The 144,179-nt window shown below is 38.6% G+C and overlaps 2 protein-coding genes and 4 long non-coding RNA genes across 15 annotated transcripts; 3 read left to right on the top strand and 3 right to left on the bottom strand.

Moving 5' to 3' along the window:
• The first annotated feature begins 52,718 nt into the window (after window positions 1-52,718).
• LOC135734531 (serine protease 33) lies at window positions 52,719-56,939 on the top strand. The gene is made up of 7 exons (XM_065253374.2): window positions 52,719-52,947; window positions 53,072-53,095; window positions 53,236-53,321; window positions 53,540-53,619; window positions 54,888-55,159; window positions 55,828-55,988; window positions 56,188-56,939. Exons 1-7 carry the CDS (start codon window positions 52,902-52,904, stop codon window positions 56,443-56,445), a joined length of 927 nt encoding a protein of 308 aa, XP_065109446.1. The 5' UTR covers window positions 52,719-52,901; the 3' UTR covers window positions 56,446-56,939.
• Window positions 56,940-57,039: 100 nt separating this feature from the next.
• On the bottom strand, window positions 57,040-88,460 carry mapk7 (mitogen-activated protein kinase 7). The gene is made up of 7 exons (XM_065257523.2): window positions 88,257-88,460; window positions 87,221-87,507; window positions 82,603-82,768; window positions 81,099-82,492; window positions 63,314-64,533; window positions 60,382-60,515; window positions 57,040-60,108 (listed from the first exon to the last, which is right to left on the bottom strand). Exons 2-7 carry the CDS (start codon window positions 87,504-87,506, stop codon window positions 59,955-59,957), a joined length of 3,354 nt encoding a protein of 1,117 aa, XP_065113595.2. The 5' UTR covers window position 87,507; window positions 88,257-88,460; the 3' UTR covers window positions 57,040-59,954.
• Window positions 71,674-74,170, top strand: LOC135734532 (uncharacterized). The gene is made up of 3 exons (XR_010528968.2): window positions 71,674-73,115; window positions 73,463-73,521; window positions 73,846-74,170. It is a non-coding gene; the product is annotated as an uncharacterized lncRNA (long non-coding RNA).
• Window positions 88,461-89,764: 1,304 nt separating the features above from the next.
• On the bottom strand, window positions 89,765-100,392 carry LOC135734529 (uncharacterized). Of its 4 annotated transcripts, XR_010527386.2 has the most exons (9): window positions 99,081-100,392; window positions 98,614-98,656; window positions 97,795-97,887; window positions 97,558-97,624; window positions 97,394-97,492; window positions 95,547-95,632; window positions 95,360-95,445; window positions 91,689-91,785; window positions 89,765-89,998 (listed from the first exon to the last, which is right to left on the bottom strand). It is a non-coding gene; the product is annotated as an uncharacterized lncRNA (long non-coding RNA). The 4 variants fall into 4 exon arrangements; XR_010527385.2 differs by lacking the exon at window positions 95,360-95,445 and having other exon boundaries at window positions 99,081-100,315; XR_010527387.2 differs by lacking the exons at window positions 91,689-91,785; window positions 95,360-95,445 and having other exon boundaries at window positions 99,081-100,327.
• Window positions 100,393-103,168: 2,776 nt separating this feature from the next.
• Window positions 103,169-113,530, bottom strand: LOC135734528 (uncharacterized). Of its 6 annotated transcripts, none has more exons than XR_010527382.2 (8): window positions 113,450-113,530; window positions 112,702-112,744; window positions 111,891-111,983; window positions 111,654-111,720; window positions 111,485-111,588; window positions 109,640-109,725; window positions 106,368-106,464; window positions 103,169-103,469 (listed from the first exon to the last, which is right to left on the bottom strand). It is a non-coding gene; the product is annotated as an uncharacterized lncRNA (long non-coding RNA). The 6 variants fall into 6 exon arrangements; XR_010527379.2 differs by lacking the exon at window positions 113,450-113,530 and adding an exon at window positions 113,007-113,116; XR_010527380.2 differs by lacking the exon at window positions 113,450-113,530 and adding an exon at window positions 113,030-113,115.
• A 10,697-nt stretch (window positions 113,531-124,227) lies between these two features.
• Window positions 124,228-126,788, top strand: LOC135734466 (uncharacterized). 2 transcript variants are annotated; one of them, XR_010527342.2, is made up of 6 exons: window positions 124,228-124,548; window positions 124,644-124,749; window positions 124,853-124,932; window positions 125,023-125,102; window positions 126,334-126,433; window positions 126,613-126,788. It is a non-coding gene; the product is annotated as an uncharacterized lncRNA (long non-coding RNA). The 2 variants fall into 2 exon arrangements; XR_012334734.1 differs by lacking the exon at window positions 125,023-125,102.
• The last annotated feature ends 17,391 nt before the right edge of the window (window positions 126,789-144,179 follow it).

Below are 144,179 nucleotides of genomic sequence, written 5' to 3'. Positions count from 1 at the left end.
CTACCATATGCTTTACAATAACACATGAACAGAATGTTGGAAAATGACAAACGAGGCATCGTTGCAATCGGCATAAACCAGTGAATACAATTTCACAAAGAAATTAATATCAGACAAAGTATTCAGAAGTTATAAGCAGTTCCATGAGAACTGTTATAGTTTATAACCCCTAGGTGGCGCTGTACTCTGACTTCCCAGGTACCCTCAGGACATCATGTCGAAGCTCCTTACTAATTTTTGCGCGGATATGTCCAATAGTTCAAAAAATATAACAAATTATGTGAAATTTCAAAATGGCGGACAGGCGGTTCGGTCAAACCCGGCATAATACACATCGACAGATGCGGCATGAGGTAAGCAATCCATAGACATCAAGATCATAATTTTCTGACAAACAGTTCAGAAGTTATGGGCAAAAATAGCCTATTTTATTATCTCATGACCCATAGGTGGCGCTGTCACCAAATTTGGCATGGACCCCAAGTTCATGGTCCACATGAAGTGTACCAAATTTCATTTCAATTGATCAAAGAATGACTGAGCTACAGCTTCAGAACCATTTTTGCGTCAACCTCGTTAAGTTTGCGCATTTATTACTTTTGAACAAAGATAAATATCAAAATTCTGTTCAGTCATTTCTATGCGGCTTACTCCAAAGATCATCTGTGCCAAATCTCATAAGAATTGAACAACATTTGAAGGAGGAGTAGCGAAAAAATGGAATACTGTACATTTCAAAATGGCCGCTACTGTAATGGGTGGAGTTTTACTGTAAGGTATTAAAATCAACAAGCATGAGGAGAGCAATCACGTGTACTAAGTAGAATTTTCATAGATCAAGCGGATCAGAAGTTATAACCCTTTGAACATTGAATTTTTGAACTGCTGGTGGCGCTATAGAGTTAGTACTAGAGACCCCATTTTTGGTCACATGACTTTTTAAGACCACCACTACAACTGTGCCAAATTTCATCATTTTCCTATGTACGGTTCATAGGGCTGCCATAGACGCCTATGGCTAAGAAGAAGAAGAAGAAGCAGAATAATAATAATAAATAATACTAACAATTACAATAGGTGTCTCAGCACCTTCGGTGCTTGACCCCTAATAATAATACTAACAATTACAATAGGTGTCTCAGCACCTTCGGTGCTTGACCCCTAAATATAGCTGCAAGCAGCAATTGCGGGGTCAAGCACCTTCAGCGCAATGAGCACCCAAAGCACAGCAAAAACCACACGACGCAGCAAATGCGCAAAGCGCAGAAAGCGCGCAATACAGAGCCCGAACCCGAAGCAAAGCAAATGCAGAGCAGAACCACTGCAGTGCGGAGCAACAACAGTAAAGATGGCAAAAATATAACACGTGTGGAAAACCAGACAGGTCGAGAAGAACGTGTTAAAGGGAACACAAAAGGAAATCTCAATAAGTGAAAGTAAGAGCTGGGATTCGAACCCATGACCTCAGGTTCCCAAAGCAACGCACTAACCGCATGCGCCACTGAGTAAACGATTAAACCACTGAGTTGGTGTGTCCAAGCTATAGAATAGAGATTTAGAGCTGTAAACATTGATATCCAGCAATTACCAAACGTGCAGAAATAACAACAGAGAGCACAAATAACTGAAATACAATGTATTGTATGAAAATCACAAAACTTAAGTGAGAAAAAAGTTAAGACAAAATATCACTGCACATGGGGTTTGAACCCATGACCTCAGAATCTCATGGCATGTGGTTAACCAGATGCGCAACTCAGCTAACACAGCTCAAAGGGCAGCAAAAAACAGCTTAGGTGCTTCAAGGATTGACGTGTGCCAATCAACACAGATGCAGAACTGACAGTGCAGAGCAGAACTATCAGAAATACAATGTATATGGGAATCAAAAAGCTCAAATGAGATTGAAGACAAGAACATCATTCTGTATAGTAATGCTATACAATGTAATATACAGTCACATTAATTTACTATGACAAATAGACAACGTCACAGGCACGGTCAACTTTGGAGTGGTATTTCTAAGAAAGAGAACAGAATATCAAAAATCTGTTCGGTCATTTCTGTGCGGATTGCTCCAAACATTATACGAGCAGTACCTGGCATAAAATAAACAACATTTGTAAAAGGAGTAGCGAAAAAATAATCTACCATATGCTTTACAATAACACATGAACAGAATGTTGGAAAATGACAAACGAGGCATCGTTGCAATCGGCATAAACCAGTGAATACAATTTCACAAAGAAATTAATATCAGACAAAGTATTCAGAAGTTATAAGCAGTTCCATGAGAACTGTTATAGTTTATAACCCCTAGGTGGCGCTGTACTCTGACTTCCCAGGTACCCTCAGGACATCATGTCGAAGCTCCTTACTAATTTTTGCGCGGATATGTCCAATAGTTCAAAAAATATAACAAATTATGTGAAATTTCAAAATGGCGGACAGGCGGTTCGGTCAAACCCGGCATAATACACATCGACAGATGCGGCATGAGGTAAGCAATCCATAGACATCAAGATCATAATTTTCTGACAAACAGTTCAGAAGTTATGGGCAAAAATAGCCTATTTTATTATCTCATGACCCATAGGTGGCGCTGTCACCAAATTTGGCATGGACCCCAAGTTCATGGTCCACATGAAGTGTACCAAATTTCATTTCAATTGATCAAAGAATGACTGAGCTACAGCTTCAGAACCATTTTTGCGTCAACCTCGTTAAGTTTGCGCATTTATTACTTTTGAACAAAGATAAATATCAAAATTCTGTTCAGTCATTTCTATGCGGCTTACTCCAAAGATCATCTGTGCCAAATCTCATAAGAATTGAACAACATTTGAAGGAGGAGTAGCGAAAAAATGGAATACTGTACATTTCAAAATGGCCGCTACTGTAATGGGTGGAGTTTTACTGTAAGGTATTAAAATCAACAAGCATGAGGAGAGCAATCACGTGTACTAAGTAGAATTTTCATAGATCAAGCGGATCAGAAGTTATAACCCTTTGAACATTGAATTTTTGAACTGCTGGTGGCGCTATAGAGTTAGTACTAGAGACCCCATTTTTGGTCACATGACTTTTTAAGACCACCACTACAACTGTGCCAAATTTCATCATTTTCCTATGTACGGTTCATAGGGCTGCCATAGACGCCTATGGCTAAGAAGAAGAAGAAGAAGCAGAATAATAATAATAATAATAATAATACTAACAATTACAATAGGTGTCTCAGCACCTTCGGTGCTTGACCCCTAATAATACTAACAATTACAATAGGTGTCTCAGCACCTTCGGTGCTTGACCCCTAATAATAATACTAACAATTACAATAGGTGTCTCAGCACCTTCGGTGCTTGACCCCTAATTACAATAGGTGTCTCAGCACCTTCGGTGCTTGACCCCTAATAATACTAACAATTACAATAGGTGTCTCAGCACCTTCGGTGCTTGACCCCTAATAATAATAAGAAAACCATCAATTGCAATAGTGGCCTACCGCCCTGCGGGCTTGGCCCCTAATAATAATAATAATAATAATAAATAAAGCTGCAAGCAGCGATTCGGGGCCAAGCACCTTTAGCGCAATGAGCACCCAAAGCACAGCAAGCAACATAGAAGGTATCAATAACCCAATGCTCACTGACCACCCAAGGTGCATCAAGAACACAAAGCGCAGCAAGTACCCAAAGCGTTGCAATGACAGAGCAGAACCACCGCAGTGCAGAGCAGCAACAGAAAACATGGCAAAAATAGAACATATGTGAACTACAGACAGGTCAAGAAGAAAAGGTGGGAAAGAACAAAACTTTAATAGAAAAAAACTAACACCTGCCTCAGGCTGGATTCAAACCCATGAACTCAGGATCTCTATGCATACGACTTAGACAGATGTGCCACTCAGTAGACACAGCTCAAGGAGCAGCAGAAAAGAGCGTACATGCCATACAAAGAATTCAGAAGTTATAAGCAGTTCTATAAGAACTGTTATAGTTTATAACCCCTAGGTGGCGCTATTCTCTGATTTCCTCAGGACATCATGCCGAAGCTCCCTACCGATTTTTGCCCCGATATATCCGATACTTCAAAAGTTAAAGCAAATTATCACAAATTTCAAAATGGCGGACAGGCGATTCGGTCAAAGCCGGCATAACTCACATCGACAGATGCGGCATGAGGTAAGCAATTCATAGACATCAAGATCATAATTTTCTGACAAACAGTTCAGAAGTTATGGGCAAAAATAGCCTTTTTTCATATCTCATGACCCATAGGTGGCGCTGTCACCAAATTTGGCATGGACCCCAAGTTCATGGTCCACATGAAGTGTAGCAAATTTCATTTCAATTGATCAAAGAATGACTGAGCTACAGCTTCAGAACCATTTTTGCGTCAACCTCGTTAAGTTTGCGCATTTATTACTTTTGAACAAAGATAAATATCAAAATTCTGTTCAGTCATTTCTATGCGGCTCACTCCAAAGATCATCTGTGCCAAATCTCATAAGAATTGAACAACATTTGAAGGAGGAGTAGCGAAAAAATGGAATACTGTACATTTCAAAATGGCCGCTACTGTAATGGGTGGAGTTTTACTGTAAGGTATTAAAAGCAACAAGCATGAGGAGAGCAATCACGTGTACTAAGTAGAATTTTCATAGATCAAACGGATCAGAAGTTATAACCTTTTGAACATTGAATTTTTGCACTGCTGGTGGCGCTATAGAGTTAGTACTAGAGACCCCATTTTTGGTCACATGACTTTTTAAGACCACCCCTACAACTGTGCCAAATTTCATCATTTTCCTATGTACGGTTCATAGGGCTGCCATAGACGCCTATGGCTAAGAAGAAGAAGAAGCAGAATAATAATAATAATACTAACAATTACAATAGGTGTCTCAGCACCTTCGGTGCTTGACCCCTAAATATAGCTGCAAGCAGCGATTCGGGGCCAAGCACCTTTAGCGCAATGAGCACCCAAAGCACAGCAAGCAACATAGAAGGTATCAATAACCCAATGCTCACTGACCACCCAAGGTGCATCAAGAACACAAAGCGCAGCAAGTACCCAAAGCGTTGCAATGACAGAGCAGAACCACCGCAGTGCAGAGCAGCAACAGAAAACATGGCAAAAATAGAACATATGTGAACTACAGACAGGTCAAGAAGAAAAGGTGGGAAAGAACAAAACTTTAATAGAAAAAAACTAACACCTGCCTCAGGCTGGATTCAAACCCATGAACTCAGGATCTCTATGCATACGACTTAGACAGATGTGCCACTCAGTAGACACAGCTCAAGGAGCAGCAGAAAAGAGCGTACATGCCATACAAAGAATTCAGAAGTTATAAGCAGTTCTATAAGAACTGTTATAGTTTATAACCCCTAGGTGGCGCTATTCTCTGATTTCCTCAGGACAACATGCCGAAGCTCCCTACCGATTTTTGCCCCGATATATCCGATACTTCAAAAGTTAAAGCAAATTATCACAAATTTCAAAATGGCGGACAGGCGATTCGGTCAAAGCCGGCATAACTCACATCGACAGATGCGGCATGAGGTAAGCAATTCATAGACATCAAGATCATAATTTTCTGACAAACAGTTCAGAAGTTATGGGCAAAAATAGCCTTTTTTCATATCTCATGACCCATAGGTGGCGCTGTCACCAAATTTGGCATGGACCCACAGTTCATGGTCCACATGAAGTGTAGCAAATTTCATTTCAATTGATCAAAGAATGACTGAGCTACAGCTTCAGAACCATTTTTGCGTCAACCTCGTTAAGTTTGCGCATTTATTACTTTTGAACAAAGATAAATATCAAAATTCTGTTCAGTCATTTCTATGCGGCTTACTCCAAAGATCATCTGTGCCAAATCTCATAAGAATTGAACAACATTTGAAGGAGGAGTAGCGAAAAAATGGAATACTGTACATTTCAAAATGGCCGCTACTGTAATGGGTGGAGTTTTACTGTAAGGTATTAAAAGCAACAAGCATGAGGAGAGCAATCACGTGTACTAAGTAGAATTTTCATAGATCAAGCGGATCAGAAGTTATAACCCTTTGAACATTGAATTTTTGCACTGCTGGTGGCGCTATAGAGTTAGTACTAGAGACCCCATTTTTGGTCACATGACTTTTTAAGACCACCCCTACAACTGTGCCAAATTTCATCATTTTCCTATGTACGGTTCATAGGGCTGCCATAGACTCCCATTGGGGAAGATGAAGAATAATAATACTGACAGTTCCAATAGGTGCCTCAGCACCTTCGGTGCTTGGCCCCTAATAATAATAATAATACTAACAATTACAATAGGTGTCTCAGCACCTTCGGTGCTTGACCCCTAAATATAGCTGCAAGCAGCAACACGGGGTCAAGCACCTTCGGCGCAATGCACACACAGCACAGCAAGCACACAAAGCACAGCAAATTCACAATGCACAGCAAGCACACAAAGCACAGCAATTACACAAATCACAGCAGGCACACAAAGCACAGCAAGCTCACAAAGCACAGCAAGCACACAAAGCAAAGCAAGCACACAAAGCACAGCAAGCTCACAATGCACAGCAAGCACACAAAGCACAGCAAGCTCACAATGCACAGCAAGCACACAAAGCACAGCAATTACACAAAGCACAGCAAGCTCGCAAAGCACAGCAAGCACACAAAGCACAGCAAGCACGCAAAGCACAGCAAGCACACAAAGCACAGTAATCTCACAAAGCATAGCAAACTCACAAAGCACAGCAAGCACACAAAGCACAGCAAGCTCACAAAGCACAGCAAGCTCACAAAGCACAGCAAACTCACAAAGCACAGCAAGCACACAAGGCACAGCAAGCTCACAAAGCACAGCAAGCTCACAAAGCACAGCAAGCTCACAAAGCACAGCAAGCTCACAAAGCACAGCAAGCTCACAAAGCACAGCAAGCACACAAAGCACAGTAAGCACACAAAGCACAGCAAGCACACAAAGCATAGCAACAAAAAAAGCACTGCAAGCACACAAAGCACAGCAAGCTCACAAAGCACAGCAAGCTCACAAAGCACAACCAGCACACAAAGCACAGCAAACTCCCAAAGTACAGCATGCACACAAAGCACACAAAGCACAGAAAGCACAGCAAGAACCACCACAATGCAGAGCAACAACAGCAAACATGGAAAAATAGAACACATTTGAACTACAGACAGGTTGAGAAAAACTGATGAGGAAGAACAAAATACCTGACTCAGGTGGGATTCAAACCCAGGAACTCAGAATCTCAATACATATGATTAACTTGATGCGCCACTCAGATGACACAGCTCATGAGGCAGCAGAAAAGAGATTAGAAAGCTACAAGGATTAACATATGTCAAATTAGTTTATAAACCCTAGGTGGCGCTGTATTCTGACTTCTCAGGTACCTTCAGGATATCATGTCAAAGCTCCTTATCAATTTTTGCGCAGATATGTCCAATAGTTCAAAAAATATAACAATTTATGTCAAATTTCAAAATGGCGGACAGGTGGTTCGGTCAAACCCGGCATAATACACATTGACAGATGCGGCATGAGGTAAGCAATCCATAGACATCAAGATCATAATTTTCTGACAAGCAGTTCAGAAGTTATGGGCAAAAATAGCCTATTTTATTATCTCATGACCCATAGGTGGCGCTGTCACCAAATTTGGCATGGACCCCAAGATCATGGTCCACATGAAGTGTACCAAATTTCATTTCAATTGATCAAAGAATGACTGAGCTACAGCTTCAGAACCATTTTTGTGTCAACCTCGTTAAGTTTGCGCATTTATTACTTTTGAACAAAGATAAATATCAAAATTCTGTTCGGTCATTTCTAGCGGGAATGACCGAACATTCAATTAGCGGGATGAGAGCAATCACGTGTACTAAGTAGAATTTTCATAGATCAAATGGTTCACCAATTATAACAGTTTGAACATTGAATTTTTGGACTACTGGTGGCGCTATAGAGTTACTGCTAAAGACCCCATTTTTGGTCACATGACTATTTATGACCACCTCTACATCTGACTGAGCTACAGCTTCAGAACCATTTTTGCGTCAACCTCGTTAAGTTTGCGCATTTATTACTTTTGAACAAAGATAAATATCAAAATTCTGTTCGGTCATTTCTATGCGGCTCACTCCAAAGATCATCTGTGCCAAATTTCATAAGAATTGAACCACATTTGAAGGAGGAGTAGCGAAAAAACGAAATACTGTACATTTCAAAATGGCCGCTACTGTAATGGGTGGAGTCTTACTGTAAAGTATCAAATTCAATAAGCGGGATGAGAGCAATCACGTGTACTAAGCAGAATTTTCATAGATCAAATGGTTCACCAATTATAACAGTTTGAACATTGAATTTTTGGACTACTGGTGGCGCTATAGAGTTACTGCTAAAGACCCCATTTTTGGTCACATGACTATTTATGACCACCTCTACATCTGTGCCAAATTTCATCATTTTCCTATGTACGGTTCATAGGGCTGCCATAGACTCCCATTGGGGAAAAATAATAATAATAATAATAATAATAATACTAACAATTACAATAGGTGTCTCAGCACCTTCGGTGCTTGACCCCTAAATATAGCTGCAAGCAGCAACACGGGGTCAAGCACCTTCGGCGCAATGCACACACAGCACAGCAAGCACACAAAGCACGGCAAGCTCACAAAGCAGAGCAATTACACAAATCACAGCAGGCACACAAAGCACAGCAAGCTCACAAAGCACAGCAAGCTCACAAAGCACAGCAAGCACACAAAGCACAGCAAGCACACAAAGCACAGCAAGCTCACAATGCACAGCAAGCACACAAGCACAGCAATTACACAAATCACAGCAGGCACACAAAGCACAGCAAGCTCACAAAGCACAGCAAGCACACAAAGCACAGCAAGCACACAAAGCACAGCAAGCCCACAAAGCACAGCAAGCTCACAAAGCACACAAAGCACAGCAAGCTCACAAAGCACAGCAAGCTCACAAAGCACATCAAGCACACAAAGCACAGCAAGCACACAAAGCACAGCAAGCAAACAAAGCATAGCAAGCTCACAAAGCACAGCAAGCACACAAAGCACATCAATTACACAAATCACAACAGGCATACAAAGCACAGCAAGCTCACAAAGCACAGCAAGCACACAAAGCACAGCAGGCACACAAAGCACAGCAAGCACACAAAGCACAGCAATTACACAAATCACAGCAGGCACACAATGCACAGCAAGCTCACAAAGCAAAGCAAGCACACAAAGCACAGCAAGCACACAAAGCACAGCAAGCTCACAATGCACACCAAGCACACAAAGCACAGCAATTACACAAATCACAGCAGGCACACAAAGCACAGTAAGCTCACAAAGCACAGCAAGCACACAAAGCACAGCAAGCTCACAAAGCACAGCAAGCACACAAAGCACAGCAAGCACACAAAGCACAGCAAGCACACAAAGCATAGCAAGCTCACAAAGCACAGCAAGCACACAAAGCACATTAATTACACAAATCACAGCAGGCACTCAAAGCACAGCAAGCTCACAAAGCACAGCAAGCACACAAAGCACAGCAAGCACACAAAGCACAGCAAGCACACAAAGCACAGCAAGTACACAAAGCATAGCAAGCTCACAAAGCACAGCAAGCACACAAAGCACAGCAAGCTCACAAAGCACAGCAAGCTCACAAAGCACAGCAAGCACACAAAGCACAGCAAGCTCACAAAGCACAGCAAGCACACAAAGCACAGTAAGCTTACAAAGCACAGCAAGCTCACAAAGCACAGCAAGCACACAAAGCACAGCAAGCACACAAAGCACAGCAAGCACCATAAATTGCATCAAAAACGCAAGGCTCGGGAATCATAGAGCAGAACCACCACAATGCAGAGCAACAACAGCAAACATGGAAAAATAGAACACATGTGAACTACAGACAGGTTGAGAAGAATTGATGAGGAAGAACAAAATACCTGACTCGGTGGGATTCAAACCCAGGAACTCAGAATCTCAATGCATATGGTTAACTAGATGCACCACTCAGTTGACACAGGTCATTGGGCAGCAGAAAAGAGATAACAGTATAATATCAATAAGAATTGTTATAGTTTATAACCCCTAGGTGGCGCTGTACTCTGACTTCCCAAGTAACTTCAGGACATCATGTCAAAGTTCCTTACCAATTTTTGCGCGGATATCTCGAATAGTTCAAAAAATATAACAATTTATGTGAAATTTCAAAATGGCGGACAGGTGGTTTGGTCAAACCCGGCATAATACACATCGACAGATGCGGCATGAGGTAAGCAATCCATAGACATCAAGATCATAATTTTCGGAGAAACAGTTCAGAAGTTATGGGCAAAAATAGCTTATTTTCATATCTCATGACCCATAGGTGGCGCTGTCACCAAATTTGGCATGGACCCCCAGTTCATGGTCCACATGAAGTGTACCAAATTTCATTTCAATTGATCAAAGATTGACCGAGCTACAGCTTCAGAACCATTTTTGCGTCAACCTCGTTAAGTTTGCGCATTTATTACTTTTACTAAAGATAAATATCAAAATTATGTTTGGTCATTTCTGTGCGGCTCACTCCAAAGATCACCTGTGTCAAATTTCATAACATTTGAACCACATTTGAAGGAGGAGTAGCGAAAAAACAAAATACTGTACATTTCAAAATGGCCGCTACTGTAATGGGTGGAGTCTTACTGTAAAGTATCAAATTCAATAAGCGGGATGAGAGCAATCACGTGTACTAAGTAGAATTTTCATAGATCAAATGGTTCAACAATTATAACAGTTTGAACATTGAATTTTTGCACTACTGGTGGCGTTATAGAGTTACTGCTAAAGACCCCATTTTTGGTCACATGTCTATTTATGACCACCTCTACAACTGTGCCAAATTTCATCATTTTCCTATGTACGGTTCATAGGGCTGCCATAGAAACGGCAGAATAATAATACTAACAATTCCAATAGGTGTCTCAGCACCTTCGGTGCTTGACCCCTAACAATTCCAATAGGTGTCTCAGCACCTTCGGTGCTTGACCCCTAACAATTCCAATAGGTGTCTCAGCACCTTCGGTGCTTGACCCCTAATAATACTGACAATAACAATAGGTGTCTCAGCACCTTCGGTGCTTGACCCCTAATAATAATACTAACAATTCCAATAGGTGTCTCAGCACCTTCGGTGCTTGACCCCTAATAATACTAACAATTCCAATAGGTGTCACAGCACCTTCGGTGCTTGACCCCTAATTCCAATAGGTGCCTCAGCACCTTCGGTGCTTGACCCCTAATAATACTAACAATTCCAATAGGTGTCACAGCACCTTCGGTGCTTGGCCCCTAAATATAGCTGCAAGCAGCAATCACCGGGGTCAAGCCAAAAAGGGCACAGCAGAAAGTAAAGAACCTAGGAAAATTTCTTGATTTCAGACAAAACAATATAACAGTTATCAGCAAAAAAGCTGTGTTCTCATTCAGTGAAATCTCTCCCTCTCTTTCGACGAGCATTGATAACTAGAACACTGAAGTAAAAATGAGTGGTGCTTGCAGTGGCAATCAGCTCACAAAATGTTACAGTGGTGTTAATGAGTCAAAAGAGACCACCCCCATGTCTCTACAATGTTCTGACACAGAGATATAGCTCTTGCAAAAACGGTTGATAAGGTATCCTAATTGGTTGCTAAGGAGTTAATTGGCATGCACCAATGATCTCCAAGCCATGAAAGGAATAATACATGATGACCCAAGATTTTAGATGTACTGTTGGAGTAGTTTTAGGCAAAAATACCATATTTCTATCTCAAAATCACTAGGTAAGTTGTGCATGCAACCTCAGGTCATAACTGTGTTACATCTAGCTATAGTTTATGACTATACACTTCAGTTTATTGAAGAAACAGTTGTATGACCATAGGGTGGCTTGATTTAAAAGGTTTTGTTCAATTATAGGGCCAACTAGTGGTGCAAGCATAAACATTTTTTTGTGTAGCCTCAGACTGTGGTCGTACATCAGCGTATCAAATATGGTGAAAAAATCTCTTTGCTTTACGAAGTTATAACCATTTATGTGTAAAAAACACAAAATGTATAGGTAATTTTTCGTTTTTTGCAATTTTCGGCCATTTCTCGAGTCTTTACGACCTTCCTGGACCGAGCAATAAAGCCCCAAATAAAGCTTTTTTTCACCTTTTTCACAAAAAACACCGTCCAAACTCAAAAATCATTCTCACAGAAATATTACCAGGTGAATCAGCGTTGTCTGAAACGCCTAGAAAACTTGGTCCCTGGTGACAAAATTTCGGACCCCATACTGAAAAACGGATGGGACTTGGTAAAAAATTTGGACCAAATTTTTGACCTCTCCCGATCTGCACTAAATTCGCACCACGCGTAGAGCGCGCTTAGATTAAGACGTTCAGGCGTACCCCAGTCGTATATTCATGACCGATCATTTTGACCTCGCCGGATCTTCACCAAATTCGCACCACGCGTAGAGCGTGCCAAGACTAAAACATGGGTGCAAGTTCACCCTCCTAGCTCGTTCCTGTGGCGAGATAGAGCCCTGACACCTGCATGTTAATAGTCTGCCAATGGACGAATAATGGGTTCGTGTCAGTTTTTCCCTTTAGAGCCTCTGTGATTTCGACCGGGTTAGCGCGACACGGAAGAAGCGCGGAGAGCGTCAAGGTCACTTGCGCGCACGTACAACATGTACACGAACCCACTATTTTTTTTGAATGGAATCGATGACACGTGTCAGTGGCGTAGCTCCGCCCCACGGCGAGTCACCGCCCCGAGACGCGCGTTCCCGAGCACGGATCGACCCCCTCGTCACGCGTGAGCGTTTTGAGCTAAATCTGGCAAAGTTTAAAATTTTGTAAGGGGTACGTACCCCGTCGTCTTTTTTTGACCAAATTTTCGACCTCCTCCGATCTTCGCGTAGAGCGTGCCGAGAATAAGACGGGTGCGCGGGTCCCACCCTCCTAGCTCGTTCCTGTGCCGAGATAGAGGCCTGACACGTGCATGTTAATAGATTGCCAATGGACGAATAATTGGTTCATGTCAGTTTTTTCCTTTAGAGGCTCGGGGATTTCGACCGCACTACCGCGACACGGACGAAGCGCGGATAGCGTTAAGGTCACTTGCGCGTACGTACGACATGTACTTGACCGCATGTTGTCGTACACGCGCGCAAGTGACTTTGATGCTATCTGTGCTTCGTCCATGTCGCAGTAATGCAGTCGAAATCGCTGAGGCTCAGGAAAAAACTGACAAAAACCCATTATGTGTCCATTGGCAATCTATTTGCAGGCAAGTGTCAGGCCTCTATCTCGGCGCAGGAATGAGCTAGGAACGTGGTACACACATTCCTGTCTTAGTCTCGGCACCCTCTACGCGCGGTGCGAGTTTGAAGTAAACCGGGAATTTTTTTATCCCAGGCACTGAATTTCGGCTTTTTTTCCCAATTTGAATGCCCGTAGCTTAGCCCTCAAGAGGGCCACGCCCTTGCCATTGGCACTGTTGGAAAGTACTGTTCCAGGGCTTTCCAACGAACCCAAGCTCAAGTGTCTCCGACCTTGCTCGGCTGAGAAAAAGAGCACTAAACCTTAGCCTTTTTCACAGGTTTTAAAAAAAAAACCCTAAGTACAAGCTTTTTTTTTACATTTTCAAATGACCGTAGCTCCGCCCCTGATTAGGCCTTAGCCTTTCCAACGAACCCTGATTCGAGTCTCTAGGACCTACGTGAGGCGAGAAACAGAGCTGTGAATATGAGCCTTTTCCATACATTTAATTAAAATAAAAAACTATATCTCGGCGAGGGAACATCGTAGCGACTCGAGGGTGGTGTCGATCGAAAGCTCTCTCCGCCCCCTTCAAAACGTCACCACCCACTAGTCTCTAGGACCTCCCCTTCTGGAGATATGCAAAATTAGCATTAATATTCAAATGGGCGTAGCTCCGCCCCTGAAAGTGCCACGCCCACGAGCTTAGGCTCGTTGCAAATGTCTTTCCGCCCTCTTGAAAACGTCACCGCCAAATAGTCCCTAGGACCTCCCCCAGCCGAGAAACTCCGCCCTGAACATTACCCATTGTCACACACAAAATAAATTGAGGCCAAACTCAAACAGAGCCTTTATTGAACGTTTCAAAGAAAAAAATGTATCTTGTTCGAGCAAAGTCGTAGAGACTTAAACTGTTAAACGGTGCTATTGCATGTTATTTACCATGCAATAAAAAGTACCAGTTGTAAGTGACACAATAATATGACTACCTGCTTTACCTGATTAACACTAGAACAGCCATGACGGTCAAAATGACCGTTTTGAAATTTATATTTACAATAACTTTGTTAATTAAAAAAATACAATCTTGCTGGTTTGTGACTTTTCCTAAAAGTGTTTGTATTTTTACTTACAATAGATTTGATATAAATTACACAAAAGGCAAAGAAAATTTGACCATTTCTACCTACTTCAGCCATAGCGGTCATATTGACCGCTCTAAATTTCGCGCAATTCTATTGTCCTTTCCTGCGGTTTATTTTCTCTGTCAGCGTCTCCAGTACTATTAGCATATGCTTGTTTGCTTACAAATGCAAATTATTGGAATACAAATTATTATTGCCTTTTAAAAAATAGGTTTATAAAGAGTTTATAGGGAGCGTTTTAGAAATGTGATAATAATAAAATGAAGAGAAATATGACTGCTGTGACAGCGACCTTTCCTGGGTGCAAGACAACAGTTCATCCGCATCAAAAAATGAGTCAGAGTCCTTACCGAGGAAAAAGATGCGGCTACCTTCATCGGAGATTAGGGATCCAGATGTTTCATTCACATCTGACAAGCTTGCGGCTGCCCTGCTCTCCGCTATGCACCGCTGTCCTATCGAGTGCTGCTCTGCGCAAGTTATATTCACTAGTTCTGCTGGTCATATTATTATTATTAGAATATTATTATTATTATTATTAGGACCGTCTTTCAGTCAACTGAACGTCCAGGGAGAAGGCAGAGCCTTGTCCTGACTGAAGCTGCTGGCTCCACCGCGCACGCGAAGCGCAACATCGAAGATGCGCTCAAGGCCTTTCTGTGTTTGTTTGACGATGCCACAAACCCTTGTGCAGAAATTGTGCGAGGAGAACAAAAGTAACTTGTGTTGACTGTGAAGCTTAAATAGCCGAGCACGGTATTGATCTGTTTATTTAATATAAAATTTGTAGCCTAATTGTTTTATTGTTCTAAACTTCGTTGTGGCTCTCTTTGTTTACTTTATAGCAGCTTGTTTTCAGCTTTTCCGTTTATGTTCTGTGTTATAAGTGTATGATAAATGTTAAAACACATTTTTTCATAGTCAAATAGATCCTTTAATTTGTTATTTTGTTGTTCCGAGTTATGTTAAATAAATACAGAGAAATACTGAATATAGCGTATGCAATAATTACATTTTACTTTATGAGATGGTGTGAATATTTATAAATGTATAATTATCTTTTTAACTAAAAAAAAAATGTAGATGTTGGGGTTATTTGGTTTTTTAAAATATATCCGCACACAATTAATACATTAATCTCTCATTTGGGGAATTTATCATTAGAGATAATAGAGTTTATAATCTAGCGGTCAGAATGACCGCTAACGGCTGTTCTAGTAGTCTTGGAATTCTGGCGCTTCTAGTGTTAAGAAATGCATCCATTTGTGTTGTTAAACAGTGCTATTGCATGTTATTTACCATGCAATTAAAAATGTAAAGAAACGACCAAACACACGATTGAACACTTAGAACATTTATTAAAACACAAGAACAAAACACACTTAACAAGAACAATGAATTACACGAACATGAGAACTATTTACAATGCTCCTTTCTTTTTTTGCTGGCGGCTTCAGTGGTCCTTCTTAAGTTCGCCCGTGCCCGAGTGGCACGAGCGAGGCCAGAGAGCCAGCAGAGCTTTCTTATTTTGGGGCTCTTCGGTTGGGGAGAGGCGGGCTGCTGGGCCGTAGAACGGGGAGAGGCGGGCTGCTGCTCGGGGTCGTCCTGCTCCTGCTCGGGTTCGTCCTGCTCCGAAGCTCGGACTTCCGGGGAAGACTCACGGCGGCTTTCCCACGAAGCGTCCGAGGAGGAAAGCGAGGGCGAGCTGGCCAAACCCTGGGTCCGGGGGTACTCCTCTAAGCTCTGAAACACAAGACGGAGAAAGAAATTAGCAAAGAAAACAAGCCGAACGACCCGTAGACACGAACGAGATATAAGGGAAGACAACGCACCGAGGGAGAGTCGATCGCAGACACCCTGGACTCCTGGAAGGTCACCGTCTCCCCCACCTCCGAGCTGCTGGAAGACGGGGAGGTGGGCGGCGACTCCTCCCGTCAGCGTTTCCCGCCGACGTGTTTGGTCTTGGCCACCCTCTTACGGCCTGTCCCCTCCTCGGACGGCTTCGCCGGGGAGACCTTCTTGCCACACAGCGCCTCCTCAAATAACCGGCGGTGCTCCACGGCCTGCTTTGCCGACGCGTTCATTGCGTAGAACTTGTCGGCCGTGGAGGTGTCATGGCACATGAACTTGGCCACCTTGGTCCGGTTACTCGAGGAGTGGGTGTTCCGTGCCTGTGAAAGAGAGAAGAACAGTCAGTATTTTCGTACGATCGACATCGACGAACACAGAACGAGCGAGACGCTTACGTGCGTGGCGATGGAGGTCCGGATGTCCGTGAACGTCGGCTTCCCCGGAAGTCCCATCGACACCCAAGCCCCCTGGAAATAATTGTTGAGGTTTTTGCAAGGGTTGGGTGTCGATGTGAAAAAGAAATGGGTGGCGTCCGGCCCGCCGACCAGTTTGTCCCTCATCGCCAGGAACCGGCGAAACCACGGACCGCTGCGCCGGACCGAACGCCTGGTTGGTCTTGTGGAGCGAAATCTGCGAAAACACGGAGAAAAGAGACAGAGTCAGACGTTCGAAAAGCCTCGGGCGTTTCCGAAGTACGCTAGGGAAAACACTCACGTTTATGAGGTACGACCCCGAGCTGGCCGACTTGACGGCCTTCTTCACCTCCTCTATGGTCAGGTTCTGAAAGACCCAGAGTCTGTGACCATAGATGGAGGTGAAATATGCCGTCAAGTGGCCGTAGAGCAGGAACTGCGTTTTCTGCAGCCCGTCCTCTTCCAGCTGGTCTGTGGAGACAAAAAGGCACGTTAGTAAAACCGGGCGCGGTCCACACGAAGGAACGCGGAGCCGCCGGCGATGTCGACTTACCTAGGAGCCCCGGGATGATCTTTTTCGCCTCGGAGCGGCATTTTCTGAGCACCTGTTTGGGGATCAGCCGGCCCTCCTTCGCCTGCTTCACCCCTAACTGGTGCATCACCACCCCCCTCTTGAGGCCCTTAATCAGGGACCTCAACTCCCGCCTGATCCCCGTCAGGGCCTTCTTCGACAGGCAGGACGTGGGAGGGGGGGTCTCCGAGACGTAGTCCATGAACTGGGCAGCGTTTTTGAGGTAGTGGTTAAGCGTCACCGTCCCGTATACGGGACACCTAAGTTTACGTCAATATCGTTCAGGTAAATGTTAATCTATCACTACAAACTATATATTGTTGGAAAGGTCTAAGCCTCTAGAATAAACATTTTAACAGTGTTTTATAAAATAAATTATGTAGGGTGACTAATTGATTCATTTAAGAAAGAGAGTGCGCCTCAAAAATGTTTTATCCTGCTAAATGTCACTGTCTCGCCAGCGGGGCGACTACATTTACTTCAGTGTTTTCCATGTGAATTCTTATCCAATCCTGACAAACTATATATCATTTGAAAGCTCTAAGCGTGTAGTTTCGATTTATCATCAGAATTTTGGGAAAGAAATGACAAAGTGAGAGACATTTTCTAAAATGCCACAGGTCCACAGGTGGACCCATGTTGTTATTATATATTGGTAACACGAATACCCTATCTAAACCTAAAATTTCTTGACAAACTATATATCATTGGAAAGCTCTGAGAGTGTAGTTTTCATATTTTATCACCATTTTGGAGAAATTATGAAGGAGTGAGAGTCAGTTTCTAAAATGTCACCGGTCCACAGGTGAACCCAGTTTGTTTTTACATATGCATAGCAATAATACCCTATTCCAAACCTAAACAATTTTGACAAACTATATATTATTGGAAAGCTCTAAGAGTGTAGTTATCATATATCTTTACCATTTTGAGAAAAAAATGATGTAGTGAGAGTCAGTTTCAAAAAGGTCACGGGCCCACATGTAGGCCCAATATGTTTTTACATTTTTCTAACACTAAACCCCCCACCCTAAAACCCCAAAATCTTGATAAACTATATATCACTAGAAAGCTCTCAGAATGTAGTTTTCATATGTCAAAGTCATCTGATGATAGAAATAGTTTAGTGACAGTTTTTTGTTACATGCCACCCCCCATAGGAATGCATATTAATTTTATATATTCATAACACTATATCCTAATATAAATCCTCAAAAATGTTGACAAACTATATATCATTGGAAAGCTCTTAGAATGTAGTTTTCATATTTCAAAATGTTTTAGCAGTAATAATAATGCAGTGACAGCAATTGATTCATTTATGACAAGAGTATGCAGCAAACCGTTGACACCTACTGGCCGTTGTTGGTAAACCACTAAAACTGTGACACAAACCTCATTTTTTGTGATTTTAACTTGAAATTTGGATCACAACTGCTTGAGACATATGGCTTCATATTTACATTATTACTTTTTTGAGATATTTACCTTTTTATAATTTTTTTAATAAAATTAATATTTCATTGGATTATTTTTATTTATTAAAATAAATTTAAACTGCTATAACAATTTTTCTGTTAAATATTTTCACCTGCTTACACTTCAGTCAAAAACCTTGAATTGTCTTATTTAAAACAAGATAAAGATTAGGCTTCTAGACCAAAAAATGCCAGAGTTATATTCATTTGAAGATGCACTTCAATTTTTCACCCCCCCCCCACTCTAAAGGATAGGACGACGCTTAAGAGGTTAATGGTTGTCTCCGCTATTTTGCACAACCTCAAGCTGCCCTGCCATCTGTGGACGAACGAAAAGAAAGAGTTAACGACCAGAGTTTACGTTCAGAGTTAAAACATCAAAACGACGGGAGCTAAACTCACTTCCTGATCATCCCGGGGTCGTCCAGGAACTCTAAGGTCGACAGGCGGCCCTTCCCTGCCGCCATGTGCCCGATGAAGGATCGGATCCTGTAAATCTTTGCCGTCACATTCTCTATGAGCTTCCTGGAGGGTTCCGGGCCCTGCTGGTGCAGGCGGTACTCCTCCAGGAGCTGGTCTGAAGAGAGAGAGAGAGAGAGAGAGAGAGAGAGAGAGAGAGAGAGAAAGCATTATAGCATTCGTTAGCATTACAGACAGGAGGACGTTAAACGGGAACCGTACACACTCAGGACCGCGTTGTGCTCCGGGTACTGAGGCGTGGCGCTCTCCTCCTCGACAGGATCCGATCCTCGCTCGGACTCCTGCGGGGGCTCTTGCGGGGGCGGCGAGGAAGGTCTTGGAGTCCTCTCCCTCGTGCCTCGCTTGCCCGTCCTCGTCCTCCGCGGGAGACTCCAGGGCCTGCAGCAGCTTCTGCATCACCCCTTTGAAGTCGGCGGCCGACTTGTGAGGCTGCCGGCGCAGAAGCTGCTTGCACCGGCGGGTCACCGCCTGCAATGTCGTAGAGAGGGTGCCGACTTGTTTCTCCAGCTCGCACACCCTCTCTCGCAAGCGCACCGCCCACCTCTCGCAGGCCTGGGAGCCGCAGGGCTGCTCGTCGTCGTCGTCCTCTGCCTCTGCCGGGGCGTCGATGGCTTCTTCCCCGGCCTGCTCTTCTTCCCTCTGCAGGTCCAGGGTAGACGCCATCGGCACCACCGGTCCATCGGCCCTCAAGGCGGCCAGCTTCTCCATAATCCGGAGCCTCTTCACCTCGGCGAAGGCCTTCCGGCAAGCCTTCGCCGACAGCTCGCTGTGGCCGTGTAAGTGGCGGTCCATACGAGCGACTTCCTTCTGGCACCCGGGGACAGGGCAACGTGTCAACTTGTGTCTGAGATTTTTGTAAATTCACCAGATGTTCTCGGGTGTATTTTTCTTAGTAAGAACATCTGAAAAGTTGTTTCCTTGAAATAGCTTGTAGGAAAATATTGTTACCCATCTCTAGTAGCCTCTGTTTCAGGGCAGTTCAGATTGTGCCGTTTTGAGCTAGTCTTACATATTTATGAGCTACTGCTCCTTTGATCACGCCCCACTACTAACGTCATGTGATCGTGCGCATGCTCAGTGGTATCGTGAGCAGTACAGACCATACTGTGTTATTATTTTATATATTATTATTATTAACTTCTTACACTCTGAGGCTATTTTGGGGATTTCCGCCTGGATTTGGCCTACCAAATTCCAAAAGCTTCCCATACCCACATGCAGAGGTGCAAATACAAAAGTTTGGTATCATTTTACAAGAAACCCTTTGAAATTACATAAAAGACTGTTAAAAGTGGTCAACATGGTTGTATGTGTTGTCAGTCTTCTAATAAACACAAAAATAATTAGGCGCTTTTTGATGTTTTTTTTCTAAAGTCTGTATTTAAAAGTGTATAACTCTGGCCCTGAGTGGTAACGAAACCTACAGACAGTTTTGTTTGTATTGCCAGCTTACAGAGGAAAAAGGAATTTTTTCTCTATCATAATAAATGCAAAAGTTATTTTACTCTAACTGAAGGGAGGAATAATACCCTTTTTGTATTTAATTTCTGCCTAAAAATATTTGAAGTGCTCCCATAACCACATACAGTGAAATAAATGGAATATATTTATATCATTTTAAAGAAAACCATTTGAAGTTACATAAAAAGCTGCTGTTTGTGACAAATAGTGTTATTTATGTTGTTTTTCATATGATGAAACACCAAATTGTCTTTTTTTTATGTTGTAAACACTGTCTGTGATAGTGTATAACTCTGGTTCTGTGTGCTCTAGCAGACTGCAGACAAAGATAACTCTTTAGCATGTCGCATTCAAAAGTTATTCTCATTTTACTGAAGGGTGTGAAAATAAATTTTTCATATAAATATTAATTTTTTGTTTTGCACATATAATAAATAGCAAGGGATTATATATGCACACAACCAAAGAAAATGCTGTGAATGGACTCATTTTTTAGAGTAGGACCTAAAATAAAAGATGGTGTATCATTTGTGGCTATATGTGCTATCTGAGGCAGATCACACTCAAGTTTCCCATATGTTTACAAAAGACCATATTTTACCTCATTATTCATTCGACGATTGTTGAATATGTGATAATAATAGAACAAAAATAACGAGCTTTATTCCTGAGAGTGAGAGCTTTCATTTGATATAAGACTTGCCCATGTTGGTCATACTTGAAAAATATGAAATACGTGAATATTAAAATCATATACAAAATTGTGGGGGGGTGATAGTGTAAATTAAGTGTAAATAACTCTTTTACAGTGAAAGATATCTCAAAGTGATGCATATCTGCAGAAAGTAGAGACTCACTTTCAAACAGTATCTCATATGTGGTACTGGGTCCATGATAGACCATTAAAAATTACAGGAATATTTTATATTAAGTCAAAATAAGATAATTCTGGACCCGGTACAGGGTCCCAGAGTTAAAGAAGTTAACAGTTTATGTTGCCAACAGACAAATCATGCAGAAAAGTATCACTAATAAGTACACTACAGGAGAAGAAACTCATGACACACAATGATTCCAGAGTAAATTGTGATGTTACGTTAGCAGTCACAACAATAAACTCGTTTTCCCAGGACAATGCTAACATATTCCCATTATAAAACATTTTCAAACGCATTATTTTCGCAAATTACAGAAATTAAGACACGGCGGGGGATGTATACTGCTTGTGGACCGCGTGCTAATTGCTAGTGTGGGATTTGATTTTGTTTTACTAATCGTGCTGTTTATAATCTTAATTAATGTGTATTATTACAACAATGATTTCTGTGCTGAGTACAAGAAAGTTGTCTGTGTGGTTTCGGTTGGGGGAGAAACAGCATATGCTGAGGAATGTACGTCTGGAAATTGTTAAGATAAGAGAGAGGCCTGAGGGGGAAAAGCAAACAGGCAACCATGTTATTAACCAATGCTTTAATATTCACAGGATAAAATATGCAATGTATTTCTTACTTAATCAGTATTCATCATTGAATAATTGATGTAATAAATATAAGATGTTGTCTTTGATAAATGTGTATTAACCAATGAAATGAAGGTTGCATACAGAATAACCTAATGGGGGCATGGCAGCTCAACCTTGAAGAACATAATCTACTGTGCTTGTTCTTTGTCTGTGTGTGTGTGTGATATGCAACCCCCACAGGTATGTGGTGATGGAATCTGATAAGGAGAATAGCCAGCTGGGGGAGGAGAATTCTGAAGAAAGAACGGCGATAAATACTCATGTTTTTGTTCTGAGCTGGGAGTTTGTCGAATCCTGCTGTAGGACTTGAGACACTCCAGCATGCTGTAACTTTTTCATATCTGATCAATAAATATTCAATTTAGATATTTGTGTCTTTCTCCATTGATGAACATGCTTTGGACGCTTTAAAGTCCAACAATAGAAGCTAGCGGGAGGTCCGGACCGTGTAACTTATACATCTATGCGGACCGTAAAGTTATTAGAGGCTCGCCTCGTCAGAAAAGCCAGGGCGTACGGTCTCGGTTAGTTTGGCAAAAAGCTTTTAGCTCTAGCATCATAAATGTAGTATTTTGTGACAGAAGATGACAACATGCAAAATACAACGTGACTTCTTACCTTTTGTGATGAAACAACGCGATCGCGAATCGAATCCAGTCTGTTTCAGATGTGTGAATGATCCATGAAAGTCCAATAAAATACATCCAATTACAATTTTTGTCCACAAATGCTTATAATCCGTGAAATATAGATACATAGTCTGTTGTTTACATCAGATTTCGCATGAAGGTCTTATCGCCTACAATCTGAGGACTGTTTGCGTCGTAACACAGTGTATATAAGATTACTCCGGGTTCCAATAACCAAGCGTTAAAACTTTGTTTTTAAAAGTAGGTGGGAGTATAATCCATAATATCCAAATAGCGCTGTTATTTCCGTGAGAGATGATAACAGCACAGAGGGTCTCATTCAAGTGACTGCTCTATGCTCTCTAGCTACCTGGTGGGTGGAGAGCTGCGAGTGGGGTGGTGGGCGGGAAAATTCAAACTGAATGTGGCGAAATGGTTTGTTACGTCACAACGGAGCTAAGTTTTAACTGGCGCAATCTGAGACTCAAGGCAGAGGACATTCAGAAACCTGTATCTCACTCAAAACAGCATGGATGGATTTTTTTCCAAGTTTGTATGCGTGTGGGAGCATCAGAGACACAAAATAACACCCCAAAACCCAGAAAAAGTGAGTTTTTCATAATACGGGCACTTTAACGTCAGATATAAGCGTGCATCAGCGTACCTTACCACCCTGGTTTTAAAAGGCACTAGTTTACAACCCGCCCCTGCTGTGAATTCTCTCACACACACAGACCAGCTTCTGTAAGTTTGAGGCTGATCAGAAAAATAGTTCAATAGATAATATCAGATTTAAGTTTAACTAGATACATGTAAAATATTTGATTCTTGAATGTCTATAAGAAACTTTGGATGTTCAAAGCAAAAATTAAGATCGAATAGCATTTGTCATAAAACACACATGGGCGCTTCATCTTAAAAACATGACATAGATCAGAGACATGGTTCTAAGCCAAACTAAAATGCGGACAGAATTACATTTGTTGTGTAATAAACACATATTCACACTTGGTGGTTAGGTGCAACTATGAATACAAATCAGAACATAGGGGTAAATATGTCTTAAACTTTAAAAAGTTTGTTTTTAAACCCTGTAGATAGTGAGGGCATGTGCATTATTGCGCTATGCAATAACATGTTTTAATCGTTATCTTGTGTGTGTGGCATAATGATAGGCCTAAAATAAGCCTTTATATAGCCAGAGCGCTCAGAATTACATTTATTGTGTAATAACCACATAGTCACAGTTGGTTTTAAGGTGACATTAATTTAAAACAAACCCCAGAATATGAGATGAAAATGTCTTTAATCGTTTAAAAGTTTCTTAACGGCAGATATGAACACACATCTGCGTATTAGGGATGGGACAGTTAGAAAATTTCATATCATGATTATAGTGACCAAAGTTATCACGGTTATCAATATTATCATGGTTTTCTTAAATTGAGATGGAAATGTTCAAAAAGAACTGATACACACACTGAAAACATTTTAACAAGTTTTTTTTTTGAAAATCAGCAAACAACAAATACAATTAGCAGCTATATGCACTTTTTAAAGCATAAACATTAAATCAGGGGTGTCCAGCCTTTTTTTTGTGTGGCAATCTACTTTTAAAATGATAAAGCTGACAAGACCTACCTGCTAAAAAACATTTTTAACACTTTAAATGTGTGTTAGGAGGACTATCTCTACGTTGAATTTAGGGCTGTCATCATTACTCCATTCTTTTTGAGTAGTTAAAAAAATCCTTGAGTACCTGCTGAGTCCTTATAGCGGAATAGCGGAGATGCGGTTTTGATAAAATAAACTGACAACACTATCAGAAGCATCTCTTCCTTGTTCGGTTGGTCGATCGATCGCGCGCACATACACCGTATGTGTGGATCAACTCATGCATGTATGTGCATCCAAATTGCGGAAGTTAGACGACTCCGCTGCAGCGGGCAGGCATAAGATTGATAAAAACACACTTGAGAAGAAATGCGCAACAACTCAAAAAGACTTCTAAGACCATAATGCAAATTTGGCGCTTTGCTTTCCGAAGTTCGTGGAGGCGTGGAGCAGCATACAGTTATTAACTTATAGGCGATCTACCGGCATTGCATTTGCGATCAACTGGTTGTATTGGACACCCCTGCATTAAATGAACATTAACATGGAGCCCTTAGATGTATGAACCTGTTTTAATGAACAGTAGCTTAAATAAGAACATCAAATGCACACATAAGCAACGCATTAAAACACAGTGCACCTGTTACTGCATCCGCCACGTTTTCTCGCACAAAAACTAATGTTGCATGCGAGCGCCTGCGTCAAGCTGATTCTGGCTGGACAGGATTTACCGCGAGTTTTCAAAATCACGGTAATCAAACACGATTGTAATGATAATTACATTTTAAACGATAATACTAATCGTCAGGACATTTTATCATGGTTAATCGTGAAACCGGTAATCGTCTCATCCCTACTGCGTATGTTCTCTATTGTAGACGCCGGAGCCCGATCTTTAATGCGCGCGAACATAGAGCGCAGGGGTCGTGAAAAGACTCGCGGATCTTGTGAACTGGTTAAAATTTTATTTAGTTTAGACTTTAGTCTAAAGATTGTAGTATTGACGGCGCCGAAGGTTATGGCATATGGCATTGCTTAAACTATACACGTATACGGAATATTTAATTTAATAACTTGTGATGTTACAATCAAAAAAGTTTTAATCAGAGCCTTGTTCAAGAAGTCCCTAAATCTAAAATAAACCTTTACTTTTTGTCAGCGTGAGGGTGAATTACTCTTTATACCAACATTGAGTTTTAGAAATCTTTACTCGTTTACAAGGACACCCCATTGAGAGACGTGCTGGGGGGCTGTGAGGTTGAGCCGCGTAGGGACGAGGGAGGGGTGAACGAGCACACAGGATGGAGACCGCTCATAAAACATGACAGAAACTGGACAGTCTAAAACAATTAAACTTTTTGACAGCAATAAACATGACAGCACACGCTTGACAAAAAACACACACACACACACACACAGGAAAAACAACACTTTGATTGACACATCGTAAAACATGCACAGTCCGGACAGAAGCTGTCTAAAACCCCGATTCTCAAAACTAGACAGCATGTACACCAAAGGGGGTCATAAATCAATCATATTTTGACATATGCAGGGCCGCTACAACTACTTAAGTCCCATTTATCAAAAACTTTCTTTCTACCTTTTTCACCCCTATTTTCCAACAACACTCTGTCTCCAACAGCCAGTGAACAGCCCTTCACCTTTCTGTTAAACAGTCATTCATGTCATCCTTGTTCTTTCCGAGTGTGCATCCTTGCTATATTTTCTGTTTCACACAAATCTTTTCTCAGCTTGGAAACAAACCCTGATAGTCCACCACATCCTCATTTAGAAGCACGTTTTGAAACAGGATGTCAATTAGGAGACAAGGAACTCTGCCAAACATAAGAAGGACAGTGCAAAACCCATAGTCTCATGCTCTGTGCAGTTGTAGCAGAAGATGAGTTCCTTCAACATCTGCGGCCATTTTGATTTTACTTTTTGAGAGGTAGTGTTCTGATCATGCATCCAAGCGTCCTGTTGAATCTCTCTCTAATGCCATTACGCATGGGATGATATGGTGTTGTATGTGACTTGTCGACACCCGCTATGGTCAGTAATTCCTTAATTAACTTGCTCTCAAAATTAGCTTGCTGGTCAGAATGAATTTTAGGAAATCCATAAACCTGGGGGCGTATTACAGAAACTTTCTATCTTAGGTCTTAACTTAAGATAAGATGTGTTAAATTAAGATTTTTCACAAATTCATATTACAGAAGCAAATCTTAAGTTGATTTAGGATTCTCATCTTATCTCACCAAATCTTATCTCATCTCTAGTTAAGAAATCCTAAATCGCTCAATTGTGTTCGGCGATCAACTCTTAGGTCTGTTTCCTTGCAACCAACCGCGCGAGCTGCTTAAAAACAAAATGGATAATCAAAATCGTCGAGCTTTTAATTTCACTACAGCGGAAATAGACATTTTAATTGATTCGGTAGAGAAGTCAAAGCCTATACTGTTTGGCAAGTTTTCACAGTCGCTCACTCAAGAAGACAAAAATAGGGAGTGGGCAAAAGTTGCCGAAAATGTATCTGCTGTGTGTGGCATGAACCGTACTGCCGAGTCAGTGAAGAAAAAATTGACCACCCTTGCAAGTGAAACAAAAAAGAAGGCTGCATTACAGGCACGAGAGATGAAGAAAACGGGAGGGGGAACAAGTGATGCTCCATCGCTTAAACCCTCAGAATCAAGAATGTTAGGTGTCATTGACAAAGTACACTATGAAGTAACATACGTAAGTCATAACATACCGTGTGTTTTGTAACATTTAAATTTATGATAGTGTTACTGATAGTAACTAGTGCTACTTTGAAACTGAATGGAGTCATAATTTGATTTTCGACACAGGCATCCCTGGTGGTTACGAGATAGGACTGGAGATGGTGCTGGAACAACATGAACTGACGACAATACATATGTCAGATCTGATGGAGGGGACATCAGCAGAGCCTCGTCAATTGCCACTTCAATGTACGTTGTTATGAGTTTATTGTAAACTTGTAATACTATAAGAAATGCATTATGTTAACCTTAACTAGATTCAGAGCAGTGATGTTCGTTCTCATTTGTAAGTTGCTTTGGATAAAAGTGTCTGCCAAATGACTAAGTGTAATGTAATCTGTAGTTATTAATGTTTTACAGCAAAAAGGCAAAAAGTTGCATCTTCAAGTCATGCTGCACAGTTACTTGAGATAGAAAGGGAGAAACTTGAGCTGTTTAGGGAGAGACTGGCCATTGAGAAGGAGAGATTACAATTAGAAAGAGAGAGACTGGAGCTGGAAAGGTCACAGCTGTGCAAAAGGTGCAGACAGGAACTGTAAAGCTTCATTTTTTATGATATAACATTGATTAGTGCATTGCAATGTCTGTTTAAATAATAAAATACGTAATTCAGGTGATTTAATGTAATTTATTATATTTGGAAGTCTACAGTGTAATATTTTTGTACATTGCATATCTGTTTAAATAATAAAATATGTAATTCAAGTGATTTAATGTAACTTATTATTTTTGGAAGTCTACACTGTAATATTTTTTAAACTAATAAAATGCATATATTAAAAAAGTGATGTTGTTTTTTATTTTGGGCATTCTAAAGTTGTTTTTAATGTGCAAAAAAATCTTTGAATAAGCTGATTCCTCATGTGGAGCCCAGGGTTAGGTCCTTGTGGTGGAAGTATTGCTTCATCCTCCTCTACTACATCCACTTCTGGGTCAGGAAGGTTTGCCATTGTGCACATGTTGTGCAAGACAGCTGTAGCTTTGATGAAAAGAGCAACCTTCTCTGGAGAATATTGGAGGTAGCCTCCACTAGTGGCATGGCATCTCCATCTAAAAATATAAAACTTGTTTTTCACTAAAGCGATTTTAGTTTTCTGTTTACATTAAATTATCTCTATATAAATATTTAGAAATACCTGCTCTTCCAAACTCCAAAGAGACGCTCCTGCCTGGACCTACATTTTTTATGTGCCTGGTTGTATCTGTAAGCAGAATAAAATATAATAGGCAATATAGCTAATAAAAATATTACTGCTTGTATTGTATAGTATGTATAAGAGGTTTATTAATTTTAAGTCTGCATCTGTCTTACCGCATTTCTGCTGGTGTTTCCCCATTGAGCACAGGAGTCATTAGGAATGGTTTTAAAGGATATCCTGAATCTCCAAGAAGCAAACCATTTTGTACACTTTCCTCCAGATATGCACTAATTTCACTAGAATAATTATGTTTTTTGTGTGTGTTGAGAAAAACAGAAGGTGATAATAATGGTATGTTGTCTTTACAAACCAAAATGTTAAATTATATTTTTAAATAGTAAAAATAAAAATAGTAGCATTAGTATTTATTAATGTAAATAAATCTGTAAAGTAATGCTAACCTACCTTGTATTAAAAATGAAGGAATCATGTGTTGACCCAGGCCACCTTGCTTCTAAATGTCTTATGATCATATTGTGATCCCCTATCGCCTGTACATTGAGAGCATGATACCCTTTTCGGCAGACATATGCTGCCTCATTTTCGCCACTAGGGGCCTTCATTGGAAAGAGTGACCCATCTATGAGTCCTATAACCCCTGGCATTCTGCTCGCTCGGAAAAACTTGTTCTTGATAGTGGAAAGCTCATCTCCCCTTGGAAACCTAATGTAGGTAGGTGCTAAAGCGCTGATAGCCTTTGCCACTTCCGTTAGATTTTTAGACAAACCAGGCTGTGACATTTTTGAAATAGAAGCTACTTTGGAAATCGCCTTTTGCAAAAAAACGCAAGGCATTAGTCACTTGCACTAATACAGGTAACGCGCGTGACTCTTTGTTGGTCTCTGTAACATTGGTTGCAATTCCTGCGTTAACTGTAGTATCATGTGTCGAGGCAGCCTGTAATTACTAATAAGTGTTTTGTCATCAAAATGCAAAACATCCTCAGGGTCTTCCAACAGTCTTTCTGCCATTAAAATTCGAAGTTCTTCATGTTCAACTATTAATAATTGTAGCGCCATTATAGACCGAGATATAATTCGACTTTTCCGTTAGTTTGAAGTTAGGACACTTGTCGGGGTCTCCTAAAGTTAAGACAGCATTTAGGATATTTTGTCAAGTTAGGATGCTTCTGTAATACCACTTTCCTATCTGCAGTTAAGATAAGATAATGCATTTAGGAACATCATTCTGTAATAGCTTTTGTCTTAAATGAAGTCCTAACTGAAATTACCATGGTTACCAAACAGTTAAGATAAGATTTTAAAGTTAGGATTTTTCTGTAATACGCCCCCAGAAGTCCATTCCAGAGTCTTTTCACCACTTGCTTGGCTGACTGATTTTGGCATGAATTTTTTTTAAATGATCGGTTACAACTGGCACATCCACACACTTTCCTTCTCTGACCTCCGCCGACCAAAAGTCGATGCAGACTTATTCGAATGGCTTTGATGTTCGGATGCTTTCCAATGGTGCACAAGTACTGATGACAGTTGGTCACATAATCATTATTATCTCTCGACTCATTCCAGTCTAGAAGAAACATTGTCTTGCTAGTGACAGTGTTCGACTATGTCCTTGATGTCCTGCTGTGTCGTGGATTATATGAAGAACTTGTGCTTTCAGAGAGGCAGGTATTCAAACAGGAATAGTTTCTTGCTTAACTTTGGATCTTGATTTAATTTATACAGCACACCATTGCTAATGACCAGTTTATCATAGTGTTTCAACAATTCACATATACTTGAGGTTTCCTTTGCTTGCTCCCTTTTAGATGGTTTCTGGTGCCTCTCAAGGTAGCAGAGGTGTAAAGTACTTGAGTAATTTTACTTGATTACTGTACTTAAGTATTATTTTGGGGGATTTTTACTTTACTTGAGTACAATTTAAAATTAGTACTTTTACTTTTACTTAATTAAATTTTTTTAAGAAAAAAAGTACTTTTTACTCCTTACAATTTTATTTACAGTCAAAAGTACTTATTTTCCCTTACTCTTACCAAACCAATTGAATTGTGCTGACGGCCAGTTTAATTTAAATGTTATTTATTTTCCTTGGCCGAGATACAGCGTGCCACTCCCTGAAAAATATACGGTCATAGCTCAGGCACCTTAAGTCCGGGGTGTTCGCCCTTCGGGTCCCTTATCCTACCCGAGAGGGCCTTTTCAACGAGCCAACCCCCCACTCTCTAACCCTTTCTGTGGCCAACGGTCTACTGAATTTCAAACGTCCGTGGCTCGGTCGCTTTAAGTCCTAGGCATTCGCCCTTGGCGTCCCTTATCCTACCTGAGAGGGCCTTTCCAACGAGCCAACCCTGACCCGAAGGGCGAACGCCCTGGACTTAAGGTGACTGAGCTAAGGCCAAGGAAAAATCCGGGAAGGGTTGACCATATCGCGGCCCGAGAAAAGGCTAGAGACTCGCGAGTGGGCTCGTTGGATGAAGATTTTTTTGCTTCTTTGAAACCGACAACACATTAAGCCAGCAAAGAGTTGGATGGATATCTGGCCTGAGTTTCAGATACCAGGAAGTCTCTGCTCACGTTCCCTGCTATTTGCAGCCTCTCTATCAAGACTAAGACCTTGTTCATGCTGTCAGTCCAAATCTGATTTTATTGCATGTCTGACTGGACAGACTCACTGTCCACATTGTGTATCACAACTGTTTAGATCCGATCTGTGCGTCCTGTAGGGTTTTGCCATTTTCTGGATTATCTGCACTGTTTCTATGGCAATGACGTCACACTGGCACAACAATCGTGTTTACATTTTACGTGACGCAACAGCATGACGTAACCAAAAAGCTACAAAAATACGATCAGAGCGGTCAGACTTAAATGTATTTCTGGAAATGTGATTTGAAAAGTATTTCAAACCACCTCTGGAAATAGCTTGAAACAGAAAAGAAAAAAATTATTTCATGTGGTTTTTAGCCGTTCACACGTTCTAAATGTGATTGGGTCCCAATCGAATATGCACCAAAATCTGATTTGGACTGACAGTGTGAACAAGAACTAATACAACTCTTTCTGCACTGGCTGTCTGTGAGATGCTTGATACTCAATTTTGAAAATCAGCTTCTGCCTTGGTTAAATTTGAGGTTTCACAACTTTGAGTAGCATGTTGCATACTGAAATTAGGTTGTTTTATAGTTTGATAATGAAATACAATTAAATACAAACAGTTGTAAAGCAGGATAAAACCCTGTATGTGGTGCATTCACTTCATGTTTTTAGAGATTAAAAGCTTAAACAAGAATCTCTAGTTTAAATCTACTTTTTTAATACTCAAGTACAATTTTCATGTGGTACTTTTTACTTTTACTCAAGTATGATTCTGGCCAGATACTTTTACTTTTAATTAAGTAAAATTTACACTCAGTACTTGTACTTTCACTTGAGTAAAATGTTTTAGTACTTTTTACACCTCTGCAAGGTAGTACAGAATCTGACATAATGTGCTATCCTGTTCCTGCTGATTAACAAGGACACTATGCTGCAAATGAGGGTCAGACTGTTGCGGTTGAATGAGGTCTGGTACTATTCCCATTATTTCACTCAAGCCTCCAGTAGAGTGTGCTGCTATCACAGTAGAAACTTCCTGACTCTTCGAAAAAAATGGAAGGAGAGAATTCTGCACTAATTGGGCCACGAGAACGCAGCACCACCTAAGGGTTAATTGTGCCCTTAAAAGCATCTTGGATAGTGTCATCATATACACCGCAGACATTCTTGAAAAGGTGCAAGTATGGTTCAGTGATAAGGTGATGTCATATGCAAGACTAACAAATGGCTCACAGACAACTTCACCACCCTCTGCTGTGTGCATGCATCAAGGTGTGGTTTAGTCAAAATATATGTAATCAGATTATTGTCGGTCCATACCATAAAGTGCCGTCCCCTCAACCAATGACTGAACTTATCACAGATGGCCCACTTTAGTGCAAAAAACTCGAATCTTTGAGCTGGATAGTTCATCTGTGAGCGAGAAAGAGTTGGCTATTTATTCACCTAGCAAGACTTGCGACAATACTGCGCCACCTAAATTAAAAGATGCATCTACAGCCAAGATGAAAGGTTTTGTTAATTCCTGTTTTAGTGTCTCAAAGGATTTTTGGCAATCAGTTGTCCAATCAGCTGGAGTAAGCTTGGGGTAATTTACTTTTCTTTTTTGCTTGTATCCCTTTCTATCAGAAGTTAGATTTACTGAACCTGACGTCAACTTGAATAGAGGTTTAGCTTTCGCATAACCAGATCTCTGGACAGCGATCGGCAATGAAGGGCGACAGATACAGCAGGGCGGCGGTCAAGAACTCCCTCAGTGCTACTGGACAGCGGTCACACACGGGATAAGGTGTAACTGGACACCGACAGGGCAGAAAGAGGACAATCGGGACACCGGAGCGGAGGTGCTGAGTTCCTAGTGAGAGACGTGGCAGAGACAGCAGACAGAACAGGCAGAGAAAAATAATAAAAGACAAAAAGGTCAAAAAATACTAAATAAACCAAAACGGCGAACACAACATGACTAGAAAAAAGGCACAGAACAATGATGAACTCGAAAGGAGCAAAAGAACAAGGGGAGACAAAATACTAAATGAATTGGGGAGAAAATGAGGAACAGGTGGGTGACACAGGTGTCACAGGTTCGGAATGGACAACAGATGTCGTGAGTCTCGCCCCTCCCTAGTTTCCACCTTGAGGAGGTCCCAACAATACCCCAATTACCAGACACACAAAGAGCGTAGTAAAATTTAAAACAAGCTTTATTTAAGTTATTTAAAAGGTAAGTGGGAAAGGGGAAAGGGAGACAAAAATCCAACTCTCGGGCCAGAAAGCAGGCCCGGATTGGCCATAGGGAGAACCGGGAGGATTCCCGGTGGGCCGGTCTGTTTTTTTTGGCCACGAGGGCCGGTGTTGTCATGCCACCGGGATGACGCGTATTTGCGGGTGAGAGATGTTCCCGCCGCTTTATGCACAAGTTGATTGTGTCCCGAGTCCCGACCACTTATTGGAAGAATTCTTGCATTAAGGTTCATTGACATCTAAAACGCATGGGAAACGCAGGACGTGCCGCTGTCTTCTGGTTTTCAAAGCGCTTACTTGAACACGAGTTTTGTTTCAGACGCGTCTATATTGAGTGCGCTTGCCGGCCGCGCGTCTACATTTTAAATAAACTTGAGCGCGTCTTTTAACAAACGGGCTGGTCTCTAAAAGGAAAAGAATTTACAAAACGTATTTTTTTATCCAAGTCATAGATGAACTCTCTATGAATAGTCATTATTCATCGTTTATTGCAAGGAACAAAAATCTATTTGATGCAAAACTCATTAGTTTATTTGAAAAAAGTCGTTTCAAAAGTATATTCATTATGTTTTCTTTTTTTTAACACAATGTAGCCTACGTTATTTAGCAATAGACATGATCTAAGTACTAAAAAAATAAGATACAGATTTTTTCCATTTGTTTCCAATGCATACTTGATAAATCTTGCTTGTGTATTGTATATCAGGGGTTTCCAAACGTTATCAACCCATCAGTTAATCTCAAGACTCACCATTTTTTAGAAATAGAAATATAGAGGAAAACACAAACACATTTGTTTCCTTTAGTTTTTGAATAAGTTTACTTTAGTAATATTATGGTCTTATGGTAGGGATGCATGATTATGGCAAAAAATATAATTGTTTACTGCATTTGCACGGAATATGAAATTATTTGAAAAATACAGTGAATTGCAAGGCTGCAGAGAACAGTGCACTACTGCAGACTTATACTACTGAGGGTTTAAAGATATTATTTTAATAGTCAGTCGTGAACTAAAGTGGGCCGGTCTAAGGCATGAAACTCCAGGGCTGAAAATGAGTCCCACTCCGGCCCTGCCAGAAAGTGAGTATCTCGAGTCGCTCGGACTCCGTCGCAGGGACTCTCAGGTGAGTCTTCCAACTCTTCCTATTCTCCGTTCATGCGACGTCAATCAGATTATTCACAGCGTGCCTTCGTTCTGTTTTGCAGGAGGGTTGCCAGGGGGCCTTTTCCTTTCCTGGACGTGAAGGATGAAGATGGTAAGTACACTGAATGATGTGCGAGGTAAGAACCTGATACTATTTACGGCAAGTTCCTGGGCTCGACACTGAACCCCTCGAAGGTTTACAGGTGGATAGTTGGACAGCGCCTGGAACTACGAGGATGGACCAGCACGTAAGTAGGCGGTCAAGCGTGTTGGTCTCCTGGCCTTCTGGATACAGGTGAGGGTGCACAATGACTGCGCAGGATCTGATTTTGGATCGTTCTGGTAAGTATACAGAGATCAAACACTGGTTTTTAATGCTTAGCAAACAGGTGAACGTTCGGGCGGACACACTGGATCTTCAAGGGTGCTACGCTGGCTCCTGACCTTGGACGTTCAGGTAAGTATTTTAGAAGGGTACACTGGGTCTTTGCTGGGGCATACAGGTGAGTATACAGGAACAATACGCTGGCTTTAGCTTTGGGCGTACGGTGAATATACAGAAGGGCAACTGGATCTTGACTTTGGGCATACAGGTAAGTATACAGGGGTAATACGCTGGCTCTTAGCTTTAGGCGTACAGGTGAGTATACGGAAGGGCACTCTGGATCTTGACTTTGGGCATACAGGTAAGTATACAGGGGTAATATATGGGGGTAATATGATGCCAATATTATTGAAAATGGACAGAGTAAAAGTCACAAATAGATATTACAACTTGTAAACACAAAACGCAATCTACAAATAGATTAAAAATCCACAAACACAGTCCTCGTGATCCGCAAATGTAAAACAAGATCTACGAATCGTCTTTGTGATCCACAAATATAAAGCATGATTTACAAAAAGAAATCAGTGACTTGTACTTCAAAACCAGAATTTGAATGAATGTAAAGTGACTTCTTTGCAGATGAATATCATTTTCTATTTGTAGATTGTGTCACATTTGTTTTCAGAATTCTGACACTATTGTTTCGCTTTTGTGACAAAATAATGCCATAATCGTTAAAAATGAAGAGGCTACAATTTGTAAACACGAAACAAATCTGCAAATAGGTTCCAAATCTGCAAACAAACTCCTCATGATCCGCAAATGTAAAACGAGATCTACAAATAAATAAAAATCCACGAACAGACTCTTCATGACATACAAATATAAAATGCGATTTACAAATAGATTTAAAATCCGCAAACCAACTCTTTATGATTCACAAATAGAAATCATCGACTTGTACTTGACAAACAGAATTAAAATGAATGCAAAGTGATTTGTCTGCGCATGAGGGTCATTATTTGTTTGTAGATTGTGTTGCATTTGTTTTCAGAATTTTTGGCACAACTGTTTCGCTGTTTTCCATTAAAAAAATCTACAAATGCCCTCCTCACAATTTGCAAACAAACACAGTCTAACTTGTATTTTCCAACCATTGTAAAAAGACATTCTTACACATTCTGTGCAAAGTTCAGCATGCAAGTGTTGAATCTGTGTTTGCAGATCACAGGGCATTCACGAATCCTTCTGCACAAGTCTACAGATCTTTTTTGCACTATATTTCCGCAGAGTTTGTCACTATGATCCACGCGTGTAGTCAGCCAATCAGGGGTATTGCTTCAAAGTGATGCCATGCCCCCTCAATAAGCTCTTTTCAAAATAAAAGCTGGGCTCACTGCCATTTACCGTTGCCGGTGTTACAGCGCTGAAAGGCGGCCAGACCGGGTTATCGATATTATATTAATGATATTAAAGCATTTATGTATAGCATGACAAATATGTAGCATTAACGTGAACTAGAACAACCCCTCGTTTAAGTTATTATCAGTGCCTGACAATTCAGCCGGTTGACTGTATGCAAGTCTATTATTTTTCAATGAAACTGCTTTTGTGAACAACAAATCCGTGTTGGACATAACATTGCTAGCAAGCGGCGTGCAGGTAATGTAGTGTTACAACTAAGCGTTACCTCCGGTTGGTGCTGCCCAGTGTTTTTAGTTCAGGAGGTTTCCACCGGGAGGCGAATTAACACCGAGGTCATTAAATCGTTAAAAACACTGCATGAAGCGGTTTTATCCTTAAAACATCAATGTCTCTTCAACGAACATTTGCTGAGCGTCAGCGAGCCAGCTGGATGGAGTGGAGCTGCTAAGGTGACGCAGCTAAAATAAAGCAAGCGGTTGCAACGATAATATTGGATGTAACTTGCCGTAATTAACAAAAACATGAGCCTTATTTGACAGCAGCATTAATTGAACTATTTCACCATATGCATTTGATATACATACCGTGACCGGAATGCGCTGTTATTAGAAACATTTAACTGTTTCCAGACTGAGCATGGAGACAAACAAGCACAAGCCGTTTATAAAAGCAACTGCCTGTCAGCGTGTACGAAATGAAGTCAAAACGGTCTCGGTTTTTAGACCGGCAGTCTGCCCTTGCCATTCCACCCTAATCCGGACTGCAAATGACATGTTAATATTATATCCACCATTTACAATCCTTCCTTTAAGGTCTGTTCTGCTTTTAACAGCTCAAAGCTATTACTCGCCGTAGCTTTCGAGTCCATTGTAAGCTACAGGTAAATTTTGCAGTTGTTTTAGTTAACTTTGCAGCACATTTTATTGTCGGAAATGGTCCTGGGCCGGGTTTCCCGATAACGATTGATCTTAGCACTTAAGAGCGCTTTCTACGAGCTACTTAACGAACACTCGTTGTTCATTTACGTGCGTTTCCCAAAGATGCACGTTAAACGATCGCTCGCAGCTGGGTTTTAAGTGCTACTTACGAGTCGCTATCCCTTTGTCAAGTGCTGAAATGTCACATTTAGAATGACTGGAATTTGTTGCAGAAGCTTGTTTAGGCTAATGATCGTCAGCTGATGTGCACTAACTTTTTTATAATATTTTTCATTATTGTTTAAACAATTATTTGTTTAAAACTATTACAATGTTTTAATAATTTGTGCATAATGAAATATTATTTTCCGTATTTAGTTAGGACTCGTCCCACTGCGAAATGCCTTCTGCATTTTATGTATAGTTTAGATTATTATTATCAGTTTTTTATTATCTATGTTTATTTATTATTAGGGATTATTGCATTGTACCGTACATATTTCTTTGCTTTACTTAATCAGATGCCATTTCTTTTGAAAACAGTTATTTTTACTGTAGATTAATTAGAAGCAATTGGTAGGAACCATTTATCAATTCGCTAGTACCAACTTTTACCAAAATTTACCAAATATGTTTTCCTTCTTTAATAATTTATGTTTAGTCATTTAAATTGTATTTATCATTTTAATTTTAAATATATTATATTAAAGTAATTTAAACAAATAAACAAAGAAGAACCCAATAAATCAATATAGATTTAAAACATTACATTATCGTCATTGCTGGAGTGCAATTTGCTGGTTCTCCTGCAGGTGACCTTGTAACTCTGTTGTCTTACGATGCACTTATGAATGAACGATTACTCCAGAGCACTCGTAGATCTACGATGATTTTCAAGTGCTACTTAAGTTACGAAGCTTTTGGGAAACGGCCCGTAATTTTAAGATGATTCGTACGATCGTTTTTCCGATCAACTTAACCTTACGATGCTTTTGGGAAACACGGCCCTGGGCTGGGTTTCCCGATAACAATTGAACTTAGCACTCAAGAGCGCTTTCTACGAGCTAAAACGATCGCTCGCAGCTGGGTTTTAAGTGCTACTAACGAGTCGCTATCCGTTTGTCAAGTACTGAAATGTCACTTACTGAATGACTCATAATTGTAGCAGAAGCTTGTTTAGGCTAATGATTTACAGCCGATGTGCACTAATATTTTTTAAAATATTATTAATTATTTTTCAATTACTTATTAAATGTTTTAATAATTTGTGCATCATGAAATATTCTTTTTTCATATTTAGTTAGGACTCGTCCCACTGCGCAATGCCTTCTGCATTTTATAATATAGTTTAGATTATTCTTTTTATTTGTTGTTTATTATCTATGTTTATTTATTATTAAGGATTATTGCATTACCCAGTTGCGAGCGATTGTTATACGTGCATCTTTGGGAAACGCACGTAAATGAACAACAAATGTTCGTTTAGTAGCTCGTAGAAAGCGCTCTTAAGTGCTAAGTTTAATCGTTATCGGGAAACCCAGCCCTGTTCGTTTGGAATGTGCCTGGCACACAGCTCTAGTCAGGACTGATTATCCATTTATCAAGTATTGATTAATTATTTTCACTTAATCCCTTTTGCATTCTACAAAATGTAGAATAGGCAGGCTGAATTTAACCAAATTTCTGACTGTAGCGTTCCTTTAGTGATAAATAAATAAGTTATTTTGCTATTATTATCTAGCAAATATGACAGTTTTAAACAAACTAAGTAGCCTATTTATTTATTTCTGGGAAATGCAGAACAACAAGGAACATGTAGAACATAGGCGACACGCCTCTCTACCTTGCGATGAGAAGATTAATCATGGGGAACATAAGCTAAAGGTAATTTTAAAATTTCTTTAATTTAAAAACAAATTTAAACCGAAAGCGGACTGTTTATGCTTGTCAAATTAATGCTGGCTCGATCACAAAATTTTGTCAGGCAGTATTTGATATATGTATTTGTGTTCATGGAAAACAATGTAGGCTATAGAAATTCGTGCTGAGTGACAGGAAAAAGACAATCGTGCTAATTGGCACAAGAAAAAAAGGGTCAATGAATACGAACAAATAAATCAAATATTTCATGACAATATGCCTTAAGATATTGTTGATTCTGCATTTATCCAGCCAGCATAAATTTGACAAGCATGTGCTTTCGGTTTAAAAATGACATTTAAGCCTTTAATCATATAAGGGAGAAAGGCGTGTAGCCTACCTTTACTTTCTCCTCATTGTTCTGCATTTGCCAATGAATAAATCAGTCATATTTGTTATAAAAAAAATCAATGTATGCTACATAATAATAGAACTTGTTATTTTTTTACCAAAATAAGAAAAAGAAAGTCGCTAAAAATGTGCACCTAGCTAGACACTCAAAATGAGGGCCGGAGTGGGACTCGCTGACTATGAAAATAATATAATTAAATCCTCAGTAGCCATATCTGCTACTGTTCTCTGCAGCCTTGAAAATTCATTGTATTTTTCTAATATATCATTTCCAATTCAGTGCAAATACAGTAGCCTAAACAATTATGATTTTGCCATAATTGTGCAGCCCTATATTTTAATATTATTTAAGTAAACTTGTTAAAAAACTACTAAAAGGGAACAAATGTGTTTTCCCCTATATTTCTATAAAACATTGTAGGTCTTGTAAATACGTATTGGGTTGCAATAGTTTGGAACCTACTGATATACAAAACTGGCTAATATGTCCTGACTGGAGCTGTGCGCGTCTGCGGGAAAAAAAAAAACGAAATACGCGTCAGCTCTTTTAATGTCATTGTGCTTTCAGTTAACCTCTTTAGAACTAGAAGTATGCGCCCTGCCACCTCGACTTTAGGCGGTGCGTTCAAGTTCATATACATTTCATACGTTATTGTTTTTGTTTCATTTTCAAAGTTTGATACATTGTGCATAATGACATACTTGGAAAAAGGGATAATTCAACAATAATTCATAATTGTATATCTTTTATTAATTTTATGAAATACATTCAACTATATTTCAATGCACATTTAGGCCCTGAACAAAAAACAACTCGCGAGGGGAGGACTAGGAATTAACCCTTAATTAACTTTAAGGAATTAACTTTAGTTAAGAATTCTGTGTGCTTTTTGTTTGAAGTGCTTGTTTTTATTTAATGTATTTATTTATTTACTGGTGGTAAGGTTGGGGGACAATGAAGGGGGTGGGGGTTCGGGTTCGGCACATAGGCTTGAACCACTACTAATTTGATGTAACGGGTGGAATAATTTTAACATGTCACCTGCAGTCCGGGTTAGGGTGGATCAGGGCCGGAGTGGGACTCATTTTCAGCCCTGGAGTTTCATGCCTTAGACCGGCCCACTTTAGTTCACGACTGACTATTAAAATAATATCTTTAAACCCTCAGTAGTATAAGTCTGCAGTAGTGCACTGTTCTCTGCAGCCTTGCAATTCACTGTATTTTTCAAATAATTTCATATTCCGTGCAAATGCAGTAAACAATTATATTTTTTGCCATAATCATGCATCCCTACCATAAGACCATAATATTACTAAAGTAAACTTATTCAAAAACTAAAGGAAACAAATGTGTTTGTGTTTTCCTCTATATTTCTATTTCTAAAAAATGGTGAGTCTTGAGATTAACTGTTGGGTTGATAACGTTTGGAAACCCCTGATATACAATACACAAGCAAGATTTATCAAGTATGCATTGGAAACAAATGGAAAAAATCTGTATCTTATTTTTTTAGTACTTAGATCATGTCTATTGCTAAATAACGTAGGCTACATTGTGTTAAAAAAAAGAAAACATAATGAATATACTTTTGAAACGACTTTTTTCAAATAAACTAATGAGTTTTGCATCAAATAGATTTTTGTTCCTTGCAATAAACGATGAATAATGACTATTCATAGAGAGTTCATCTATGACTTGGATAAAAAAATACGTTTTGTAAATTCTTTTCCTTTTAGAGACCAGCCCGTTTGTTAAAAGACGCGCTCAAGTTTATTTAAAATGTAGACGCGCGGCCGGCAAGCGCACTCAATATAGACGCGTCTGAAACAAAACTCGTGTTCAAGTAAGCGCTTTGAAAACCAGAAGACAGCGGCACGTCCTGCGTTTCCCATGCGTTTTAGATGTCAATGAACCTTAATGCAAGAATTCTTCCAATAAGTGGTCGGGACTCGGGACACAATCAACTTGTGCATAAAGCGGCGGGGACATCTCTCACCCGCAAATACGCGTCATCCCGGTGGCATGACAACACCGGCCCTCGTGGCCAAAAAAAACAGACCGGCCCACCGGGAATCCTCCCGGTTCTCCCTATGGCCAATCCGGGCCTGGGGTGGATTGCAGACTGCGGGTCTAAAAGCCAATACTGTTTTGACTCGATTTGAGTGCCTAGCTCGATTTGAGTGTCTAGCTGAGTATGCGATTTTACCTACTTAATTTTTCTTATTTTACACTGTAAAAAATGTTTTGTGGCTTAGTAAATTTAACTAAATAAAATTAGTAGATTATATGTAAAAAAATAGGTTAAAAACAAAAATTATTTTTGAGTACAAATAACGCGAACAAATGTGAGTAATTCTAGATTAACACATTATTTAGTTAATTCCTAAATTTTATCATGTAAAATTTGTAAGAAGGAAATTAAATAATTATAAAAAAAATAATAGGCTGTATTAACTTAAAAATATAGTGCATCATTTTTGCATCCACTTTTTAAAGTAAATTTTACATGGAATTTTCAGTAGGCCTAATTGCTTCTCCATGTAAAACTTACTTAAACATTGCAATTGCTTAAATTGCAAAGGCTTAAATTCCATGTAAAACTCACTTTAAAAAAGTGTATGTAAAAATGATGCACTGTATTTTTATTTTTGTAAATCCAGCGTATAATTTTTTTCATATAATTTTTATCAGTGTACTTAGTTTGTTTAAAACTGTCATATTTGTTATTAAAAATCATCAATATATGCTACGTAATAATAGCAAAATAACTTATTTATTTTTCACTAAAATAGGAAAGTTTCTTCAATGCCACAGTCATAATTTTGATTAAATGCAGAATATGCGTGCCTATTCTACTTTTTGTAAAAAGCAAAAAGGATTAAGTGAAAATAATGAATCAATACTTGATAAATGGGTGACTTGTTCATTATTGTAATATAAAGAAATGCATTACATTTTTTTAAAACAAAGCCCGCCTTTTAATCTTTCTGACTAGAGCTGTGCGCCAGGCAAATTCCAAACGAACAGGGCCGGGTTTCCCAAAAGCATCGTAAGGCTAAGTAGATCGTAAAAACAATCGTACAATTCATCTTAGAATTACGGGCAGTTTCCCAAAAGCTTTGTAGCTTAAGTAGCACTCGAAAATCATCGTAGATCTACGAGTGCTCTGGAGTAATCATTAATTTATAAGTGCATAGTAAGACAGGAGTGTTACAAGGTCACCTGCAGGACAACCAGCAAATTGCACTCCTGCAATAAGAAAATGTAATGTTTTAAATGTAGGCTTTATTTATTTATTGGGGTTTTCTTTGTTTATTTGTTTAAATTACTTTAATATAATATATTTAAAATTCAAACGAGAAATGATATTTAAATGACTAAACATAAATTAATTAAGAAGGAAAACGTATTTGGTACAATTTTGGTAAAAGTTGGTACTAGCAAATTGATAAATGGTTCCTATTGCTGCTATAATTCATCTAGGCTACAGTACAAAAAATTTTTTTTTTGAAGGGTATGGCATCTGATTAAAAAAAACAAATAAATATTCACGGTACAATGCAATAATCCATAATAATAAATAAACATAGATAATAAAAAACAAATAATAATCTAAATTATAAGATAAAATGCAGAAGGCATTTTGCAGTGGGACGAGTCCTAACTAAATACGGAAAAGAATATTTCATTATAAACAATTTTAAAACATTTAAAAGGTCATTGAACAATAATAAAAAATATTATAAAAAAATATTAGTGCACATCGGCTAAAGATCATTAGCCTAAACAAGCTTCTGCTACAATTATGAGTCATTCAGTAAGTGACATTTCAGTACTTGACAAACGGATAGCGACTCGTTAGTAGCACTTAAAACCCAGCTGCGAGCGATCGTTTTAGCTCGTAGAAAGCGCTCTTGAGTGCTAAGTTCAATTGTTATGGGGAAACCCAGCCCAGGACCATTTCCGACAATAAAATGCGCTGCAAAGTTAACTAAAACAACTGCAAAATTTACCTGTAGCCTACAATGGACTCGAAAGCTACGGCGAGTAATAGCTTTGAGCTGAAAAGCAGAACAGACCTTAAAGGAAGGATTGTAAATGGTGGATATAATATTAACATGTCATTTGCAGTCCGGATTAGGGTGGAATGGCAAGGGCAGACTGCCGGTCTAAAAACCGAGACCGTTTGGACTTCATTTCGTACACGCTGACAGGCAGTTGCTTTTATAAACGGCTTGTGCTTGTTTGTCTCCATGCTCAGTCTGGAAACAGTTAAATGTTTCTAATAACAGCGCATTCCGGTCACGGTATGTATATCAAATGCATATGGTGAAATAGTTCAATTAATGCTGCTGTCAAATAAGGCTCATGTTTTTGTTAATTACGGCAAGTTACATCCAATATTATCGTTGCAACCGCTTGCTTTATTTTAGCTGCGTCACCTTAGCAGCTCCACTCCATCCAGCTGGCTCGCTGACGCTCGGCAAATGTTCGTTGAAGAGACACTGATGTTTTAAGGATAAAACCGCTTCATGCAGTGTTTTTAACGATTTAATGACCTCGGTGTTAATTCGCCTCCCGGTAAAAACCTCCTGAACTAAAAACACTGGGCAGCACCAACCGGAGGTAACGCTTAGTTGTAAACACACACTACATTACCTGCACGCCGCTTGCTAGCTATGTTATTTCCAACACTGATTTGTTTTTCACAAAAGCAGTTTCATTGAAAAATAATAGACTTGCATACAGTCAACCGGCTGAATTGTCAGGCACTGATAATAACTTAAACGAGGGGTTGTTCTAGTTCACGTTAATGCTACATATTTGTCATGCTATACATAAATGCTTTAATATCATTAATATAATATCGATAACCCGGTCTGGCCGCCTTTCAGCGCTGTAACACCGGCAACGGTAAATGGCAGTGAGCCCAGCTTTTATTTTGAAAAGAGCTTATTGAGGGGGCGTGGCATCACTTTGAAGCAATACCCCTGATTGGCTGACTACACCTGGATCATAGTGACAAACTCTGCGGAAATATAGTGCCAAAAAGATCTGTAGACTTCTGCAGAAGGATTCGTGAATGCCCTGTGATCTGCAAACACAGATTCAACACTTGCATGCTGAACTTTGCACAGAATGTGTAAGAATGTCTTTTTACAATGGTTGGAAAATACAAGTTAGACTGTGTTTGTTTGCAAATTGTGAGGAGGGCATTTGTAGATTTTTTTTAATGGAAAACAGCGAAACAGTTGTGCCAAAATTCTGAAAACAAATGCAACACAATCTACAAACAAATAATGACCCTCATGCGCAGACAAATCACTTTGCATTCATTTTAATTCTGTTTGTCAAGTACAAGTCGATGATTTCTATTTGTGAATCATAAAGAGTTGGTTTGCGGATTTTAAATCTATTTGTAAATCACATTTTATATTTGTATGTCATGAAGAGTCTGTTCGTGGATTTTTATATATTTGTAGATCTCGTTTTACATTTGCGGATCATGAGGAGTTTGTTTGCAGATTTGGAACCTATTTGCAGATTTGTTTTGTGTTTACAAATTGTAGTCTCTTCATTTTTAACGATTATGGCATTATTTTGTCACAAAAGCGAAACAATAGTGTCAGAATTCTGAAAACAAATGTGACACAATCTACAAATAGAAAATGATATTCATCTGCAAAGAAGTCACTTTACATTCATTCAAATTCTGGTTTTGAAGTACAAGTCACTGATTTCTTTTTGAAAATCATGCTTTATATTTGTGGATCACAAAGACGATTCGTAGATCTTGTTTTACATTTGCGGATCACGAGGACTGTGTTTGTGGATTTTTAATCTATTTGTAGATTGCGTTTTGTGTTTACAAGTTGTAATATCTATTTGTGACTTTTACTCTGTCCATTTTCAATAATATTGGCATCATATTACCCCCATAGTAATACGCTGGCTCTTAGCTTTGGGCGTACAGGTGAGTTTACAAGAGTATGACTAGAAATGGAGACAACTCACAGACCCTCCAAGAGTTGGACGACATGCTTTAGCCCTTTTGAAGCTTGGGGGACTGGAGAAGATGTTTTTGCCACAACACTTATAGCCTTCTTCACCGGGACGGATTCCTCGAATGGGACACTCCACACGGTAATTCTTAACCGTAGAAACACTCCCACGTCGACACGGAGCCTTAGGCTCGGACCTGTAGAATTGGTGGCAAACAGACACACAGAATTCCTTCACAAATTTACTTGGCTTCAGGGAATATATGGGGAGAGACACACCACCTCTTGGCTTTGAGACAGAGCAGATGGAGGCATGAGTCGGGGCTGCTGCTCGTTGGGCCTAATGCGGCCTCAGCTGGTGTCACCACGGGTACGTTCAGGTAGGTTGTCGTGCCAAATATGTAGCACAGGAACAGGTCAAATGCTTCCCTCTCCTCTCTTCCAACTGACAGGACAAGAGATCTAGACAGGGGCGGGCCTCTGAAATCACTCCACAGACAGGTAATCATACACAGAGACAACACAGCTAGTTTTCCATACAGCAGCCAATACTTTCCTCCGTTGGCGTTCCCCACAATATTCACACACGGTACCTTACTTGTTACTGTTGCCTCGCCACCACTAGGTGGGGGAAAAAGGACCAGGACGTCACAAGCGGCGTATTTAAGAAAGTGGTCGTCCACCAACATCAGTACTCGTTCTCTCCAACAGGGTTTCTTTCCCGGCCTAGGGGGTGATTGCTGACAACATGGACACAGCACACTGCAACTTCCAAGTGTACACACACATCAAAGGAAAAGACTCACCCACTGCACTCCAGACTCTCACAGTGAATTAATGTCAGAACCACGTGGGACCGGGGATTCGTTCTGGATACTTGAGGCACCAATGCAGTGGATGGCCAGATGAAAGCGTCACAGCCACAACAATGCAACGTACTCCCTCCTTAGCTGGTTCCGGCTCGGCCACCAGTCCTTTCCACGGTGGGGCCGCTTACACACTAAGCGTAACTCACAAAAGGCACACTGATAGTTTTACACTTGCAAACTAAGCACTGACACGATGACAATTCAGTGTACTCACAGTTTCGTTGACATGAGATTCCTTTCCACAGTGGGGCCGCTTACACACTGTGCATAACTCACAAAAGGCACACTGATAGTACCACACTTGCAAAGTAAGCACTGACACGATGACAATTCAGTGTACTCACAATTTCATTGACATGAGATTCTTTCTTCTTCCTTACAGATCTCTGAAGTAAACACAACCCACGGTACAAACTCCTCGTGTCGGCCTCCTTCACGGTTCCTCTAGAAAGTGTTCACTGCTTATGATCTCTTCAAAGTAAGTAACACATTCAACATAACACTTCACTCAAGTGGTGGTTTATACTCCACCCGTATCTGTTCACGCCAAATTCTCAACTTCTCTTCGCCCAATCCACACACATCCTTTTCTCCGATCGCCCAACAACTCCGTCTCACCCGCAGCATCTGCTGGAATAAACTTCCACTTCCTGTTCTTCCGATGCCGTATTTATATACCTCCTCTTACATGAATCACCCAATCGTCGATCGCCACGCTCACCTGCACACCTGTAGCCAATGAAACCCAATTTTGGGTTGCCCGGAGTTACCGGAAGCGATCTGGTGTTTCATGGACCATGGTCCGGGCGGAACCAATCTTTGTCACTTTTTGGTTCCGCCACTCAAAAGTCACTCCGTGACACAGGTGAAGGAAATCAGTGAGATTGCCCTGGTGACAGACGCGCCCATGAGGAACTGTCAAAAAACAAAACAACACAAACACAGAGAAGGAAGAAAGACACAGCAGTCGGAAGACCGAGATCGTGACAGAACCATAGTCATAGACTGCAGTTGGTGACACTTGATTACCACCACAACCAACAATATCTTCCCCACTGAAAAATCCAGCAAAGACCAGCATAAGATGGTAGCTGGTTTTAGCTGGTATAAGGTGGCAGAAGCTGGTCTAAGCTGGTCCTCCCAGCCTGGCAAAGCTGGTCAAGATGGTGGGTCAGCTGGTCTTCCAGCCTGACCAGCTAAGTCCAGATAGATCAGCTTAAAAAGTGTCCAAAACACTAGACCAGCTTCCTACACCAGTAATACCAGCTAAAACCAAGCTGGGAGACCAGTTAAAACCAGCTCACCAGCTTATGCTGGTCTTAGCTGGATTTTTAAGTAGGGTTGTGCTGAATGATTTCTTGTATCTGGATTACTTTCTAGAAGTGTGTATTACCTCTATTCATTAGAACTCTCTCCAGCATATCAATCACCTTTTACAGAGCCATATTGTCTGACTGTTTTGAGGTGAGTGAATCTTGGTCGACTTTTACTAGACATGGACTAGAATTTACATGCATTTCATTTTGCAATTACTTTCCTCTCAAATTGAGACTTTTCTCTGAATCTGAGACTACTCTCTTAATGGTACTCGTTTGGGATCTCCTGTAACTCATAAGCTGTCCATTTTTCTATAGTTTTTGAATGAAAATCAGACTTAAATCTGAGTTTGGACAGTTCCGAATGAATATTTGCGTGACTTCACCCAGTGTGTTGTCTATCACCTTTCCTTGCTGTTTTAGACACTCCGCTGTGATATGGCATCTTACCTCAGAACCACATTCCCCCCAACGTCTCCACCATTCTTCCCAGTCATGACACTCCCCTTATTCAGCCCATGCCTTAGGGCGGCCATTCCCAAACTGTGGTCCGTGAGGGTACTGCAGGTGGTCAGTGTAAAGGCAAAATAAGAATATGTACATTTTAAGAATATGCAGTGTTGTGCCTGAACGAGTTCATGAACTTTTGTTCATATTTTGGGCGAACGTGAACTGAACGTACTGTATTACTGCCTGATGAGCGTTACTGTGAACTCGTTCATTCTGGTGCCTGTGAACGGCACGCTCTCTCAGTTTAACGTCGTTCAATAGGGTGCCAGATTTTTATATTCTTCCAGGCGAAAACCCGACTAAAACACAATGTAAACAGGCCTTAATATGTAGCGGAAAAATACCCAATCTGGCAACACCGCCACCAGTCAGAGTTCACCAGACACGCTGCATGCGTCATCAAAACAACACAGACGCTGCTGAAATTTCTGCCGCGCCACTCAAATAGTTTAACATTAAATAACATCATATTTGTCTTAAATCGTTAATGATTAACATAGGTTGCTAACGCATTTTCTGGATCTTGAAATAGACTCTGACTAAGCTCACGCTATTTAACGTGCACGTGTGGTGTGCAATACCTGCGAGCTGTCATACACGCGATGCCTCACAGCGCTTCTCGCCCGGAAAACCCCGTTGAAGCACTCTGCTAGCCTTTCAAGGTATGTGCAAGCAAATACAAAAATTAAAAGACAATCAATGCTAATGTAATATAAATAATTGCTGTCTGTGGTTCTATATTGGCTATAATGGCAATCATTTTTTTTTTATATAATATGGGAAAAAGAACTATAAATTAGTTCATTTTTGAAACTGTGAACTAGTTCAAAATTTTGAAATATGAACTATGAACTGAACTAGTTCATTTTAAAATTTGTGAACTGTGAACTGAACTAGTTCATGTAGTTCAGCTTTATATGCATGCAATGATATTGTCACATTTTACTTATTGCAGTACAACTTGGTCTTTAGCAACCAACTCTGTATTACAGCCGCTCCAAAGCTTGTATAAACAGGCACTTAAAATTTTAGACAAACAACCTGTTTCATACCACTACTGTAATATTGTGAAGAAATATAGACTACTAAGGTTTGAAAATTTTATTTTGTTTTTGAATGTTAGTTTAGTATATAAAATTTTTCATGATTTGGCACCACAGCCCCTGAGAATGTTGGTAAAATCGTGTGAAGAGGTAGGAATTAGAACAACGCGAGCCACCTCTAGAGGAGACTGTTATGTTAAATTTAGGTCCTCTACCTTTGGACAGAATTGCTTCTCAGTAAAAGCAGCAGGGATGTGGAATTCGTTGCCTTTAACTGTGCGAGAGAGTATTACATTGCAACAGTTTAAATTTAACCTTAAAAAGTGGTTGAAAAATGGGCAGTTTTGTAATCATTAGCACAAAAATTGGTAAATTGGGTTATAGCAGGTAAATTTTAATAGTTGTAAATACTGCAGTTAGTGCATTTGTTGAGACGATATTTTTATAGGTGTTTTATTTGTATTTTGTACTGTGAGTGGACTTATTGGTAGAAATGTTTATTGTACACTGTATTAACTTGTTGTCACTTTGCCGCTGTCCAGGGACTACAGATGAAAATTAGCTTGAAGCTATTTCTGGTCTGTGCAACACATTTGTTGTGCAACGTCCCTGTCAAATAAACAATAAATAAATAAATAAATAAATGTAGAAAGTGAACTTTTTCAACACTGAGAATATGTATATAAATAATATTGATATAAGAATATTGATATAAATTTTATTTTAAATTGTCAAGTTATTGTGTGATTACTAAAATAGGCCAGTGGCGCTCGGCTGTCACATTCAAGTTCAGTGCCGTACAAAATAGATATATGAATATGTGGCAGCCGTTTTGTGCAGTACACTTTCTTTTAAGAAACCTGTTGTACTGATGTGATGACCAGTTATAGTTTTAGTGCTAGTAAGACTATTAAGATGTGCAGATTAATTCAGGACTTTGTGTAGACATATTTTATAATGAGTATTAGGTGGTCCGCGAAAATTCTTGATTACAAATAGTGGTCCACACACACAAAAAGTTTGAAAACCCCTGCCTTAGGGAACTGTCTCCTTGCTATGGTGGAAGAGCAGCTTGCCAACTTTATGCTTGGTGTTTTAATTAGGTCAGGTACCCAGCCTTTAGATAAACTCCTAAATTGTATTATGTGCACACCTGCTATGGCATGCATATTTGTTTCTGTTTAGGCTCCAGTTATGTTTTACACAACAGGGATTTTTGCAGTCCCCCAAAGTGTCAGCTACTGACGCATAGCAGAGAGGCTGAGTCAAGAGGGAACATCTCAAGTTACTCAATGAGCCTTGGTTCCCTGAGAGGAGGAAACAAGACATTTTCTCATTTTATGTGTAAAACATTCTTTGTCCATGCATGATTGCATTCAGTTGAAAGATTTTGAGTTTAAAAGGCAATGCTACTTATATCATGCAGGAACCCACCATAATATTTGTGCGCTCAAAAGCCATTGGCTATTGAAAAATTGCATTTATTAATGTACATTTATAAAGTAAAAAGATGATGGAGGTTAAATTATAAATTTTATTTGTGATCTGAGAAATGCACCAAACCAACTAAGAACAACTGTACTGATGTACAGTTTTAAAACATCAGCAACATGCCCTGCTCTTCCTTATGCTCTGTGCGAAGTTCGTCACAACATGTATGTAGCCCGTCACATGTGTGTGGTTCATAATTTCAAAATATGTGTTCTGTGCATCGAGTGATCCTATGTGCATCACGTGTCTTGTCAAAATAAGTGCCTGGTGAAGACTAGGCTAAAGTGTTTGTGATAAGAAAGAGGCTCGCATTTGCCAGAATCATCTCATGCGTAATCAAAGTTTACTGTTAAGGGAGTGTCTTGCGTTTATTTTGTGAACCTAAGCATCTCTTTTTATCATAAATGGTTTTGACGCATGTGCAGCAGGCACTTATTTTGACAAAACACGTGATGCACATAGTTCACATGATGCAACAAACACATATTTTGAAAACACAAGAAACACACATGACACTCTGAACAAATATTTTAATTTGCCTCGGATGAGCGGTCACGAGCCGCCACTGGACAGAAGTTTAAATAAGAATACTATACTTGCAGTTAATATTTCATATTAAGTAATGTGTAAGTTTGTACTGTTCAAATTTAAATATGCCATACAGAAAAAGTGCAGCCCAATTTTCAATTATTGTCATAACTCCAGAAAACATCTAAGAACATCAGGAAAAACTAACATCTTCAAATAACTTTACCAACATATACCCATCTCATGTTTCTGTTGCTCTAATTCTACTTGGTCACACTGTGCCATCTAGTGGAAAACTTTGCATGAATGGAGCTTTACAATAATTAGCTTTTTAGCTTTTTCCTAATATAAAAATGACCCTATTATGCTAAATGCCAGTGTTATACAGTAAAATGAAAATTGTTCATTTATAAATTTGGTTTAAATGGGATTTAAATGGGACTTTTTTGTTTCATACTATTAACCTTAACTTCTATGCTATACTGTCAATGTTTATGGTTTTAAATAAATGTTTGAGAATTATTGATTACATAGAAAACACTGTCACTGGCTTTACTGATTATTTCCAACACATTTTGATTATTGGAGAGACAGAAAGACAGATATATTTTTAGACAAATGGAACATTTACAAATTAGCAAAAAAGTTTACTATACTGAAAAACTTTACTGAATAAAAGGCATAAAAATAATAAAACACTATATCCTGCAAGAACCATTAATTATTGCACTTATTATATGTTTGAAATATAAGGCAGATAAGTTAGAGCTAAACTCTGCAGGACACCGGCCCTCCAGTTAATTGTTTTTACAGTGTACATTATTCTGTAATGTGCATTATAGGCATTATATTGCCCATCTGCCACCCTGCATTTGCTTTAATTCCTGTATGTGTTCACTGCACTAGACTCACAAATTGCCATATCTAAAGGATAGACATAAACAAACCCAGGTAAAAACCGCAACGCTTTATATTATGTTACACAAGAAATCAACGCATGAGATTATGGTTTGCACACAATTACGCGCGTGTAGGCTGCACATGTTGTTTTAAATTTCACTTTGTGCTCACCACAAAAATACCGATAAATGTACCTTCATTATGCAAATAACATTCTACTTTGAGAGTAGATATTCTACTTTGTTTATCTGGTTGTGTCTGTAGAGGCACTGGAAAAATATTCAAAACCAGTTAAACCTGTTCTCTGAAAGCTGAACTCCCATGCAAACTGATTGAATAGTTGACGTCTGTTTTGTAAAGTCACTGGAACCCTCACAGTAGTATTAAAAGACAATGGTCAGAAACATTTAATCTCTAGTAAATTATTTTAAATAAAGAGACATAAGTTTTCAAGGACACCAAAGTAGCAGTCCTTGTTCATTTATTAAGTAATATATATATATATAACTATTTTTTAACAAAATCACCTTGCCCTGCCGCATACCTCGACATATTCCCGAAACCAAATAGGGAAACCAAAACCGCTGCACGTGAACAGCGGGGCGGGGACATTGAACAAATTCAACAGAATCGAGGCTCCTGATTGGCTGTTGTATATCAGGTAGATACTTTTTTTTTTTCTAAAGCGCAGGTAGCCTTGTTTTTCGGATGTCTGGTCCTTTTGACAAGCGTAGTTTTCGTACTAGGAATATCAACTCATAGGAATATCAAAAACAAAAGGATTTGCCTCTTTTCAGTTGTTTAGTTCGCCAAAGTTTAACGTTTCTGAAGATTCCGGAAGAAAGATTTGTATTATAGGATGCCGTACGTCTCATGTTGTTGGAAAGTCTTCCTGGTGTTGTTTGGTATGTAAGCTACGCAGCTTTATGTCGTTTTATCTAATAAGGGAATGACTAATCGACCACTAATATTGGACTTAACCTCATTTTGTGTGTGTTTTTTATTTATTTTAATTTTGGACGCCTTCAGGATTGTGGATGGGCGAGGCTCAAGGTAAGCGACTGACCTAATTTAAACTCGTTTTAACTCTCTTAGGTGGAAATCTAGTGAATAAAATCAACACTGAAGTGTTCATGTATGTTTCGCTATACATTAGCATACACTTTACACGACTAATATTTTCTTTGCCTCAGAATGTGGTAGGACACCAATACTGAACAGGATTGTTGGAGGTGTTTCTGCGTCAGACGGTGCTTGGCCTTGGCAGGTGGATATTCAGGTAATGATTGGGAGCCATTACTAAAGTATTTCGAAGTAAATTAAAGTTGTGAAAACCCGTAGATACTTAACTAACCTTAGACCCGGATTGTTTATTGTGCATTCGGAGTTCTGTCAATTTAAATTCAATAACATTTCAAATAAAATCGCGTTTTCAAATCTTGTTAGATTATTTGGATATTATATATTTTCTAATCTAATTGCTAACTAATGTTTTAGACTACGAGTCAAGGTCATGTTTGTGGAGGAACGCTCATTACAGAGAACTGGGTTTTGTCTGCTGCACATTGCTTCCCCAAGTGAGTTTGGATCTCTTAACGTACTGTGGCCGAGAGTGGATAACAACAAATCCAAAACCAAAACAACATATTAAAAACACAAATGCAAATCTATAAACAAAAAACAACAACAACCAATCAAGTCACAACATAAATCAGAAAATACAACGACAAACCGGAAAAGGTAGGTACATTGCGTGAATAGAATTCTTACTGCTGATTGGACGACACCTCTGTCAATAAATCACAAATGTGTGCAAAATCAGTTGGAACAATTTCGGATTAATTTTACTTTGAACATAACATCGACGGCTGGGACGAAAGTAACACAACAGTAAAAGTTTGTATTAAATACACCTGACTGAACTTGTTAGTATGCAACTGCAACCATTTTGTCATTTTATCTTTGCAAAAGAAATTATTTAATTGCATTTTAAATTTAACTTATATTAAATGTTTTAAAAAAAATGTAAACAGTAAGAACAATATGAAAAATTAATTTAAGTTGAAAACATTTTTTTCAACAAGAACAATTTTTTTTCAACCGTAAGAACAATATGAATTTTTTTTTAAATTTGAGCATAATCTCAAAATAATGCAACACTATTAGCAGCGGGACAAAATTAACAAGTGTAACTGTCATCCCAACATGACCTCCTGACATAATACCTGTTAGACTTTATCATGTCTCACTTTATATGTTCAATACCACGTGAAGCCGATACATGAGTATTTTGCATTTGCCACCAACTGGACATGGGTGGTCATTACATTTACACATTACAATAAATCACCCTCAGTGTGATGTAAAAATGACGTATGGTATTAAAAATTTTCTCTTACTGCTAAAAACAGTCAAAAGACAGTCGTGTCTCTTTTAAAACTTGGTTATTTTTGCACGTGAACTGCAGAATGATGGCCAAATTTGAACCCACAGTAAGAGCAAAACATAGTGTACATGTGTACACTCTGCTACCAGCTGTACTGGACTTTTGGTGTATCTTGATTGACAGAGGTGTCGTCCATTTAGCAGTAACCATTCCATTCGCACAATATACCTTCCTTTTCTGGTTTGTAGGTTATTTGGATTTTTTTTCTGACTTGTTATCTTGTCACTGGATTTGTTGTTGTGTTTTTAACTTTTTGGCATTTTGTTTTTAGATTTGCCTTTGTGTTTTTAATTTGTTGTTTTGTTTTGCTCTTCTTGGTCAGCGTATAAATGCCTCTGAAACATAGTAAAATTCTTTAATATACAATTCACTTATTTTAAATCTCTCCCTTTTGTCCAGCCCTAATGACGTCACCTCCTACATTATTTATGTGGGACGGCAGCAGCTGAATGGTTGGAACCCGGACGAGACCAACCATAGAATAAATCGTGTAGTGGTTCCCTATGGTTACACTGATCCTCAGCTGGGCCAGGATATTGCTCTTGTGGAGCTAGCTACACCTGTTGTTTGGTCGGATCGTGTTCAACCTGTCTGCTTGCCTAATGCCAATGCAGAGTTCAATAGTGATATGAAGTGTATGATCACAGGATGGGGTGACATCAGAGATGGAGGTGAGAGTAAAGGTTAAAACCCATTGTAAAACGTGTTGTTTTATTTTTTTTAATGTTGTTTTAATTTCACTTGACAAAATAAATTTTTAAAGTGGATTCAATAAAAATTGACACTATTTACCATTTAATGCATGCTGTTCATATAAGAAATTATCTTTGCAGAAATTATCTTTGCACATAATTTAACAAAGAAACATCTGAGTCTGTTTCATGTTGACTTTAATAGATTTTTTTATTGTTTTTGACTAAATCAACAGAATGGCATTTATACAATATGAAGAGACCATATAAGAATAATCAATTAACTAGTATGCACGTTTACAGTAATGCATAATAAAAATTTAAAAGGAAATAAACAAATTTTAATGCAGCCTTTAAACGTTACACATTTAATGCATTTTGTGTAACCAGTACAATTCCAGTTCATGCGATGTCTCCCATATATATATCTGTACATAATCATGTTACTCTACACATACTGAAATAGTTCTATGTAGTATGTATGGGTGCAGTAGTATGCATACATTCCGGACATTTCTTTTTTTATTTTCATGTGACCCATATTCTTTTGTTAAACTAATAAATCTGACTGAAACATGCTGTATGTTGCTTAGTTAAAAAATTTAGTGTTTTAATTTTATTTATTAAAACCTTGATCTTTTGTTCAGTTGCTCTACAGGGGGTCGGGGCTTTGCAAGAAGTGCAGGTGCCAATCATCGACTCCAGTTCTTGCCAGGATATGTTTTTAATAAACCCCACAGAGAACATTGACATTCGCAGTGACATGATGTGTGCTGGCTTCGCAGAAGGGGGCAAGGACTCTTGCCAGGTAAGGGCAGCATTTCATGTATGTGTGTGGTGCCAGTGTGTACACATAAAACGTTCAACCTGAAATACATTGAATTTATTTCACAGTCATGCATTTTGAACTTCTGATCACTTAACCTACAATCCCAGTTAATGCATTACTTGTATGAGAAACTTCAGTTGCCAAGGAAATGCCTCAGACATCTGCTTTTGTGTTTTAGGGTGATTCTGGTGGCCCCCTGGTGTGCCAGATAAGTGATGGTAGCTGGGTACAAGCTGGTATTGTGAGCTTTGGTCTTGGCTGTGCTAAACCAAACCGACCGGGAGTCTATGCCAAAGTGTCCAGCTTTACTAACTACATCCGGTCCAATGTTGGTGGAGTCCAGCTCAAGAGCGCATCGAGTCACAACTGGGCTGATAGGGTCATGGTGCTTGTCAGAACTTTAATTCTACTGGTACTGGTACAGCTACTGAGATAGACACCCTATAACACAAAACCCACCCAAAACAATCAAAATGCCATTCAACTTGGACATATTTAGACATTGCCATAACATCCAGGATTTATATTCTTCAGAGAAGCTTTTAATAATTATCATTATTAAACTTAATGTATGTGAACTGTTAGTATAATCTAACAATGAAACTAAACACATAGAATTATTTTAAACATAAAATTATTTTGTAATCTAGGTTGATGCCTTATAGTAATGCATTTATTATCTGTCAAGCCTGTAATGATTACTAACATCATGGGAATAATTAAGTAAACTATGCAAATATGATAAATAGCAATAGTTCATACTAAAGACTAAACACTTTTTGTACAAAAATTAGGAATGCCGTATACTCTCATGTTTTATTCAAAAGCTAATTTATAATAATACATGTATGAATTCAATCAACTGTTTTTACATCTCTTGGTCAGTTTTTCTATGTAAATAAAATTTAAACCGATTCTTTTTATAATTTATATTCTGGATTCATGTTTATGAAAACCAAACACTGAATGTTGCGTGTATGCTGTTAAACAGACCGTCAGAAAATACAAAAACATCTCTCTGACAGCTATCCACAGTTCAACTCTTTATTGCTGATGCAAAATTTCACTTTTTTACAAGGCATTCATGCAAGATCAAATAACACATATTTTGACTCTACAGTGAGGCATCTTCAGTAATAATGCCACTGTGCTAAGCACTGTAGTTGTATATTATGTTCAATACTGCTGGGGCCAGTACCATAAATGTAGTTAAACTTTGGGGTTACAGGACTAGTTTCCAAAACCAAGCCAAAGCTGATTATCAAGTTTCTTCCTCAACTCGAGCTTTGATCTTAAACCTATGAATAATTTAATAGCAGGTGCCCATAAAGGAGTGTGGTTGGCACCGGAGAACCAATTGTGTTCAACATGGATGGAGCGAGTTTTATGTATTTATAGTAACCACAAATGTACCATTTTACAATAGTACACCGGGTTAAGAAAGAACATTGTGATTTAGTGGCGTCACTCATACACCACAGCTGATTACACAACAGTTAAATTTCCTTGTGTGAACTCTGATCCAGAACATAACCTGCAGATTAGTCATGTACCGCAAGTTACTATGGTGATGAATACTGCTTAAAATTGAGCTACTTTCAGTGGTACCTGAAAACCAGGGGCCTCATTTATCAACATTGCGTAGAAAATGTTCTATATTTGTACCTACGAATGAAATTTAGAATGTGCCTAAGTACAAAAAAATCGGGATTTATCAAACGTGCGCACGTGCTTCGTACGCACATCAGTACGTAATCCTTGATGATAAATCCCATGTGTTCTTAAAGCTGCTGTCGGCAACTCTGGAGGATTGAGCAGTTTCCAAATGTTTACAATTTCATGTCCCTCCCCCACTACCACGAGCAACCTCCCCTAGAGCTCGTCCTCGTCAGCACGTGTGCACCAGTATTATTGTGAACGCATACTTAGCAAGAATACTTAGATTACTTGCATAACACTCTGAAATACAATCAATGGTTTATAAAGCACAATTACCTGTTGAGAAGAAATGTGGCAAGCTCTGCATCCAGCTTGAACCCTTTAAAATCTCGTAGATTCCTCCACCTTTCAAATGCTGTTCCGATTTTGATCATAGTTTTATTACGTCACGGTCGCTTTCTATCTTTGTTTCCTTCTTTTGATTCGTTGTTTTCCTAGCTCTGGTTGTTAACCGAGGAATTGGAAGTTTGTTAGCGAATGTTCTCTCCGTCATCACTCTGCGTTCAAACCAAAACACCTGTGAACTTCAGGCGGATGCACGTGATATTGTAACACGCACGAGGTGGAGGGGGGGGATCTGTGGCGCGTGCAGGTACTGTGATTGACGGGCAGATTTTGCACAGTCCTGCGCTGATTGGACCAAATGAACTGTCCTGCGCTGATTGGACCAAGTGAATCGGGAGCGGTGGATTTTTTGCAAAACAAATAACAGGCTCTAGGTGGAGCTAGAAGCACAGGGTTTTCTCTTAAACAGTCTAATTTATGTTGTTCTATCGGAGCATAGTGTTGGTTTCAGTGAATATGATCAAAAAATATGATCAAATAAGTTGCCGACCGCAGCTTTAAGCACCATGCTCGTGCACGTTCATGTTCATTTGCATTTCGAAACGCCTCCAATGAACCATATATGGTGACAACACCTCCCGTTATAAGTCACATGGTTGTGCTTTTTCCCTCATCGTAATAATGGCAAAGAGAGCGTAAAAGAGGAGCTTACAGACGCAGAAATTGAGTTACTGGTGGATGAGGTTAAATCCTAATAACACATCCTGTTTGGTTCACTTAGTGCGGGAGGAATGACTAACAAAAGAAAACAAATCTACATGGGAACATGTTACCATTGAGTTTAATTCCGTTGGGTATGAGAACACTTTTAGAAATAAAATAGTCGTTTGACATTAAATTATCAGCCAAAAAAAAAAACGAGTGCAACTGGAGGAGGACAGACAACTTTCCACCTTGGACAGCAGCATATATAACCAGCATCATTGGCGCGATCTTTGAAAACGCGCTACCGGCGGAATGGATTATTTGCCAAGTCTTCCAATAACGCAAGATAAGCCATTGCACTGTGTCAAACATTTGTCGGAGACTTCATTTATACAAATCACATGTAGAGCTTTCACAGGTACAGATACATATCACAAATAAATCATTATACTTATTTGCTGTTACAATACTGACATTAATCATTTTTAACACCTGCTTAGGGATAATAAATAGACACTTCTTTACTCACTGGAACAGGGTCCTTTGTAGTATCGCTATTCTACCACTAGATGCTCTGCGTACGCATACTCAGATGTGTGCGTATATTTACACACATTTCTAAGTATAAGTGCAATTTGATAAATTCCACACTTTGCGTAAAACTGTTCCTACGCACACTTTACGCACACTTCTGTTCGTACGCACGCTTGATAAATAAGGCCCCAGGGTTGGCACAAACTAATCCTAAACTTACTTGGCTTTCCCACTAAACTGGATTCATGGTAGTACAGGCCCCTGGCCTGGTGATGATTCCTACTGTAGTGCAGTTTATTAAGAATCCACACCAAAGAGGTGCCACTTCGTTGTTTCCAACTAGGATGTTTTTTAATCAGTTGAATAGAGCATGTCATGGAATTACAAAGCTTGCCAGTGTTATTCAGCTTAACACTAATACAACTCAACTCCTTACTGGTTTAATTGCTTTGCAATGGCACTACATTTATTAAAACAGAATTATCTCAAAGTGCATTGTGCAGTATATGCACGATACTGTGTTGGGACAAATAGTGTATGTGACTTTATTAAAGGCACTTTAATAGTTTAGATTCTAGGTGCCTTAATTTTGGAGAGTTACTACTTTACCAACTCTGCTATGCCTGTTACATTGATATAAACCTTTGTGAACTTTCTGTGAACTTTCCTTCACAGTTTAGAGAACACACATAAAAGAAATGATCAGGTATCAGGAAGTGTTGAATTGTCTGAGAGGATCATGGGAGATCCAAGCTGGAGTTCTTGCTGAAGTGACTCCATGTCAGCAGGTGTCATGCTGTGTACCTCCAGCCAATCAGAAAGCAGGGATGCAGAGAGGGGTGTCATATCGTTGTGACTAATGAAAACAGAAATAAGAGAGTTAGATTGGTACATAACTGTAAATAAACAGGATGGTATTTGTACTATTCATTTGGTGAATAAAGTCTGGCAGTAACATTTACATTAATAAGCCTTTCAAGTTAAATCAAGGAACCCATTTTACAGATTGTGTGTTCAATGGGAATCAAATCCATGACGCTTGGCATTTCAAAAGCCATACTCTACGAGTTTAGCTATAGGACATACAATGGAACAAAATAAAATGATTATGCACTTTTTTTAGACAGACCTTTCTCTGAGGTCAGAGTGCTGCAGCTCAGTAAGAGACTGGGTAAGGAGGTCATCAAGGTCAAAGCCAACACCATATCCTGCTCCACTGCCTTTAGGGGTTACTGAAAAAATTGGGGGCAAAATATCCTCAACCTGTCAGAGAAAAGGCATTAAAACAAGATTAGACAGAGGAATGGGAGAATAAAAACTGCCAGCAGTTTCCCGGACAGGGTTTAGATTAATCCAGGACTAGGTCTTAGTTATATGAGGACATTTAAGTCATTTTTACAAACAAACTTTACAAAAACAACATTAGTGTGCATCTTGAGGCAAAACAAGAACACTGATATATGTTAAGATGCATACACTGAAACCCTGTACGCGAAACTGTTCAGCTGATCTCAAATAATATAGGGTGACTTATTGTAAGGTGTGTTATTTCTGTGCTACTAAAGCCATTTATCACTCCAGCCATATAGACCATTTTTGCAAGATGTAAAGAACACTGGTCCATAAAAACTGGTCTAAATGAAAATGGTCTATAGCAGCCCATACGGGCTTCAACAAAATGTGTGGAAGAAACAAGCTACATTTATTTAGCTTTACTAACAGGCCACGGGCGAGAGCGCAATTCCTAAGCGCGATGGAAGTAGTAGGTGAGAACCGGGGTAATGCGGGACAAAAGTACCAAAGTGTTTTTCTCAGAGCTCTGACTATATTTGCAGTCCAAACTTTGACAGCATCTTTAGCATGCAACCCTTGACAGAGCTGACAAATATTGCTTTATTTTGTCACTGTTTTACTTGTGTAGGTTCAGAAAGCTGTTTTTAACCATGATGAATAAATTCTTAAAGCAGTTATTTTTTCTTATAACACATTGTGGTTTCATGTGTTACAGTACCGACCAATCTACACGTTATAGAGGGTATGCATGTGACGTCACCTTTGGCAATAGTGACAATGGTTACGCCCACTGAGTGGCAAAAAGTCTGAGCGTCAGCATTAGCACAGCGTGAAACACGCGTCTAAATTGGAAAAAGTAGTTGTGTGATCGACTGTGCTAACAGATTAAAAAAAAAAAAAATTTGACCTTTTTCCAGACTGCAAAAAAACTCAAAGGAGAAGCAAATCAATACTGTAGCAGTAGCCATATGTCAGGTATGTAAAATTTTGGTATAAAAATCCTATAAAAAATACACCAATGAATACTCTTATTCTGTGTTACTGTAATTGCAAAGTTTTGTCAGTGAGCCTTCATTAAAAACATCCATTATGATGAGCCTTGTGTTCTACAAGGATGGGATGGTTTAATAGTGTACGGCAAGACAAACATATGTCAGGAAAAGCAATGTCCGGCAATATGCCAATCTCCACAGACTACTGGTTGTTTGGCAAGTTGTTAGGGTCACTTAAGGCCAACTAAATTAAATTCAAGCTGTATTGGCAAGCATTTGAATGGCAGCCTATGGTGACATTTCACTAGTGAAAATACAATTACAGATATCAATAACTTAATTGTTGATATCAAGAATTGAATTGTTGATATCAAGAACTCAACAAATAAAAGTTAAAACGGCTTGCCATAGAGCCACACACATGACAGGCAAAATATATGTTGTGACAAGCTTTGCATCGAGCGCCCTTGAAAAAGAAGTCACCGGCCGCCACTGGTCTACGGTGTATGATGCTGGCATCTTTCTCATTCTTTATTCCAATGATACCGTTCCACACTGTTATATAAATAAAGCCTCAAAAGAAAAAAGTTATTGAACACTTACATTGGTGAACCAGACCCACAGCTTGATAGCAAACACCCAAACAATAACGTTATATGCGTTAACTGAACAGACACATAGTTGTGATAAAGCACTGCCGTCTGTAAACCAACGTATTGCTCACAATGAACGATTGTGACTACAAGTAATAAGAATGCCAGATATTCTATATTATTATTATTATATACTCTTATATTACTTATATATTATTGTTATTTGCAGACAAAAGCAGGCCGATTGCAGATTAGCAGAACTATAAACGTGAGTTGGCCTATTACAATAGCTTAAGTGCACACAACACAACGTACAGAACTACATATTTAGCACGCTCTACAAAACCTAAAAGCAACAAGTTTTAAATGTAATTAAATAGGTTGTGATTCAGAGAAGCAATCTGGTTCCAAATAGACTAAGCACTAACCCATCCTTCATGGTTAACCTGGCTTTATTAGCAGATTAGAGAAGCAGTCATCAGTTGACTGATGTAGTATTGTAGATGAATTTTAACAACTAATTGTTCACAGCCTCCTCCTTCAGAGGTGAAAATGAACCAAATTTGCTTTAACAGGCATGCTGTTCTCTTATCAACATGCTGTGCCTAAGTAGAACGCATATAGACTACATAGAAGTCGTGATATTGCAACTTTCAAAGAGGGATTCGAACTCTGGATGACTTGTTCCAGCGACTTCGAGTTGACTTTTGAAAGCCAATAACTTGAGTAACGATTCATTTACAGCTTTTACAGACTGTTTATATTCACTTACAACCACATGACACACTGCATAAAAGATAATTTTACAACAGCATAATACATGCTGTTTAATATCAAAATTAAGTGTTTACAGTCCAAACGTCATGGTTTAGCTGCATGCTATAAACACTGCCAGTGTAAAAGCGCAATGGTTACTGCTTTCACTCTGTCAATGCTCTGATTACACTTCCAGTTTGAAACAGGCGTTAGGAAAAAGTACCTACAATCATATCTAGGGCCCCAAACATCACACATAATTGGAGATGGGTTCTTTTGACTGGGCCTGTAAGCAACCTTGTAGTAATGACCTGGCAAACACTCAGTATAGCTTAGCAGGTACTGGGGAAGCTTTCATGCAAACTTGTTTTTTAAATCTATTTCTAATAGCACAATTTTCTTGCCACACTTCTCTGAAACACTTTACCTGTGATTTTGAGAGCTGCTGTGTAACAGTATGGATATCAGGGATACTGTTTGTTGGCTGTCCAGTGTCAGTGAGGCCAAGGCAGGGTTGAGCTGCAGCTCCTGGAGGGATCTTCGAAGGGCCCTGTAAATGAGTGCCATTTTGCTTTTCCCCTATACTGCAAAGTTTGTCAAGGGCTTGAGTTCTACAGATAGTGTCTTGATTGGTGAGAGATTTGCTGGTGTCTGAGACCCCAATGCCGGCAGCACCATTAGAGTTTAAATGTTTAGCAATGATGGTTTCCATCTGGAACAACTGGAGGTGAGGGCTCGACTGTGATTGGATGTGTGTGACAGGCTGAGACTGTGTTTGAGAATGTGTCTGTGTTTGCGGAGCAAAGCTTGTGCGAGTGATGTTATTGAGTTCTAGAGGAGGTTGGTGAGTTTCCTGGGGTTGATGTGGTTTTTGTTGCAGGTTCTGAGATGTGCCCATACTTGGCTGGGTTCCTGTCCAGTTCAGTCCAGTAAACATTGTTCCAACACTCAGAAACTGTGTGTGAGTTTTTAGCATGTCATTTTTGGGAAAGGCACATGGAGTGGTTACCACACCTAAGCCCCCTCCACTAACGACATTTACTCCAACCCCAACCACACCACCAGCAATTCTCAAGTCACTATTGTTATCTGGGCCTAAAGAGACCGCATTATTGATAGCAGGTTGATGGAACACTCCAGCTTTCACACACTGTCCCATCTGAGGCAGTATTTGGGGTTGCTTGAAAATCTGCTCTTTATTTGGTTGTATCCAAGGTACCGATTCTCCCCCGTCTGAGTTAACTGTTGGGAGGTTTTTCCCCATCGCTGGCTGGATTTCGCAGGAGGCAGTCTTATTCTGACTGATGTTGGCACTACTGGTTTCAGATATTTGTGATTTTTCTACTCGGTGGTCCATCATTCGTCCCCAGCGCTCTAATAACTTTTTGTCATTGTCACTGAGTACAACCCCACCCAAAGATTCGCCTTGTTTTCCCTCTTTTTTCTCCTTCTCTTTCAGCTTCCTCTTTTTCTCCATTGCACGCTCCTGTCTCCTTCTTCGCTTTTCTTCCCTTTCTCTTTGTCTCTCCTGGGCAGTGATTGGCTTTTTCTGCTCTGGACCAGAGTTGTAGGTGGAAGGAAAGGAGGAAGACGAACCTCCAACAGCTCCTCTAACTAGATCTACACCAACCACTGCGGACACTCCATCTGGGGACAAAAGATATATCATACCATACCCGTTTATTATATAAAAATTCCCTCATAATTTACTAATTATCATGCCATCCCAGATGTATATGACATACTTTCTTTAGCTTAACACAAAAAAATTGTTAAATAGAAATTGTGTAACTGTAAGTCCTTTTATGGGACACAACATATTCAATCCCTAAAAGACACAAACAAATTCCCAACTCAGCTTGAAAAAATCAGAACTTCTTGTCATTTCGGCCCATCCCACAGTTTCATACCTCTATTAATTGATCACCAGCTAGATAGGATGGTTTAAACTGTTCCACATAAATGAGTCTTATATTAATCCGATCCCCTATTTCCGCGCAAAATACAAATAACCTATTCATTACTCTGCCTTAAGAAATTGCAACGATGCTTATGCAGCACTGTAGGTAAAAAGAACAACAACGCGTTCTAACAAAAAGCTTATTGTTAATAAACGTTTCATTTCTGTTTTAAATAAGCGTATTTGTCATTGTAGAACTTTACTGGTTTCGGGAAGTTTTTATTACGCACTGTAGTTGCTCTATGACATGAGATGAAGAGCTAAAGTCTCTCATTCTCTTGTGCTGTGCATTCAGCAGACAAATACCCATCACCACCGCCATGTCTTTCTCATATGCTGCATGGTGCCCAGGATATTTGAATTTTAAATGATAAATGAAACTTGTAGTTCTGCCTGTTTTCGCATCTTTCTCAGACACTTTAAAATGCTTTCACCAACATGTTTGCTGCATTTGCAAAGGAAGGGCATTTTCCATCCAATGAGATGTTATTGATGGGAGAAGAAATTTGAAATCCATTGTATGAGACAATCACACAGCACGAGTCAAATGTGAAACGAAGTACAAACTAGAGATGAAACGGTATGAAAATTTTACATCACGTTATAGTGACCAAAATCACCATGGTTATCAATATTATCATGGTTTTGCTAACAATGTCTAGAAATGTAAAAAAAGTACTGATGCAAACCAAATTAAAAAAATTATTTTTACTATTATTTTTAATTATTTTGCACTTTTGTTTGCATGAACATCAAATACATAACATTAACATTAATCATGGCACATCTGTGGTTGTGAGATGTTCATCTAGTTGAGATAAAACACAAGTGAGTAATTGAGTAAGTGCGTATGTTGTGAGAAATCTGGTATACTTTAGGACCCAAGGAGTAAGCTGCACGATGAGCATGACCTGCACTTGACCTGGCAATTGTGGAAGAAACAAACAGTAAAAAGAAGCTTTAAACTCATCAGATCACATCATTTAATAGAAAATAAATAGAAAAGATGGATCTGTATAAATAAAAAATAAGTAAACATGCGTGTAATATTCAAGTTGTTGAAAATAAATTTGTAATTCCAATGGGTTATGTAGTTCCTGCATATGCTGTAGGTACTAGGGGGCAGTGAATGAATAGGATGTGATGAGTGTATGCAAAGGAAGCAGAATAAAAAAGTAAACCACATGTGTTAAAACTGTATTATTTGTGAAAAGATGTCTAGACTCTTCGATCAATGTGTCAGTACAACTAGATTTTACTAAATGTGAATATTTTATTTAAAAGGTCACGTTCTTCCTGATACCATTTTTTAAACCTTAGTTAGTGTTTAATGTTGCTATAATAGCACAAATAATACCTGTAAAATGATGAAGCTCAAAGTTCACTGCCAGGCGATATATTTTCTTCAACAGAATTCCTCTTTAAAAGCCTACAACGAATGGCTGGTTTGGACTACATCCCTCTATTTTCTGCTTTAATGACGTCAGTTAAACAGTTCGTTGACTAATCTCCGCCCACATGAATACGTCAGTCACCAGCTTTGGCTCAAACGGCTCTGCTAAGCTAAGCTGCTATCGAATCACATCACACTAAACAAACTACAAAATCAGAACTTGGTACGTATTTCGGAAGGAGGGCCTCCACATAACAAGGAAGACAACAGCCTGTTTTGAGGACAGTGAAAACAGCGCTATACAGATAAGTAAATTGTGTGAAAAATACCGAGTTTTTTTACACGTGAAACATGAACACATGTTATATTGCCCACTATAAACACAATCAAAGCTTCAAAATCACAGACAGAACGGGAGCTTTATTTAAATTCAGTCAGGGAAGCACTGTCATCACAAACACATGGGAGCAGACCTAAATTAATGTGTTTATCTTACGTTATTGCTTATTTGGTTGAAGCTGGACAATGTGATAATACTAATCGTTGGACATTTTTATTAGTTACACATTAAAATGGTAATTGTTACATTTCTAGTACAAACATAGCCTTACTAAAGTAATTTGCACAGTGATGCTCTGTCATTTGTTTACTTTTGGACTGTACACCCCAGTAGGGCTGTCAACTTTATTCGTTTAGTCGACTGACATTTCCATTGGTCGACCAGTTGCATAATTTATTTATTTTCACCAATAAAGAAATTTTCATTGATTTACTCCTTGATATTTATTCCTTTATAAGCAGTTATATATTACTGTATTCTAAATATAATTAGCCTATGTTTTATCCCCAACTTTAAATGCTTTAATTTAGGCTATTTTGTAACAGCGCCACAGTTTCGCGCAACACGTAGAACACTCTGGAACCTCACCTGTGGCTGGCTGCAATGCTACTTTGGTAGTTTTGCTGTATTCATTCAGTTCAAACGCTACTTGTTTTGGCTTTAGTCAGCAAATTGTCCAAGAAATCTAAATCTTTCGTCTGGCTGCATTTTACAAAAAAAGGTCACAGAGTTTGGGTTCGCCTGCTCACAAGGTTTGCGAAAAGTAAACGCTACAGGTATTTTTTTGTCAATTCATTCATTCAAATAGTAAATAAAATACAGTAATAAAATAATTAAAATGAAGTCTCTCCTGATTGTGTTCCAAATTATTAACATTTACGTCTTTTAGGCTAACAGTTAAGTGCAGATTAAGTTTTGTTTTTGTAAATCCTCAGACATAATTTTTACCACTTAATTAAGTTTTGCTTCATAGAAAGCATATCTTTAAAGTGAATTTCGTTTTGTATAAATTGTTTCTTAATTTTAATAAATGTTTCATCAACCAACTGCATGTATTTAATAAATAAAAAGCAAAAATAGCAGACAATATAATAACCGCGCATGGAGGCGCCGGCACGGCACGTTCACTTGCATTGCATGGTTTACTAGAATGCACCTCATCATAAATTATTAAAACTTAGCGTATGCCTATATGCCTCATGCATTAGCATTAAATATCTTTGCTGCATTCGTTCTACAACCCCAAATCAGAAAAAGTTGGGACACTGTAGAAATTGTGAGTAAAAAAGGAATGGAATAATTTACAAATCTCATAAACTATAGATTATAACTATAAATATTTTATTTACAATAGAATATAGATAACATATCAAGTGTATCAAGTGTTGAAAGTGAGACATTTTGAAATGTCATGCCAAATATTGGCTCATTTTGGATTTCATGAGAGATACACACAGTGTTGGGGGTAACGAGTTACAAAGTAACGGATTACAGTAACTATATTAGGGCTGCAACAACGAATCGATTAAATAAATTTTTTATTTATTATTTAAATAAATAATAAAGTGTTGGCAACAAATTTCATAATCGATTCGTTGTGTCGCAGAGACGTTTAATAAAAAAAAAGGAAAAACTTCAGTTAAAGGAATAGTCTACCCTTTTGCCATATTAAACTATGTTATTACCTCAACTTAGACGAATTAATACATACCTATCTTTTTTCAATGCGTGCTCTGTACAGCGTGTTATGAATGTGTTAGCATTTAGCCTAGCCCCATTCATTCCTATGGTACCAAACAGGGAAGCCACCAAACACTTCCGTGTTTTCCCCATTTAAAGACTGTTACATGAGGAGTTATGACAGTAAGTATGGTGCCACAAAATAAAACTTTTTTTGTACCATAGGAATGAATGGGGCTAGGCTAAATGCTAACACATTCATAACACGCTGTACAGTGCATGCATTGAAAAAAGATAGGTATGTATTAATTCGTCTAGGTTGAGGTAATAACATAGTTTAATAAGGCAAAAGAGTAGACTATTCCTGTAAGCGCGGAGCGGAGTGAACACACTCGCACTGCGTCCCAAACTGCCTAATTCCATACTATATAGTAGGCAAAGAGTACGAGAAGTAATGCTTTTCGCCTACTATATAGTATGGAAGTATGCGGTTTGGGACGGAGCGTCGGTCTCTCTCGCGCACTGTTGCTTGCAGAGTTCGGCGCCTCATAGACAGGGCGGAGAAAAGACAGGGCGGCGGAGAAAAAATAAAAAAACAGCAAAGGTAAGGGAAAACCACATGTCAGTGTTTTACTCCTCCCAAACGTAAGCGCGTCACCTGGAGTTATAGCCGGCAAAGAGGTAAACAAACAAAGACGACAGAGAGTAAAAAAAGTTTCTAGAACGAATAAAACTCCAACGATATTAAACAAAGAAATAAAACGTAGAGAGAGAGTTGTATGAACGCTTTTACCCGTCATGGACCTGTATGTTAAATCATCGCGCCGTCACTCTCCTGCTGTTCTGTACTGCGCGCTCCAGCTCATGGCGAGCAAGGAGACGCGTGTGCCCGGCCCAACATAGTACAACATACCTTAAGTGCCGCCTTTTGTTGCATAAACATCGTCTTACATTTTTTTAAGGCGAAGTAATGAATGGTGTATTTGCATTTTGCGCGGGAGTAGAAGACGCATTTATGTGGCCAAATGTAAATGGAACAGTTTTAACAAATGAGATAGCTATCCGATCAGAGAAAACACATAAAGTCAAATATAAGGTACAAAGCTGTCAGGTTTATAAAAGGTCCTAATATGTGCCATTTAGGTACAAATATGTATCTTTGAACTGCCAATATGTACTTTTGAAGAACTAATATGCACTTTTTGGGTACAAAGGTGTACCTTTTTGTAAGGGTACTGTCCAGTGACAACTTTTGTACTTTTATTTCTGAGAGTATACTCATATACTATCTTTTTGATCCCATCAAGAGAGGCTTCTTGATGGGAAATGCATCATAAAAAAGTCTATATATTTGGGCAGATGTAAAGCATACATGTGTATTTTTTTGTGTTAGTCCATTTTTATTTTATTTTATTTTATTATTATTGTAACAGCTCAGGTGTGTTCAAGGAGCAACATGTTTGTGCAATTTCTAAAGAATTTAGTTCTGTTTTGAATAACGGGTTGGAAATGAATGCTTTTCTTGTTTTTTGTTTTTTATCCGATTCATCGATTAATCGAACAAATAATCGACAGATTAATCGATTATTAAAATAATCGTTAGTTGCAGCCCTAAACTATATTACTTTTTTGGGTAACGAAATAAAGTAACCCATTACACTAATGATATTGGTAACTACACTACTTTACTAGACTATAGGAACGCGCTTTCCTGCGTTACCCAAGCAGTGTTTGCCTGGGTGTAAAGTTCTGTCTGTTTAAGTGGTGTGTGCATGCGTGTGCCGGTACGTGTGCCGTTGCCATAGAGATTGATTTTGACATAGCTGCTGGTGCAAAGGGGAGCGGGAAATGAAGACGGAGGGTTTCGGCCACTGGGGCGATATTTACATTACTTTCAGCTTATTGCTCGAAAGGACAAAAATATTAGTGTGAAATGCACACTATGCCTACACGACAAGTGTCTTTTAACTGCTGACAACGCGATGAGCAACCTGTCTAAGCATTTGTAAGCCCATCATGGCAATACAACACTTGTGGCGAAAGATCCTGCTTACTGGTCATTTAAAGCAGAGGTCCCCAACCACCGGGTCGCTACCCAGTACTGGATCGTGGACAAGTTGCCACCGGGTCGCAAGAACGTCCCGAAAAAATGTGTATAATAGCCACGTAATAGCTTAATATTGTATTTTGTACTGTAAGAGCCGACTTCAAATAACATCAATCATTTCCACGTTTGAACAGAGCCGCGCTCTCTCTCTTTTTCTCCACCTCTCTCTCTCTATCAGCGCATCAGCGATCACATTGCTGTCATTAGAGTTTGAGCATAAAGTACTTCTAAAACACAATCGATCAAAGAATTGCGGAGGTATGACTTTATGAATCATTTGCAAATGTACGTCGCAATGATGTACATATGCGGAGACGTTCAAATGTGTGACAGCGCAAATGTAGGGCCCTATAATTTCCACGATCACGGAATCGCGGACGGAATCGTGGATTCGGCTAATTATCACGGAATCTAGTATTAACGCGGAATTTCACGGAATTTTACATATTTTGAATAAAATTATGTTTTTGTGTGGGAGACGAACGTATGTCTGTGGGAAATGCAGACCGGGGGAAGAAAATCTGGGCGACACGCCCCCTCCCGTCGTTTCAGACCCCCTCCAAAACACTGAAACCATGGCGAAGTGGCTCTCCACGACTCTGCTTTCGTCAGCGAAAAAATTAAGAAATTCGACGCTAAGCACTTAGTTCCGAGCAGGTCTGGTCTAATAATATTTTAACGGCTACACTTTTAACGTAGGTTTGAAAGGAACCTAAACTTGTCAATCATCATTAATCATGGTAAACGTGAGTCTCCGTGCCTCTGCGCCCAGCCGCAATTCTTCTGGCATCTCTCCTCCTTCACTTCATTTTTCTTCTCTTCTGTTACTTGAAATTGCGTCTCGAGCCCGACCAAGATTCGAGTTGCCTTCGAGAACAGCAAGCCAAGTTCGTTTAGGTTCCATTAATTATTAAGACTAAATGGGCAGGCAAACTAATAAAAACAATGAAAATAAAAAACAATCCGCCAAAATATGGTTTTACACGTCTATAGAGAATATACTATAGCCGAAATAAAGCAATTATTAATTTTCCTAATGCATGGTTGTTATCTTTACTTCCGTATAAAACGTAAATTTCGAAAAGGAGGATTTTCAGCATGTTTGAACAGCAACTCAGCGACCCCAACAAACCCCCCACCCCAATCTCACCCCCCGGTCCGCGAAATTTTTTTAAAGCTGAAACCGGTCCGTGGTGAAAAAAGGTTAGGGACCCCTGATTTAAAGGAGTCACTCATCATCAGCCGACCCGCCTAAACCATGTCCATGTATCTATGTGGTAAATTAAGAAAAAGTAAAGTAAAGTAATAACTAGTGAAGTTACTTTTACCCCAACACTGGCTACATACATACATACATACATACATACATACATACATACATACATACATGCATACATGCATACATACATGCATATATATATAGAAGAATATACAGCCTGTATAAACGAGAGCTTTTAGTAGTTCTATTTCATAGCTCCAGACCGCCAGAGGCATAAACAGAGTGGAAATATCATGCGCTCGTGCATTGGTTAAGAGAACTTATTGATTGGTTGTCATCCCATGACCTCATGACACATATAAAAACCAATCACAACATCTGCAGGACGCGTTGTCTAACCCCTGCCCGGAATGCAGTATTATGCCTCTCGAGCTGTGTCAACAACGTCTGTTTAACGTTTGTTCGCCTGCATCGAGAAATCGAGTCACGTGTGCCCCGACGGACGAAAGTAAATGCAAGCATCACGGTGACGGCGAACAACCGCAACTAAAGAAAAAGTCGTTATCTACGCTGGCGAAACGCATGGACGAGCTGACTGCTACGGTGCAACAGATACAGTCACTGTTGGCCGGATCAGCTGCTTCAGCGGCTAACGAATGCCACACGGAGGTGAGGGAATGTACCGCTCAAGCCGACGCTACTGATCGCTCACATTTTCTATCAACGGATGTTGATGGGTGCGACGCCGTATCGGTGGCAGCCACGGATTCGCTCTTCAGTGAGTCTTTTAGTCAGCCAATGTCCGACGCTATGTTGCCTCCTACCCAGTCTTCTCCGCTCCCCTCGGCCAGTGGCAGTGAACCGGGGACGGGAAGTGAGGCATCCTCCGCAGCACTCTCGTTACGTGACACTTTAAAGAGTGCGCTGGCGAAACTGGAGCTGGATGTCTCAGCGGCGTCTACAGGTCTGACCAACATTTTGTGCCGCTCGGTACCTGGAGTAAAGGATGCACGTCTGCCGTACTGCAAAGATTTTTACTGGAAATGACGCCTATCCAGACACATGGACTTCCCCATTTTGCATTGGACTGGATCGTCATCTCACTAGTCTACGATCGCCAAATTGTAGGTGAGTAAAGTTAACAAGTTTGATGTGATTATCTTAAATATAATTGTCTGTTGTTTAATTACATGTGTGACGCGTTGCATGTTTCAGAGTAAAATACACCTCACTACACAGTCAGGCATCAACAGACAGTCTGTTGGAATTTAAGTTACCATGTCAGTGACTGTTGCTTTTATTGGTTATTTTTTGTGGTTTAATGTTTGAAACCTAAGAAATAAATAAAGTCATAGGCTACTGTAGGCTAATCAGAATAAAATTATCATATAATCTCTGTGACTTTATTAACAAAAGAATGTTACAATTATACTATGTTGTTGAGTGCATTGTGTGTGTCTAACTAAAACTTTTTTTTACAGATACAGCATCATTTCATCGTCTATATGGTGGGACAACCTGCTAGACAGGGTAAGTTATGCTACAAAGATATTGATTTCTGTGATGCAAAGCTGGATTTTCATCATTCCAGTGTCACATCATTATTTAGAAATCATTTCAATATGATGATTTATTGTCAATATTGGAAACAGGTTTTTTTTTTTCAAATAAATGCAGGCATGATAAGCATAAGAGACTTCTTTCCAAACATTTCACTGGTAGTGTACACACATGGTGGGACACAATATTTCTGAAGCGGAAAAATACATACTCTTCGTCTCACAAAATCTTTATCTGTCTCTATAAAAACTATTATCTACATAAAATATTGTTACAGAAAATAATTAAATAATGTGGGTTTTTTTGTCTTGTTCTAGTTGAAGACATCTGTATCTACCTCAAAGAAGGCATGGAGAGACACATTAAAGAATATGTGGTAAGTGTATGTCAGCCTACTCTATTTTTATATCTATCTATTTATAGGTGTATGTATGTATGTATGTATGTATGTATGTGTACGTGTATGCATGTGTATGTGTGTGTATATAAATATCTTATGGATAACTAGATGCTTAAACAAGGTGATTATCTGTTTTCAGGTCTTTTGATGGTTTTGTGACTAATGTTCTATTATTTTACACGTTTGAATCAGTCTACATATTTTAAATATCAGAGTTTGTAAAACAATTTGCCTGCACATTTTTGAAAATTTCACTTTGACTGCTATTGGGACTGATTATTTTTTGTTGTTCTTCTCCAGAATTGTGAAATTGGTGAGTTGGGGATTGCACAGACAGTGGAAGTTTTGCAAAACCTACTTGGTGTCACACATGGGTGTGAAATTGTTTTTTGGACTCATTTATGCACTTAAACTGAACTACCTGAAGAACCTCAAGTGCACCTTTGAAAAAATCCTAATGGAACTGGACTTGATACAACCAAGCAATCACTGAAAGATGCTTCAGTGAATACCTGACAGACACGCTAATACATCCCCCTCAAAGTGGGTAAATTTTTGTACATTTATAAGTGAACTTTTTAACATTAAAGGAATATTGCATTTTCATTAAACAAAAATCCTGATAATTTACTGTCTGTCATCCAAGATGTTTGTCTTTTTTTGTTCAGTCGAGAAGAAATTACGTTTTTTGAGAAAAACATTCCAGGATTTTTCTTAATTTAATAGACGTTATTGGACCTCAACAGTTTAGTTTCAATGCAGTTTAAAATTGCAGTTTCAAAGCAGCTTTAAAGGGCTCTAAACGATCCCAACCGAGGCATAAGGTTTTAGCCAAAAGATTATCATTTTTGGCAAGAAAACTTTTAAAACACAACTTCTTGTCTTGCATTATCCATGTGACACACAGTGCGACATTGCGTACTAATAACGTTGAATGGTTACACATCACAAATGTGAAACGCACATTTGTGGACCATTTTAAATAATAAACGGACCCAAAGACATTAATTAGTATCATTCCACATACAACAACATCTGAACGCTCCTCTTTCTCCTCGCTTGTAAACACTGGAGCGGTAGTTTCAAATATGTCATGCTAGCCTGTCACACAGCTAGTGCAAAACGTTGTGATTTAAAAGTCCGATTTTTTTTTATTTTTGAAAATGACAATCGTTTAGCTAGATAAGACCCTTATGCCTTATTTGGGATAATTTGGAGCCCTTTTAAATCGGCATTGAAACTGTAACTTGAGGTCGAATAAAGTCTTAAATTGAGAAAAATCCTGGAATCTTTAACTCAAACTTTATTTCTTCTTGACTGAACAAAGTAAAACAAACATATGGGTTTAGAAAATTATCGGGATTTTTGTTTTATTAAATTGGATATTCCTTCAACAATTTTAAAAGTTGGAAAGTTTTTGAAAAATGTAATTGATGTATATCTAACATGTAATTAAAGATGCATGAAAATTGTTAATGGCACACAGCCACTCAAAACACTAAGCCATGTGCCATTTTTTCATTCTAAATTATTATTACATCATGTCACAGATTTCTGAAAATGTTAAAGTAATGTTGTTGTCCCTGATTTACCAGATTTATGTCTACCTCGAGTTTTACAGGGTTTTTGTATTTCTGCAGCCTGTTAAAATTTTTGCTCTTATTTGTGGAATGAGGTTGATTGTGGCTGAAATGTCTGAAACACACTTATTTATTTATTTTTGCACACAATACGAGGTGTATAAGCCATGGCTGTCATGCTAGTTATTATACTCTTTTTTGCTGCCTTATGAGTAATGCCTTGAAGTATTAAATAAATTGATAAAATGTAAAACCAAGTAGTCTGGCTATTCTTTTTTTTTGTGTGTTTTTTTGTTATAGCATATTGTGATTTAGGAGGGTGAATGGGGGAGGAATATATACAAATGTATAAATGGTTTTTTAGTAAGATACCTAAATGTAATGCATTTTAAGTGAATTGGGTTTATTAATAAAGAATACATAATCCATTTTTTTATGCATTTAAAACACATTGGATTAAGTAAAACTATTACATAAATTTTACTGGTTTCATTTACATATATCTAAAAAATATCTATCATATAAAGTTTATTTGTTTTTTTAGATTAAAAGTATGTAATCCAAAGGGATGGAAATGTTACATGTAATCAAAATACATAAATCTTATGAATTAGGCCTAAATATTTTTTTGAGTGTAGCGCTGCAGGTACACGCTCACACCCTATGCCGATGAGACAACCACCATACCAGCGCCCCCCCAAGCCTTCACAATTTCCGGCTAGGCGACGCTGACGGACCCGGGTCGACGGCGACGGGTTTTTCCACACCTCAAATGTGGTGCTGGAGAGACATAACATCCAACGCCTGGCTTCTCGAGACTCTCCAGAAGGGTTACAGACTACAGTTTCGCCGTCGACCTCCCTCTTACACCCGAGTTTGTCACACGTCGGTATCGGACAAACGACAACGCCTTACCCTTATCGCGGAGGTTCAAAGTTTAATGCAGAGGAATGCCATAGAGGAGGTAAACCCTCTGCTGTTTTCGGGAGGTTTCTACTCCCGCTACTTTCTAGTTCCCAAAAAGGATGGAGGGTTTCAGACCCATCCTGGATTTAAGGCGCCTAAACAGGTTCTTGAAACGCCTACCGTTCCGCATGTTGCGCACGGCCGATGCGATTCGAGCCGTTGTTCCAGGTGTGTGGTTTGTTACCGTGGACCTGAAAGACGCCTATTTCCATGTGCCCATTGCAGTGGAGCACAGACAGTTCCTAAGGTTCAGCTTTCTACACAAGACCTACCAGTTCAAGGTCCTTCCATTCAGGGTCTTTCTCTGGCCCCCTGTGTTTTCACAAAATGTGTGCAGATTGCCTTAGAGCCCCTGCAACAGGACGGTGTGTTTGTACTTCCCTACTTGGACGACTGGCTATTGTGTGCAGCCACACCAGAGCAGGCTGTAGCCGACACCAACCGCCTGCTGAGACACGTTGAAGTGCTGGGCTTCAGTGTCAACTGGGAGAAATGCCACCTCACTCCTACACAGTCAGTACACTTCTTAGGCATGCATCTGGACTCACGGACGATGCGCGCCACTCTTACCTACGCCAGGAGGTCGGTGATACACCACACCCTACAGAGTGTCCGCTTGGGACACTGGATACCTTACATTTGTCTACTGAGACTGCCAGGTCTGCTCAGTGCAGCGTCCACAGTGATCCGCTTGGGTCTGCTTCACCTACGCCCTTTTCAGCGATGGCTGATCGCTCTTCACCCATCAGCAGTCCGCAACCGTCGAACCCTTGTACGAATCTCGGGGTCCGGTTATCTTTCCCTTGCCCGGTGGCGGCAGGACGATTTTCTACGGTCGGGTGTCCGGATGGGTCCACCCCCGTCGCGCAGAGAGGTGATCACGACGGACGCCTCCCTTTCAGGCTGGGGCGGCGTGTGGCATCAAGGTGTGAACATCTACTGAGGTGTCACATCAATGTTCTAGAGCTACAAGCGGTTTTCCTAACGCTCAAGCACTTTGAAACAGCTCTGATGGGAAAACACGTTCTGGTCAGGACGGACAACATGTCGGTAGTGTTCCATATAAATCACCAGGGCGGCACGTGATCACTGCCTTCTCTGCGCCTGACACAGAAACTCCTGACTTAGGCGGAGCCACGTCTGCTCTCCCTGCGGGCGACACACGTTCCCGGCCGCCTCAACACTGCAGCAGATTAGATGTCTGGGGGGGGACCGAGGCCGACAGACTGGCTACTGCACAAAGAGGTTGTGCAGAGGATTTGGCATACATACGGCAAGGCGACAGTGGATCTGTTCGCCTCCAGAGACACGACTCACTGTCCTCTGTGGTTCTCGGAACGGATGGAGCACGGATCGCTGGGCAGAGATGCCCTGGCTCACGAGTGGCCGGACTCAGTACTGTATGCTTTTCCGCTGACAGCTCTGATCTGGGCGGTACTCAGCCGGGTCCGGGAAAAAAGACACAAGGTACTTCTGATTGCTCCCAAATCGCTGAGCATGCCGTGGTTTCACTTGCTTCTGGCTCTCACGACGGGACCGACCAGTCTGCTGCCCCTGAGGAAGGACTTGCTGTCCCAGATGGAGGGCTCCTTGTGGCACCCCTGCCCGGAGAGGCTGAAACTCTGGGTTTGGCCTCTAGGAGGAGTCGGGACGTCTTGGCCTGTTCAGACAGGGTCAAACACACTGATCTGAATGCTCGTGCATTATCCACTAGGACGATGTACGACAACAGATGGAAGCTGTTTGTCACTTGGTGTACGGAAAGAGCGCTGGACCCCTATGGCTGTCCTATCTCTGCCATTCTTGAGTTCCTACAAACGCTTTTAGACGATGGTCATTCCCCAGCTACACTGAGAGTTTATGTTGCTGTGCTTTCAGCTTATCGGACTCCAGTGGATGGTGTTTCCTTGGGCGCGCACGCTTTAGTATTGGCTTTTCTCAAAGGCGCACGGCATATACATCCACGTGCGCAGCTAGAGTTTGCCCCTTGGGACTTGAACGTCGTTTTGGATGGCCTATGCTTACCGCCGTTTGAACCTTTGGAGCATGCCGAGCTTAAGTGGCTTTCGGTTAAGACCGCTTTCTTGTTGGCCATAACTTCCGCAAAAAGGGTCAGTGAACTACATGCCCTTTCTGTGAGTGCTCATTGTTTGAGATGGGGCCCTGACTTTAACCTGGTCACACTGTGGCCTAATCCTGCCTTCCTGCCTTAAGTGTTGACTCCTCAATTCGTCAACCAACCTTTGTCTTTATCGGCGTTTCAACCTACGGACGCTTCTCGATGGATGCTATGCCCGGTACGTTCTTTGCGGCGCTATGTTGAAGTGACCGCTCCGTGGCGCACAACGGATCAGCTGTTTGTTTCGTTTTGGTGCGTGTCGGAAGGGAGCGGCCCTGTCGAGACAAAGATTGGCACACTGGGTCACAGAGGCCATTAGTGGTGCTTACGGTGCAATGGGCAGGCCTGCTCCGAATTCTGTGAGATGTCATTCGACGCACGGTGTTGCAACTTCTTGGGCTGCGTTGAAGGGGATCTCTATTGCTGACATTTGTTCCGTGGCAACTTGGTCGTCGCCGTGCACTTTTTCAAGGTTTTACAGGCTGAATGTGGTTTCACTACCGCCTGTCTCTTCTGCCACACTGCCTGGTTCAGTGTGATGTGATTTTTGTTTGTGTACTTTGTTAATAAATATGTTGAGTTTATTCTGTCTAATGTCTTTATTACATTCCTCGTGACTTGGTGGTATCAGTCTTCCACTCTGTTTATGCCTCTGGCGGTCTGGAGCTATGAAATAGAACGCTGGTTACGAATGTAACCGTGGTTCTATGAATAGTGGAAGACCGCCAGAGTCTTTGGTCACTCGGTCTGGGGAGAATGACCATTGAGAAAGTTCATTACGTTGTGATAGGTTTTTATATGTGTCATGAGGTCATGGGATGACAACCAATCAATAAGTTCTCATAACCAATGCGCGAGCGCATGATATTTCCACTCTGTTTAGGCCTCTGGCGGTCTTCCACTATTCATAGAACCACGGTTACATTCGTAACCAGCGTTTTCATTATTTGGCAGTTTTAGCAGTTATATTTTTTGTAGCGTGCGGGTGTGGTCAGGACCGAGCTCCTCACTTTGCAGTTAAAAAAATCACTTAATTTTCAAAGAATTGTATTATAATTATAGTTTTATGTATTATTATTGATGTTTTTTCGTTGTTGTTTTATAAATTCTCTATGACAATTGTTTAATAAATGTTCAATCAAAATGCAAATCATTGCGTCTTTTTTAATTTTTAGTCGACTAATCGATGCGCAGGACAGGACTTTGGTCGAATAAGAATTTCTTTGGTTGACTACAGCCCTTCACCCCAGCTGCTAGTATCTCCTCCTCTCGTACCTTCACAGCCTGGTTGTACTTGACAGTGTTGCTGACATGCTGCTCATGCTCTCAGGTGTTGTTGCTGTGTGCGTTAGAGAACGTAAATGTGGCATACGTCATCGCCTCGCTATATCATGTCACGAAATGACATTTTTTATCATGTTAAAAATTATACCGGTGTTATCATGGACGGTATGATATGACACACCCCTACTTTGCACAGATGCGAGAGGCCCCATGCAGCTGAATATATTTTAAATAAAAGGGATAGTTTTCTGTGAAATGCATAAAACTTACATAAGGATTAGAGAGCGAGGCGCAACAGTGAAGCTGCTTATGACCTGCTGGATTTATCACACAAAAATAAATGCGGCACACTAATCGAATTACGTCCATTATCTTGTTTTTGCAATTGAAATGTGCAGAAATCTAAAGTAAAAAACGATGAATTGCACAGCCCCATAGTGTGTTAGCGCTAACTGACTCTGATAGCGACCGGGTGTTCTCCAATTGACTCGGGTTTGCACAAATTGTTAATCAGACTTGGGACCCGAAGTAATTAAACTAGGAACAGACGCGACTGACCATTTAAAACAGGTCCTGGGTCCTCCGTGAAGACCTTTACTTCCTGTCACTCTTGAAGTTTAGAGATAAGACGACTGCTATCTAACGGTCGGGATGTAAACTGAAAACGAAACAACTACCATAGGGGTGGGCAGAATGACCAAAAATCTATTCCACGGAATGAGTCATTTTATTTCACGGAACGGTATATTTCACGGTATAAATGTTTTTCAGTTTATATTGTTTTTTGATTATAAAAATGTACAGAAATTTGCCACTCACTCTAGCTTTTAACTAAATGCTCACAATAGGTTTTAATTAATGAGAAATTTAAAATTAATAATGTTAAAGTGGAAATGCCCAGAAGATAACAACAGATTAAGTCTTGATAAGACAGAATCTTGTTTATAATTGAGTTATTAATTTTATAGACTATTGAAGCTATAGTATGCATTCATTGTATTTTGTATTTATGCATACATTACATTAAACATAACGGAATATACCGTCATACCGCCCAGCCCTAAACTACCATGACTCTGCGTTTTTGAGACACACGTGTATCGATATTTTCTTACACCAGTATAACAAGCTTATTGTTAAAATCTGTCTCCACAGCAAACAGGGCAATTTTGTCTTTACTGTCCCAATATTTATTAAGGCATTGTATGTGTCGTGAGTATTGCTAAAAGCTCAAAATATGACTAATTTTTATTTTGTGACAAATATATTATATGCCATTATAAAGCAAGGAAGAGACAGAACTCTGATTCTGTTAAGCTTAAGAAAGAAAGACATAAGTATCTTGGATGACATGAGGGTGAGTAAATAATCAGTCAAATTTCATTTATAGGGTGGAGTAATCCCTTAAACACTCAGAAGAGTGAATAACAAATTTAACCAAGTGTGTATGTGGCTTATTTGAAGAGATAAACAAGCATTGTGTTAATATGATCTCTAAACGCATTGGTTAAGAGAAAATTTAAACAAAGGTAACAAGTAAAAATGTTAATGTCTTGAATCTTTACCATATTTACATTTTAAAAACATGTATAGAAACCCCTTACCTCGTGCCTTTTGCCTAAGAGCTGATTTGAGCAAGACGGCTTTGAGAGCTGCCTTTGTGTCTTCAGAAATTGCTCCATCCTTTTTTGTAACTTCATTTGTTGCTTTTTCTCCTTTCTCAAGCGCACGAGAGAGAGTTTGAGAGAGTGACTGAGCCTGGGAAGGTGTTAGAGAAAGCGAAGGACCAGACTGAGTTTTAGAGATGTGTTGGGACTGAGCCATCTGCTTTGGAGAAGTATGGTTTGAAGAGACGAGCTCTTTCTTCAAGCAGCCTGTCACTGGTTCTGTAAAAGGTGTGCACTGATTGGAGGTGGGTGTTGTCAGATCAATAGTTTCTGGTTGTCCGTCAGAGTTTGCACTGAGCATGTCCACATCCAAACAGTTTATTGACTGGGTTAAGGATGGCAACATCTGAGCGAGATGGTGTGGGGCTTGGGATCTTACTCGATTACAAAATGAAGGAACTGCTGTAGGCTTGAAGTTGAGATTTGACTTGAGTTGAGTCTGTGCAGTATCTGCCAAATGCTGCGACTGTTGAATGTTATTGGAGATGCCACCCACTGCTGGAACAGAAATATGCAATGGCTTGAATTGGATCTTCTTTCTGACTCCCTGTTTTTTCTTATGATAGTCTTGGATTTCTGCCAGTATAGCCTCTTTAATTTGTTCTCTGCTCAAAGTCTGCCGGTCAAACTCAAAGTCAAAAGCAGGCACACACACAGGTTCATCATCTGAGTCATGGTACTTGGCGAGGTAGGGGTGTTCTAGGGTCTGACATGCGCTGATCCTCTCACGAGGGTCAAAGCGAAGCATGGCACCCAACAAGTCCAATGCAGAAGGCTCGGCCTGTGGGTACAGTATAGCAAAGGATTCTGGTGTTTTTGAAGGGAGGCTCCGCACATATGACCGTACCCGGTCAGATCCTATCGTCCCTATTATACTCTCCGGAGGCGTTCCCAAAACAGAAAGAATCAACTGCAGTTGATGCACATAGTTTTTACCTGGAAACATGTGTCTCCTGCCAAGCATCTCGCCAAAAATGCAGCCTACAGACCAGAGGTCGATGGCCGAACTGTAGTGGTGAAGAGACAGCATGAGTTCAGGAGCACGATACCAGCGGGTGGCCACGTACTCTGTCATAAATGAACGCGATTCTTCCGAGTGGGATGCGCTTAATCCACGAGCCATGCCAAAGTCTCCGATCTTCAGCTCACAGTTTTCATTGACCAGAAGATTTGATGGCTTAAGATCGCGGTGAATAACATTGGCTGAATGAATGTATTTCAGGCCCCTTAACAACTGATAAAGGAAATAGCGTGTGTGTTCTGGAGTCAAGGGTTGGCGGGAGTGAATAATTTGATGAAGGTCACTCTCCATGAGATCCAGAACCACATAACTAAAGAGAGAAAAAGACACAAGGGTCACTTCAGATGTGTTAGACTAAATAGAAAGAGATTACGTGACACGCCGTATTAATCTATATATCTGTTCTACTTAAACTCTTACACTGATTTGAAAGCAGAGTGGGGAATCGCAGGCTGAAGAATATCTTTAATGGCGATGATGTTGTCATGTTTGAAGTGCTTCAGTATCTTCAGCTCTCTGAGTGTACGTTTGGCATTCGTCACAACCTCAAAGGCATTGGGGATCTTCTTGATTGCAACCTGCTGGCCTGAATGCAAGAACAGAAAATCAGTTTGGATTATAAGACGGTAAACTTGTTTTTTTATGACTTGCACTATGTCACTTTATTACTTTATTATTGATAAGCTCTGTTGTCTAATGCCTGCTGTTTGGTGGTGCAATAAAATTACCATCTTTATAAAAAAGGACTGTATAATTTTGAAACATTTTATCATTACTACTACAAAGGGCAAAAAGATAAAAAGAAAACGAAATTGTTTTCAATGAGACACAATTGTGCAACTCCCTATAGAGCTTACACATCAAGAGATCTGATCTTTGAAGGAAACAGGGCACAGTGATAATCACTGTCGATGGAAATTCGCCTAAAGTTAATGATTGCTTAAGTCACAGAGCAAACAACACCATCACAAACAATGAGTGCCTTTTACCCATGAAAAAGCTATGTTTTGCCTCTTTGTCTCTATAGTAGCAACTGTTTTGATAAACCTAGCTTTCATTTAGTAGAAAAATGTCACCAGGACTGCCCTGTGTGCACCAGGTATGACTGTCCTGCAATGAAACACTCTCTATATCGTTTGTTCTTCATTTCCATTACATTTTAATTATTAACATAGTTCATCTGTGAATATGCAAATAGCTTTTACCCAGAAGAAAGCTGAGCACTGTATAAGTAATAAAGCCAGATTATTTTGTGAGACAATGCCACAGAGTTATAAAACAGGACTAAGCAGTTTAAGTGACTGCTGGTTAACATGCAGTATTAATTGAAGGAGTTTAGTCAGTATTTCATCCTTGTTTCGTGATTTCACAACAAATATAGAAATGTGTGTAAAACGGTGTAAATTGTTAAATGCTACTTTGCATTTTCCTGCATTAAAATGCAGTACGTGACAGTTTAGAGATTGAAAGTGAATCATATGAAGTGCCAACGGTGGCTGCATCCGAAAGCTTAGGCATCTGACTTGTTGCCTTGATGCCTCAAGAGCAATGAGTTTGGAGGCATGAAGGAAGCTCCGGGAATAGCATTTGGATAGCCTTCATATGCAGTATAACGGAATTCTGAGAGCACCTTTATGATAACTAATCCCATGTTTGAAAACTATCATTCTAATTTCTCGCTAAAAAAGTGAAAATATAACTTTATTTTAGGGATGGGACGATAACCTGTTTCACGATTTACCACGATAAAATGTCCTGAAGGTTAGTATTATCGTTTAAAATTTAATTATCATTACAACCGTGTTTGATTACCACAGTAAATCCTGTACAGCCAGAATCAGTTTGACGCAGGCGCGCACATGCAACATAGTTTTTTGCACAAGAAGGCATTAAAGGGATAATGTATTGTATTCATTTACGGTAAACTTATTAGACAGATTTATTAATTTTTTACCACATAAATAATTTCAGGGACATGAAATATTAAATAGTGATTTTCAAAAATAAAACTTTTCAGTGTTTTCACTGTGTGTATCAGTTCTTTTTGAACATTTCCATTTCATTTTAACAAAACCATGATAATATTGATAACCGTGATAACTTTAGTCACTATAATCATGATATGAAATTTTCATACCATCCCATCCCTACTTTATTTACACTAAATTTGTGCTCCAGTCGCTTTCTTGGCCTCCATTTTATTTTTTCAAACTCAACCAGGCTAGGGTTGGGCGATGTCCCCTCAATTGGCAGTTGACAATGGTTACGTTAAACCATCGCGATGGACGATGATATCGTAAACTGCCGCCTCAGTGCAGTATAGCCACATAGCTATGTAACAATGAGCACGATCTCCCGAGACACTACAATAGGCTACTAATAAATTATTAATATGGGCTGTTTTCCTGAACAAAATTAAATATTTTAAGTTAGGTTGTTTTCACATATGTTGGTGCGCACCGTGGTGCGGCCTCGGAGCGCACCAAAATACATTGCATTATTTTTCAGTTAGTGCGGTCCGTGTTCACATATATATATTTTTTACTTTACTCGACATGCCGCACCGTACACCATGTGACAACGGTCAGCGCTGTCATTGGTCTCTGACAGCTCTTACCGTCTCATGACCACCCCCACGTTTCCACGACAACCAGCCTGACAGGGAGAGCGCAGCTATCAAGATGTGGAGATAAACGATGCACGTCTTTGCGAAGTTTCTTTGCTTTTACGCGAAATTGCGTAGCTTTTCTATTAAAGCCTTTCTCATGGAGCCGTTTGCTAAAACGCCCGTAATGTCACTATTTGTGTGTGGAGGACAGCTATGCATTTATAAAATCATCAGCTCAAACGTAAAGGAAACCGCGAATCTCTATGCAACGGACCAGGATTGGCTTGTTTGTTGTTAACCCACAATATAACACCCGGCTCACGTCACAACGAAAGCCCAGTGGCTCAAACATGTGGAGAACTTCCTGTTTTTGTTTCGGCCCGAGGTCCAGCAGTGTTCACACCACAGGTGGGTCGCCCCAGAGTTCGGCAACAGCCGCTCCGAGACCACCTGTTTAGAGCGGTCTCGGAGCGGCCGTTTAGTGCGCACCCGAGTGTGGCTCTTGTGTTCACACTGACCCAAACGCACCGTACTCGGAGCGACACGTCATTTGGGCCGACCTAAACAGTGTATATGTGAAAACAAAAGACAAGATTCTAGCAATGTCAAGATCAAATGCCTGACAGGATATTTCCACAGACTAACACACGTCACGTCTCAGGCATAGACTACAGTATTTAAAATAGCATACATGCATTAGTTATTTTTCAATTTAATTTATAGAGCAATTCCCGCAAAGATTTTAGGTTAACTATAGTGTGAAGAGAGTTAGTGTATGTCGACTCGCAGCGGAGTGGGGTGGGGTGTGGCATCACGATGGTGTCTCTCCATGGTCAGTCAACCATCACGATGGACGATGATATCGGCACAACCCTAAACCAGGTTACTCAACACATTTCTCATGCGAAGGTTTCTCAGCAGACAGGAAGTTAACCAAACTGGATTTAGATGTGCCTCCAAAGGCAGCATTTTAAAGCTTTCGGACGAAGCCGGTATGACGTGACAAATATGCTAATAGCATGTTGGTCATCGAGTGCCACTGTCTTTTAAAATTGTGAAAAACACTACCTTAGTTATTAAAGGTGACATAGAATGATTGAAAGGAGTATTTATCCTTGTTCTGTGACATGTAGACAAAAATGTTTTTGTTTGGGTCTGTAATGCCTTAGAAGCTTCCTAAAAACCTCTCTCAGATAACTCTATTAGGTTGGGGATTTTAAACAAGTGGTTTTGCACCTATTTGGCTCCCCCTACTGGCTTAACTTGCAATCTCATTACTGATTGGCTGACTTTGCTGCCACTTAAAATGTAGCCAATTATTTTAAAGTGGAGGGGCAGTGAGATGCCTGTGATGTCATAAGCATCAGTTTTTCAGATTGAGCCGTTTTCTGGCTGACATTTCTAAAAGAGGAATTTCTATGAGACTGAGATGTTTAGCATGTCTAGCACTTTTTGTATGTTTGTGAATGCGGGTGGACTACCATTATTCAACAAAGACAAGGTAAAAATGTTTTTTCATTCTCTGTCCCCTTTATCCTATTCAAGCAACAAGCTGGAGCACAAGTACAACCCATCACATCTTACAAAAAATGTTCTTATCAAAGATGTTCCCTGCTGCAAAAAAAAAAAAAAAAAAAAATACTCAAAATAAGTTGTAGTATGCTGTTGCTAGTACATAATAGGTCTATCAACATATGGATCACATTATAATAAAACATGCCTGTAATGTATGCATGATGCTCCCATCCATACCATTATTATACTATAAGAAAACACAGTCACTACAATCAATTCAGATTTTTTTACCCTCAGGTGGCACAGATCGGATATGACCCACGGACGTGTAAGCAGGAAAAACAAGTGCATACATTTCGATATTCTCCAATCGGTTCAGGGCTCATTCATGTGTGAAAATAAATCGGATATGAATCGGATACATGCATTCAAACATGCAATGTAAGTGGACAGATTGAATATTCCCAAGTCAAGACTTGTTGTGCATCATTGAAAACGCGACGTTGACACATGACTTCAACTCAGGACACCACCCGTCATTATGTGACTTTTCATTGGCGTGATGGCTCCACTTAGTGGAGTACTGTTGAAGTTTTGAGTCTTGTTACAGAAATAAAGCTCTATAATCTTGTATAATCAATTTGTCTGTGCCAATTGCATATAGCAACATTTTACTTCCTCTGTGTTTTAAGCTGTTCAGGGTCAGTATGCCTACAATGAATTGTTTTCACCCAGTGTTTAGTGTAAATACTGATATCGGATACGAGTCAGGTTGTCCAAATAGTCAACAAATCAAAATTTGGCACCAAGATCTGCAGTGTAAATCCAGCCTTATCTAATGCAGGTACTGTCACAGTGTATGCAATTTTGAATGCAGGGTCGGTATAGTAACACCATTCATCTTGGCGCTCTCACCATTGTCTCGTCTCCGTGCAGATGAGACCACCCCATAAGCACCTGTGCCAATGGTCTCGATAATATCATACTCTTCCCCAACCTCAAACTTCACATCCATGGAGTAGGCCTTGAGCAGAGCCAGGTTTTTAGCTCTGGTGTCATCACTAGGCTGAGGTGGATCTTCTGTGATGGCTTTGTTCTGGTACTTGTCATTGTTGCACTCTGTCCTGCTGTTAGGCTCAGCTGCTGTTTGGGAAGGCACTGCTTGGGTATCATTGGTCTCGTCCCTCTCACTGGATGACATCCTAAAACAAAACATCATATTTACTTACACAAATAGGACGAATAACTTCATTCTACTGACACACTTTTGTAGATCTTCTAAATAATGACTAAATGTTTGTTTTTTTAGATGAAGGTTAAAGGTCTTGCTTTCTCTTTACATCTTTAAATGTTTTCTGTATTGGTAAGGGGCTTTTAGACCTGGTTTTGTAAATCATTTAATTTCATGATCTTTTATATCACTCATGGACTTACAATATGATGTTTTCACATAATAAACCTTGATGATGATAATTACAATAATATTTTTGAATACCGAAATATTTCCAATCCTTTAGTTGGAAATGCAAGGGAGTATGCTGTAAGTAACACAAAAACATTACGTCAAAAATCTCTACAACTACTCATTTTATACTGGTTTAAAAAATATTAATAAAGGTACAAACATCTTAACAACCCTAATATTTCAGACTATACTACATTTATAATGGGACTGTTCCACATAAAAAGCAAATAAATAGTATGGATGTGAGACGTTAAATGAAACCGTGAATAACTGAAACAAATAATGATGTGATTCTGATGATCTAACGTTATTAGCAATACTAACAATGGGACAGGTCCGGGTACCAGCTGCCTTACATACAACAACAATTAGCTTTTAACGCCGTATAGAGCCTACTTGCCCAAAGCAGCTTAAACAGCTTTACTTTTCTCTCCGGTTTCGTTAAATAATAAATGTCATTTAATGCTACTTAATGGTATACACTACCTGGTAATCAACGAAAGCAGTATAAATTCTTAGCGGTTCCCTTCAAACATGTCTATTCTTCAATATAGCATCCAGTGTTTTACTTCCTTGTACTCTTCCTTATTGTGTTTGAATAGCGGCAAAAGCAACCAATCGTTTGTTTGTTTGAATGTGGAATAACCAATTGGATCTGAAAACGTCATACAGAGGCAGGCCCCTGGGTGTAGGTTATTTTTAGGGTGTTGTCGTCGACACCAAACGCGTGTAAATATAAATAACGCGCACTTGCCTCAGAAATTATGTCTATACCATAATATTACGGACTACACATAACCATTCATAAAAAATAAAACTACATTCGGTATCGGAACTTTTAACAAACCCGTGGAATGAATCACCCAAACCGCTTACACGTTTCAATCATTAGACCCTATTTTACCTTTATAGGGTAAAACATTTCATTTTTTTAGTGCTTGCATTTAGTGATAACATATTTTTAAATCAGCACAAAATCTTGGGGGGGGGGGGGGCGTTACTAGCAATTACTTTAACTTTTGGATTAGAATTGTCTTATTATATTTTTTATTTATTTATATTATATAGGGCCTTAGTAGTAAAATAATTTTATAAGTAAAAGTAAAAACTTGGTAAAAACTTTCAAGGGATAATGATTAACTTCAAGGTCTTATTATTTATAGGAGATTCAGTCTTGAAACTTTTGTGAGTTCCCCAAATATATACTATAAAAACTGAAATAAAAACCTGCTTGCCCGTGTTGAAACTTTATTCAATTTTTTTTTTTAAATAAATATTATTAAAACAAATAATTTAAATTCTTTCTTTCTGTGCAAATTCAAATGCAAAATTACATCTTTAAATGTTTTCTGTATTGGTAAGGGGCTTTTAGACCTGGTTTTGTAAATCATTTAATTTCATGATCTTTTATATCACTCATGGACTTACAATATGATGTTTTCACATAATAAACCTTGATGATGATAATTACAATAATATTTTTGAATACCGAAATATTTCCAATCCTTTAGTTGGAAATGCAAGGGAGTAACTTCCCAGCTAACAATTTTTGGTTCCCAGAACGTTCCCGGAACGTTAGGTTTTGGTTCCGGGAACGTTCCCAGAACGTTAGTTTTTGGTTCCCAGAACGTTATTTTTGAAACGTTCCCTGTTGGTTCCCCAGGAAAGTTTTCTTTACGGAAATAGAACGTTATTTTTAGGTTCTCAGAACGTTCCCCTAACTTTGTCAGAACGTTCCGGGAACGTTCCTAGAACGTTCTCAGAACGTTCCGGGAACATTCGGGTAACATCAACCTAACCTGCTCAGAACGTTTGCAGAACCTTGCCAGAACGTTCCCGGAACGTTCTCAAAACCTCTAGTTATTCCCTATATTTAGGCACCATTAATAATAAAAATTCACAATTAAATCATTAAAAAAAAACACGATTTCACTATATAAACTAAGTTTATTTATATATAATCTATTTAAATGAACAAATAATCACACAATCCATGTTGATCCATGGATTCTTTATTCGTAGACATAAAATCAAAATCATTAATCACAGGAACATTTATAGAATTTATAGACTTAGATAATAATATAATAGGGTAGATAATTTGCTTATATAACACATAAAATTGGCAATAAACATGTAGAACATTGTATCATAAAAAACATTTTAATATATTAAAAATGAAAACATTTAAACAATGAACTTCAGAACTCCACAGCAATCTCTGCCATCTGCAAAAGTAACAAACAATAAAGGCAACGTAAGTTAGTGTAACATTAGGTTAAACATTTAGATGAACAATTCAATGACAAAAGTATTATCATTAAGTTGCACGTCAAATGGTCTGATAAAAATGCATATACAGATTTGAAACGCATTTTGTGTAGGCCTACTTCTTCGTAAAAAGTTTTAAATATATTTAGTGCGCTGCAGTTTGGTTATCAGAAGAATATTTCATTTTAAATAATTATATTGGTATACTGATAAACAAGAGACATACAAACAAGAAAAAGTTCAGCGCCAGGATATTAGTAATTTTGATAATGATTCTTAACGACATTTTATTTTAAACTATAAAGGCTATATATATATATATATATATATATATATATATATATATATATATATATATATATATATATATATATATATATATATATATATATATATATATATATATATATATATATATATATATTCGAACAAGCAGAGTTATTCAACCAATATGATAAAGTGTATACAAGTAAAAAAGTTTCACACCATAATTTTCAAAAGTATGCTATCTTTTACGCATGGTTTCTTTAAAAGTAGGCTATTTTCTCTACAACAACTGATTTAATCCAGATTGAAACGAGTTTTTATTTTAAGATGTCGCTGTGGGATTGAGTATGGTGGTTCCAATTTACATTTATATTTTACTGGTAAACGGCTTAATTCATTCTTGCAAGCGCTTCAGACGATGTCGCGTTTATAAATCAGGATTTTAGCAGCCGTTAAAGGAACAACTGGTTCAATTGAACACAAGGTGTTTCTGGGTCGTGTTTTGTCACTACTTTATAGTATACTCGTTTCATGTCTGACAACCGAACAGATAATATGTAAAAAATAGCATGCAGTTGTTTTACAGTTTTTCTCGATTGCGGAAACACTATAAACAGGCTTTTGAACTAAAATTTCAAAACCATAAAGCCATTTTTCAAGAAGCACAATCATTCAAAATCAATTTGCTGAACAATAAACACTACTCCCCTGATTTAACACATGAGTTTTAAATCAGTGAAGTTTTACTTCAAAACTCTACACACAAATCCCTACATCTCTCGGGGCTTACACCATGTGGTCATATGGAAAGCACTAGCATTCAATACTGTTCACTCAAGTCAGCACAGCTAAGGCTCAATTAGCAAAGGAGGAGGAGGAGGAGGGAAAGAAGGAGGAGGAAGAGGACTTGTTGAAGGAGGAGGAAGAGGAGGAGGACATGGTGAAAGGTGACAAGCAGTCTCAGATTCAAGCCACTCTAGCTGACCATGTCCTTGTCCATGGTATGATTATGAGGGAGGCTGAGCCACGAGTAAAGCCTAATTTGAGTCGCTTCACTGTTGCCTCCATGGTTTTGAGTGTAGAGTTTAATTTTGACCTGAAAATATAATACTTGGAGTATTGTGTGAGATGTTATGCAATTGTGTTTACTGTTTAGAGAATATGAGGCATAATTTCAGTAAATGTGTTTAAGCAACTGAGAAAAACTGTAATATGCAATATAATGTGACAGATAAAAGAGAAGAAATTAAACATATTTCAGGTGCCAACACTCGATCAAACGCAAACACATCACATATATGCTAATTAGCGTGTGACGTAATCGCCACATGCTCTAAAAAAGTCTCTCTAAATCCTGTGGGAAACACTGAATATGATTACCATTTTAAATTTCTGTCTGGGGCAAATTTCAGGGCTAATGCAATTAAGTCTTCCACGTCAAGGGCCTTTAATGCCTTGTAGTTTTTCTGTGTTGATTCTGTAAACAAAATAAAATAATCACAGTCAATAATTTCTATAATGTGTAGATTGTAAATACAATTCGATGAAATAATTAAATTAATTTTTCAGCTGATTATAAAAAAACACAATCTCATGGCAATTAGTACTATGTATGTTAAGAGGTGGCTCATTGTACTGATTTAATTCATTCTTATTTTAATAATAGTCATAGGTATTTGTATGATTTACTGTACAAATTCATAAGAATTGGCCTTGTAAAATATGTGCCATTTAAACCAGGGATGGCGAACATTGGTCCTGGAGAGGGCAGTCCTGCAGATTTTAGCTCCAACCCTGATAAAAGCTCACCTGCCCGTAGCTTTCTAGTAACTCTTTAGACCTTGATTTTAGCCTGTTCAGGTGTGTTTGATTAGAGCTGGAGCTTAACTCTGCAGGACTGCAGACCTCCAGGACCAACATTTGCCACCCCTGAATTAAACATACAAGTTCATCATGTCATGTCATACTCATACTCCTGTATAACCACAATTGTGATGTATGGTTGTAACTGTTGTTATGATTACTACATGCATAATTATGCAAGTTGATATTCTGATCATTTATATGTTGTTCTTATTTTATAAGCACATCAGTACCAGTTACAAATCACATCAGTCCTAACTAGGCCTGTCACGATAACAAATATTGCTAGACGATAAATTGCCTCAGAATTTACCGCGATAGACGATAACATTGATGCTCCGGGACCATTATAATAATGCAGATACACCTTTTCAAAGATCTATAAACTTTTATTTCTAAACAATAAGTAATACTGGAACTGGAAGACATTTTAAATATCCACAAGAAATGAACAAAATAACAGGATGATTGCGTTTAAGGTGCATATGCATGTTTGTCGTGTTGCCACTTTTAAGTGCTACGTTTTTACCACAAATGCGACATAACGGCTCGTTCAGGTTTAGTGGTTCACCTCGGTCATTAGGTTTAAATCCAAAGTACTCCCACACTGCAGCTGTAGCGTTTGGTTTTGAAACTTGGCTGTTTAAACTTGGTATTAAGATGTGTTTTTGATCAGATCACAAGTGGACGAGAGAGACATATCACGTTTACACCTGGTATTTAAATCCGTCTCTTTTGTCCACTTTCGACCGCTTCTGTCCTGAATACTGTGAGGGGGTGGTCTGTCGAGACAGTGGTCGAGTCTCTCTGCTGTCATTTAAACGCCAGCGGGAGTAATTATGAGTTTATATGGACGCAAACTAATATTATGTCCACTGCTTGTTTAGGAAGTAAACATGCTGCACAGTATTTTCTACATGTATATGTTAGAGCTTTCTCTGAATTTTCAGAGCAATTGATGAAATAAGATCGCGCAACTTTCACACGCTTGCAAAATGAAACTGCGGAGATCACCCGCTTTAGTTTATCAATGAAAGGCTAAAAATAGCGCTGTTCACCTTGTGTCAGAAAAGTCAGAAAAGACGTAAAACATTGTGATCCGATTGATGAAAACGCATGTTAATGACAAGTGTAAACAGCCTCTAGTAAATCCATCTTTTTCTTCAACTCTCGTCTCAACTAGTGTTTTCTCCTGCTACACTCCTTAAGCCGAAAGTATACTAGGGACGTCCGCGTATGCGCGCCGTCCGCATGACGTCATTTTCGTCACCAGGAGGGTCCGCGGCCGGCCGCGCGGACCGTCCGCGTGCAGCCCAAAATTTGAGACCGCGCGGACAGTGCGCGTACAGTCCGCGTACGACAGCGCATGCGCGAGAAAATATTTAGACAGGACACTCCACTATAAACAATTATACAAAGGAAATAGACAGCATTTGCACACACACTATCGTTTTTCTTCTTTAACTTTTACTTCTTCCAAGAACAGAAAGCTGTGGAGCATGTTTGTTTGATTCCTGTTCTTTGTTGTCTTGTTGTTTTTTACTAAACTGTGTTTGCAATGGTGGATCAGTTACTTTTCTTCACCTATCCTAATGTTTTAATGTACTGTAAATGTCGCCAAATCAGTGCTGCCCTGACAGCCTGTTAGACTAATAATTTGAATAAGAAATCATTTGTATTGCGTATAGTGTCGAACGCGGCCATCCGCGTGTAGCCGCGGGGACTATACCCGGAAAGCTGCGCGGACGCGTGCGCGCGCGAGCCGGACGCGGAAAAAAAGTATACCCGGGCCTTTACGCGGCGCTCATCCTCCTCAGTACGCCTACTGTGATAGGCTACGCCAGGAGTCCCCCCTCCCCACACAGATCATGCGACTGACAAATGACTGACGAGGGTTCACTCCTTGTCACTCGTTGCACGGAGCGGTCATCCAGTCTCTTTGGTAGAGAGAGAGAGAGACAAGGAAAACAAACAAGCATGCAAATGTGAATTATTGCGGCCGAAAAAAATGATCGAGCTCATTTTATTTACGGTGCGATTAATCGATTTATCGTTTATCGCGACAGGCCTAGTCCTAACTAGGGATGCTCCGATCAGGGTTTTTGCAGGCCGATACCGATCACCGATTTGTTGTCTTCGTGATCGGCCGATACCAATGCCAATACCGATTTTTCAAGCTGATGTGCAAGCTTTTTGATGACTGTTACTGGTAACATTTTTTCTAGATAAAGTAATAACACAGATGTTGCCTTTGTTGTATTACTTGCAGTAATTAGGTTTATTATTGTTTTAATAGAGAATCAAAAAATTAGCACAACAAATATTTCTTCTGCAAAGAGAAATTGAATATGCCTTTAAAAAGTCTTATGTCAGTAAAAGTGATAAAAATAAAACACTTCAAAGTCTAAACTGTATGAATTAAACATACACGCATTCGTATGAAGTATAACAGTTCTTTAGTGAAGAGCAGAAAGTGATTTTATTGAGAGATGAATTAGGATACTGTAGCTTTAAGACGTGAGAGAGATCACTCTGTTCACGTGCACTGATGACTGAGGCTTCTGTGTGTGCATGCGCCGGATGTACATGGACAAGAGCAGCTGTGAGGAAAATGAAAGTTTAAACGCTCAAACTTTAAAACGCATGCAAATAATAAACTTTTGGCATGAGGATGCAATTATCCGCGATAGATGTGTGTTGTATACGCTGTTTGATGGGAATGTGAAGACGCGTCGCGCTGTTGATCAGATCGCGTCCTCATAGAAAATACGCTTATCTCTGCAAGCGCAAAGAGAGAAATGCAAATCTTCATGTCACACACGAGCGATGGGTTATAAAAATGCTCGCATTGCGTAAAAATGGTCTCTAACTGCAGCCGCATTCAGGAACCCTATGTTGACAAAGGTAAACAGAAAGATCGGTTTATGAGATCGGCAAATTTAGCGAGGACCGATCGAGTCATTTAATGACGTTATCGGCCGATACCGATCGGCGGCCGATCGATCGGAGCATCCCTAGTCCTAACGTAATGTATTTTCTTCTTGGCCACTTTTCTTCTTGAGCATGCCTTAATTTACCCATTTCTAGTAGGCATACTGCATTAGTAAATAATAAATAAACCTATACTGGGTTGTTTCAATGCAGTGCTTTATTTAAAAGGTAACCCATGTGTTCTGTCCAATATTTACCCAGCATTGGGTTAAAAATAACCCAGCAGAATTTAGAGTGTGATATTCTGGTCCAATCTTATTCTGTCTCTTTTAATTGGATATTGCTGAGAATAAACGGACAGAAATGAGTTTAAACAATGAGACGAAAAAGAAAGCTTGCCTATTATTAAAGGGCAGATTCTAAGCATTTGGAAGGCTTTCTTACCCTTCCTCCATTTCATGCTGTAGGCAATCGGGACTTCAGTGGACTTCACCTGGGTTGGCTCCCCCAAGGGACCGTATGTAGTTAATCTAAAACAACAACAACATGTATTTTCTAATAAGTAGAAAATAATTATGAACACATACTGACTATATACTTTGTTGCATTTATGCATTTGGCAGAATTGTTTACTGTAGTAATTAATTATAGTCCTACTGTGTGAGCAATTTAAAATTAACAATTCTAACATACAGCAATTGTTTGCATTCTTCTTAAATCACAGTATCTTATTAAAATGGTTGTGTTAAAACAAACCCAATCAGTGTTTATATATTACATTAAAAAACACTAAATGCGTTGTCCAAAACTAGACACAACTCTGTGTGTTTACAACAACGTTGTATTAAAAGTAACACAAATGTGTTGTTCAAATAAAAACACAGCTGTGTCTAGTTTGGGACAAGGCAGTGAGTTTAAATGTGTCCCAAAAATAACAATGATTGGGTTTGTTTTAACACAACCGTTTTTAAAGTCTAGAACATATTAAGCAGTCAGTAAATCATTATTTTATGCATATAAATCATTATTAACTTGTGAAATATAATATAAATGTCCATTAACTATATTGAAAGTTTAGGATTGGAACATGCCTAGCTTATGTACGTATTTACATTATACATATTCAGATCATTTGCATCAATATCTGCAATTTAGCTCAGCTGCCTCCAATTTCTCTTGATGGTTGCTGATGGGTTCTGATGAACACATTAAGATATTTTGAGGAATGTCTGTAACCAAACTGACCTGAAGCACCATTGACTTCCATAGTAGGATAAAAGAATACTATAGAAGTGAATGGTGCTTCTGATTGCTTTGGTTACAAATGAATCCAGAAGTTGCAAAGATTGCTGTGTCATACCCAAAATGACCTGAGGCTGTAACTGCTACTTCAAAAGGTGTTTAACTAAGTACTGAGTAAAGGGTCGGAATACTTAGGTCATATCAACTTTAAAACCCTCCCCCCAAAGAGATGCTGAACAGAGCAAACATTTACTGGTAAATTGCAGTTAACAGATCATGTGTGAAGTTGAACAGAACCTTTCCGGTAAATCAGTGCTCCCAATTTACCAGTAAGAGAGGTTGTAAGATTACCAGTATTTTACCGGTAAGCGCTATGTGTGAACGAAAAATATAGGATTACCGGCATTTAGAACAGACGACGTCAGACCGTGCTGACAGCTTCGGGCCAATCATAATGTTTAATACAAATGATGCGTTTACCCCCGCACTGTTTACGGACGTTTCCACACACATGCTGCTTGAAAGTCGAGCACACCTGAAGTTTACATCCATATTTCTTCACCAAAGCTGTTTAAAACAGCTTACCACCTACTTGCAGAATTCCCGACGTAGCACGCCCTCTGTGAAGCCTAAAGTGCAAACAGTACTGTTGTTTAAAATGCATTTTCGGTTTGACGTCGCCTCATGCAATGTTGTTTAGTCATCATGAGCAACTTCGCGACAGTTTATCACAGACGTGAAAACAACAAAATACAGACCGTGGATATGAACGACGTGGATTGTTTACAAATACAACACTGAGCTCGCCGCACCCCACAGGAACTTCCGCTTTCTCAACGAATTTACCGGTATTTTGATACTGATGTGTGAATGATGTCTTACTGGTAAAAAGACGGAACGTCACTGCGTGTGTGAACAGCACATTTTTGTATTTACTGGTAAATTCATTCTGGTAAATTCATGGTAATTTACCAGAACTACTGTGTGAAAGAGGCTATTGACTGGTTGCTTTAGGTGTGGGTCAAACAGCCTTTTGTGCAGTCCCTTACCAATAAAAGCTAACATGGACTCCAGACCTTCTGGACTGTCTGTGAGAGACTTCAAACTCGCCCAGACCAACAAGGCATCATGTTAGCAGACATCCCGACCTGATCAAAAAATTTGATTAGGAGATGTTCTGGTCCTATTTTTAATATATCTTTTACAAACTTACCACAGGTGATCTGGCAAAGCAAAGACTTATGAAACAGCATCTTCCCAAATCTCCTCTTCAGGCTCATCTTAGCAATCATTGCATTTGATAAAGTTTGGAAAAAGAAAAACATATTTCATTAGTATAGAATCATAAATGTAATGTTTTGGTTAGAAATAGAAAAAACTGTGGCCCAAGTACAACTTTGAAAGAAATAATGTTTACATTATTTGTCATGGTACACTGTCACTTCATTACCTTTTGAGTGGTACAGATTTGGGCATCTGGAAAGACACGTGACTTCACCTCTGTGTATTTTATCACACTTCATCAAATTGCATGGTAATCTGCCTACAATATGAAACACATAATAAAATAAAAAACAAGTCATGGCCCCTTTTCAAAAGAAAATATAAATTGTGAAATACAAAACACTGCATCTTAGTTATTACGATTAGTAGAATTTGATCTGAATACAAAACAAATACTAAATGCATTGTAATATTGTAGGGGAGATGCTTCAAAAATAAATAGTAAATTATTGATTTCTATTACAAAATGCTAGCTTGGTGGTGCGTTACAATGGTGGGTGGTAGGTCATGGACATAGCCATCATTTAAAAAATTATGATTAAAGCCATAATACATAAAGATAGAAAATAATGCTGTTATGTACACCACCACAAAGACAAATTTTATATGTCAATATGAAGCCTCTCTAAAACTTATGTCAACATCCACTCTGAACTATGAATTCACTTCTGGCTCTGTCTATTGAAAACAAAGGGTTTGAAATATGTAAGCCTAACTTACATACTGTAGAAGGAATAGTGACATTAGGGACCACAATGGAAATAAGTTATTTTAACTTTATTGTGTTATCCTTGACAAATGTGTTATTTCACTTTTTGTCCAATAAATCAAATCAAATCAAAAAGAAATGAATTGCTGTGCTGAACAATAACCATTGTATCCTAAATTATTTTCTTATATTTTCCTAATGACAATGATAAACCAGATATGCACTTTTTGGGCGCTTATGTATTGGATGCAAATATAAACACAAAATAATACTTACTCTTCAGCCAATGGAACACATCACAACACAACAAGAAAATGACCTGTAAAGAAAAGTGAACATAAATATACAATAGTTATTAATCCAGAATTGATGGCTTCTGTTTAAATTCTTAACCGTTTTAACAGGCTAACTTACTGAATCCTGTGTGTCCGTACTGTAAGTTAAATAACCCTACATTTACGCGTCAAACCCTACATTTAAATAACTTGCGTTATAATTAACTAAACAATGTCAAATAAATGTGAAGAACGAGGATAACACATTTTTATAGAAGGTAAAGACAAATTTAAGATCTTTACTACATTAGCTCAGATGCGTCACGAGCTCAGTCAAACCACTGCATCAACGGTCAACATTAAAGTTCAGAATATTTGAGTCATATCGAATTAACTGTTAATAAAAACAAAACAAACATAACTGTGAACTTATTTTAATGACTTAACCAGGAATTAATAAAAACTTACCTTAGAATTTACCATAGAAATGAAAACTGTCGTCTGAGGTAAACGGTTAAAATCCACTTTGAACTCACAAGGACCGAGGCGCGCGCACGCAAATACGTGTGTTCGACTTCTTGCTGCGCTGACAGGTAAACGTCATTGTACCGCGAGAGTGTAATTTCTTGACTCGCTCTCGCGATACATTGACGTAAAGAGGCGGGATATGGGTGAAGCTGAGGTGAAACCACGCCCGCCTAGCGCGAGTCTAGTGACAGCAGTGGCTGTTCAACCGACACTCAAGCGGCCACGCCCATAATTATGCAGAAGTTTAAGGCTTAATATAATTTAAACGGATGAGTTACAAAAACATTCACCCCCCTCACAGTTGTCATGACGGGCAAAATTAGCTATATAGGCCAAAAACACTTTTTGTACCAGGCTGTAAACATATTATTTTCTACTGTAAAGTTGGCAATTTTTAACATGGGAGTCTATGGGAATTGACTCCCTTTTGGAGCCAGTCGATGAATTGCAGTTTAAATCACTTCCGTGTTGGCTTCATTAGAGAGATCGGAAGGTTGCCCCTCGCTAATAACACATAACAAAAGACAACATGTTAAAGAACAATAAAGATGGTAAAAAAGATGTCCCACGTCCAGACTGAACTGAAAATTAGAACTTGTTTAACAATAAACATTTCTTGTATTAAAATAAACAGAAATATTGTGCTTTTAAAACATAGCTTTTTAGATCTTCACCCGGGGGTGGGTTCAATTATTTCATAAACATGCATGCACATTTTGTTCTAAATGGACAGAGCTTTATAAAAAAATAAAAAAATGGTTTTATTATAATAAAAGTGTAGTAACTGGTTTTTGATTAAACAACAACAACAAACATCAAAAGAAAATTATCTGCTAAGATAATAACAAACAATGATAATTTGGGGGCCCATTTGGGATGTGGTGTGAGTTTGCCTTGCCCACACTGTCCCACAATATACCTCACAGTGGGCCCGCATGGGCATGTTTTGCATACAAAAGGCTGAGGGAGCTGTCTGTGGAACCATAAAGAAAGCAGATAAAAGGTTGTATGTTATTATATTATTAAGGGTATTCTTAAAATTTATATTTGAAATGGTGCTGGGCAAAGATTAATCGCGATTAATCGCATACAAAATAAAAGTGATTATTGGTATAATATATGAGTGTGTGCTGTGTCTAATTATTATGTATAAATATATACACACACATTCATATATGTATTTAAGAAACATTTACATGTTTATATATATTTATTTATATTTTTATATAATCTATAATATAAATAAAAAAAGATATATAAATAAAACAATTCTGAAATTAATATATGAATGTGTGTGTGGTTAAATATACATAATAATTAGATGCAGTACACGCACATATATTATGCAAAAAAAAAATCACTTTTATTTTGTATGCGATTAATCAGGATTAATCTTTGCCCAGCACTTATTTGAAACGTTATATTTTAGACATTGTGATGAAAATATAATAAAAATAAAACAACCATAATAATGCTTAAAAAAATAGCCTAATCCATCTCCTAAATTCATATGGAAATCAAATGCCCCACCAGTGTTAAAATCAATCAAATAGTATACAAAAAATATTTTTAGCTTCTTAAACATTATATAATATGAGGAACCTAGAAAAATATTTACCAAAAAGGCACTTGTTTTAAAAGGGAAAAATAAAGATACAAAGATGATTTATTTGCATGTGTCTAATATATTTTTAACTTGATCAATTACTTTTGTTAAATTTTATAAAAATAAGTATTTTCATTAAATGAGTTTTTACATTTTTATCTAAAGGATTCACAAATTAAAATGTCATAAAAGAACCATTTACCATTCGCCGTACTGACATTATTTCAACCAAATTTCAACGTTGATTTTTAAGCATTGTATTAACCTTTAGCAATCGTTTACCATTCACCTTTGTTTCAACATTGTATCAATGTTGAAAAAACAACTGAGGTTATTTTAATCAAATTTCAACGTTGAAGGTTGGTCATGCCTGCTTGGTGGTCAGGCTGGCTTGTCTTAGCTGGTTTAAGCTGGCCAGGCTGGGAGACCAGCTTGACCAGCCATAATACCAGCCTGGCCAGGCTGGGAGACCAGCTTGACCAGCCTGGTCAGCCTGGGAGACCAGCTTGGCCAGCCTGGGAGACCACCTTGACCAGCCTGGGAGACCACCTTGACCAGGCTGGGAAACCAGCTTGACCAGGCTGGCCAGCTATTTCCATCTTAAACCAGCTAAAACCAGCCAACCAGCTTAGCCTGGTTTAAGCTGTTTTTTTCAGGAGGTAGGGAACGTTCCGGGAAGGTTTCCCTTAGGTTATAAATAAAAACCTAAAAATAACCTACAGGGAACGTTCCGGGAAGGTTCTCTTTAGGTTATAAATAAAAAACCTAAAACTAACCTGCAGGGAACGTTCCGGGAAGGTTCCCCTTAGGTTATAAATAAAAACCTAAAAATAACCTGCAGGGAACGTTCCGGAAAGGTTCTCTTTAGGTTATAAATAAAAAACCTACAAATAACCTGCAGGGAACGTTCCGGGAAGGTTCCCTTTAGGTTATAAACAAAAAACCTACAAATAACCTGCAGGGAACGTTCCGGGAAGGTTCCCTTTAGGTTATAAATAAAAAACCAACAAATAACCTGCAGGGAACGTTCCGGGAAGGTTCCCTTTAGGTTATAAATAAAAAACCTTAAAATAACCTGCAGGGAACGTTCCGGGAAGGTTCCCTTTAGGTTATAAAAAAAACCTACAAATAACCTGCAGGGAACGTTCCGGGAAGGTTCTCTTTAGGTTATTATAAAAATAACCTACAGGGAACGTTCCCAGAACGTTCTTATTTGGTTCCCAAAAAAATAACCAAATGGGAACCATATGGGAACGTTAGGGGAACGTTTTGTGTTTGTTGGGTTATGCTGTAAATAACAAAAAAACATTACGTAAAAAATCTCTACAACTACTCATTTTATACTGGTTTAAAAAATATTAATAAAGGTACAAACATCTTAACAACCCTAATATTTCAGACTATACTACATTTATAATGGGACTGTTCCACATGAAAAGCGAATGAATGGTACGGATGTGGGACGTTAAATGAAACCGTAAATAACCTAAACAAATAATGATGTGATTCTGATGATCTAACGTTATTAGCAATACTAACAATGGGACAGGTCCGGGTACCAGCTGCCTTACATACAACAACAATTAGCTTTTAACGCCGTATAGAGCCTACTTGCCCAAATCAGCTTAAACAGCTTTACTTTTCTCTCCGGTTTCGTTAAATAATAAATGTCATTTAATGCTACTTAATGGTATACACTACCTGGTAATCAACGAAAGCAGTATAAATTCTTAGCGGTTCCCTTCAAACATGTCTATTCTTCAATATAGCATCCAGTGTTTTACTTCCTTGTACTCTTCCTTATTGTGTTTGAATAGCGGCAAAAGCAACCAATAGTTTGTTTGTTTGAATGGGGAATAACCAATTGGATCTGAAAACGTCATACAGAGGCAGGCCCCTGGGTGTAGGTTATTTTTAGGGTGTTGTCGTCGACACCAAACGCGTGTAAATATAAATAACGCGCACTTGCCTCAGAAATTATGTCTATACCATAATATTACGGACTACACATAACCATTCATAAAAAAATAAAACTATATTCGGTATCGGAACTTTTAACAAACCCGTGGAATGAATCACCCAAACCGCTTACACGTTTCAATCATTAGAACCTATTTTACCTTTATAGGGTAAAACATTAAATTTTTTTAGTGCTTGCATTTAGTGATAACATATTTTTAAATCAGCACAAAATCTTGGGGGGGGGGCGTTACTAGGAACCCAGCTAACAAATTTTGGTTCCCAGAACGTTATTTTTGAAACGTTCCGGGAACATTCGGGTAACATCAATCTAACCTGCTCAGAACGTTTGCAGAACCTTGCCAGAACGTTCCCGGACCGTTCTCAAAACCTCTAGTTATTCCCTATATTTAGGCACCATTAATAATACAAATTCACAATTAAATCATTAAAAAAAACACGATTTCACTATATAAACTAAGTTTATTTATATATAATCTATTTAAATGAACAAATAATCACACAATCCATGTTGATCCATGGATTCTTTATCCGTAGACATAAAATCAAAATCATTAATCACAGGAACATTTATAGAATTTATAGACTTAGATAATAATATAATAGGGTAGATAATTTGCTTATATAACACATAAAATTGGCAATAAACATGTAGAACATTGTATCATAAAAAACATTTTAATATTTTAAAAATGAAAACATTTAAACAATGAACTTCAGAACTCCACAGCAATCTCTGCCATCTGCAAAAATAACAAACAATAAAGGCAACGTAAGTTAGTGTAACATTAGGTTAAACATTTAGATGAACAATTCAATGACAAAAGTATTATCATTAAGTTGCACGACCCCGTCAAATGGTCTGATAAAAATGCATATACAGATTTGAAACGCGTTTTGTGTAGGCCTACTTCTTCGTAAAAAGTTTTAAATATATTTAGTGCGCTGCAGTTTGGTTATCAGAAGAATATTTCATTTTAAATAATTATATTGGTATACTGATAAACAAGAGACATACAAACAAGAAAAAGTTCAGCGCCAGGATATTAGTAATTTTGATAATGATTCTTTACGACATTTTATTTTAAACTATAAAGGCTATATATATATATATATATATATATATATATATATATATATATATATATATATATATATATATATATATATATATATATATATATATATATATATATATATATATATATATATATATATATATATATATATATATATATATATTTATATATATTCGAACAAGCAGAGTTAAACCAATATGATAAAGTGTATACAAGTAAAAAAGTTTCACACCATAATTTTCAAAAGTATGCTATCTTTTACGCATGGTTTCTTTAAAAGTAGGCTATTTTCTCTACAACAACTGATTTAATCAGCAAAATGATTCTCTTTTACCTTAGTATTTTTAGAACAAATCTATTCAAAAGGTTTTTTTTTGTTACTTCGACAGCTACAAGTTGGTAAAAGTTTAGTACTGCAATAGTACAGTTTTTATACAGATTGAAACGAGTTTTTATTTTAAGATGTCGCTGTGGGATTGAGTATGGTGGTTCCAATTTACATTTATATTTTACTGGTAAACGGCTTAATTCATTCTTGCAAGCGCTTCAGACGATGTCGCGTTTATAAATCAGGATTTTAGCAGCCGTTAAAGGAACAACTAGTTAAATTGAACACAAGGTGTTTCTGGGTCGTGTTTTGTCACTACTTTATAGTATACTCGTTTCATGTCTGACAACCGAACAGATAATATGTAAAAAATAGCATGCAGTTGTTTTACAGTTTTTCTCGATTGCGGAAACACTATAAACAGGCTTTTGAACTAAAATTTCAAAACCATAACGCCATTTTTCAAGAAGCACAATCATTCAAAATCAATTTGCTGAACAATAAACACTACTCCCCTGATTTAACACATGAGTTTTAAATCAGTGAAGTTTTACTTCAAAACTCTACACACAAATCCCTACATCTCTCGGGGCTTACACCATGTGGTCATATGGAAAGCACTAGCATTCAATACTGTTCACTCAAGTCAGCACAGCTAAGGCTCAATTAGCAAAGGAGGAGGAGGAGGAGGGAAAGAAGGAGGGAAAGAAGGAGGAGGAAGAGGACTTGTTGAAGGAGGAGGAAGAGGAGGAGGACATGGTGAAAGGTGACAAGCAGTCTCAGATTCAAGCCACTCTAGCTGACCATGTCCTTGTCCATGGTATGATTATGAGGGAGGCTGAGCCACGAGTAAAGCCTAATTTGAGTCGCTTCACTGTTGCCTCCATGGTTTTGAGTGTAGAGTTTAATTTTGACCTGAAAATATAATACTTGGAGTATTGTGTGAGATGTTATGCAATTGTGTTTACTGTTTAGAGAATATGAGGCATAATTTCAGTAAATGTGTTTAAGCAACTGAGAAAAACTGTAATATGCAATAGGGATGGGCACGAGTACTCGATTGCTCAAGTACTCGAATGTGGCATCGATGATCGATCACGAAAACGATGATCATGTGGGTTTATTTATTTATTTATTGTTGATATGGCGGCATTTGGGTGTCTGGTTAGCGTTACGTTCGCATGTGGCAGTAAAGACTGGGTCTGGAGATGCGTGTTTGACGTCGTGTCGAGCTACGCAGACCGACGTATGACATCAGTAGCATTACCATGCGTGATTCAAAAACAAACAGATAATTCCGCGCGACCGCGCATCAGCAACCCGCCAATCTGCGTAATGCGCGGCAGCCCGCGAGCCCGCGAAGCCGGTCACACCTCACATCACTGAGGCACTATGGTTTAAAAGGATGCCGTGATCTTCGGAAATACAGTCAGTCAGTTGCAAAATGTACAGCGCCGTAAAAGTTCAATGGGTTATCATCTCATATTTAAACATCAAATGTCAAGAGATACCAGAGAGCCATACGAGCATTACCATTACATCTTGACTGAGGTAAGAGGACGACACGACACAGCTAAATGCTAAAATGATAGCAAAACACTTAAAGCTGCTTAATGTTATGAAGCTTGAGCTATGATTGGACGTGTTTAAAAGTGCACTGTTTATGATGCACATCCACAAACGGAGTTAAACTTTCTTTTTTTTTTAGATAACTTAGTTGAAAACTTAGTTGAAGTCTTGCATTTATGCAGATAGATGGACGTTGTACATTTATGTTGTATAAAGGCTTAATATTATGCAGAGTGCGTCATATAGAAAGAAAGCTTTTCCTGTTAGAGGTTTCTGTTAAAAACATTTAATTCATTTAAACTCTAGTATGTGTTCATTGTTCTGTCATAGTTTCTTCGAAATTAAGTTTTATTTGAGTGTTTTTAATAAAAATATTTTCATTTTCACCATGACGTGTACGCCCCTTTGATTGCCCCGCCCCCAGTTAATCGAGTACTCGTTCTTCAGACCTATGGATTAATCGAAATGAAAAAATGACATAAATGCACATCCCTAATATGCAATATAATGTGACAGATAAAAGAGAAGAAATTAAACATATTTCAGGTGCCAACACTCGATCAAACGCAAACACATCACATATATGCTAATTAGCGTGTGACGTAATCGCCACATGCTCTAAAAAAGTCTCTCTAAATCCTGTGGGAAACACTGAATATGATTACCATTTTAAATTTCTGTGTGGGGCAAATTTCAGGGCTAATGCAATTAAGTCTTCCACGTCAAGGGCCTTTAATGCCTTGTAGTTTTTCTGTGTTGATTCTGTAAACAAAATAAAATAATCACAGTCAATAATTTCTATAATGTGTAGATTGTAAATACAATTCGATGAAAGAATTAAATTAATTTTTCAGCTGATTATAAAAAAACACAATCTCATGGCAATTAGTACTATGTATGTTACGAGGTGGCTCATTGTACTGATTTAATTCATTCTTATTTTAATAATAGTCATAGGTATTTGTATGATTTACTGTACAAATTCATAAGAATTGGCCTTGTAAAATATGTGCCATTTAAACCAGGGATGGCGAACATTGGTCCTGGAGAGGGCAGTCCTGCAGATTTTAGCTCCAACCCTGATAAAAGCTCACCTGCCCGTAGCTTTCTAGTAACTCTTTAGACCTTGATTTTAGCCTGTTCAGGTGTGTTTGATTAGAGCTGGAGCTAAACTCTGCAGGACTGCAGACCTCCAGGACCAACATTTGCCACCCCTGAATTAAACATACAAGTTCATCATGTCATGTCATGTCATGCTCATACTCCTGTATAACCACAATTGTGATGTATGGTTGTAACTGTTGTTATGATTACTACATGCATAATTATGCAAGTTGATATTCTGATCATTTATATGTTTTTCTTATTTTATAAGCACATCAGTACCAGTTACAAATCACATCAGTCCTAACTAGGCCTGTCACGATAACAAATATTGCTAGACGATAAATTGCCTCGGAATTTATCACGATAGACGATAACATTGATGCTCCGGGACCATTATAATAATGCAGATACACCTTTTCAAAGATCTATAAACTTTTGTTTCTAAACAATAAGTAATACTGGAACTGGAAGACATTTTAAATATCCACAAGAAATGAACAAAATAACAGGATGATTGCGTTTTAGGTGCATATGCATGTTTGTCGTGTTGCCACTTTTAAGTGCTACGTTTTTACCACAAATGCGACATAACGGCTCGTTCAGGTTTAGTGGTTCACCTCGGTCATTAGGTTTAAATCCAAAGTACTCCCACACTGCAGCTGTAGCGTTTGGTTTTGAAACTTGGCTGTTTACACTTGGTATTAAGATGTGTTTTTGATCAGATCACAAGTGGACGAGAGAGACATATCACGTTTACACCTGGTATTTAAATCCGTCTCTTTTGTCCACTTTCGACCGCTTCTGTCCTGAATACTGTGAGGGGGTGGTCTGTCGAGACGGTGGTCGAGTCTCTCCGCTGTCATTTAAACGCCAGCGGGAGTAATTATGAGTTTATATGGACGCAAACTAATATTATGTCCACTGCTTGTTTAGGAAGTAAACATGCTGCACAGTATTTTCTACATGTATATGTTAGAGCTTTCTCTGAATTTTCAGCGCAATTGATGAAATAAGATCGCGCAACTTTCACACGCTTGCAAAATGAAACTGCGGAGATCACCCGCTTTAGTTTATCAATGAAAGGCTAAAAATAGCACTGTTCACCTTGTGTCAGAAAAGTCAGAAAAGACGTAAAACATTGTGATCAGATCGATGAAAACGCATGTTAATGACAAGTGTAAACAGCCTCTAGTAAATCCATCTTTTTCTTCAACTCTCGTCTCAACTAGTGTTTTCTCCTGCTACACTCCTCACGCGGCGCTCATCCTCCTCAGTACGCCTACTGTGATAGGCTACGCCAGGAGTCCCCCCTCCCCACACAGATCATGCGACTGACAAATGACTGACGAGGGTTCACTCCTTGTCACTCGTTGCACGGAGCGGTCATCCAGTCTCTTTGGTAGAGAGAGAGAGACAAGGAAAACAAACAAGCATGCAAATGTGAATTATTGCGGCCGAAAAAAATGATCGAGCTCATTTTATTTACCGTGCGATTAATCGATTTATCGTTTATCGCGACAGGCCTAGTCCTAACTAGGGATGCTCCGATCAGGGTTTTTGCAGGCCGATACCGATCACCGATTTGTTGTCTTCGTGATCGGCCGATACCAATGCTGATACCGATTTTTCAAGCTGATGTGCAAGCTTTTTGATGACTGTTACTGGTAACATTTTTTCTAGATAAAGTAATAACACAGATGTTGCCTTTGTTATATTACTTGCAGTAATTAGGTTTATTATTGTTTTAATAGAGAATCAAAAAATTAGCACAACAAATATTTCTTCTGCAAAGAGAAATTGAATATGCCTTTAAAAAGTCTTATGTCAGTTAAAAGTGATAAAAATAAAACACTTCAAAGTCTAAACTGTATGAATTAAACATACACGCATTCGTATGAAGTATAACAGTTCTTTAGTGAAGAGCAGAAACTGATTTTATTGATAGATGAATTAGGATACTGTAGCTTTAAGACGTGAGAGAGATCACTCTGTTCACGTGCACTGATGACTGAGGCTTCTGTGTGTGCATGCGCCGGATGTACACGGACAAGAGCAGCTGTGAGGAAAATGAAAGTTTAAACGCTCAAACTTTAAAACGCATGCAAATAATAAACTTTTGGCATGAGGATGCAATTATCCGCGATAGATGTGTGTTGTATACGCTGTTTGATGGGAATGTGAAGACGCGTCGCGCTGTTGATCAGATCGCGTCCTCATAGAAAATACGCTTATCTCTGCAAACGCAAAGAGAGAAATGCAAATCTTGCAAGTCACACGAGCGATGGGTTATAAAAATGCTCGCATTGCGTAAAAATGGTCTCTAACTGCAGCCGCATTCAGGAGCCCTATGTTGACAAAGGTAAACAGAAAGATCGGTTTATGAGATCGGCAAATTTAGCGAGGACCGATCGAGTCATTTAATGACGTTATCGGCCGATACCGATCGGCGGCCGATCGATCGGAGCATCCCTAGTCCTAACGTAATGCATTTTCTTCTTGGCCACTTTTCTTCTTGAGCATGCCTTAATTTACCCATTTCTAGTAGGCATACTCCATTAGTAAATAATAAATAAACCTATACTGGGTTGTTTCAATGCAGTGCTTTATTTAAAAGGTAACCCATGTGTTCTGTCCAATATTTACCCAGCATTGGGTTAAAAATAACCCAGCAGAATTTAGAGTGTGATATTCTGGTCCAATCTTATTCTGTCTCTTTTAATTGGATATTGCTGAGAATAAACGGACAGAAATGAGTTTAAACAATGAGATGAAAAAGAAAGCTTGCCTATTATTAAAGGGCAGATTCTAAGCATTTGGAAGGCTTTCTTACCCTTCCTCCATTTCATGCTGTAGGCAATCGGGACTTCAGTGGACTTCACCTGGGTTGGCTCCCCCAAGGGACCGTATGTAGTTAATCTAAAACAACAACAACATGTATTTTCTAATAAGTAGAAAATAATTATGAACACATACTGACTATATACTTTGTTGCATTTATGCATTTGGCAGAATTGTTTACTGTAGTAATTAATTATAGTCCTACTGTGAGCAATTTAAAATTAACAATTCTAACATACAGCAATTGTTTGCATTCTTCTAAAATCACAGTATCTTATTAAAATGGTTGTGTTAAAACAAACCCAATCAGTGTTTATATATTACATTAAAAAACACTAAATGCGTTGTCCAAAACTAGACACAACTCTGTGTGTATACAACAACGTTGTATTAAAAGTAACACAGATGTGTTGTTCAAATAAAAACACAGCTGTGTCTAGTTTGGGACAAGGCAGTGAGTTTAAATGTGTCCCAAAAATAACAATGATTGGGTTTGTTTTAACACAACCGTTTTTAAAGTCTAGAACATATTAAGCAGTCAGTAAATCATTATTTTATGCATATAAATCATTATTAACTTGTGAAATATAATATAAATGTCCATTAACTATATTGAAAGTTTAGGATTGGAACATGCCTAGCTTATGTACGTATTTACATTATACATATTCAGATCATTTGCATCAATATCTGCAATTTAGCTCAGCTGCCTCCAATTTCTCTTGATGGTTGCTGATGGGTTCTGATGAACACATGAAGATATTTTGAGGAATGTCTGTAACCAAACTGACCTGAAGCACCATTGACTTCCATAGTAGGATAAAAGAATACTATAGAAGTGAATGGTGCTTCTGATTGCTTTGGTTACAAATGAATCCAGAAGTTGCAAAGATTGCTGTGTCATACCCAAAATGACCTGAGGCTGTAACTGCTACTTCAAAAGGTGTTTAACTAAGTACTGAGTAAAGGGTCGGAATACTTAGGTCATATCAACTTTAAAACCCTCCCCCCAAAGAGATGCTGAACAGAGCAAACATTTACTGGTAAATTGCAGTTAACAGATCATGTGTGAAGTTGAACAGAACCTTTCCGGTAAATCAGTGCTCCCAATTTACCAGTAAGAGAGGTTGTAAGATTACCAGTATTTTACCGGTAAGCGCTATGTGTGAACGAAAAATATAGGATTACCGGCATTTAGAACGGACGACGTCAGACCGTGCTGAAAGCTTCGGGCCAATCATAATGTTTAATACAAATGATGCGTTTACCCCCGCACTGTTTACGGACGTTTCCACACACATGCTGCTTGAAAGTCGAGCACACCTGAAGTTTACATCCATATTTCTTCACCAAAGCTGTTTAAAACAGCTTACCACCTACTTGCAGAATTGCCGACGTAGCACGCCCTCTGTGAAGCCTAAAGTGCAAACAGTACTGTTGTTTAAAATGCATTTTCGGTTTGACGTCCCCTCATGCAATGTTGTTTAGTCATCATGAGCAACTTCGCGACTGTTTACCACAGACGTGAAAACAACAAAATACGGACCGTGGATATGAACGACGTGGATTGTTTACAAATACAACACTGAGCTCGCCGCACCCCACAGGAACTTCCGCTTTCTCAACGAATTTACCGGTATTTTGATACTGATGTGTGAATGATGTCTTACTGGTAAAAAGACGGAACGTCACTGCGTGTGTGAACAGCACATTTTTGTATTTACTGGTAAATTCATTCTGGTAAATTCATGGTAATTTACCAGAACTACTGTGTGAAAGAGGCTATTGACTGGTTGCTTTAGGTGTGGGTCAAACAGCCTTTTGTGCAGTCCCTTACCAATAAAAGCTAACATGGATTGGACTCCAGACCTTCTGGACTGTCTGTGAGAGACTTCAAACTCGCCCAGACCAACAAGGCATCATGTTAGCAGACATCCCGACCTGATCAAAAAATTTGATTAGGAGATGTTCTGGTCCTATTTTTAATATATCTTTTACAAACTTACCACAGGTGATCTGGCAAAGCAAAGACTTATGAAACAGCATCTTCCCAAATCTCCTCTTCAGGCTCATCTTAGCGATCATTGCATTTGATAAAGTTTGGAAAAAGAAAAACATATTTCATTAGTATAGAATCATAAATGTAATGTTTTGGTTAGAAATACAAAAAACTGTGGCCCAAGTACAACTTTGAAAGAAATAATGTTTACATTATTTGTCATGGTACACTGTCACTTCATTACCTTTTGAGTGGTACAGATTTGGGCATCTGGAAAGACACGTGACTTCACCTCTGTGTATTTTATCACACTTCATCAAATTGCATGGTAATCTGCCTACAATATGAAACACATAATAAAATAAAAAACAAGTCATGGCCCCTTTTCAAAAGAAAATATAAATTGTGAAATACAAAACACTGCATCTTAGTTATTACGATTAGTAGAATTTGATCTGAATACAAAACAAATACTAAATGCATTGTAGGGGAGATGCTTCAAAAATAAATTGTAAATTATTGATTTCTATTACAAAATGCTAGCTTGGTGGTGCGTTACAATGGTGGGTGGTAGCTCATGGACATAGCCATCATTTAAAAAATTATGATTAAAGCCATAATACATAAAGATAGAAAATAATGCTGTTATGTACACCACCACAAAGACAAATTTTATATGTCAATATGAAGCCTCTCTAAAACTTATGTCAACATCCACTCTGAACTATGAATTCACTTCTGGCTCTGTCTATTGAAAACAAAGGGTTTGAAATATGTAAGCCTAACTTACATACTGTAGAAGGAATAGTGACATTAAGGACCACAATGGAAATAAGTTATATTAACTTTATTGTGTTATCCTTGACAAATGTGTTATTTCACTTTTTGTCCAATAAATCAAATCAAATCAAAAAGAAATGAATTGCTGTGCTGAACAATAACAATTGTATCCTAAATTATTTTCTTATATTTTCCTAATGACAATGATAAACCAGATATGCACTTTTTGGGCGCTTATGTATTGGATGAAAATATAAACACAAAATAATACTTACTCTTCAGCCAATGGAACACATCACAACACAACAAGAAAATGACCTGTAAAGAAAAGTGAACATAAATATACAATAGTTATTAATCCAGAATTGATGGCTTCTGTTTAAATTCTTAACCGTTTTAACAGGCTAACTTACTGAAAACTGTGTGCCCGTACTGTAAGTTAAATAACCCTACATTTACGCGTCAAACCCTACATTTAAATAACTTGCGTTATAATTAACTAAACAATGTCAAATAAATTTGAAGAACGAGGATAACACATTTTTATAGAAGGTAAAGACAAATAAAAGATCTTTACTACATTAGCTCAGATGGGTCACGAACCCCCGTCAAGTGAGCCGTCATCTGCAAATGCATGGTCAAGCCCATAGATATGTATATAAAGGCTAGATGGCTCGTCCGCGCTGATGGCCATTTGAGTGGAACGTCCGCATTTTGGCGGCCATCTTAGGACAGGGCGCTCGCTCACTTGTAGCATTGAGTTTTAATGATGCAGGTACTTTTAAATGACCATAACTTGCTTAATTTTTTACCGATTTTCAAACGGATTGGTTTGTTATAAACGTCAAAGATGTACCTATGACACTGAATACGTATACTAAAAATAAATAAAAAATTCATGAAACATGTTAAAGCATCCAGAATTATAGCCACGTTAATAACGTTTGTAAAAAACCAAACCGTTTGTAAATCCGTCAAGAATTCAGCAAGTTACGAGCATTTTAGTTGGCGTATGTCACTCACCTTCCGTCCACAGCAGCAGGGAGCAGCACTATGGCAGCACTGACCTAAGATGGCCGCCAAGTGACGACACAGCTGACTCCGCCTTGAGCCATCTAGCCTTTATATACATATCTATGGTCAAGCCAGCCGGCGCCTAAATTGTGATGCACGTCATTCTGTAACATTACGGTACGGATACTTGCAGCGGCCAAAAAACTGACATAGACCAACGCGATTCGACTTCGCTCGCGCGCCGAAAGAATTGACGGCTGCATGACGTCAAAGTACCGCGAGAGCGGCTCGAGAAATATTACGGAGGCTAATTTCGACTTGCTCTCGCGGTGTTTGACGTCATCCGGCTGTCATTGTTTTTGCTATTTAATCGGTTCATTTACCCAATAACAATATAAACGTATTAACAACGTATTTTATATTACACATTACAAAAAAAAATTCTATTCACAGTAGGCTATGACACATTTCACTTTCAATTGTTGACAAAAATATTGTTTTTTTAAATGTTTCCAAATGTTTTGTAACATTACTTTCTTGCTTTGCCTACAGGGTTTACTTTATTGACACGACCTTCTTCATGATGACCCCACTCTGTTTGTGACTTATGAAAATAAATTACAGCAGATTAACAAAGAAAACTGTACACAAAGGCTGTCCACAATACATCAACATGCATCATTTTTGCCCTGGTACTATTCAAAATCCTTAACGTGTACTTACAACTAAAAATATCTTCTTTTGGATGATCCACACTCTGTCCATGTCAATTTTCAAACTGTTTCACTGGACATTTTTGAAGAAAACTATAGGCAAAGTATGTGAACTATACATCAACCATACATCAACATGTAGCATTTTCACATTGCTATGATTCAAAATCCTTAACGTGTAACAACAACATTTCAAAAATATCTTCTTTTGGATGATCCACACTCTGTCCATGTCAATTTTCAAACTGTTTCACTGGACATTTATAAAGAAAACTATAGGCAAAGTCTGTCAACCATACATCAACATGTAGCATTTTTACATTGCTATGATTCAAAATCCTTAACGTGTAACAACAACATTTCAAAAAATATCTCATTTAGGATGACCCACACTCTGTCCATGTCAATTTTAAAACTGTTTCACTGGACATTTATAAAGAAAACTATAGGCAAAGTATGTGAACTATACATCAACATGTAGCATTTTCACATTGCTATGATTCAAAATCCTTAACGTGTAACAACAACATTTCAAAAATATCTCATTTAGGATGACCCACACTCTGTCCATGTCACTTTTCAAACTGTTTCACTGGACATTTATGAAGAAAACTATAGGCAAAGTATGTGAACTATACATCAACCATACATCAACATGTAGCATTTTTACATTGCTATTATTCAAAATCCTTAACGTGTAACAACAACATTTCAAAAATATCTTCTTTTGGATGACCCACACTCTGTCCATGTCAATTTTCAAACTGTTTCACTGGACATTTATAAAGAAAACTATAGGCAAAGTATGTGAACCATACATCAACATGTAGCATTTTCACATTGCTATGATTCAAAATCCTTAACGTGTAACAACAACATTTCAAAAATATCTTCTTTTGGATGACCCACACTCTGTCCATGTCAATTTTCAAACTGTTTCACTGGACATTTATGAAGAAAACTATAGGCAAAGTATGTGAACCATACATCAACATGTAGCATTTTCACATTGCTATGATTCAAAATCCTTAACGTGTAACAACAACATTTCAAAAATATCTTCTTTTGGATGACCCACACTCTGTCCATGTCAATTTTCAAACTGTTTCACTGGACATTTATAAAGAAAACTATAGGCAAAGTATGTGAACCATACATCAACATGTAGCATTTTCACATTGCTATGATTCAAAATCCTTAACGTGTAACAACAACATTTCAAAAATATCTCATTTAGGATGACCCACACTTTGTCCATGTCAATTTTCAAACTGTTTCACTGAACATTTATGAAGAAAACTATAGGCAAAGTATGTGAACTATACATCAACCATACATCAACATGTAGCATTTTTACATTGCTATTATTCAAAATCCTTAACGTGTAACAACAACATTTAAACATCAACATGTAACAACAACATTTCAAAATTATCTCATTTAGGATGACCCACACTCTGTCCATGTCAATTTTCAAACTGTTTCACTGGACATTTATAAAGAAAACTATAGGCAAAGTTTGTCAACCATACATCAACATGTAGCATTTTTACATTGCTATTATTCAAAATCCTTAACGTGTAACAACAACATTTCAAAAATATCTTCTTTTGGATGACCCACACTCTGTCCACGTCAATTTTCAAACTGTTTCACTGGACATTTATAAAGAAAACTATAGGCAAAGTTTGTCAACCATACATCAACATGTAGCATTTTTACATTGCTATTATTCAAAATCCTTAACGTGTAACAACAACATTTCAAAAATATCTTCTTTTGGATGACCCACACTCTGTCCACGTCAATTTTCAAACTGTTTCACTGGACATTTATAAAGAAAACTATAGGCAAAGTATGTGAACTAAACATCAACCATACATCAACATGTAGCATTTTCACATTGCTATTATTCAAAATCCTTAACGTGTAACAACAACATTTCAAAAATATCTCATTTAGGATGACCCACACACATTTTTACATACATACACACAGGGCCGCTGCTGGTCAAATGGTTGCCCTAAGCGAACATTTACTGTGGTGCCCCCTTTAGTTAAAAAACAACAACAAAATCGCATGCAACTTTATGCAACTTTATTAGAATGCTATTGATATCATTTATACTTGCATTTTGACAGCAGCTCAAACTACATTTATACAAATATGCCGTTAGATATTTATTATAGTCTATATTTCTGCATCTTTACCTGTGTAGCTAATGGACTTTACCTTAATCTAATGTGACAACGCTAAACTTACATGTCTGCTATTTTTTGGGATTACTAAATGGCTGCGTCCGAAACCGCATACTGTATAGTAGGTACTGAATTAGATGAAGTACCTACTTACTTGGCGTTAAAACAGTAGGTACTGTATAGTATGAATCCTGGTTGTATGAATGAGATTCGGACGTACTACATCCGCCATGTTGCTACATCACGTGACATTCGTCGTCATCACGTCATGTCATTTCTGCGCGAAAACAGCCGCGTGCCTCTTCTTCTTCTTTGGATAACTCCTCGTCCGGGGCATCATGGGATAGTGAAGCGTCCATCGTATGCACACTGCAAAATCTAACCGGAAGTAGTATGTCATCCGGGTACTTTTCGCATACTGTTTTTCGAATACTATGTATTCGGACATACTACTCGCCTCGCCTACTGCCTTTCGCGTACTATATAGTATGTAGTAGGCGGTTTTGGACGCAGCAAATGTCTTTCTTGCAATTACAATAAAAGTCAGCTTTAAGAAAACAGCATATATCTATTTCAGTTTTTCTCATTTGCTAAAACACTAAAACCCATTGGCTGAACAAAGTTCTCAGTTGCATGAACTGATTTATCTAATTGTACAGTCTGTTGTCAATACCTTAAACCATTTCACATCATAAACCACATTTGGCAGATCTCACTTAGACTTTTTAGCAACACTTCACACACACATATTCATTCTCAAAACACATTCTGCACTCTAATACACATATCATGCATACTGCTAAACACAAGCGGCAACAATCAAACACAAATAGAGCACACATGTCATTGATTACAGTTTATTTCAACTGCTTACACACATTTTTCAGAGTTTTCCTCTTTTTTTCAAAACTTAACACACAAATTCAAGAATTGCACACACAAAATGTTAAATGCCTTACATCTCTTTCAAAATGAAACACCACAGTCAAAATATCACAAACATATTTCAAAAGCAAACATTTGTCTTACGTTGTAAACACCTTTACCATAATGTTATATTTCTGAATATGTCATATACACACTGTTATTCAAAACCTAAAGCTCTTCTTTTAAAAGCTCCCATGTACATGATTGAATGTATTTGGGAGAGAGCTGTCGAATATATAAAGTAAAATCAAAAGCAAAATTGAAACCACACTTTTTATTTATGATTTAATTTTTTGCTTTTTGTGGTTGTAAATGTAGAACTAGTGTACACAGCTTGAAAGGAAAAAATACATCAAAATGTAGTGTTGTTGCATGTAGTGTAAAACCAAACGTGTGTGCTTGCATGTGGAGATGATTGGGTGCATCAAGGCTCCATCTTTCCTCCGTGCTGGGTCCGGCCACAATACTTCATCCACTTCATGCTATATTCTCTCTTGCCAGACAATGTGAAAAGAACCTTCTTGTATGGCGTATCCAACTTTCCAGCGCCATGTGGAGAAAAACTCCTCAATAGAATTTAGAAATGGTGAATATGGAGGCAGGTAGACAACAGAAAAATGGAGATGAATAGCAAACCAGTTTTGGACCTGATGGGCATGATGAAACCTGACATTTTTCCAGATGTTGACAAATCTTGCCTGGTCTTCATTCTGCAGACCCTGAACAAGCATGTCATCAATGGTTTCCAGAAATTGTATGATGTGATCGGTGTTATGGGGCCAAGTGTGGGGTGATGGTGCAGGAAACCAACATTTTGTGAAATTGTAGCACACATTGTAATGTTTCCGCCACGTTGTTCAATGACATTCCTTCCCCTTCTTCTGGTTTTACTGAGATTAAAGCCCACCTCATCCACATAAATGTGTTCATGGAGAATGGCATGGGCATTCATTGTCCAAAAGCTATTACTTGACCTTTGGCCTATTTATAGGCCACTCCTAAAGTCATGATTTTTTGTTGTTAAGTAAAGAGTGTTTGCACATGTGAGGAGTTAGTACGAGGCATTTTGATTGGTTGTGTTTATAAAAGGAAATCAAAAATCTTCCTGTCAGATTTTTGTGTGTTGCATAGAAAAATTGTGTGTTGTGTTTTGCAAAAAGTGTTTAATGAAATTGAAAACTGAGTAAAAGGCCAAAAATTTGTGTATGGTTTTGCAGATTTAGTGTGTGGTTCTGGTGTTTGAGTGTCTGGTTTAAAATTGTGTGACAAGTAATAATTTTGTGTGTAAGCAGTTGAAAAAAACTGTAAACACAACCACTCAAAATGGATTTAACCAGTTTCAAATAATGTGACACAACCAATATAAGCCAGTTCACTGTTGTATACTGTAGTAAGTATCATGGATGTCCTGCAAAAGTTTCTTCAAAATCCTCATTTTAAAATTGCTAGTCTGTATGTATGTCATTGTTCATGAACAAGACATTCAAAATGTTTACCCATGTTGTCAATAAATCTAGTGTACACAATTATATGTGTTAGTATTTTTTGATGTAAACTGGATGAATTTACATTTTCACATTATTTCTGTAAACAAATTGCACACATTGTGATTTAGAAATATGTTTTAGAGTACAGTGTAAATGTCAAAATTTTTGTAAAATCCAAATTTCTGGATTCACTTGACAGGAATTTATCAATTCTTTTTACATAAAAACCCCCCAATAGAATACATGTTTCATGCTTATCGTAACAGATGGTCACCAATTTTGCATTACTTGCACAATGAACTAATTACTAAATGTTTTGAGGTGTAAGACAGAAACCAGTATAATGTATTTTCATGACAATGAAAAAGCAGACAATTGTACATAATCATCTGCTTGATTGAATCAAAGCAATTTCAATTTGTCCAAAACAATGAGGATTACAGTTTTTCTCAATTGCTAAAACACTAAACCCAATTGTCTGAACCAAATGCTCAGTTGCCTGAACCCATGTTTGCCATTTGATGCAAATGCTTCATTCTGACATGTGTTTGTGGCATTTTGAATGCAGTGTTCCATTTTGAAGGACATGTGAGCTACTTTGCATTTTGTGTGTGCAGTTTTGAAAATTGTGTCTAAAGTTTTGAAAAAAGTAGACTTGGTTTTGAAAACGTGTGTAAGCAATTGGTAAAAACTGTAAAGCACAAGTGTCACAACTTGAACCCAACAACTCAAAATTGATCACACTTGTGGCTAATGATGTGAGGGAACATATACAGTAAGCCAGTTCAGAGAGCACTGGTTTGTGAGGCCCTACAATGGATAGAAGTCTGAGAGGAAGAGTTTGTGTGAGAGGAGGTCGAGGTGGTCAGCGAAGACAAAGAACAGTAATATCTATTGAATAATAGCAATGTAAAAATGCTGCATGTTGATGTATTGATGTATGGTTGAAAGACTTTGCCTATAGTTTTCTTTATAAATGTCCAGTGAAACAGTTTGGAAATTGACATGGACAGAGTGTGGGTCATCCTAAATAAGATATTTTTGAAATGTTGTTGTTACACATTAAGGATTTTGAATCATAGCAATGTGAAAATGCTACATGTTGATGTATGGTTGACAAACTTTGCCTATAGTTTTCTTCATAAATGTCCAGTGAAACAGTTTGGAAATTGACATGGACAGAGTGTGGGTCATCCAAAAGAAGATATTTTTGAAATGTTGTTGTTACACGTTAAGGATTTTGAATCATAGCAATGTAAAAATGCTACATGTTGATGTATGGTTGACAAACTTTGCCTATAGTTTTCTTCATAAATGTCCAGTGAAACGGTTTGGAAATTGACATGGACAGAGTGTGGGTCATCCAAAAGAAGATATTTTTGAAATGTTGTTGTTACACGTTAAGGATTTTGAATCATAGCAATGTAAAAATGCTGCATGTTGATGTATGGTTGACAGACTTTGCCTATAGTCTTCTTTATAAATGTCCAGTGAAACAGTTTGAAAATTGACATGGACAGAGTGTGGGTCATCCAAAATAAGATATTTTTGAAATGTTGTTGTTACACATTAAGGATTTTGAATAATAGCAATGTAAAAATGCTACATGTTGATGTATGGTTGATGTTTAGTTCACATACTTTGCCTATAGTTTTCTTCATAAATGTCCAGTGAAACAGTTTGGAAATTGACATGGACAGAGTGTGGGTCATCCTAAATAAGATATTTTTGAAATGTTGTTGTTACACGTTAAGGATTTTGAATCATAGCAATGTGAAAATGCTACATGTTGGTGTATGGTTGATGTTTAGTTCACATACTTTGCCTATAGTTTTCTTCATAAATGTCCAGTGAAACAGTTTGAAAATTGACATGGACAGAGTGAGGGTCATCCTAAAGAAGATATTCTTAAAATGTTCTTGTTACACGTTAAGGATTTTGAATAATACCAGGGCAAAAATGATGCATGTTCATTTATTGTGGACAGTCTTTGTGTACAGTTTCTTTGTTAATCTGCTGTAATTTATTTTGATAAGTAACAAACAGAGTGGGGTCATCCTGAAGAAGATCCTGTTAATAGATAAATCCTGTAGGCAAAGTAATGAATTAAAGTAATGAACAAGAAATTAATGTTACAATACATTTGGAAACACTTAAAAAAACTATATTTTTGTCAACAATTGAAAGTGAAATGTCTTATACTGTGATTAAACAATTTATTTGTAATGTGTAATATAGCTACACAAATACAGATCAACTATATTGCATATTTGTATAATTGTAGTTTGTGTTGTCAAAATACAATTATAAATGATAACAATAGCATTTTAATAAAGTGCTATTCTCACACATAGCCTACTATAGTTGTGATTTTGTTGTTGTTTTTTAACTAAAGGTGGCACCACCACCGTAAAAGTCAGCTTATGGCACCCATCTGACCAGCAGTGGCCCTGTGTGTGTGTTTCTGCTTAGACTACTCTGTTTTGATTATGTAGACCAGTGGTCACCAATCCTGGTCCTGGAGGGCCGGTGTCTCTGCAGAGTTTAGCTCCAACCCTAATCAAACACACCTGAAGCTCCTTACTTAGCTGCCGCAGGTGTGCTTGATGGGTAGGAGCTAAACTCTGCAGAGACACCGGCCCTCCAGGACCAGGATTGGTGACCACTGATGTAGACTTTAATGTAGACTCTTTACCTACAGTCAAGTCACTCACTCAGAGGTTAAATAAAATTAAGTAAAATATATATCTTCAAATCAAATAAATTCCAATCAGAGCATCTTCCAAGTCTGAAATGGATGTATTCTTATATCTATAAGGTATAATATAACAAGATAACTTTTTTTAATGGGTTTGGCTAAAAGAAAATTTTGGTTTTGTCTACACTACTGCTAGGTACTTATACTAAATTGACTGGGTTAAATAGAATTGAATTACTAAAAAGAGACTAAAATACAATTTTCATTGACTAAAACTAGACTAAAAATGTCACCAGTTTTCGTCGACTAAAACTAGACAAAAATAGTCAAGGATAATTCTGACTAAAATAAGACTAAAATGCCCAGACTTTTAGTCGACTAAAACTTGACTAGACTAAAAAGAGTATGAACTGACTAAAACTAATAAAAACGAAAATGTCAGCTTGACACAAAGACTAGACTAAAACTAGAATTAAAACAGGCCGCCAAAAACAACACTACTACAAACAAAGTTTTTCAATTGTTATATTATTATTATAAGAGAGAGCCATGGCAACTATTATGGACACTGCAGTTATGTTTAATGTTACTGTCTTTTCTCCGTGCATGGGAAAGAAAAGTCATACTTTATGTGAACACATGAATGAACAAACACCAGTCAGCGCGTGGCTCAGCACGTCAGCTTGTTGTTCTCTAATGTAAATCTAGTGTATAAAGTACTAATGGTGTAAATGTGGTAACTTTAAATCTTCAGTTGATAAGAATAACAGTTAAGACTTCATTTTAACAACACTGACACTTCATGCGATCTGCTCACTACATTGTAAGAGAGTTTTCTTGGTTATTTCATGCAATTTAAACAATCAGCCATTAAAGGTCTCAAATTGTGTAGAAACCGACCTACTTAAAGTATATTACTATGTATGTCCACAGATCTGTTTTTTCTAAAACAATTCTACTTTCTCAAATCTCTAAATTTAGACTATGAACAGAATTTACAACTAATGACATTATTTATTAATTTTGGTTTGTTAAAATATGTTTTCTATTTCTTTATTTTATAGGCTACCTCAAAAATGAATTCCATATGGAACTTAGTGGAAGACCATCTCCCAGAAATGTGCAGATGAATGTAAGATGTCAAAAAGGCACCACAGTCATTGTTTGTGAAAATTACTGCTTTGCATTAAAAGATATTTCACGGTAATGTAATATAGATTTTTTTACCTTTTGAAAGTAACAAATATAATATGATTACAGTATGTAATAAAATAATTACAGTTATAAGCATTTATCACTGTGTCTGTTATCTTTTACCTGTTATCAGCACTAATACTCTATTCAAAAGAGGTAAGAAATTGTTTTGTTCAAACACAGCATAATTACAAAGTATGGTTTTGCTGGGTTTTAATTGTTTTCTTATTAACACAAAAAACAACATGACTACCCTTTCTGCTTCTAGAGCCTTAGAGCTGTTCATGTATAACTCCGTGGTAGAGCATTGCGTTTGCAATGCAAAAGGTCATTGTGGGTTTGAAACAAATAATAAGCAGCTTGTAATGCACTTTAAGTTGCTTTGGATAAAAGCGTCTCCAAATGCATAAATATTATATATACACATGATGTAACCCCAGGTGGACCACCCAGATGGAAACATGTATGCTTTAGGTGGACCGCTTTATCCAAAGCATATACTTTTTATTAGTATGTGTGCTCCTTGGTTATTTAGCCCATAACCTCTTATTTCAGCCTTGTTTGTTTTATTTTTTATGTATATACACTGTAAAACCTAACAGTGTAAGTCACTAAACGAAATGAGTTTTTTAAACTTATTATTTTTTAAAGTAAATTTCACTTAATAAAAACTGTGATATGAACTCAAAAACTGCAAATGATTAACCATAAATTAAATCAAATAAGTAAGCAACAGCCAGGACACAGATATGAAGAGCTAACAGGTAAGCACTGCAAACTCTTTCAACCTTTTTAAAGGACAAGTTCGGTATTTTAGACTTAAAGCCCTGTTTTCAGATTGTTTATGGTGAAATAGAATGGTTTTGACTGAAATTTCGACATTTGCGGCTGCCCTGAGAATTTTCGCGTGTTTGTGTTTCAGCTCAGACCTCTACAGTGGGTTTAATGGTGCACTGGAACAATCCTTCCTAAAATGCATTAAACTTTCGTTTACAAAGACGTGAAACTCACCGAGTGGTCAGGGGTGTTCACTGATATGCTCACACAAAAATCGCTGCAAAAGATGCTTTCCAACAGCTGTTTTAGCATTCGTTGTTAATTTGTGGACCTATTTTTCCAAACGCCTCACACCCGTACTGTACATTCTTCCGCTTAGAGCTTGAATAATAGACACTCCAGCCCAGGTGGTGGCGCTAATCCGCCTTTGCCAATTGCAAGAATAGAAACAAAGTTCCCGGCGTGGAGTAATACGTACCTCACAGCACATCTAATACAAGTCAATGGAGTTGGCAAAAACTACGATAAAACCTGTTGGAATGCGTCTTTTGGAGCGATTTTTGTGTGAGCATACCAGTGAACACCCCTGACCACTCGGTGAGTTTCACGTCTTTGTAAACGAAAGTTTAATGCATTTTAGGAAGGATTGTTCCAGTGCACCATTAAACCCATTGTAGAGGTCTGAGCTGAAACACAAACACGCGAAAATTCACAGGGCAGCCGCAAATGTCGAAATTTCAGTCAAAACCATTCTATTTCACCATAAACAATCTGAAAACAGGGCTTTAAGTCAAAAATACCGAACTTGTCCTTTAAAGCATCTTTAAACTTTAAAAACATGTTGTTTGTCGTGACTCTACATTGTAATACTCACCCGGTTACAGTAATTTGTGTAATGTTGGACATACGATGAAACAACACGACATTGATACAGCAATTTGACCTCACACTCATTTTTATCAGCAGATTAGTGTGCTTTGAGTACACCACAGTTCTGTAAGTGAAAAATTAATTCATATTTATGTGTGTTGCTTTCTCAGTAAGGACTAACTTTAACTGACTTTCTGTCTGTCTGTCTGTTCTCAACCAAACAGTCATTCAAGACCTTTTAAAGGTAACGTTACCACATTTATTCATTCATTTATTATGTTTTGAGTACACCACAGTTGTGAAAAATGTATTCATATTTATGTGTTTCTTACTGTTTAGCAAAAACATTTCCCGTGCAAGTTTGAATCTCTCTCAGTAAGGACTTATTGACTGGCTGTCTGTTCTCGACCAAACGGTCATTCTTACTCATAAAAAACTTTTAAAGGTAACGTTACCCCATTTATTTGTTCTTTTAATATTGTTTAGTACACCACAGTTCTTTCAATTGAAAATGTATTCATATTTGTGTGTGTTTTCTTACTGTTTAGCACAAGTGTGTCCCGCGCAAGTTTGAATTTCTCTCAGTAAGGACTGACGGACGGCCATTCACTCATAAAACCTTTTAAAGGTAACATTACCACATTTGTTATGTTTAGTACACAACAGTTCTTTCATTGGGAAATTAATTCATATTTGTGTGTGTTTTCTTACTGTTTAGCACAAGTGTTTCCCGTGCAAATTAGAATTTCTCTCAGTAAGGACTGACGGATGGCCATTCACTCATAAAACCTTTTAAAGGTAACATTACCACATTTATTATGTTGTGAGTATACTACAGTTCTGTATAGGGATGGGCACGAGTACTCGAACGTGGCATCGATGATCGATCACAAAATCAATGCGGCTTTATTTATTTATTTATTGTGGATATGACGGCATTGGATGTCTGCTTAGCATTACAAGCGCATGTGGTAGTAAAGGCTGGGTCTGGAGATGCGTGTTTGACATTGTGTTGAGCTATGCAGACCGGCGTATGACATCAGTAACATTACCATGCATGATTCAAAAACAAACAGATAATTCCGCGCACCCGCCGTGCACGCGGCAACTCCTCGATCCGCGCAATGTGCGGCAACTCGCCGATCCCGTGAAGCCGGTCACACCTCACATCACTGAGGCATTATTGTTTAAAAAGATGCCCTGATTTTCAGAAATACAGTCAGTCAGGTGAAAAAGTACAGCGCCGTCAAAAGTTCAATGGGTTATCATCTCATATTTAAAAAACAATGTTAAAAAAACCAGAGAGCCATACGAGCATTAACATTACATCTTGACTGAGAACAGGTTAGGGGACGGTTATCATCTCATATTTAAACATCAATGTAAAAAGATACCAGAGAGCCATACGAGCATTAACATTATATCTTGACTGAGAACAGGTAAGGGGATGACACGCCACAGCTAATCGCTAAAATAATAGCAAAAGACTTAAAGCTGCTTAATGTTATGAAGCTTGTGCTTTGACTGGACGTGTTTAAAAGGGCGCTGTTTATGGTGCACATCCACAATGGGAGTTAAACTTTCTGTACATAACTTAGTTGAAAACTTAGTTGAAGTCTAGCATTTTATGCAGATAGATGCACAATGTAAATTTATGTTGTATAAAGGCTTACTATATTTAGAGTGTGTCATATAGAAAGCGGTTTGTGCTTATTAACCCTTTAGATTCACTTCATCACGCAGCTATTCCTATTAGAGGTTTCTGTTAAAACCATTTAATTCATTAATAATCTAGTATGTGTTCATTGTTCTGTCGTAGTTTCTTCAAAATTAAGTTTTATTTCAGTGTTTTTAATAAAAATATTTTAATTTTCACCATGACGTGTATGCCCCTTTGATTGCCCCGCCCCAGTTAATCGAGTACTCGTTCTTCAGACCTATGGATTAATCGAAATGAAAAAATGACATAAATGCACATCCCTAGTTCTGTAAGTGGAAAAGTAATTCATATTTGTGTGTTTTCTCTCAGGTTAGCACGAATGCATCCAGCATAATTTTGGATCTTTACCATTGAGGAGACTGGCTGACTGTTCTCAACCAACCATCATTCACACGCAAAAACTTTAAAGGTACCACATTTATTTAAGTTGTTAGTATACCACAGTTCTGTTAGTGAAACATTTATTCATACTTTTGTGTTTTCTCACAGGTAGGTATGAACGTGTCTAGAGCAGTTTTGGATCTTTACCATTGAGGAGGTTGACTGACTTTCATCTACCAACTGTCATTAACACAACAAAAACTAAAGAAATGTTACTACAAGTGGACCTATTCAGTTACTCATTATGCTGTGAGTACACCACAATTTTATCAGTGAAACAATAATGTTTGTTTTTTCTCAATGCTTGGCATAGACAAATGTGACCCTGTGTAATTTGGAAATTTCATGGGAAATGTGTACGTCTTAAAAATGTTTAAATGTCGTTTGAGTTAAAGCAGACATATCATGCTTTTAAATCTGTCCTTTTTACATATAAATCATCTATTTGTGGTCTATGTAAAGCGAAACTGCAATGCTTGGGTCTGAATTCCTCATCATTATAGCCCCACAGGCCCCCTTTCTACACCTTTTCTGATGTGCATCTGAGAGCAACTCGTTTTGGTACTGTCTTTTTAAATGCACGTCATACCCTGCCCCCTCTCAAGGTTGCAGAGGTGACACTCGGTTAAACTCCACCCCGTTCGGCCATTTTTGTAGTTTTATAGCAGAGATCAGGGGGGCAGGGTTTCATATTTTATTGAAGCTTCCCTGGACGCCGCCATTGCTTAGCGAACACCCATCTGCTGTTAGCATCCCATTGACTCCCATTCATTTTGGCGTCACTTTGACAGCGAATAACTTTACATCTGAGGCGTTTAAAGACTCCATTTGTCCATTAATTATTTCTAAAGAAACACGAAAATGTATAGAAGGCTCCATTACCATGTATCTTACGTTATGTCCCAATAGAAGCAGTTTTTGTAAAAATAGGCTAACGATTGCGTCATAACCTGCGACTTTCTGTCGCACAGTAGAGAAATTACCGTATGGACTGGGAGAGAAGCTCACATGCAATCTTTTACTGACTATGAGGCAATCGGGTGGACGTGAAGGCATAAAGTCAAGGAAGATTATTAATCAGAATACTAACCAAAATGTGCTCCTGTTCACGCTCTGTGTCTCTGCAAGATTCAGTAGGTGATTCAGATTTCCCGTGGCACGGCTATTAGAAGACTTACAATTGTCAGGCAGGTTGCTCACGTGACATCCACGTCATTGAGCTCAGTTTGAGTCTGCGCAGTACGCTCGACACCCAGGAAGTGCGTGCTTCTAATTGACTTCACTTGTCTCCGTTGAATCCAATGGGGTCGCTGTGTCCATTTCTTTTACTGTCTATGGCAGAGATACGATTATCTAGCTGCACAGAAACTTTTTATTTACTCGTTTTTCACAAAATGTCAACAACGGAAGACTTGTCCATCCAGCCTTATATGTTCGCGCCAGAGTCGGAAACGGACTGAGAGGAAAATGAAGACGACGAACCTGCAGAACAACGTCTTCATATGGAGGTATCGCAATGGTGTGAGGCTGCAGCCTCCGGAGGTCGCATATCTAGGCTGCATACGTCATCAAGACGGTCTTATTTCAGAATATTAACAATTATAAAGTTTACTATTATTCTTAGTTAATCGTAAGTTGTTTTAATATGCTAATGACTTGCAAATGTAATGCTCAGTTAACTTAAACCAGGCTTGATGCCCAAAAGCGATCTCCGCAGGCTGCAGCCTTCGGAGTGAGAAACAGCACTGCTAAACCATGACCACCATGTACTTTACTTTTTTACTTTAAGTTATAAACTGCTTACCGAAGTGCTCTGCTCGTCGTCTCCAAAGAAAGAAGTAATTGACCCCTCAATCAGACGAAGTCTATCGGCAATTCCTTCTTTATACTGGCGGAGATTGGTGAAGTAGTTATCCTTAAAGTGCCTCGGGCACACAAAAATGACTTTACCCACAGATGTGAGTACATTTCTTACGCTCTCGTCACTTTTGCATCCTTGAGCTTGGACTACAATATCGCAGCGAGAAATATAAAATGGCGGATTGCTCGTAGTGTTGGGCTGGAAGTCGATGTCCTTATTTAGCAGTTCCGCTGCAAATACTGTGACGTAATTGTTCAAAAAACGTAATAGATAATAGGAAAATCAGAACCGGTTGGAAAATATGACCAAAACAGAATATAAAGATATCAACAAAGCACCTGAAGAGACTAATTTCAACTTTTATGTACTTATAAACACTACAAATATACAACAAAATGCATTTAAGAGCCAAGAAAGTGGATTTAGCATGATATGTCTCCTTTAAGGAACAGTACACTGATTTATTAAAAGTGTGCAATACACTGAGTCTATTAAAGTCATAAAGGAATACTTGATATATTTAATAAAGGAATGTGTAAATCTAATATTAGTTTTAATGTGAATTTGGACAGAAAAGCAAAAAAATGTTTGTAAAATAAACAATTGTTTAATAAACTGTAATAATTTTACCCTTTTCTGTCATCATTTTTTATACTAATGTTTGGTTTAAGGCAATCGGTTTCCTCAAACGGTTTGAGTTAACTTTTCGGGTTTTACAGTGTAACAACAATGTACAAAATCAAAAAGAGGAAAGCATATTTTAAGAAACAAAAAATTTAATTGGATCCCATTAAAATCCTCTACAAATTATCCTAAAGGATATTTTTGTCGTGTCTTAAAATCCTTTAGAAATATCCTCTAATAGAAACCTATAGGATTTTTTCTAATGGAATCCCATAGATGTTTTGTAATGGAATCCCATAGATGTTTTGTAATGGAATCCTTTAGGATTTTTCTAATGGAATCCTATAAGATTTTTCTAATGGAATCCTGTAGAATTTTCTAATGGAATCCCATAAGATTTTTCTAATGGAATCCTATAAGATTTTTCTAATGGAATCCTATAAGATTTTTCTAATGGAATCCTATAAGATTTTTCTAATAGAATCCTATAAGATTTTTCTAATGGAATCCTATAAGATTTTTCTAATGGAATCCTATAAGATTTTTCTAATGGAATCCTGTAGAATTTTCTAATGGAATCCCATAAGATTTTTCTAATGGAATCCTATAAGATTTTTCTAATGGAATCCTATAAGATTTTTCTAATGGAATCCTATAGGATTTTTCTAATGGAACGGTTCCAAAATATGATAGAAATTCTAATTGGATTCCTGTACAGGATTCTTATTAAAAATCCTATAGGATTTTTAGACAAGGGAAATAAGTTGTTAATACGTTTATCTTGTTATTGGGTAAATGAACCGATTAAATAGCAAAAAAATGACAGGCGGATGACGTTAAACACCGCGAGAGCGAGTCGAAATTACCCTCCGTAATATTTCTCGACCCGCTCTCGCGGTACTTTGACGTCATGCAGCCATCAATTCTTTCGGCGCGCGAGCGAAGTCGAATCGCGTTGGTCTATGTCAGTTTTTTGGCCGCTGTAAGTATCCGTACCGTAATTTTACTTAATGACGTGCAACACAGTTTAGGCGCCGGCTGGCTTGACCATGCATTTGCAGATGACGGCTCACTTGACGGGGGTCGTCACGAGCTCAGTCAAACCACTGCATCAACGGTCAACATTAAAGTTCAGAATATTTGAGTCATATCGAATTAACTGTTAATAAAAACAAAACAAACATAACTGTGAACTTATTTTAATGACTTAACCAGGAATTAATAAAAACTTACCTTAGAATTTACCATAGAAATGAAAACTGTCGTCTGAGGTAAACGGTTAAAATCCACTTTGAACTCACAAGGACCGAGGCGCGCGCACGCAAATACGTGTGTTCGACTTCTTGCTGCGCTGACAGGTAAACGTCATTGTACCCCGAGAGTGTAATTTCTTGACTCGCTCTCGCGATACATTGACGTAAAGAGGCGGGATATGGGTGAAGCTGAGGTGAAACCACGCCCGCCTAGCGCGAGTCTAGTGACAGCAGTGGCTGTTCACCGACACTCAAGCGGACACGCCCTTAATTATGCAGAAGTTTAAGGCTTAATATAATTTAAACGGATGAGTTACAAAAACATTCACCCCCCTCACATTTGTCATGACGGGCAAAATTAGCTATATAGGCCAAAAACACTTTTTGTACCAGGCTGTAAACATATTATTTTCTACTGTAAAGTTGGCAATTTTTAACATGGGAGTCTATGGGAATTGACTCCCTTTTGGAGCCAGTCGATGAATTGCAGTTTAAATCACTTCCGTGTTGGCTTCATTAGAGAGATCGGAAGGTTGCCCCTCGCTAATAACACATAACAAAAGACAACATGTTAAAGAACAATAAAGATGGTAAAAAAGATGTCCCACGTCCAGACTGCCCTGCTGAAAAAACCAGCATCAAACCAGCATGGACCAGCATGGGAATCATGCTGGTCTATGCTGGTTTAGCTGGTGGTCACAGCATACCAGCACCAAAACACAACATATGCTGGTATGACCAGCATGGGATACTGGTGCTAATGCTGGTTTAGCTGGTGCTAATGCTGGTTTGGTGCTGGTTTAGCTGGTGCTAATGCTGGTGCTGATGCTGGTTTGATGCTGGTTTAGCTGGTGTTCACTAGCAAACCATGACCAAAACACAACATATGCTGGTCTTGCTGGTATGCTGTTTTTTTCAGCAGGGTGAACTGAAAATTAGAACTTGTTTAACAATAAACATTTCTTGTATTAAAATAAACAGAAATATTGTGCTTTTAAAACATAGCTTTTTAGATCTTCACCCGGGGGTGGGTTCAATTATTTCATAAACATGCATGCACATTTTGTTCTAAATGGACAGAGCTTTATAAAAAAATAAAAATAAAAAAATGGTTTTATTATAATAAAAGTGTAGTAACTGGTTTTTGATTAAACAACAACAACAAACATCAAAAGAAAATGATCTGCTAAGATAATAACAAACAATGATAATTTGGGGGCCCATTTGGGATGTGGTGTGAGTTTGCCTTGCCCACACTGTCCCACAATATACCTCACAGTGGGCCTGCATGGGCATGTTTTGCATACAAAAGGCTGAGGGAGCTGTCTGTGGAACCATAAAGAAAGCAGATAAAAGGTTGTATGTTATTATATTATTAAGGGTATTCTTAAAATTTATATTTGAAATGGTGCTGGGCAAAGATTAATCGCGATTAATCGCATACAAAATAAAAGTGATTATTGGTATAATATATGAGTATGTGCTGTGTCTATTTATTATGTATAAATATATACACACACATTCATATATGTATTTAAGAAACATTTACATGTTTATATATATTTAGGGGTCAAGCACCGAAGGTGCTGAGACACCTATTGTAATTGTTAGTATTATTAGGGGTCAAGCACCGAAGGTGCTGAGACACCTATTGTAATTGTTAGTATTATTATTATTATTCTGCTTCTTCTTCTTCTTAGCCATAGGCGTCTATGGCAGCCCTATGAACCGTACATAGGAAAATGATGAAATTTGGCACAGTTGTAGGGGTGGTCTTAAAAAGTCATGTGACCAAAAATGGGGTCTCTAGTACTAACTCTATAGCGCCACCAGCAGTGCAAAAATTCAATGTTCAAAGGGTTATAACTTCTGATCCGCTTGATCTATGAAAATTCTACTTAGTACACGTGATTGCTCTCCTCATGCTTGTTGCTTTTAATACCTTACAGTAAAACTCCACCCATTACAGTAGCGGCCATTTTGAAATGTACAGTATTCCATTTTTTCGCTACTCCTCCTTCAAATGTTGTTCAATTCTTATGAGATTTGGCACAGATGATCTTTGGAGTAAGCCGCATAGAAATGACTGAACAGAATTTTGATATTTATCTTTGTTCAAAAGTAATAAATGCGCAAACTTAACGAGGTTGACGCAAAAATGGTTCTGAAGCTGTAGCTCAGTCATTTTTTGATCAATTGAAATGAAATTTGCTACACTTCATGTGGACCATGAACTGTGGGTCCATGCCAAATTTGGTGACAGCGCCACCTATGGGTCATGAGATATGAAAAAAGACTATTTTTGCCCATAACTTCTGAACTGTTTGTCAGAAAATTATGATCTTGATGTCTATGAATTGCTTACCTCATGCCGCATCTGTCGATGTGAGTTATGCCGGCTTTGACCGAATCGCCTGTCCGCCATTTTGAAATTTGTGATAATTTGCTTTAACTTTTGAAGTATCGGATATATCGGGGCAAAAATCGGTAGGGAGCTTCGGCATGATGTCCTGAGGAAATCAGAGAATAGCGCCACCTAGGGGTTATAAACTATAACAGTTCTTATAGAACTGCTTATAACTTCTGAATTCTTTGTATGGCATGTACGCTCTTTTCTGCTGCTCCTTGAGCTGTGTCTACTGAGTGGCACATCTGTCTAAGTCGTATGCATAGAGATCCTGAGTTCATGGGTTTGAATCCAGCCTGAGGCAGGTGGTAGTTTTTTTCTATTAAAGTTTTGTTCTTTCCCACCTTTTCTTCTTGACCTGTCTGTAGTTCACATATGTTCTATTTTTGCCATGTTTTCTGTTGCTGCTCTGCACTGCGGTGGTTCTGCTCTGTCATTGCAACGCTTTGGGTACTTGCTGCGCTTTGTGTTCTTGATGCACCTTGGGTGGTCAGTGAGCATTGGGTTATTGATACCTTCTATGTTGCTTGCTGTGCTTTGGGTGCTCATTGCGCTAAAGGTGCTTGGCCCCGAATCGCTGCTTGCAGCTATATTTATTATTATTAGGGGTCAAGCACCGAAGGTGCTGAGACACCTATTGTAATTGTTAGTATTATTAGGGGTCAAGCACCGAAGGTGCTGAGACACCTATTGTAATTGTTAGTATTATTAGGGGTCAAGCACCGAAGGTGCTGAGACACCTATTGCAATTGTTAGTATTATTATTATTATTCTTACTCTTGTCCAATGGGAGTCTATGGCAGCCCTATGAACCGTAAGTAGTAGAGTGATGAAATTTGGCACAGTTGTAGTGGTGGTCCTAAAAAGTCATGTGACCAAAAATGGGGTCTCTAGCAGTAACTCTATAGCGCCACCAGCAGTGCAAAAATTCAATGTTCAAACTGTTATAATTGGTGAACCATTTGATCTATGAAAATTCTACTTAGTACACGTGATTGCTCTCATCCCACTTATTGAATTTGATACTTTACAGTAAGACTCCACCCATTACAGTAGCGGCCATTTTGAAATGTACAGTATTTCGTTTTTTCGCTACTCCTCCTTCAAATTTGGTTCAATTCTTATGAGATTTGGCACATGTGATCTTTGGAGTGAGCCGCATAGAAATGACTGAACAGAATTTTGATATTTTTCTTTATTTAAAAGTAATTCATGCGTGAACTTAACGAGATTGACGCAAAATTGGTTCTGAAGCTGTATCTCGGTCATTCTTTGATCAATCGAGATGAAATTTGGTACGCTTCATGTCGACCATGAAATGGGGGTCCATGCCAAATTTGGTGACAGCGCCACCTATGGGTCATGAGATAGTAAAAAAGGCTATTTTTGTGCATAACTTCTGAATCGTTTGTCAGAAAATTATGATCTTGGTGTCTACGGATTCCTTACCTCATGCCGCATCTGTCGATGTGTATTATGCCGGGTTTGACCGAACCGCCTGTCCGCCATTTTGAAATTTGTCATAAATTGTTATAACTTTTGAAGTATTGGATATATTGGCGCAAAAATCGGTAGTAAGCTTTGGCATGATGTCCTGATTGTATCTGGGAAGTCAGAATACAGCGCCACCTAGGGGTTATAAACTATAACAGTTCTTATAGAACTGCTCATAACTTCTGAATACTTTGTCGGATATTAATTTTCTTTGTGAAATTGTATTCACTGGTTTATGCCGATTGCAACGATACCTCGTTTGTCATTTTCCATCATTCTGTTCATGTGTTATTGTAAGGCATATGGTAAATGATTTTTTCGCTACTCCTTTTACAAATTTTGTTTATTTTATGCCAGGTTCTGCTCGTATAATGTTTGGAGCAATCCGCACAGAAATGACTGAACAGATTTTTCTTGCACCTAGGAATTTTTTGAGAAAAACCTCTGTAAAGTTGATCGTCCCTGTGATGTTGTCTATTTGTCATAGTTAATTACTTTATATTACATTTTATAGCGTTACTCTACGGAATGTTCTTCTTGTCTTCAATCTCACTTGAGCTTTTTGATTCTCATATACATTGTATTTCTGTGATTTCTGCTCTGCGGTGTCATTTCTACATCTTTGGTGATTGGCATATGTCAATGCTTGCATTTCTGTAATCTCTTTCCTGCTGCCCCTTGAGCTGTGTCTGCTGAGTGGCGCATCCACTAAGTCGTATGCATAGAGATCCTGAGTTCATGGGTTCGAATCCCACCTGAGGCAGGTGTTAATTTCTTCTATTAAAGTTTTGTTCTTTCCCACCTATTCTTCTTGACCTGTCTGTAGTTCACATATGTTCTATTTTTGCCATGTTTTCTGTTGCTGCTCTGCACTGCGGTGGTTCTGCTCTGTCATTGCAACGCTTTGGGTACTTGCTGCGCTTTGTGTTCTTGATGCACCTTGGGTGGTCAGTGAGCATTGGGTGATTGATACCTTCTATGTTGCTTGCTGTGCTTTGGGTGCTCATTGCGCTAAAGGTGCTTGGCCCCGAATCGCTGCTTGCAGCTATATTTATTATTATTATTATTATTTTTCCCCAATGGGAGTCTATGGCAGCCATATGAACCGTACATAGGAAAATGATGAAATTTGGCACAGTTGTAGAGGTGGTCATAAATAGTCATGTGACCAAAAATGGGGTCTTTAGCAGTAACTCTATAGCGCCACCAGTAGTCCAAAAATTCAATGTTCAAACTGTTATAACTGGTGAACCATTTGATCTATGAAAATTCTACTTAGTACACGTGATTGCTCTCATCCCGCTTATTGAATTTGATACTTTACAGTAAGACTCCACCCATTACAGTAGCGGCCATTTTGAAATGTACAGTATTTCGTTTTTTCGCTACTCCTTCTTCAAACGTGGTTCAATTCTTATGAGATTTGGCACAGATGATCTTTGGAGTGATCCGCACAGAAATGACCGAACAGAATTTTTATAATTATTTTTGTTCAAAAGTAATAAATGCGCAAACTTAACAAGGTTGACGCAAAAATGGTTCTGAAGCTGTAGCTCGGTCATTCTTTGATCAATTGAAATAAAATTTGGTACACTTAATGTTGACCATGAACCTGGGGTCCATGCCAAATTTGGTGACAGCGCCACCTATGGGTCATGAGATTTAAAAAAATGATATTTTTGCCCATAACTACTGAACTGTTTGTCAGAAAATTATGAACTTGCTGTCTATGGATACCTTGCCTCATGCCGCATCTGTCAATGTGTATTATGCCAGGTTTGACTGAACCGCCTGTCCGCCATTTTGAAATTTGACATAAATTGTTATATTTTTTGAACTATTGGACATATCTGCGCAAAAATTGATAAGGAGCTTTGACATGATATCCTGAAGGTACCTGAAAAGTCAGAGTACAGCGCCACCTAGGGTTTATAAACTAATTTGACATATGTTAATCCTTGTAGCTTTCTAATCTCTTTTCTGCTGCCTCATGAGCTGTGTCATCTGAGTGGCGCATCAAGTTAATCATATGTATTGAGATTCTGAGTTCCTGGGTTTGAATCCCACCTGAGTCAGGTATTTTGTTCTTCCTCATCAGTTCTTCTCAACCTGTCTGTAGTTCAAATGTGTTCTATTTTTCCATGTTTGCTGTTGTTGCTCTACATTGTGGTGGTTCTTGCTGTGCTTTCTGTGCTTTGTGTGCTTTGTGTGCTTGCTGTGCTTTGGGAGTTTGCTGTGCTTTGTGTGCTGGTTGTGCTTTGTGAGCTTGCTGTGCTTTGTGAGCTTGCTGTGCTTGCTGTGCTTTGTGTGCTTGCAGTGTTTTTTTTGTTGCTATGCTTTGTGTGCTTGCTGTGCTTTGTGTGCTTACTGTGCTTTGTGTGCTTGCTGTGCTTTGTGAGCTTGCTGTGCTTTGTGAGCTTGCTGTGCTTTGTGTGCTTGCTGTGCTTTGTGAGTTTGCTGTTCTTTGTGTGCTTACTGTGCCTTGTGTGCTTTGCTGTGCTTTGTGAGCTTGCTGTGTTTTGTGTGTTTGCTGTGCTTTGTGAGCTTGCTGTGCTTTGTGAGCTTGCTGTGCTTTGTGTGCTTGCTGTGCTTTGTGAGTTTGCTGTGCTTTGTAAGATTACTGTGCTTTGTGTGCTTGCTGTGCTTTGTGTGCTTGCTGTGCTTTGTGTGCTTGCTGTGCTTTGTGAGCTTGCTGTGCTTTGTGTAATTGCTGTGCTTTGTGTGCTTGCTGTGCATTGTGAGCTTTCTGTGCTTTGTGTGCTTGCTGTGCATTGTGAGCTTGCTGTGCTTTGTGTGCTTTGTGTGCTTGCTGTGCTTTGTGTGCTTTCTGTGCTTTGTGAGCTTGCTGTGCTTTGTGTGCCTGCTGTGATTTGTGTAATTGCTGTGCTTTGTGTGCTTGCTGTGCATTGTGAACTTGCTGTGCTTTGTGTGCTTGCTGTGCTGTGTGTGCATTGCGCCGAAGGTGCTTGACCCCGTGTTGCTGCTTGCAGCTATATTTATTATTATTATTATTCTGCTTCTTCTTCTTCTTAGCCATAGGCGTCTATGGCAGCCCTATGAACCGTACATAGGAAAATGATGAAATTTGGCACAGTTGTAGTGGTGGTCTTAAAAAGTCATGTGACCAAAAATGGGGTCTCTAGTACTAACTCTATAGCGCCACCAGCAGTGCAAAAATTCAATGTTCAAAGGGTTATAACTTCTGATCCGCTTGATCTATGAAAATTCTACTTAGTACACGTGATTGCTCTCCTCATGCTTGTTGCTTTTAATACCTTACAGTAAAACTCCACCCATTACAGTAGCGGCCATTTTGAAATGTACAGTATTCCATTTTTTCGCTACTCCTCCTTCAAATGTTGTTCAATTCTTATGAGATTTGGCACAGATGATCTTTGGAGTAAGCCGCATAGAAATGACTGAACAGAATTTTGATATTTATCTTTGTTCAAAAGTAATAAATGCGCAAACTTAACGAGGTTGACGCAAAAATGGTTCTGAAGCTGTAGCTCAGTCATTCTTTGATCAATTGAAATAAAATTTGGTACACTTCATGTGGACCATGAACTTGGGGTCCATGCCAAATTTGGTGACAGCGCCACCTATGGGTCATGAGATAATAAAATAGGCTATTTTTGCCCATAACTTCTGAACTGTTTGTCAGAAAATTATGATCTTGATGTCTATGGATTGCTTACCTCATGCCGCATCTGTCGATGTGTATTATGCCGGGTTTGACCGAACCGCCTGTCCGCCATTTTGAAATTTCACATAATTTGTTATATTTTTGGAAATATTTGACATATCCGCGCAAAAATTAGTAAGGAGCTTCGACATGATGTCCTGAAGGTACCTGGGAAGTCAGAGTACAGCGCCACCTAGGGGTTATAAACTATAACAATTCTTATGGAACTGCTTATAACTTCTGAATACTTTGTCTGATATTATATTTTTGCCATCTTTACTGTTGTTGCTCCGCACTGCAGTGGTTCTGCTCTGCATTTGCTTTGCTTCGGGTTCGGGCTCTGTATAGCGCGCTTTCTGCGCTTTGCGCATTTGCTGCGTCGTGCTGTTTTTGCTGTGCTTTGGGTGCTCATTGCGCTGAAGGTGCTTGACCCCGTATCGCTGCTTGCAGCTATATTTATTATTATTATTCTTACTCTTGTCCAATGGGAGTCTATGGCAGCCCTATGAACCGTAAGTAGTATAGTGATGAAATTTGGCACAGTTGTAGTGGTGGTCCTAAAAAGTCATGTGACCAAAAATGGGGTCTCTAGCAGTAACTCTATAGCGCCACCAGCAGTGCAAAAATTCAATGTTCAAACTGTTATAATTGGTGAACCATTTGATCTATGAAAATTCTACTTAGTACACGTGATTGCTCTCATCCCACTTATTGAATTTGATACTTTACAGTAAGACTCCACCCATTACAGTAGCGGCCATTTTGAAATGTACAGTATTTCTTTTTTTCGCTACTCCTCCTTCAAATTTGGTTCAATTCTTATGAGATTTGGCACATGTGATCTTTGGAGTGAGCCGCATAGAAATGACTGAACAGAATTTTGATATTTATCTTTGTTCAATAGTAATAAATGCGCAAACTTAACGAGGTTGACGCAAAAATGGTTCTGAAGCTGTAGCTCGGTCAATCTTTGATCAATTGAAATGAAATTTGGTACACTTCATGTCGACCATGAAATGGGGGTCCATGCCAAATTTGGTGGCAGCGCCACCTATGGGTCATGAGATAGTAAAAAAGGCTATTTTTGCGCATAACTTCTGAATCGTTTGTCAGAAAATTATGATCTTGGTGTCTACGGATTCCTTACCTCATGCCGCATCTGTCGATGTGTATTATGCCGGGTTTGACCGAACCGCCTGTCCGCCATTTTGAAAATTGTCATAAATTGTTATAAATTTTGAAGTATTGGATATATTGGCGCAAAAATCGGTAGGAAGCTTTGGCATGATGTCCTGAATGTATCTGGGAAGTCAGAATACAGCGCCACCTAGGGGTTATAAACTATAACAGTTCTTATAGAACTGCTCATAACTTCTGAATACTTTGTCGGATATTAATTTTCTTTGTGAAATTGTATTCACTGGTTTATGCCGATTGCAACGATACCTCGTTTGTCATTTTCCATCATTCTGTTTATGTGTTATTGTAAGGCATATGGTAAATGATTTTTTCGCTACTCCTTTTACAAATTTTGTTTATTTTATGCCAGGTTCTGCTCGTATAATGTTTGGAGCAATCCGCACAGAAATGACTGAACAGATTTTTCTTGCACCTAGGAATTTTTTGAGAAAAACCTCTGTAAAGTTGATCGTCCCTGTGATGTTGTCTATTTGTCATAGTTAATTACTTTATATTACATTTTATAGCGTTACTCTACGGAATGTTCTTCTTGTCTTCAATCTCACTTGAGCTTTTTGATTCTCATATACATTGTATTTCTGTGATTTCTGCTCTGCGGTGTCATTTCTACATCTTTGGTGATTGGCATATGTCAATGCTTGCATTTCTGTAATCTCTTTCCTGCTGCCCCTTGAGCTGTGTCTGTTGAGTGGCGCATCCACTAAGTCGTATGCATAGAGATCCTGAGTTCATGGGTTCGAATCCCACCTGAGGCAGGTGTTAATTTCTTCTATTAAAGTTTTGTTCTTTCCCACCTATTCTTCTTGACCTGTCTGTAGTTCACATATGTTCTATTTTTGCCATGTTTTCTGTTGCTGCTCTGCACTGCGGTGGTTCTGCTCTGTCATTGCAACGCTTTGGGTACTTGCTGCGCTTTGTGTTCTTGATGCACCTTGGGTGGTCAGTGAGCATTGGGTGATTGATACCTTCTATGTTGCTTGCTGTGCTTTGGGTGCTCATTGCGCTAAAGGTGCTTGGCCCCGAATCGCTGCTTGCAGCTATATTTATTATTAGGGGTCAAGCACCGAAGGTGCTGAGACACCTATTGGAATTGTTAGTATTATATATTATTATTATTATCGTCCCATGGGAGTCTATGGCAGCCCTATGAACCGTACATAGGAAAATGATGAAATTTGGCACAGTTGTAGAGGTGGTCATAAATAGTCATGTGACCAAAAATGGGGTCTCTAGCAATAACTCTATAGCGCCACCAGCAGTGCAAAAAATCAATGTTCAAACTGTTATAAATAGTGAACCATTTGATCTATGAAAATTCTACTTAGTACACGTGATTGCTCTCATCCCGCTTATTGAATTTGATACTTTACAGTAAGACTCCACCCATTACAGTAACGGCCATTTTGAAATGTACAGTATTTAGTTTTTTCGCTACTCCTCCTTCAAATGTGGTTCAATTCTTATGAGATTTGGCACAGGTGATCTTTGGAGTGAGCCGCATAGAAATGACTGAACAGAATTTTGATATTTATCTTTGTTCAAAAGTAATAAATGCGCAAACTTAACGAGGTTGACGCAAAAATGGTTCTGAAGCTGTAGCTCGGTCATTCTTTGATCAATTGAAATGAAATTTGGTACACTTCATGTCGACCATGAACTTGGGGTCCATGCCAAATTTGGTGACAGCGCCACCTATGGGTAATGAGATATGAAAATAGGCTATTTTTGCCCATAACTTCTGAACTGTTTGTCAGAAAATTATGATCTTGATGTCTATGGATTGCTTACCTCATGCCGCATCTGTCGATGTGTATTATGCCGGGTTTGACCAAACCGCCTGTCCGCCATTTTGAAATTTGATATAAATTGTTATATTTTTTGAACTATTGGACATATCTGCGCAAAAATTGATAAGGAGCTTTGACATGATATCCTGAAGGTACCTGAGAAGTCAGAATACAGCGCCACCTAGGGTTTATAAACTAATTTGACATATGTTAATCCTTGTAGCTTTCTAATCTCTTTTCTGCTGCCTCATGAGCTGTGTCATCTGAGTGGCGCATCAAGTTAATCATATATATTGAGATTCTGAGTTCCTGGGTTTGAATCCCACCTGAGTCAGGTATTTTGTTCTTCCTCATCAGTTCTTCTCAACCTGTCTGTAGTTCAAATGTGTTCTATTTTTCCATGTTTGCTGTTTTTGCTCTGCATTGTGGTGGTTCTTGCTGTGCTTTCTGTGCTTTGTGTGCTTTGTGTGCATGCTGTACTTTGGGAGTTTGCTGTGCTTTGTGTGCTGGTTGTGCTTTGTGTGCTTACTGTGCTTTGTGTGCTTGCTGTGCTTTGTGAGCTTGCTGTGCTTTGTGAGTTTGCTGTGCTTTGTGAGCTTGCTGTGCTTTGTGAGCTTGCTGTGCTTTGTGTGCTTGCTGTGCTTTGTGAGTTTGCTGTGCTTTGTGAGCTTGCTGTGCTTTGTGAGCTTGCTGTGCTTTGTGTGCCTGCTGTGCTTTGTGAGTTTGCTATGCTTTGTGAGATTACTGTGCTTTGTGTGCTTGCTGTGCTTTGCGTGCTTGCTGTGCTTTGTGTGCTTGCTGTGCTTTGCGAGTTTGATGTGCTTTGTGTAATTGCTGTGCTTTGTGTGCTTGCTGTGCATTGTGAGCTTGCTGTGCTTTGTGTGCTTGCTGTGCATTGTGAGCTTGCTGTGCTTTGTGTGCTTGCTGTGCTTTGTGTGCTTGCTGTGCTTTGTGTGCTTGCTGTGCTTTGTGAGCTTGCTGTGCTTTGTGTGCCTGCTGTGATTTGTGTAATTGCTGTGCTTTGTGTACTTGCTGTGCATTGTGAATTTGCTGTGCTTTGTGTGCTTGCTGTGCTGTGTGTGCATTGCGCCGAAGGTGCTTGACCCCGTGTTGCTGCTTGCAGCTATATTTATTATTATTATTATTATTTTTCCCCAATGGGAGTCTATGGCAGCCCTATGAACTGTACATAGGAAAATGATGAAATTTGGCACAGTTGTAGAGGTTGTCATAAATAGTCATGTGACCAAAAATGGGGTCTTTAGCACTAACTCTATAGCGCCACCAGTAGTCCAAAAATTCAATGTTCAAACTGTTATAATTGGTGAACCATTTGATTGATGAAAATTCTACTTAGTACACGTGATTGCTCTCATCCCGCTTATTGAATTTGATACTTTATAGTAAGACTCCACCCATTACAGTAGCGGCCATTTTGAAATGTACAGTATTTCATTTTTTCGCTACTCCTCCTTCAAATGCGGTTCAATTCTTATGAGATTTGGCACAGATGATCTTTGGAGTGAGCCGCATAGAAATGACCGAACAGAATTTTGATATTTATCTTTGTTCAAAAGTAATAAATGCGCAAACTTAACGAGGTTGACGCAAAAATGGTTCTGAAGCTGTAGCTTAGTCATTCTTTGATCAATTGAAATGAAATTTGGTACACTTCATGTGGACCATGATCTTGGGGTCCATGCCAAATTTGGTGACAGCGCCACCTATGGGTCATGAGATAATAAAATAGGCTATTTTTGCCCATAACTTCTGAACTGCTTGTCAGAAAATTATGATCTTGATGTCTATGGATTGCTTACCTCATGCCGCATCTGTCGATGTGAGTTATGCCGGCTTTGACCGAATCGCCTGTCCGCCATTTTGAAATTTGTGATAATTTGCTATAACTTTTGAAGTATCGGATATATCGGGGCAAAAATCGGTAGGGAGCTTCGGCATGATGTCTTGAGGAAATCAGAGAATAGCGCCACCTAGGGGTTATAAACTATAACAGTTCTTATAGAACTGCTTATGACTTCTGAATTCTTTGTATGGCATGTACACTCTTTTCTGCTGCTCCTTGAGCTGTGTCTACTGAGTTGCACATCTGTCTAAGTCGTATGCATAGAGATCCTGAGTTCATGGGTTTGAATCCAGCCTGAGGCAGGTGTTAGTTTCTTCTATTAAAGTTTTGTTCTTTCCCACCTTTTCTTCTTGACCTGTCTGTAGTTCACATATGTTCTATTTTTGCCATGTTTTCTGTTGCTGCTCTGCACTGCGGTGGTTCTGCTCTGTCATTGCAACGCTTTGGGTACTTGCTGCGCTTTGTGTTCTTGATGCCTCTTGGGTGGTCAGTGAGCATTGGGTTATTGATACCTTCTATGTTGCTTGCTGTGCTTTGGGTGCTCATTGCGCTAAAGGTGCTTGGCCCCGAATCGCTGCTTGCAGCTATATTTATTATTAGGGGCCAAGCCCGCAGGGCGGTAGGCCACTATTGCAATTGATGGTTTTCTTCTTATTATTATTATTATTATTATTATTATTATTATTATTATTATTATATTTCTTCTTCCCCAATGGGAGTCTATGGCAGCCCTATGAACCGTACATAGGAAAATGAAAAAAATTTGCCACACTTGTAGTGGTGGTCCTAAATAGTTATGTGACCAAATATGGGGTCTCTAGCATTAACTCTATAGCGCCACCAACACTTCAAAAATTCAATATTCAAATGGTTATAACTCTAGAATAATTTGATCAACAAAAATTCTACTTAGTACATCTGATTGCTCTCCTCACGCTCATTACAATGAACACCTTACATTAAGACTCCACCCATTACAGTAGCGGCCATTTTGAAAAGTACAGTATTTTGTTTTTTCGCTACTACTTTTGCAGCGTTCATTGCATTGTTACGCAATTTGGCACAGATAATCTTTGGACCGAGGTGCATAGAAATGACCGAACAGAATTTTGATTTTTATCTTTGTTCAAAAGTTATAAATGCGTACATTTATCGATGTCGACCCAAAATTCGTTTGCTGTGCTTTGTGTGCTTGCTGTGCTTTTTGTGCTTGCTGTGCTTTGTGAGCTTGCTGTGCTTTGTGTGCCTGCTGTGATTTGTGTAATTGCTGTGCTTTGTGTGCTTGCTGTGCATTGTGAACTTGCTGTGCTTTGTGTGTTTGCTGTGCTGTGTGTGCATTGCGCCGAAGGTGCTTGACCCCGTGTTGCTGCTTGCAGCTATATTTAGGGGTCAAGCACCGAAGGTGCTGAGACACCTATTGTAATTGTTAGTATTATTATTATTATTATTATTATTCTGCTTCTTCTTCTTCTTCTTAGCCATAGGCGTCTATGGCAGCCCTATGAACCGTACATAGGAAAATGATGAAATTTGGCACAGTTGTAGTGGTGGTCTTAAAAAGTCATGTGACCAAAAATGGGGTCTCTAGTACTAACTCTA

Source organism: Paramisgurnus dabryanus, chromosome 1, assembly GCF_030506205.2.
Source record: "Paramisgurnus dabryanus chromosome 1, PD_genome_1.1, whole genome shotgun sequence".
Lineage (NCBI taxonomy): Eukaryota > Metazoa > Chordata > Actinopteri > Cypriniformes > Cobitidae > Paramisgurnus > Paramisgurnus dabryanus.
The sequence above is the reverse complement of the archived record's forward strand: the minus strand, read 5'-3'. Positions and strand labels throughout refer to the sequence as shown.

Bases quoted from the DNA above. Each gene is read 5' to 3' on its own strand.
- LOC135734531 (XM_065253374.2), top strand. From the start codon at position 52,902: ATGCCGTACGTCTCATGTTGTTGGAAAGTCTTCCTGGTGTTGTTTG. The intron at 53,620-54,887 runs GTGAGTTTGGAT...CCTTTTGTCCAG, and splicing joins GCTGCACATTGCTTCCCCAA to CCCTAATGACGTCACCTCCT. The intron at 55,160-55,827 runs GTGAGAGTAAAG...TCTTTTGTTCAG, and splicing joins GGGTGACATCAGAGATGGAG to TTGCTCTACAGGGGGTCGGG.
- mapk7 (XM_065257523.2), bottom strand. From the start codon at position 87,506: ATGTCATCCAGTGAGAGGGACGAGACCAATGATACCCAAGCAGTGCCT. The intron at 82,769-87,220 runs GTGAGAGCGCCA...TCTTGCATTCAG, and splicing joins TGCACGGAGACGAGACAATG to GCCAGCAGGTTGCAATCAAG. The intron at 64,534-81,098 runs GTAAGGGGTTTC...TTTTGTCCCCAG, and splicing joins TCTTAGGCAAAAGGCACGAG to ATGGAGTGTCCGCAGTGGTT.